At 33.4% G+C, this 116081-nt stretch overlaps 11 protein-coding genes across 15 annotated transcripts; 7 read left to right on the plus strand and 4 right to left on the minus strand.

The window, feature by feature from the left end:
* Positions 1-10302: 10302 nt before the first annotated feature.
* On the minus strand, positions 10303-12518 carry LOC108212441 (uncharacterized). The gene is made up of 5 exons (XM_017384167.1): positions 12464-12518; positions 12301-12381; positions 11380-11585; positions 11005-11296; positions 10303-10907 (listed from the first exon to the last, which is right to left on the minus strand). The coding sequence occupies exons 1-5, from the start codon at positions 12516-12518 to the stop codon at positions 10303-10305; spliced, it is 1239 nt and encodes a 412-aa protein (XP_017239656.1).
* Positions 12519-19378: 6860 nt separating this feature from the next.
* On the plus strand, positions 19379-23478 carry LOC108211611 (protein trichome birefringence-like 33). Of its 2 annotated transcripts, none has more exons than XM_017383253.2 (6): positions 19379-19622; positions 19728-19953; positions 22250-22421; positions 22510-22709; positions 22795-22953; positions 23059-23478. In XM_017383253.2, exons 1-6 carry the CDS (start codon positions 19445-19447, stop codon positions 23396-23398), a joined length of 1275 nt encoding a protein of 424 aa, XP_017238742.1. In that variant the 5' UTR covers positions 19379-19444; the 3' UTR covers positions 23399-23478. The 2 variants fall into 2 exon arrangements, with proteins under 2 accessions (XP_017238742.1, XP_017238739.1); XM_017383250.2 differs by having other exon boundaries at positions 19381-19637.
* Positions 23479-23809: 331 nt separating this feature from the next.
* On the minus strand, positions 23810-27458 carry LOC108212442 (cation/H(+) antiporter 4). Its single transcript, XM_017384169.1, has 3 exons — positions 27252-27458; positions 25631-26656; positions 23810-24919 (listed from the first exon to the last, which is right to left on the minus strand). The coding sequence occupies exons 1-3, from the start codon at positions 27456-27458 to the stop codon at positions 23810-23812; spliced, it is 2343 nt and encodes a 780-aa protein (XP_017239658.1).
* Positions 27459-29129: 1671 nt separating this feature from the next.
* LOC108213482 (serine/threonine-protein kinase BLUS1) lies at positions 29130-32020 on the plus strand. Its single transcript, XM_017385282.2, has 2 exons — positions 29130-30750; positions 31520-32020. Exon 1 carries the CDS (start codon positions 29283-29285, stop codon positions 30690-30692), a length of 1410 nt encoding a protein of 469 aa, XP_017240771.1. The 5' UTR covers positions 29130-29282; the 3' UTR covers positions 30693-30750; positions 31520-32020.
* A 311-nt stretch (positions 32021-32331) lies between these two features.
* LOC108213691 (pectinesterase) lies at positions 32332-34758 on the plus strand. The gene is made up of 3 exons (XM_017385484.2): positions 32332-33495; positions 33585-33745; positions 33830-34758. The coding sequence occupies exons 1-3, from the start codon at positions 32504-32506 to the stop codon at positions 34528-34530; spliced, it is 1854 nt and encodes a 617-aa protein (XP_017240973.1). The 5' UTR covers positions 32332-32503; the 3' UTR covers positions 34531-34758.
* A 557-nt stretch (positions 34759-35315) lies between these two features.
* LOC108212443 (GDSL esterase/lipase 5) lies at positions 35316-39265 on the plus strand. Its single transcript, XM_017384170.2, has 5 exons — positions 35316-35618; positions 35839-35957; positions 36057-36287; positions 36539-36794; positions 38834-39265. The coding sequence occupies exons 1-5, from the start codon at positions 35360-35362 to the stop codon at positions 39124-39126; spliced, it is 1158 nt and encodes a 385-aa protein (XP_017239659.1). The 5' UTR covers positions 35316-35359; the 3' UTR covers positions 39127-39265.
* A 10320-nt stretch (positions 39266-49585) lies between these two features.
* Positions 49586-70524, plus strand: LOC108214384 (phosphoinositide phosphatase SAC3). 3 transcript variants are annotated; one of them, XM_017386361.2, is made up of 16 exons: positions 49586-50144; positions 52002-52206; positions 52285-52450; positions 53400-53622; positions 54101-54177; positions 55421-55608; positions 55681-55778; positions 55993-56126; positions 56302-56427; positions 57755-58145; positions 59306-59427; positions 59503-59616; positions 64776-64958; positions 67727-67882; positions 69745-69853; positions 70080-70524. In XM_017386361.2, exons 1-16 carry the CDS (start codon positions 49992-49994, stop codon positions 70197-70199), a joined length of 2565 nt encoding a protein of 854 aa, XP_017241850.1. In that variant the 5' UTR covers positions 49586-49991; the 3' UTR covers positions 70200-70524. The 3 variants fall into 3 exon arrangements, with proteins under 3 accessions (XP_017241850.1, XP_017241851.1, XP_063944826.1); XM_017386362.2 differs by having other exon boundaries at positions 49840-50144; positions 64881-64958; positions 70080-70454; XM_064088756.1 differs by lacking the exon at positions 49586-50144 and adding an exon at positions 50888-51004 and having other exon boundaries at positions 70080-70454.
* A 3316-nt stretch (positions 70525-73840) lies between these two features.
* LOC108213784 (indole-3-acetic acid-induced protein ARG7) lies at positions 73841-74957 on the plus strand. Of its 2 annotated transcripts, none has more exons than XM_017385574.2 (2): positions 73841-74601; positions 74702-74957. In XM_017385574.2, exons 1-2 carry the CDS (start codon positions 74139-74141, stop codon positions 74710-74712), a joined length of 474 nt encoding a protein of 157 aa, XP_017241063.1. In that variant the 5' UTR covers positions 73841-74138; the 3' UTR covers positions 74713-74957. The 2 variants fall into 2 exon arrangements, with proteins under 2 accessions (XP_017241063.1, XP_017241062.1); XM_017385573.2 differs by having other exon boundaries at positions 73843-74601; positions 74699-74957.
* A 1977-nt stretch (positions 74958-76934) lies between these two features.
* LOC108213369 (uncharacterized) lies at positions 76935-77778 on the minus strand. Its single transcript, XM_017385157.2, has 2 exons — positions 77551-77778; positions 76935-77234 (listed from the first exon to the last, which is right to left on the minus strand). Exons 1-2 carry the CDS (start codon positions 77712-77714, stop codon positions 77099-77101), a joined length of 300 nt encoding a protein of 99 aa, XP_017240646.2. The 5' UTR covers positions 77715-77778; the 3' UTR covers positions 76935-77098.
* Positions 77779-78975: 1197 nt separating this feature from the next.
* LOC108211426 (uncharacterized) lies at positions 78976-80731 on the plus strand. Its single transcript, XM_017383025.2, has 3 exons — positions 78976-79220; positions 79307-79428; positions 80268-80731. Exons 1-3 carry the CDS (start codon positions 79085-79087, stop codon positions 80589-80591), a joined length of 582 nt encoding a protein of 193 aa, XP_017238514.1. The 5' UTR covers positions 78976-79084; the 3' UTR covers positions 80592-80731.
* A 598-nt stretch (positions 80732-81329) lies between these two features.
* LOC135151692 (uncharacterized) lies at positions 81330-92860 on the minus strand. The gene is made up of 13 exons (XM_064090749.1): positions 92355-92860; positions 91124-91276; positions 90801-91013; positions 90622-90711; positions 90404-90517; positions 88263-88532; positions 87514-87670; positions 85865-85942; positions 84922-85022; positions 84204-84374; positions 83212-83286; positions 82761-82868; positions 81330-82044 (listed from the first exon to the last, which is right to left on the minus strand). The coding sequence occupies exons 1-13, from the start codon at positions 92748-92750 to the stop codon at positions 81715-81717; spliced, it is 2256 nt and encodes a 751-aa protein (XP_063946819.1). The 5' UTR covers positions 92751-92860; the 3' UTR covers positions 81330-81714.
* Positions 92861-116081: the final 23221 nt, after the last annotated feature.

Below are 116081 nucleotides of genomic sequence, written 5' to 3' on the forward strand. Positions count from 1 at the left end.
TAAAAATATTCTAAATAAGAATAAATTTTCGGTTACTTTATTTCGTGTTCTCCAAAATATTGTAATCTCTTTATAAATCACCTTTTATAATAAAAAAATAATATGGCATAGTCCATGTTGAAAATCCATCAATTTTTCCTTTTAAAGATGCTCACTGTAAAATTAGGTTTTGTGCTTATTTCTCACATTCATGCCTTAAAATTTCTATAATATTGTATTGGTACACGTTTAAACTATTATTCGAATATGAATTTTATCTATTTTCAGAAATCTGAATCATGGTTCAAGCCCAATTATTCAGATTCTTTTTCTACTTATAATTTATTTACGTAAATAAATAATTTATAGATAGTAATGCATCATGTAAACAATATATGAGACTTAGCTGAATTAATAACTTATCTCAAATAAATAAGATATTGAAGAGAATATAAATACAACCGTTTTAATGTATGTGGTTAGTGCTTTTGAATAAAAAATTAATTGCTTGTGTAGCTCAAGTGGTTTTAGTGATGCATCTGCATTGGAGAGGTCTTGGGCTTAAGTCTTATCAATAACATATTTTCATGTATGAACAGGAAGGAGGCTTGACATGCAAAAAATAGACCATAATAAATTTATCTACATTTAGTGACAGTTTTGGTACAGCCACTTCGACTTTTTCTGATAAAAACCCGGCTTTTACATTTCTTGACCTATTTGTGTAAAAAATCAGAAGCACTTATAAAAAGCTGAGAATGCTAGCTTTTGTTTCAGGACTTCTGCTTATTTTCCAAACAGTTTAATCACTTATAAGTTTTAATTTAATTCACACGTCTAGTTCACTTATTTGCTTTAATTAAGAAGCATTTTTTTAAAATTTACTCAAACGGTCTCTTAATCCATTTTAAAAGGCTCATACTAAATAGCCAGGTACTGCAGAAGAAAAAACTGCAAAATCCGATCCAATTTATCGTAATCGATTAGTTAACATGTTGGTTAACCGTATTCTGAAACACGGAAAAAAATCATTGGCTTATCAAATTATCTATCGAGCCGTGAAAAAGATTCAACAAAAGACAGAAACAAATCCACTATCTGTTTTACGTCAAGCAATACGTGGAGTAACTCCCGATATAGCAGTAAAAGCAAGACGTGTAGGTGAATCGACTCATCAAGTTCCCATTGAAATAGGATCCACACAAGGAAAAGCACTTGCCATTCGTTGGTTATTAGCGGATACATAGAAATATTATACCTTGGAAAAGGACAATATATTCTGGACAGAAAAACTTAAATTGAATAGAGTAACTTGATAAAAAATAAAGGGAGTGTTTGGCCGGCTTTAAAAAATCGATTTTTTGGTTTACGAGTTAGAAGCACTTATTTATACCGTTTGTATAACAAGTCAAGAATCACTTATAAGAAGTTGAGAATACTGTGGATGTTTGGTTTGCAGATATAGCGACTTCTTTTAAGTACCCAATTGAGAAGCCTAACCAGTGTTTGGGAAAAAAAACTCTTTTTGAAATTATACACCTAGAGGGGGGTGAATAGGTGTTATGGCTAATATACCGATTTTTAAATGTTACCGAATAATTAAACTGTCAAAAACAGCCTACTGTTAAGTTTCAGAGTAAGTAGTCAGCTAGCTATCACTATAAATGCAGTGCAGAAAATATAAAAGCAGTAAGGTAGCAACACAGAGAATTTTAGCCAGGTTCGACCCCTAACCCTATTGGTCTACATCATGGTCCCCTACCAACTGGTAAGAGATTATATTATTAATCGAGAAATATCAACGATTACAAGATTCAATACTATAACTCCCTTCAACCCTTGTTCATGTTATCAGCCTGCTCAAATCCCTGAACCACGAACCAAAAGCCTACCAAGACCTATACTTCCCAAGTACTCCCTCTGTTAGGATATAACAGACGCTTTAGAAAAAGTGGGTTGTTATTTTATATTAGTCGTTATCCTTTTCCAAAAGAGTATTAAAGGTATATATTTATGTTTTACACTTAGTTTTATAAGTCAGTCAACTTCAAAAAACTCAACACTTATTAACATAATAAATAACTTTCACCTACCATCTAACTCTATTACTTTAAAATCATATCTTACTATAGGTTTTTCTATGTCAATATTTTCTTTCTTTCTATCTTTCTTTGTGTACAATGAATTTTAATGAACAATCTCAAAAACAAAACGAAGGAAAATTGGAAGCAAAGAAGCAAGTTTATATGAATAGAGAAGATGATTTCCAAGACAAATCTGATAGCAAAAGGACTTCACAAAGAGGTAATTATCATGTTAGAAATATATTTTCCAGTGATAACACCATTTTTACTACAGCCTCAGCAAAACATTGAAGAAGAAGAAGAAGAAAAACTTTTGGTGAAAGCTCCACCGCACAATTATGAGAAAAAGAGTTTGATGAAAGATTCACATGAGAACAACAAAAATGTAAATTATGGAATTGATTTGAATATGCCTCCACAAGAATGAATTATTGCAAAAACATTATTTATAAAATATTTGATGAGATAATTGTGAAGTATTGCACAAATATTTTTTGATTTTGATTTAGATATTTTGTTTGTCAGATACAATTTTTTTGTATACATATGTTTGACGTATATGAAATTTTTAATCTATTAAAGTAAATTTGTGCTAGTGCTAGCATGTGGAATCTGAGGCTGTTTTCGTAATTTCCCATGTGTTTTTGGGTAAATGGGTCGATCTTGGATTATCCATACAGATCCATGAACCTATGGATTAATCTACTTGCCAGTAACATTCATATTTAAATTTCATCTTAAAACTAGTTCCTCAAATCTTGCATTCTTTGTAGCTTACTTCCTTTTTACCTATGGCGCCATGAACACCTAAGAACGTTCAAAGTATTAGGAGACCATGTTACCTTTTTCAGCTTGATTATCTACCATTTTCGGTCCATGATTTTTCCGCCGATGGACGATCGAACGAGTTTCAGAGTATTTAAAAACTATTTCCGGGATATTATGTTGTTTTGAATCATTCACCGATTTCTTCTATCCTTTTCGTGTTTGATGTTGCAGAAGAGAGTGATTGTGATAACGTATACGTTTGAGCAGACTGCTTTTCATTCAAATTCAATATTATCGACATCTGCATTGTAATCGAAGTCTCTCACTGCGATGTTTAGCCTCAATCAATAGTTGCGTAAGTGTTCGACTTTTTTACAAGTACTTATGGACGACACTGGAAGAGGTATTCATGATATTGCCGTGTATTGCATCCCATGATTGTATATTTATATTGTATAATTACCTCTCGCAAACCTTTGTCCTATTTGCAGTTTTAAAGCGGCCTGTAGAGGTCGGCGAGGTTTCTCCCTCAGCCCCAAAACATGTTAGTTGTGACTCTTTTATCCATTTTGTTCAAGTTCCCAAACGCTATATGAGTGGAATGGATAATTTTCTGGGTTATAATACACATTAGTTAAGGGTTCGTTCTGATTGTGCCAACAGCTTTTCTGCTATACTTGGTGAGTAAATCTAGCTGCATAATTTTTTGGATATGCTCTGAGTAATTTTTGCAAAAGTTTTACACACTGCATCATTCTAGGACAAGGCTACACCTGCTATCCATTTGTTCCCTACTCAAGGCATTTAAATACGCAATACTCCAATCCATAATGTTTTGATGTACTGTTGTTCAAGTATTTGAACACTTTGTCTCATGTAAATAAGTTTTTTCTCCTCTCCAGATAAAAGATGTCAAAAGGAAAATAACATTGGATCACCTGCGGTTCCAAGCAATGGTTTTCTCTTGAGCGTGCTTTACCTTCAAATTCCATCTTACTTTTTTCCTGCATTGAGACGATAACATATGACTATTTGTGTTCTTTAATCAAGGTGTTAGGCGTCGGATGAATCCCATCGAAAAGTTTGCATTACATGGTGTTTCTCCAGTCTCCGATCCGGTTATTGGCACTGACAAATCTCAGCATAAACAGAGTAAGAATTTTTGTTGCTGATTTTTTAAATAACCTTACTCTGACTACTATTTTTTAAATAGTGCATACATACTTTTATAAATGAAACCTACGATCACAGGTCACACGGTTATTGAAACATGTCCCATTAGATCCCGTGCAAGACACACCGTTACGCGTTAAGGATCAAAATGTGACGATGCAATTGAGCTCGAGTTTTGCAAAATCATGCATCACAGGTGATGGATATGCTTTTACAATTGGAATATTTATTATTAAGCATGTGAATATTTATAACAAGTAAGTTTGTTATTCCCAGAAAAATTCCATAGTGTTAATTCAGTACCTAAAAGTGTGGCAAGAAATATAAATCCATTTCAGTCCTGGGGCTCATCAGGTACCATTTATTGATATTATAATGCAGTTTGCGCAGATGTAGTGTCGGCTTTCTGTTAATTATTAATTGGTTCAGAGGTCACAAATAAATCTTCCATGGTTTATGTAGGTCGTGCTACATTCCCAAATCCCAATAACAGACGTTAATTCCTAAACTATTGCCTGGTATTTTTTGCTTTTCATTGGAGTTCCATTTTTGGAAACAGGCTAGACCCAGTTGATGTGTCCTTCTGAGCGCTTAATCTTTGCTTCTCGATTCAACTCATCGTTCTCGAACCATCGTTCTGTTTAGACGACAATCTATATTCGAAGATATCAAGCCAGAGGTTTTTTAAAATGCGTGGTTCAGGTGACATGATTTGTTTGTATGCACACAAGCTTAATTCAAGATAATTATCTTTAATTTTGGACAGGTGTTTATTGTTTCATCACAGAATCTGGACGTAAGAGGACGTCCCTCTAACCACACTCTCCTGCTTCGTCAAAGAACGATAGGTATAGTTTTGTTATCCCACTCCTTCCCTGGAGACTTTGTTTTGATCTCACTGTTTGTTGTAATATATGCAGTGTTAATGGATACAACAGGTCAACCTAACTTTGGATAGTTGCTTATTGTTTGATCACAGGTCAGTATTTCTTTTTTTATATATGATTTTATTGATGTGTTATTATTTGTGTTCATTATAGATGTTAAGTATTGTTTTGGTGATGAAGCAATTAATCGGATGCAGACAAGAGCTCAATTGTGGAGTTGCATAGTTGGTAATAATAGTCTGCCTTATCTCTTTCCTTAATTTTTTTTCCTTTTCCGTTTGTAGTTTTTTTATGATTCTTTCCAGTTTTTATTCGGATTAACAACAGGCACCTAATTGTAGTTTTCTTATGATTCTTTCCAGCTGTTTGAATGAACTTTGCGTGTTTGAATGAAGTTCTCAAACGCCGAATGAATCCCGTAGAGAAGTTTGCAAATCAAAATACATCTCAAGGATGTGTTCCTAGTGCTGGACTTAATTAGAGATCAAATATAATTAGTAAGACTGTGATTGTTAAATTCATACTTATAGCTTCCATACCTTTGTTATCTTTTATACTTTAACCAGTTTTTATGTTGTTTCAGGACAAAGGAGACGACACAGAACTCATCTCCTTCTGTTCATAATGATGTTGCTGATCATCAGGTTTCTGCTTCAAGTGAAAACAAGGATCCCACTACTGAAAAGATCTCTGGCGGGCAGATTCACAGGTTATGTCTGGAGCATAGTTTTCCATATCATAAACACACAAGTTTGATTATATAGTTTTCTAACTAATAATCACTAAGCAGGGAACTTTAGAAGATTGGCTTCAATTCTGTGTGTAGATCCTAAGAACAGAATAAGGATCATTTTCCCACTGAGTATTCTCTAATGATCTCATGCTATAAGGGATCCTCCGGTCATTGTTCTTGCACTTATCGGAAGTATTATTCTGTCGCTGATCAATTCTATGGCATACTGCATAAGCATTGCAACAAAGTGCAGGTTGGACTGACTTAATTTTGTTTTCTATAACGATATCGTTGTTTTGGTAAAGAATACTGAACTGATAATTTAGCTTTATGCAGGCTGTTAGTTGTGATGAAGCATTCTTGGATGTCTCAGATCCTAAGATAGAGGATCATCAGTGTTTAGCTTCTATAATAAGGAAAGAGGTATTTGATACTACTGTTGCAAAACAAGTGTTGGCATTGCTGGAAATATGCTGATAAGGTATATCGGACACCATTTTTCTTTAATTTTTAGAGAACTTTGTTTTTTAAAGACCAGTTTAAACTATTCTACATAAACTATGATCTGCTCCTTTCTGATGCAAGTTTGTTTCTGTTGCTGATACAAAGAAAGAGCCCTTTTTTTTTGATGTGGGAGTTTTATTTTAACCTTTGAAGCCATGTCAATGAGTTCCATTGGCCGAAAGAATGATGTTGACAGGTTAGAGTCAAGTTTTATTACTCCCCAACTCCCGCAAAGTATTAGCAATACTAATGTGGGAATAATGCTCGACTAATGTGTTATTGCCCTGGAGTTAATTGTGCAGAGAATTTTGTACCTTAAAAGCTAAGCAAGACCAGTTAAGAATGATGGAGTCATTGATGAACATTTGTAGTTCATGTGTTTTACTGCTTTTAGCCAAGCCAAGTGCCATAACAGGCATGCACTCTTTTTCTGCTGGTTTGTTGATCAGGATTTTGTGTTTCATTAATATTACTCTTTGTTCAAGGATAGATGTTTGGATCTTGATTATGTATTTTTTGTCATGGTATAATGTTATGCTTTCATCTAAACTACATATTTTTCACTCATTTTCGCTCAGTCTGATGTTGGAGATTTTATTTTATTTGATTTGATTATTTTGAGCTATAATGAGCATTGTTCTTTTATTTTTATCGGTCTGGAGATTAGTACTCTGTATATTTCATGAAATATCCATTTTTTAGTCAAGAGTAGATGCTTGGCATGTGCACATTTTGTCATTGTATAATATTCTGTTTTTGGCTAAATTACATCTTTTCCGACTCAACTTTATTTACTTTGTTTAATGTATAATGTGGAATATTTGATTTTATTTTACAATAAATATATTTGTAATTTTAATATAATTGTGAGAGTTTTCTCTATTACATTTTAATTTACAAAACAATAGCACAAAAATAAAAGATTTTATTAATAAAAGTATATGACATTCTTAATAAAATATTAAAAAATTGATTAAGTCAAACATAATAATAAGTTATGCGGTCATAAGGATAAAATAATCTGATTAGCATTTATTTTTATTATATGGAATATAGATTGTCAAAGTATTGCAATTTTAATAATTTTTATTGACAATAAAAAAGATGACACATATTATACGATGAGATTTAAAATTATTATTGTTAAATTTTATAAGATAATCTATGTTTTTAACCTTTTCAATTATAGATAGTTAAATTTTAAACTAATACAAAATAAAATTTATGAAACCACTTACATTAATAAATTTATTATAAAATATTTACTTATTTTATAAAAAAATTCAGAAGATGAATCACACCGGAATAATTTTGTAGAAAAATTTTGTACATTTTAATGTGGAAGACTACAATCATAGTAATCAATAAATTAAAAAAGCAACAAAAAAGCAACCTTGGATCCAAAACAATCGATTTAATGTGGAAGACTACAGGCTCAAGTCGACTATATCCAGGACGATCACGACGAACAAATTCAAAGATTTGAGCGGGATAAGTATGAAGGTGGTGTTGTTTTGATTGAATATCCACGAAGTTATTAGAGATGGGGATGAGTTGGAGTTTTCGGTAAGGATTGTTTTGGCGGTTTTAGAAGTTACAAATTTCGAAGAGAGTTCGTAGTGTGGGTGTGGATTTGATTGTAATTGGTATCGGAGAGGGGAAGAGAGATGGATCGTGGTATTTGAATTAGTTCCCGTATTAGAGTGAAAAGGTTGTTTATAAAAAGGAGAGAGAGAGACACGCACTGAGAGGTTGTTTCTGTAGTGAGAAATGAAATGGTGAAAGTAGTATCTTGACAATTTAATTGATTATTATGCTCTTTTTTAGAAAAAATTCTGAAAAATAACTATACCCCGTGTGCATATCACCGGCATATTACTTGGCCAATTTTTTGAAAAACAAAAAAGGTGATTGTTGACAATGTTGAGGTAAAAATGAACCATGTTCATGACACTTATTTCTCAGCAGTTTCATGATTCAAAAGAAAATAAATTTTAGAATGACACTGAGGGATATCTTGCAAAGATCAAACATGTTATTGGAAATAGTTAACTTTTACCGTGGAGATTAGTAGCAATAATGTGTTATTGAGTAGTAAGATATTCAATGTCATGGATGCATGTGCCACAACCGAATCCAACTAAGCTTCAGCACATCAGACAATGGCTGGATTTGCGGCTTTTCGTGGGTCTGAAGCAGGGCTACAATTCTTTTTCCAACTGAACAACAACTTGAATGAAATGCTATGTATATTCGTTTTTGTATGAGAATATGATTACAACCACTTTATTGCATATACTTACATTCATGTTATATATGTTCTTAATTTTCTTGATTTGCAACTTTCATAATACAGTTGATTTGTCGGACTTGAGGATATACCAATTTCAGTGTTTTAATTTCTATTTTACATACGTTTGTTAGAAATTATTTAGCTAGGTAAATCTGTTTCACTCTAACTAAATTAGTTTTTGTTTCATTACTTTGCAGGAGTAAGTAAAATCAGTACGCAACTATGGGAGTATATCGGAGCTTGTATTGTTCGACGACATCATGCTTCTTCTTCTTGGCTTCTCATCATCTTTATATTTGTAATAAATAGATTGATTATGTCGTGTGTTTGGCAATTTCGAATTTGTATTTTCAGTCTTGCATTTGACATTTAATGTAGGTTTTGAACAAGAGTACGGTTATTCTTATTCGTGGATTTCTCTATTATTAGTTTGCAATTTTTATATTTATTATTCATTTTAATTAAATTTAGTTTTATCTATCAAAGCACATTATTCTTATTTCGTGTCTATTAAGTCTTTTAGATCACGCAAAAATTTAATAAACATATTACTTTTTGAACAAAATATCAATATTGATATTAATATCACAAGTAAAAAATAACACACATATTCGCAAAATATTAATATCACTTTAATTAATGTCTATAAATAATAATGTGATTCACTATATAATATATAATAATATTCGTTATTGAAACATTTATTAAAGACTTATCTTAATTATTTAAAATATAAATATAAAACCCGTGTGCGTAGCACGGGCATATTGATATATTCGTTATATTCGTTATTGAAACATTTATTAAAAACTTATCTTAATTTTTGTCGTATAGACTGTAAAAATACAAAGTACATTCAAAAGCTATTAATATTATTTTATATATTAATTTTACTTATACAACTAATAACTAATAACTAATAAATAATTATAATTTATTTTTTACAACGAAGTACATTCAAAACTTATTAAAATGAGTTATTGATTATTTTACGTCTTAGACAATTATAAATCTAAATAATGTCATCCATTATCGATAAATTATTTCTACAAAAGTGAATATGATGAATAACTTCAGACATTAGAAAGAAAAAAAAAGACAGAGTTTAAAATATTCGTATAAAACCCGTGTGCGTAGCACGGGCATATTGCTAGTTGAATATTAATTTATGAAGTGACCAAATAAACAAGAAGTATAAACGTTAGATTTAGGGATGGGTATATGTTTTATGTAAAATTTGTAGTAATGAGAAATATAGTATATGAATTGTTTTTTACTTATTCTGACTTGTTGACAAGAAATATGTAATAAAAAAATTTGTGTACAATATAATTGATAATCTTGTATCATAAATTATTTGATCGATGTAAAATTATGTAACAATTAATAATGTTATATCATAAAAATTTATATTTCAAAAAAAATATACACAATTGTTATTGAACTATTTTGGCTTGTTGACAAGATATATGTAATAAAAAAATTACAAGACAATAATATTACAATATAATATTAACATAAACAACATTTGTAAAATGAATATAGTTTCGATGTGAAATTTAGAAGATGTAAAATTATATAACAATTAATAATCTTGTATCATAAATATTTATATTTCAAAAAGATATGTATATAATTTGCTTTATAAAAGTGTGTTAAATTATTTATCTTGTTGACAAGAATCATAGAATATTTTTTTTTGATCGAAAGAATCATATAATTATATAATATATGTAGAATGTGAAATTTAGCTATGTAAAATTTTTGGACATGTTTTGTAGACTATGTAAAATCATTAAAAAAAAAAAAAAAAAACTAAGTCTCAAATCACATACTTCACTATAAAAATTCCACATGTTTTCATAAATAAATTCAATTTAATCAATGCAAAACTTGGTTAACAATGTTACATCTTATTTGAATGGGTAATATCCCCTGTCGCTGCAAAGCATCTTTGTTGATATGTGGAAGTTGATAATTGTTGACACCTTTCACTTTCATAGTCTCCCTCATACATAATTGTAATGTCAAAAATATACGATTCAACTTGTCAATGGGATAGGCTTCAAATGTTTCCTCTACGCCACGAACAATGTCAACTACTGTTCTTGCCGCCCTTTTGTACCTCAAGGATTGAAGTGCTCTGAAAATGCCCAAGTCCAAAACATTCATATCAGGAGAGTTTGGAGGTTGATACATTAAACGAATATCGAAACCATCTTGTTGTGCAACTTGACAAAACTCAACATCATTAGTATCCACATGAGTTTTTACATTATCTTGCTGAATGATTAATATAGGCTTATCAATGTCTTCACGTGGCCATTTTGCTCTAATATCAAGCAGCACCTTTTGAGTGAAAAAAGATCTTATAGTGTCTCTTTTAACTGAAGTCATAGCTTTTGTCTCAAGTGTTTCAGCAACTCTGTTTACACTACTCTGCTTGGCAGGCTCTTTTGTAACAAATGGGTAAATACCAATTTCCCCTAAAAAAAGTCACATTACCTTCACCATCAAATCTTGGACGAGCTACCGCTACTAGAAACATGACTTTGGTAATAAAACTTTTACTCTTGCAAGTACGATGAGGCTCCTCTTCATCCGTCAACATATAATAAGTCTCTGTTTTCTTTGACAAATCAAACCACTTTTCATCAATATGAACAATATTGAACCTATCAGCAAATTTTAGATCTTGCAAACTTTCTTTATCAAGCATAGATAGACAGAACTGCAATCTATTTTTCTTATTCTCCTCAGTTAAAAATGGTTTTGTAGAATTGGTGTGCCACCTTACATCACCCGATTGTAGATTTCTGTATATAATCCACGTGCTCACATTCATGGCATGAGCTGCATCCCGAATTGTTTTTCTCTGTTGCAGAGGTATATTTTGAAATTGTTGCATATCAACTCTATTCTCTTACGGCCACAATTTTTTGTTTTTCTATAAGATACATCAGCCACACCATCATGAATATTTTCCTTTCCTCGCTTCCAGATACGTTGAACAGTGCGGATGGATACAGAGAATAGAGTAGCAACTTCTCTGGTGGTATATTTCTTTAATTTTCCATTCACACTTCTCTGTCGTAAAGCCAAGTAAATAGCATTTCTCTGTTCATTTGATAATACTTTTACTGTTTTGGATTTTATTTCTCCACCTACAAAATTTTATAAATAATATAAGTAATTTTTTTAACATTGATATAATTAAAATAATTTGTAAAGTAGCACTTCACAAAAAAATGATAATTTCTTACTATGTAAAAATTTATTCCATTGATCATGTGACCATGCACCTTATGTTTCTTGATTTTCACATGTAATAATATAAATATAAATATTAGAAATATATCAAATACCGTCACAACTGAAAAATAGAAATAAATGTCATATATATAAATTATTAAAATTACCTTCGAAAAGCAAGGATTCATTTAAATTAATTTGATTTTCACCACTTCCATTTCTTTGAGATTATATATTTTCTTCTTGTGTAAAATTAGTTTCACCTATGACAAAAGGTGAGTAACATTTTTAATAATAATTTAAAAATATAAAGAGTAAAATTTATAAGTAAATAATTACTCTCATCAAGTGGAGGCATATTCAAGTCAATGTGATTTGTGTTCAATTCTCCTCGCAAAGTTTGTAAAGGTTCAAACATATTTACACCTACAAAATATTAAATCAAAAATTATTTTCATATAAAAAAAATAAAAATATTGAGAAATTATATTCACATTATTATATGGGCTAATATATTTGTCACGTGTTAATTTCAACCTATAATTAGATTAAAAATATGCAAATATAATATTTTGTATAAAAAAGTTGAAATAAACAAATTACAAATAAAAATAAATAATGAATTACCTTCATGTATATTTTCTTGACTTCCGGAACTTCCAATAATTTGAGATAAAACATCTTCTTCATGTTCAAAATTAGCTTCACCTACAAAACATAGAAAACGAAAATAAAAATGAACATAATTTATTTAATTTGAAATTAAAAATTACAAATAAAATAATATTACTCTCAAAAGATGGAAGGGTATTGAGATCTAGAAATTTGTTTGTTGGTTCTTCCATGTCTTGTACAAATTCATATACACCTACAATTGTAAAAAAAATAATATAAAATATTTACAATCAAAAGAAAATATAAAACAAAATTTATGAATTAACGTGGATGAGAACTCAAAAGAAAAGGAGAGAGGAAAGAACCTGAATCATGAAGCATGTGTTCTGTATCTAAAGGAAGATTTAAATTGATACTGTATCTTGCACTAATTGTCTCTCTTACTCCAATCTCAGAATACTAGTGTAATGATAAAATTCTCAAACAATGTTCCATATATATAGCTTTTTGATGGAGGGAAATCATGGAGGGAAATGAAAATTTTAATTTTTGTGTGAAATAGAATAAAACTGGAGGGAATGTTTGGAAAAATTAAATAGACAGATAGAAGTTCACCCAAATTTAATATAAGTTGTTTCCCATGCAGTACAATTAATACTGAGAGAGTAACGATGACTTGTAAATGATGTAAGGTGTATACATTAAAAGTGAAAAAATAGGTAGAGTAACGATGACTTGTAAATGATGTAAGGTGTATACATTAAAAGTGAAAAAATAGGTTTCTTAATATACGTGCTGAAACCTTAAACGTCTAATAATTCCTAACAGAGGGAGTATATTCTTGTAGCTAGTCCTCTTGTTCTCTTGTTTCACAAGCTGGATACACAGCAACAAAAACTTTACACTTTGAACAATACAATTGTAATGTGTAAAATACAACCAAAACTATGAACTCTTAATATAGATATATATACAAATATAAGTACTAGAGCTCAAAGAAAGATATAGCAATATAAAGAGTTGTATTTTAGAAAGCATGGTGTGTTCTTGTTAATCAAAAATAAAATCACACTCAAGTATTTATATATCACACTAACGGTCATAATTCAACAAACTATCCAACTATCTTGGTAACAACCTCATGTTTAATTTGATTTGAATAATGAACATTTGAATGACACATGTTTACTAAGTAAAAGATAAAATACGTTTGAAAGTAACTCAGTAAGACATTTAAATAAAATCCAACAGTTTGAAATCGAATAGGAGTTCTTAATAGACAAGAACGGTTTGAGATAAAATCTCCTATTAGTTAGGAAAACAATTTTGAACAAAACTCTTGTTAAAAACTGAGCTCTAATATTTATATAAGTTATATACAAATATTAGAATCCTTACAATTCGTTTCCTATTAAATCTCCGCGATTTTAGACTTTGATCTTTATCTACTTGATTCTCTGTTTGCGCTGTAAGCCTGCTGACAGATATAATCATGTTGATATCCTGAAACACTGTTAGTCCGCATATAACAATCTTTGATAGCCTGCTAATAAGTATCAGTTTCATGCTATTAGCTTGCTATTAGTGTGATCAAAACTTTGAAAGTATCACGTTTGTTTTACAGAAGCAAATCCTACTTTTCTCGACCTATTTGTGTAAAGAAGTGGAAACACTTTTAACAAGTTAAGAATGCTAGCTTTTCACTTCTAATTCAATTCTTTACTTTAAATCAAAAATCATTTTTTAATAGCCTGCTAATAAGTATCAGTTTCATGCTATTAGCTTGCTGTTAGTGTGATCAAAACTTTGAAAGTATCATGTTTGTTTTACAGAAGCAAATCCTACTTTTCTCGACCTATTTGTTTAAAGAAGTGGAAACACTTTTAACAAGATAAGAATGCTAGCTTTTCACTTCTAATTCAATTCTTTACTTTAAATCAAAAATCATTTTTTTTAATTTTGTCCAAACCGTTCCTTGAAATCTTAGCTACAGAAAAACCTATATCCATTCAAACACGAGCTTGCGGCCGTCTTTAACAGCAAAACTATATTTTTAGTTTTCAGAAAATAGCATACCATATAGTACAAACTCTATTTTGTTGATAACACAGTGTCACTGTAAAATCCGGTGATTTTATTTATTTATTTTTATTTAATTAGTATTGTTATTATGTATTGGATATTAGATTTAGATTGTTTGTATTTATTTAGATTAATTAGAACCTTCTAGAATTTTATTGTGTTAGTTATTTTGAAAAAAAAAAAGAAAAAAAAAAGAGAGATTCTTTATTGATGGAAAAGATTGTAGGAATATTTTTGAAAATCAAAATCTCCGTAAAAAATGCTTTTTATTTAGAAACTAGTTTAAGAGGAGGGCAAAGTTTAGGACTAAATTTCGTAACTTCCTACTTTAAAATTAGGTGTTTTTGTTTTTGCTTGCCTATATAAGATCATCTTAGGGTACATTAAAAAGTGAACAGGAAACTCGTCGTAGAGGTACATAACAATTTCTTTACTCTTGTACTCCCTCCCTCCCCCTCATTTGTTTACATTGGGGGACGGGGGCTCGGCACGCATTCTAATACTCTCGTAAAACGTAGTTTGGTAAATTATTTTGAACTTTTTTTTCTTCTGTATAAAAATTTGATGTTTACATTTTTATACAAAAATGAAAAAATTTAAAAATAAGCTATAGAACTATGTTTTATATGCGCATTAAAATGTGTGTCGAGCAGTGTGAAAAAACTGTAAACAAATGAGGGGGACAGAAGGAGTAATTGTTTGTGTAATTTTTGTGCTCCTGTACATGTGAATGTCTTTCGCTTTTAACTGTATCACTACATGTCTGATCATATTGCAAGCTTTACTTGAGCCCACCAATAATAGGGTGAAAGACATAAATAACCAATTATCACTTAAACATGTCCAAAATAACAAAAAGCGGGAATGGTGCCAAAAATAACCAGAGCTACGCGCATGCATGACATGCGCACCTTGACATACGCATACGAAGGTTGCGTGTATTAACCACCTTTCGTTTTTTAATCTTCTCCTTTTTAAATCTATTCATTCCTATAAGCATATCGTTGATGCCAAATTAGCCACGCATACAGCGCTTGCGTGGGGTAAACAAATCTGGCAGTATACGCATCCTCGGAATGCGAATTCAAATTATAAAGTTCCATTTTTGGAGCTCCTCTCTAGTGTCCCTATTCAACCCTAAAATGTTATTTAAGTATAAATTAATTATTTTAAAACTCAAATATGAACCCTAATATATTAACGACTGTTAATTTACGTTTCAATTATTACTTTATTAAACTGGTTACTCGGCTTTATGGCGTCACGACCCTAAAGCCTCGAATTAATTAAGTTTAGGCTCGAGAGTTTAGAGCCTAAATTTCCATCCTAAACCCTAACCGTTAGTCAATTTAATTTCAAGGATAAATTAAACATTTTAAAACCCAAATATGAACCCTAAAATATTAACTCCTATTAATTTACATTCCCATAATTATTTTATTAAATCTAAATTATAATATTCTGGCCTTTCTTCGTTGTTTGCAGGCATAGATTGAATCTTCATAAAAAAGGGACTACGATTAATATGGATTGATCAGTGTTGACTTGATGTTTGTAGACGCATTTAGAATATGCGTGAACTATTGGTTATTTTGGGCATAAATACTGACAAATGACATTTCAGGCAAATTGACCAGCAGAATATGTTGTTCTGGGCATTTTCTCCCAATAATATTACTTGATGTGCAGAAGCATGTTAATTATTTGCCGAAAAGCAGGTATTTGATCTTAATATATATATTATAGATTTGTCATGCGTGCTATTATTATTTAATTAATTTTCTTTAAAAAAAATATATTAATAATTTATATTTACATCTTTGAGCTTAAATGTATAGATTCATGCTTTAATTTTAATTTGTTATTTATCTTTTAGAATTTTAGTAATTATGTGTATGGATTATAAAATTTACGTTTTTGTTATTTAAATTGTCGATATATGCAATTTAATTGGTTAGGCTACGCGATTTGGCATGCTATACTGTAATTTGGTACGATTAAGTTAGCTGGTTAATCCTTCACAATCTTTCACTAAAGTTATGATGCGCTGTACATAGTTTTTATACACCTGTTTTGTCAACACATGCTGAGAATTGTACTCCCTCCGTCTCTCCCATTTTTTATCATTTGGGTTGGGCACGGAGGTTAAGAAATATGTATAAAGTAGTGGAAAAGAGAAAGAAAAGTGGGTGAAGTGGTGGGACCCATTGATTTTTAATGTATTAAAAGAAGATAGTGGAGTAAAAGTAGTGTGAAAAGGAAAGAAAAGTGAAGAAGTGGTGAAACCTATTGACTATTTTGGGTAAGTTTTGAAATGTAAAGAATTGGATGGAACACCCCAAAAAGGAAAGTGTAAAGAAATGGAAGGGACGGAGGGAGTATCAGATAGTATATTATTTGATTTATGTGCACAATCGTGTCTTATATGATTTTACTTGTGTACTAATTAATTTAAAGGATTTGCATACTTGTTAATCGTGGATTGAATATTTTTAGGATTGGCTAGTGTGCTAATTTCACTGTTCAGTCACTTTTCAAGTAAGTACCTTTGACTTACTTTTAAATTTTGGAAAGATATTCTGATTCTGCTTTTAATTTCGTATTGGATATAAGAGTTTTTGATTTTGAATTTATAAGATATAAATATTTGAGAAATTTTAGAAAACAGTCTCTACGTTTCGAACCCGTTCGTAGTCTACGCTATAGTTCCGAAACTAGCCTTTGATACCCTTAGTAGGCGCACAAGTGTGCAACTTTAGATACCTGCTAAGGGCACGTGATTATTGAACTTTAGATCCCAGCCACTGGGTAAGTGTGGCGAAAGAATAAGATTAAGATCTCGGTCACTGGGTAAGTCTGGCCGTAGAGTAAGACTGTGATAATTATAAAATTTCCGTTTTGTTTTTATTTTGTTCTGCTCTATTCTGTTTAAATTCTGAAATTGTTTTTTATTTTTAAAATATAAACTTTGGGTTGGATTTAATTTTGCAAATATTTTATGAATTGTTATTGTTTTCAGAAACAATGTTTTATAAAACCACCCATTGATTTGGAGAGTTAGTTACAGTCAATTGTTACTTGCTGAGCTGTGTAGCTCATCCGTTTTTCTATATTTCAGGTTCCATCATGTCGAAGGATTTTGAGGATAAAGTTTGGGACTTTTGGACTTTATGCTTCGTAATTATTTGCATTAGTGAATAAAGAGTTAGTGTTTATTAAGAATAATTTGATGAATTTATTAAATATTGGTTTGGATTTATGGAGCTGCGTCTCTAATTTTATGACTTTTGATTATTGGGTTTGACCGCTGCTTTGACTTATATATTATTGGGGATTTTAATTTAAGTAATTCTATTATTTATATCATGATATTAATTTTTAATATTCCGAAAATTCGGGAGGTTACAATCACGAATTTTGTTTCCGCATGCATACAATATTCTAAACCATATAGTATAAAAATGTGTTGCAGGTAGACACTCTATTTTTAGTTGAATTATCCATATTTAATATTTTTTGTTTAAATTTCTTGGCAAGTTTATCTATTATCAATGCAAATTTTTTTGAAAATAATATTATAATGTACCAAACACGGCACGATTTATAAATCAAATTATCCAAACATTAAAAAAACTTATAAGTTCAGAAATCAATCACTTAACAATTTAAAAATTCTACTTACTTCTACTTCTCACTCCTGCTTCACTTCTTCATTTAAATAAAATAAGAAATCATCTTTTTTAAGTTTAGCAAAACGTCCAAAAAAAAATGATATTAACATACACTTTAATATTCACGAGAAAAGTGATATTTGACCCTCTCTCTGAACTGCTCCACTTATTTATCTAATCTAGCGTTCCAGTTCCAGACAATAATGTACCAGCTTGCATGTAAATACCAACGAACTGATCTGACGTTGAAATTCCACCAAAAAAATATTTATAATCCACCTAATACTGCCTAAAAATAATCAAAATCCGTAGAAAGCATCACAGTTGTTAAAACTAAAGTAGTGATGAAAATGATTTGCCAGCTTCATACATCTCTTAACTTTGAAGCCAAGAGTCATCATAGTGTTCGTATATATCACCCATTTCTTGTAGAATAATAATTATAATTTAATAAAGAAAAGAAATAAGATGCATCAAATAGTGTGGCAAAGTTAGGGAGAGTTTAACCTGTCCCGATTGTTCGAAATTTTAGTACTTCTTTTTAAAGAAAAAGTTAATACTTTTTGGTCATTCTGTTTTTTTTTTCCCATTTGGATCTCAAAATGTCTATAATTAATTATTCCCGTTTCCGTCAATGGAGTTAAGTATGCAAATTTTTTGATAAGACATATTCATTACAATATTCATTACAATATTATTATGATAATTATTATAAAGTCCTCCCTATGAAAAATTGTCAAACTATTTCAAAATGTGACAAATCATTGGTGATATATGAAATTTTGAAAAATCAAAATATTTGAAAATCTATATTGTTAAGTTTTTGTGTATATATTTTTTGGTTGGACACACCACCCATTAAATTTGATTTAGTATGATATTGTCCTGGCAATATAGTATTGTTTTGAGTCATGGAGGCGTTATGAATTTTTTTTTTGCACTACAATTAAAGATAAAAAGCTTTGAACTCCAATACCTCGTATTAATATTAGTGAAATTGTTTGGTTATATATTTATGTTTAATACAATTTTTTTTTAAATTTTCAGGTCAAGACCGCACATATTAATTTTTGATTTCTTCCCAGAAAGATCATATTGATAAAATCGTTGTGACTTATATTTAAAATGAATCATTCTTATTTTTATAATAAACATTTTGAATTTATACTTACTCAACTCAACCTTTACCCTAACCAAATTAAAAAAGTCACAAGTTACACAAGAAAGAGTAATCTAACTAAAGTCAATGGATTGAAAAATAATTTTCCTATCTCGGGAGAATCTTGACCAAATTACAGCATTTGTTTAAAACTCTCTCCAACAGATGAATTATTCAACATGATGTTTTAACTAATAATACTGAAAATAATAAAAAGTAGTATATATAATTGATCGGAACGAGAATGTATCGAAACGAGATGAAGCCACCAAATCCTTCTTCTTCTTTCAGAAAAAGTCCTCGCCTCTCGCCTTACCTTTTCTCTTTGCTAGCCTTCATCGTGGTGGTGACGATCCTGTACGGCGAGGATTTCCGCTGCATACTCTACCAGCTCGACTCGGGAACCAAACCGAACCTATCCAGTATATCGAAAACGAGTATAACATTAAAAAATTATATTTACAACAAGAAATATTTATTATTATGAGAAGCTGAGTGAATTTGGTTTGGTTTTGTTTTGGTGGTAGAGAAGAACAGTAACAATGAGAAGGTAGCGTTTGCGGTGAGGAAAACTGATCAAGGTGGATGTGACTTGTTTAAAGGAAGGTGGGTGTGGGACGAGTCGACTCGGCCGCTCTATGAAGAATCGGAGTGTCCGTACATACAGCCACAACTCACGTGCTTGGAACATGGCAGGCCGGAGAGAAATTATCAGTACTGGCGGTGGCAGCCGGATGGCTGTTCTCTTGCAAGGTTCGTTCCATCATCTTAAATCATATATAAATGTTTTTATTTTCATATGCATATGCATGGTTGGTTATTACATTTACGGTGGTAGACTTGTATTTCGTAATTTACGATAGTAACGTCAAGACGTGGGCTAAAATGACGACTTTGATTAAATTTAAATATATGACTCCTCTTCATTCAGAGTTAAATATATATATGCCGGCTAACTTGGATACATGGTAAACCGTATTGAGCGTTAAAATACATAATAACTTAACCAGTTAACCGGCAGTTAGATCACATGAATAACACATTCATGCCCTCTTCATACGCTTAAAATTTGATAATATTATGGTAGTGTTTGGTTGCGCTTAAAAATCAGCTATTGAATTTTACGGGCATTTATTCATAATTTAAAAAGCTTCATTCTCAAATATTTTAATCACTTTTTTGTTTTCAAAAAGAAACACCTATTTTAATCTCATCTAGACGGCCTCTATTTTTTACGTCAAAATATTGTATTAAAGTTATCATCAACATGCTACGTTCGTCTTATTTTAAAATCCAAAACAACTGGTCCCTAAGAAAATTCATTTATCGAGCTCATGCCGGCCACGATAGCTATGGGGCCAAACTTGATCGGCACGATACATCTCATGCTTGTTCATATCTCTATATATCCAAAACCATTAATACTCGATAAAGAAAGCTTTGGATTGCATTATCAACAAGTTGGCATCATGTCTCGTCTTACTCTCTCTTTTCTTTTCCTTTTTCTAGTTTTATTCTCTCCAACCTTACATGAAAACATAACTCTCCTAAAACTGAATTATAAGATTAATTTGTTTGCGTTTCAAAATTTTTTTAATTTGTTTGCTAAAATAAAATATTCCAGAGGGGTTGACGTTGATTACTTTACAAACGTCATGGCAGGTTATGTTAGCTCAACAACTAATTAAACTGCATTTATATACAAATCCCATTTGTGCTCCCTACTCCCCGCTTTAATAATTCATAAGCTAAACTAAATGATGTATTTTTGTCAGCTAAATATTTAATGGAAGAAAATCTTAGTCAGCGTTATATGATTGCTTTGACTTATATTAATAATAATAAAATATATAAATTATTGAGTTAACAGTATGTTGTACATAATTTGGGGTCCGCATTACTTATCAAATTTCATTGTTCTTGAGTTATTTGTGAGTTATTGGTGGCTAATGTTATTGTCATTGTATTACGGTCTCAACGATATTCAATTGAAATTTTAAAGAATTTTTGTTATCTATAAATTTTTGAGTTATTCAACTTGGATTTTAAAATATGTACCAGAATCTTGGAGTATTTAATTAGAATTTTAATTTATACTGCAAGATAAAATTTGATCAAGATTTTAAATTACGTTTAAAAATTGAATCATTTGCATTTTGCACCAGTTAACTTTGGTCGTTTTTGTGATTTGGTCTCGAACTTTGAATTATAGCACAGTACATCCACAGCTTATGAATTTCAATCACATTGCACCTGTTTGACTAACTTCCGTCAAAAACTAATGGTTAACGTAAAAGACAAAAAATTTTAATTTCGTAATTAGCACATTGCAGTCTTGCACCCATCAACTTTGGTCGTTTTTTCGATTTGGTCTCATATTTTCTATATGTCAGCAGCATGCATCCCCACCATAAAAGATTTAATCATCTTACAACCTTTTAACGAATTCTCGTCAAATATTAACATGTTAACTTTTAGCGTTAAATGTTGGGGGATGCATTTTGCCCACATATAAAAATATGAGACAGAATCGAAAAAACGACAAAAGTTGATTGGTGCAAAGTGCTAATTACAAAACTAAAACTTTTTGTCTTTAACGTTGACCGTTAGTTTTTTACGGAAGTTAATCGAACGAGTGCATTGTGATTGAAATTCATAAGCTGTGGGATGTACTTTGCTATAATTCAAAGTCCGAAACCAAATCATAAAAACAACCAAAATTAAAGGGTGCAAAGTGCTAATTAATCTTAAAAATTAAATAATATTCAATTAAGATTATTTAAAATTTATTAGATTTGATGATAGCCAATGTGGATGAATTTTTTTCGACTTCACAAAATGATGAATTTTGTGAGATTGTTCGTTGTATCTTAAGATATTTGAAATCCTATCACAATTCATAAGATTTTTAACCATTGTTTATAACTCCAAAAGACTCTACAATATTTTATCAATAAACCTTATTAAATCAAAATTAGATATATTAAAATCATACAATGTATACACCCTTAAAAGTATCTCTCTCACTCTTTCCATGGATGTATTACAGTTTCAATGCCACAATGATGCTGGAAGCACTTCGAGGGAAGAGAATGATGTTCGTCGGGGATTCTCTGAATCGGGGTCAGTACGTATCAATGGTCTGTCTTCTCCACTCTCTCATACCTGACCACTCCAAATCCATGGAAACTTCTGGTTCCCTTACCATTTTCACGGCCAAGGTACTCATACATGACCACCATGCATGCATTTACGCCTGAAATTGTTTGTCAACTTATAAATTTCATACCACGTCGACGCATTGTGCAGGATTACAACGCGACCATTGAATTTTACTGGGCACCATTCCTATTGGAATCGAATTCGGATGATGCAGTAATACATAGAGTATCTGACAGAGTTGTCAGAAAAGGTTCAATCAACAAGCATGGTCGGCATTGGAAAGGAGTTGATATCATGGTGTTCAATACCTATCTTTGGTGGATGACTGGCCTTGATTTCAAAATTTTGTATGCCTGCTTCCTAGATCTTACCAATTTCATCTCTTTTACCATTTCAAAAGTCATACATTGACAACCATGCATGTCACTACAGGCAAGGTTCTTTTGATGACGAAGTTCAAGACATCGCGGAGGTATCGACAGAGGTCGCTTATGAAATGGGAATGAAGAGTATGTTGAGATGGGTGAAATTGAACATGGATCCTAATAAAACAAGAGTCTTTTTTACTAGCATGTCTCCTTCACATGCAAAGTGAGTGCTGAAGCTAAATGTTTTCTTGAGCTTTCAACTAATTAAGCCATATAATGTAAACAAATGCTCATTAGTGACTCAGATGAACTGAATTAATGTTTTCAGGAGCATAGACTGGGGAGGAGATCCAAATGGCAATTGCTACAACGAAACAACGATGATCGAAGATCCACAATACTGGGGATCGGATACTAGGAAATCCATAATGCAGGTGATTGACAAAGTGCTGAGCAGAACTAAAGTGTCGATTACATTTCTGAACATCACGCAGCTATCAAGTTATCGGAAAGATGCCCATACATCTATCTACAAGAAGCAATGGAATCCATTAACCCCTGAACAGCTAGCCAATCCCGTAAGTTATGCAGATTGTGTGCACTGGTGCTTACCGGGCCTTCAAGACACTTGGAATGAACTTCTGTTTCATAAGCTTTTTTATCCTTAACCATTGCAAAAACATTCATGATTCAATGTTATTAATTTACATGAGCTAGGCATTGCTTTATTCAAAGTTTATTGTTTCAACTACCCGCCCCCAAGCCCTTCCGTCATCATCTTGGGAAAAAACCATTTCCTTAACCTCTTTATTAGCTCAAGTACGAGTAAATTACAGAGTATGTGACTGTATTTTTTACCTAATCAACCAATAGCATTTCATTCCAGCTCCATATTTTTTTAAAAAAAAAATCACTAGAATTAATAAGAATCAGTTTAATAAATTATCTTTCCATATTTCTATCGGAAAAAATAAAATCAAATAATTACATAAAAAAAACAGATAATTACATTCGAATCTTGTAGAGTTAGGATCATACATTTACACTTACTCGGTGTTAGCCGTGTGATGCTAGTTGCGTCAATGAAGTTGTACAAGTTGTTGTTGCACCACCAAAACTGAAACAGGCTTACTAATATCTGGAGAACTGAGCAAGTCTCCCAAGACACCAAGCTCTGGCAATTCACTCCATTGTGCTAGGCCTTGTAATGCTCGGAAATCCTTATGTCGCCGCCCTACTATAATAAGATCAAAACTATCCTGCATTTCTTGGATTAAGGAAGTTGTGTCTGACCCATCATTCACTGTTTCCTGCTGCAACACTATGTTGTCCCGGGTTGAAATTAGATGTTTTATATCCCTCAAACTCTCAGAGTCGAGTATTGTTTCCCACTTATTCTCACTCTGTTTATCATCGATCGAAAGAAGCTGTACAACTGTGACCTGAACTGCAGATGAGTAGGCCATACGCTTGATATAAGCCAAGGCCTCACGATCGTCATCACCTCCCAGGAATATAACAGAAACACGATAAAATGCTGAATCAACAGGTGATGTGTGGCGTAATTTACGACGATCAACAAGAATGCCTACAGAACATGGGGCCATTTCCAGAACAAAACGGTTTATTGATCTGAACATACTGCTGTCAAGAATCATCTGGCCTTGATAATTCCATTTTCTATGAAACGGAAGTATTATAAGGGATACCATCTTGTCAAATGCAAGTGAACATATGTCTTCATGCATGTACTTGGGTAGTGAAAATGCAGTAAAAACTTGAACACTTACCAAACCTCTATTCTGAGTTTCAAAATATGTAAATGTATCTATCATCGGCTGAGTTCTAGAACTACTTGAAGAACCCTTTTGACCTAACGAATGATTGATTATGAGGGGCGAGGCCCGTCCGAGAAGCTCAACCAAGTTAAGGGCATAGGCTGCAATCGGACTCTCCCTAGTTGGATTGGAAACTTCTAAAAGCTTTATGGCAGCTAATGCCTCATCATGCCTATGCACACATGCTAATATGCGGAGCTCAGAATTTAACGTTGAGTGCATCAGGTTTCTTTTCTGATATCCTGTATACGTTTTTGAGAAATCGTGCAAGAATCTAATGACTATTGTTATGATTATTGAGGTCACAAGTACTGAGACAGTTGTTGATGCGAGGGTCTCTCTATCTATTGTCTGCACGTGAAAGAGAAAATACAAAATTACCACCCTTGCATGAAAGGCCGGGCACAGCAGAAGTGCACTATTGTTGGGACATCAAGCTCGTAATTCATCTTTTTTGCAAGTGAATTTCAGAGGCAAATATATAGTAATGCTGTAGTTTACACCTTGTAAAAAGAAAATGACTAGGCTTTCAGGTTTTTATATTTGAAATACATTCTTTAATATACGCACCCATATTTTTTTATCTTTATCTTCCATCTCTGCAATTGTTTTTATTCCCGCTTCCCCACCTCCCTCCCAACACAAATTCAAAATGAAGAGGATTAAATGTGCATGCTCACTCATACACTGCATCATAGAAATGGATCCTGAGTTCTATTAATCTTCTAATTCAAATTTAAACGGGATTTATTCTATTGAGATTAAATGGCTGTGTATGGCCTTCAGAGCCTATCGAAGTCTAATTTGGATACAGTTATACTCTTTTTCATGCAGTATATACATACAAATTAATACAAATACATTATTGAATTTAGTTCTGCTCCTGATACCCTAACGCCTTGTGGTTAAAGACAATGATAACTTAAACATTCAAAATATCCCTGGTGAGAAACTAAAGTGGAGGGTTTTATATAAAAGAAAAAATCGGAAGGAAAATACTGATAAAAGATGCATATAAAAGATTAACTATTAGAAGCGTGAAAGAAGTAGATTCCTACTTACCATATTAAGATTATTATTGAGATAGGAAGCCATTTGAACAATGCCTTGCGCGTTCAAGATAACCGAGAGAGCAAAAGCGTCCTTAATAGGCACTTGTGTCACCAGGGCCGCAATAACAGTTACCAAAGATTTCACAAAAGCACTACCGAAGCAGATATTAAATATTAGGCCCTGAAATCGGAGATCAGCATACTGTGTGAGATCAATTATTAGGCCACAGTAAGTTGCCATTATAGGCGCCAACAACCCAGACGTTACACTGTCCAGTTTTTCCACTAGGGTAGACCCCAGAGGTGGACCAACCGGCACACATAACCCAAGTATGAATGGACCAAAATGGTAAGGAAGTCCAATACTATCACTTAAGGTTGCTGACAAGAGAACAAGTGCAGCAATCATAGTTATATAAAAGCCCTTCACAGGTTTTCCTTCTGGAGTGCTTTTTATGATCCATTTGAACAAAAATGGCCTAACCACAAACACTATGCTTACAAAGAGGATAGCAGTAAAACTAAGGGCCTGCATCATCATAAAAAATGAGAATTTAGACTGAGCTGTGGAACTGATGAACCCGAGTCTGGTAAAAGATGTAAATGTCGAGAGTGTTGTAGATGATAAGTCACTGATCAAGGCAGATGTCAAAGCAAGACGACCTAGCTCTGTGTTGACAATTTCTAAGTCCATAAGCAAAAGAGCGACAACGGGAAATGGGGACATTGTCTGGACTTGAATAACAGTTCTAACAGTTGGTCTTCTGTAAAGAGGTAATATCGTGTCTAGGTATCCAGACACAATCAAAGCAAGTGCCAAGGGGAGTACAACTGTTATAACTGCCATAACCCATGCCCTTCTTCCTGATGTCTTTACCAAACTAGGTTCCATTTTAACTCCAATCAGGAACATGAAGAAAATGTATCCAAGCCTTGATAAAGTTGCAAGAAAAACTTCTCCCTCTGGCGGAAAGATACTATTCTCAAGGCTTTTGTTAATGTTCCCCAAGACAGTAGGTCCTAGTAATATACCAGCCTGCATTGTAAATCAGCCAGAGCCCAATTACCAATCAATGACACTGTTCCGTACAAAGATCATCGACATTATATAGGCAGTACATGTTTTTGTAAGTAATTGCAGAGCCCAATCTACAATTTTTGATAAGATGATAGACAATCACTTGTAACATTAAGAGCACCTTTGTCAAATGCCTATTATGCTCAAGTAATAACTAATAAGCATCTCGTTTCGATTTCATACCATTTATGATTAAATCCTAGGTTGTTAACCGACCAAGAATTCATGATTAACAATTAAAAATCCATAGCAATTTTGACATTGAATTCAGCAAATCCTAGGTTGTCAACCGACTAAAAATTCATGATCAACGACTAATATATCATATAGCAATTGTGACATTGAATTTGTCAAATCCTAGTTTGTCAGCCGAGATTAACAACTAATAAATCATAGCATGAATAACGACTAAAAATTCATAGCAAGACATTGAATTCACCAATCCTAGGTTGTCAAGCGAGTAACATTTCCTAATTAACGACGACATTGCACATGCAAGACATGATCATATTGATATTCATCAAATCAAATGAGTGAAGAAAGTAGCACGTACCATGATTTCAGCAGCAATGCGGGGGAGATGCACAAGCCTGAACAATTTATGAAATGACTCGGTAAGAATATAAATAAAAGCCAATTGAAATTGCAAGCGTGGTAAATCATATTTCAATAAGCTTTTGAAATCATTAATACGGCCCCACACTCCGCCGATATGGTTGGGAAGCACACCGCTGCATAATTCACCGCCAGGCAGCTCCATCATCAACTTTACCAGGTCAGATTCATGCTCATATATTTTTATTCATGTATAAAATCAAGACATTTTGCTGCTACCAAATCATCCATATGAATTACTATTTGATACATTTTGTGGAAATGAATGAAATGGAGTGTCGTATAATTATAGCACCGGTGTTTTGATATTTTTTAATCTATAGAGCCCAAAACAATGGCGATGTTCTCTTGCTTGGGTGTCAAACCAGCTAAAAAACAAAGTGTTCGGTTTTCCAATTAATTTTCTTATAATCCTTTTCTCTTCTTAGGATAGAGTAATTAATCATGAATTCTTTCATTTTGGTCACAAATAAATAAAAAATTATCACTTTTGCAAATTAACTAACATGAAAGTTCGTGCGAAGCACAGACCTTCAGATTAAATCATAATTTTTATTTATTATATTCATAAGTTTTGGATTTTAGTTTAATTGATTTTTTGTTTCTAAACTATACCAATCAATTTATGTGTTTTAAATAATTCATAATTTAATTACTTAATCGATTAAAAAATTATTTTATATTTAAAATTGTTTACAATATTTTATATTTAAAATATATATTTTTTATAATAATATTTCATCACTTAAATATATTAAAATAAATAACATTCCTGAATTTAAGAAAGATATCTATATTGATAAACTATGTTTGGATAATTTTCTTTGCGAAAACTATGTTCTAACTCTCTAAAAAAAATGAGTTACCCTATTAATAAGTTGATACACAAAATACACATTATAGATAAAAACATCACCAACAAGCTAAAGATAATCACTGACTATAATTTTATATAAAAATTTCATCAAAACACTGTTTTAATAACCTTTACAAGAATAAAATATAAAATTTATCTTTACAAGAATACACTCGGTGACTACCTTCCAAATAAAATTTATAACATCCGTTGATATATCTAAACCTCATATTTTCTTTATTAAACCTTCATAAAATATTAAACTTTTTGTCGTATAGTTCTTATAGAATAAAAATATAACTTTTTTGTATAAATTACTTCCTTCGTTCAGCCAAAAAAGCACTAAAGTAGAAATGGCAAAATGTGTGATTGGTTTGATTTTAGTTTTCATAAAATGAATTTAGTTTGGATAAATAAACCAAAATCATTTCTAAATCATATATTAATAAATGTGGTTATGGTTTTAATTTGAATTACGGGTAAACTAATTTAATAAGTAAAAACATGTATTATATAATGAACAAAAATTAATTTACCAAAGTGACAATATAATGAATCGTAAATACAACAATAGTGTGTGTTGAGTGTGTGAGTTGATGTAATGGTTTGAGTTCTAGACTTCTCAAAAAAAGATCATGAGTTTGAATCATGATGTGCGTGCGTTGTAATTAGCAAAAAAAAATAGTTATAAAAAATCTAAAAAAAGACACAAATGCAGTTAGATTACAAATATCGTTACATCATATTATGACAGAAATGTGAGATTAGAAATCAAACTAAATCCACTTTTTCAAATGTGATTTCATATTCGCACATTATGATTGTTTTATAAACTTAAACGTGATTTCATATTGCACATTATGATTGTTTTATAAACTTAAACTACATAGAGTATGAAATATTAAGAAGAGTCTAAAGGCAAATAATCGAAATTACAATAATATAAAAATGATACGGAAAGGAAAGGTTACTAGTAGCACTAAACCGATCCTAACAGTTCCTCCGTTTCTTCCTCCTCCTCCCTCTACACAAACAAATGTCCGCAGAGAGAGCCAGAGAGCATATCATCATCATCGTCAGCGTCATCTGCATCACGAGAGTTCTTAAACATCCATGCCCACCGAAGAAATCGAAGAAGTACCTCCTTCACCCCTGACCACCAACGCCTCCGAAGACAAAGAAGAAGTCACTCTCCTCCAAGATGGCCCCGACTTCTACAAACTCACGGCCCACACCGGCACGGCCCCCAGCGGCGCCACCGTCTACGAGGCCACCTTCATGCCCGAAGATACCTCCGTCTTCGATCACGCCGGCCCCAACGACGTCTTCGTCGCCCTCCAGATGGCCCACGACGCCGTCCAGCCCCACAAATTCAACAACCTCGTCATCGACGCCATGAGGAACAAACGGTGTCGCCACACCAACATTCTCCCCATCAAGCACATGTTCGATTCCGGCGGCCGCGCCTGCGTCGTCATGCCGCTCAATGAAGTCCAGTCGCTCCGCTACATCATCGCCTCCACGCCCATTTTCCGGCAGGGCTTTCCGGAGGATTGTATCGCAATCGCGCTTCGCGAGACGATTTACGGTCTCGGCCGTGTTCATAAGTACAGCGCGCATAAGAAAGTCACCACGGGCGAGATTTTCTTTCATCTGGATGATCATCGAATCAAGCTGGCCTATGGGGGGTCAAGCTTTGATCGAAACTGCGAGATAGAAGCCACATTGCAGGGGTCTAATTCTACGCGGCTCCCCATTTGGTCTGTTCACCAATGGGGGGCCGCGCCCGAAGTTTATGACTCGGGGCATGACCCCACCAGGTATATCCGCAAGAGTGACATTTGGCTTCTTGGCATTTCTGCGTTGGAGTTGGCCTATGGGGGATTGGAGTTTGGTGAGCGTGAGGACTTGTTGCGGTTCATTAATTGGATTAGGATCGAGAAGAGATTGCCTAATAAAGGTGAGGAAATAGATTTTAGTTTAGTGAAAGATGAGGCGGTAGAGAAAGAGAAAGAGAGAGATTTGAGGAGATATAAGAAAGTGGATAACTTGGACAAGAAGTTGAAGCAGACGGTGAGGATTATGAAGGTCCGGTACATGATTGCGAAGATTCAGAAGAAGCATTATAAGATCAAGGAGTACAATGAAGAGAAGGAAAAGAAGAACAAGTGGAGGAAAGTCAAGAATTATCTTAAAAGAAAGGCGGATATGATTCCAGTTCCAGAGAGCATAAAATCGGGGATGAAGAAGGAAAAAGCAAAGAGTTATCTTAAAAGAAAGGCGGATATGATTCCACTTCCAGAGAGCATAAAATTGAGAATGAAGAAGAAAAAAGAGAAGAAGCTGAATTGCTTTACGAAAGAATTTGGAAAAATGGTGGCACTTTGTTTAGCTGAGGATCCAGATATGAGACCTGATTGTTGGGATCTTGTGCATCATAAGTTCTTCAAGAAGTCCAGGACTGTCACATACTTTGAGGATGTTGTGGTCAAAAAAGCGAGAGAGCCGGTTTGGTATTACTGATGCTGCATCATCATATTGATAATTTCAAAGAATTCAATACCAAAAATACTATCTGGAGGTGAAACCTGACTTTTAGATTATTTTTTTTCTTTATCTTGATTCTTGTTTTACTAGTGATGATTGGAATTTTATTCAAGTAGTTTACTAGTGATGAAGGGAGGGCTTTATTTGTTCAGTTCTTGTTTAGTACTGATGATTAGACTTTTAAATTTTAAGGGTAAATTTATCAGGATTTTGTAGAGAATACCTGTTATTGCAAGATGAAATTTGATGATATTTAATCTGGTTCGTAGTTCTTACGTTGCTAATGATTGTTACAATCCAAGGAAATGATCAATAAATTCACTGAAGAATGTTTGGCTTGAATTTATGAAATATGAAGTTGCTCAAGTGTGGTTGGAGCATTTCCTCTCAACTAACATTGGCTAAGTGATAAGTCCAGATTGATGTTCTCATAGCAATCAGTTTGATAATACTCTGTAGCCTGTTGGTGATGTTGTGCAGCCGATAAATTCTTTCGCTCTGGAATTCATTCTGCACCCAAAAGATTCTATCTCTCTGCAATTTCAGCTATTACTTCTTATTAGTTGTCTGAATGCTTCACTGTTTTTAGTCAATTATTATTTTTAGGACAGGATGATGATGTATCCCATACACTATAACTATAAGAACTAGCCTAGCAATCCCTTAATTTGTTTCTGACTTCATCTTTGCATTTGTGTAATATTTTGACAGGGTGTCTGTTGGTAACTTTTTAAAAACTTTTCGACATCATAATCTGCATAAATAAGGCTACCAATCAATTAACGTTTTAATTGTGTATTTAGTGGACTGCACCAGAGAAGCTCGGCTCATACAACACAGAGCTGCCTGAATTCCCTTTCAGACCCCTTTCAAGTTGGGCCTGCAACAATGATTATAAGAGCATCATTCAGAGAGTATCCTGAGCCAAGACAGTCGCCTCATGTTCACTCTTAGATAAACAAAACACGTGATGATCCAGTATAGACTGTGAGAATAGTACACACCATCTTAGGGAAGACCTGACCATGAAACTTAGTCTCAACCCAGCTGCATGATAATCTGGCCATTTCCTGCTGCATTACAATCTGTCATTACGTGTTGTTCCAACAACGAAGCAAAACAGCCTTAACGACAGATATCCTAATAACAACATTATGAACGAAACTCACTTGTATGATGCTAAAGCTGTTTGCTGGACTGTAACCTGCATAACCTGCGAAGCTATTTGCCAGTATGTACCCTGCATAACCCGCGAAGCTATCTGCCAGTATGTAACCTGCATAACGCATAACCTATCTATTGTAATCATGTCTAAAGTAATAAATACTTCAGATTGCTGTTATTATTCTTCTAATTGGATCCAATTATCAAATGACTAATCCGGTTTATTTATCGACCAAACTTTTCTATGTATCATTCTTTTTTTAGAAAGAAAATTATATGTTGCATGGGGAAAGCGGCTTAGAAGGGCATGCAGAATCTCCACCACCCCCTTGTTTGTACATTTGAGCTACTTAAATTTGATGCACAAATTGAAGGAGTCCTGAAATTTCTCCAATCCACACTTCTTTGGGTACCCCCAACATTATGCATTTAAGGTTTAAATATAAAAAATATGATAGATAAAAACCAGCAAGAGAGACAGGAAATACTAGGATTTATTTTTCTAAAAAAATTGTAGCTTCTTGAGAAAGAGCTCTGCCTTGGATACAATCAGAGTTGTCCCGGACTATATTCCGGGGCAGAGACGCCTCTTTCTCAAGTAGTTGAAAAGGCCATACGTAGATATGGCTTTTCAAGATTTTGATCTCATAGAAGAACGCAATAAAATCACCAGAAGAAACAAGACGAGAAAGATTATTACAATTTCAGTTGTTGTTGCCGTTGCAATTATAGGAATTGTGGTTGCGGCAGTTTTTGTAACCATGAACGAAAATGATGGAAAAAATGATAAATCAACCTCAAAAAATCAACACAATCAGCACCATAAGCAGGATCAGCACAAACAACAGGATCAGCAGAAGCAGAAGGATCAGCACCCCAAGCAGGATCAGCACCCCAAGCAAGATCAGAAACCCAAGCAGGATCAGCAACCCAAGCAGGACTCACCGGTATCATCAAAATTGGTGAGTACAATTTGTGCTGCCACAGATTTTAAGGAAACCTGCGAGAACCACCTTCAAAAAGTGGCACAATCAAACTCCTCTGCTGAACCAAAAGACTTCCTTAAGTCTGCAATAACCGTTGTCTCGGATGAGCTTGACAAGGCAATGGACGAGGCTTCCAACATCACTTTTGACAGCCCTAAAATGCAAGCCGCCTTCGAGGTATGTAAATTGGTGATGGAAGATGCCAAAGAAGAAATAACTAGCTCAGCTTCATCTCTTGACGTAGATGATCTAGGAAAACTTGCTTCAGAAACCAATGACTTGGAGATCTGGTTAAGCGCTGTCATGTCTTACCAACAACTCTGCATTGATTCAATTCCAGAAGGCGAACAAAAAACTAAAATAGAAAATGCCTTCACGACATCAAAAGAACTTACTAGCAATTCACTTGCCCTTGTGTCTCACATGTCTTCAGCATCTGATAAATTCAGTTCCCGCCGTCTAATGTCAAATGACAATCTTCCCACTTGGACGAGCGAGGAAGACAGGAGGCTGTTAAAGGCTGATGCAGAAAAGCCAACACCTAATGTTACCGTTGCTAAAGATGGTAGTGGAAATTTTACAACGATCAATGATGCATTAGCAGCATTGCCAAAGGACTACCAAGGAAGGTAAGAAATTGTTTTACAGCGATTTCTTCCTCAATTATAAACCAACATAATTTATGCATAATGTGTTCATTTTTATTGTAAATATGCAGGTTTGTCATTTACATTAAAGAAGGAACATATGAGGAGACCGTCGAGGTTACCAAGAAGATGGTAAACATTACAATGTTTGGTGATGGATCCCAAAAAACAATAATTACTGGGAACAAAAATTATGTTGATGGAGTTCCAACCTTCAAAACTGCCACTTTTGGTAAGTCCGCCTGAAAAAGAAAAAACCTGTCACTTGCTCGTATTGTGTAAGAAAATGTATTCACGCGTTCATTCCTCAATGCAGCGGCTGTTGGAGAAGGCTTTATGGCTCAGTCTATTGGATTCAGAAACACTGCAGGACCAGAAAAGCATCAAGCAGTAGCCTTGAGAGTACAATCAGACCGTTCAATTTTCATTAACTGTCGAATGGAGGCATACCAGGATACCCTCTATGCTCAAACACATCGTCAATTCTATCGTGGGTGTTACATTACAGGCACCATAGACTTCATCTTTGGTGATGCAGCTGCAATTTTCCAAACATGCAATATCTATGTCAGGAAGCCTATGGACAACCAAAAGAACATTGTAACCGCTCAAGGAAGAGCAGATAAGCGTGAAACTACTGGAATCGTGTTACAGGGCTGTCACATTATGGCAGATGATGATCTGAAAGCAGATCAATCCCAGTTCAAGACTTATCTTGGCAGACCCTGGAAAGAGTATTCAAGAACAGTCGTGATGGAAACTGAAATTGAAGATGTGATCGATCCTGCAGGATGGCTAGAATGGCAAGGAGACTTCGGGTTGCAAACTCTGTACTACGCAGAGTATAACAATAAAGGTCCAGGGGCTGAGACCAAGGACAGAGTAAAGTGGCCTGGTGTTAAAGTGATTGAAAAGGATGAAGCTAATCAATTTACTGTAAGCAGTTTTCTACAAGGTGAGAGCTGGTTGAAAGGTGATCACATTGGTGTTCCTGTTCGTTTCACCCTTTCAGAGTAGTGTGATTCTGCGGTGCATGTTTTTCTTAAGCACGTATATAAGTCGAACCTTCATCATGGATTTGGAGTTTCGAGTGAGATTAAGAAACAAAATCATTGTTAAATGAAGTCATAAGTTTACATCAATTTTGTCTAAACACTAGTAGTTTTGGTTTTTGATTTTCAAAGCAAGGACTGTCTAATGTCTATGCTAGCTCATCTTCTATATATAAGCCTATCTTTCCATTCATAAGAGTAGCCTGTCTGTGCAAAGTGGAAACGAGTTTCGTAAGAGAATAATCATCAAAACGGAAGAAGATGATTTCTTCATGACAACTAAATATATCATAAATTGATTTAAATTTTTGAAAGCGACGCTAATTATAACTTATTTCTTGCCGGAGGATAAAGCACCTGTATGTTGGACAAATCATAAAGGAACAAATTAGTGATAAATAAATATGTGAATTCTACGAAGCTGTAATTACAGATACTGAATCGCTCCTGCAACACATTTCTTTGGTTTTGATTAACAAAATCTGCAGCTCAGTTATGACGGCCAAAACTAGCTAATACCTAGAAGCCTCGAACGAATCAACCAGATGAAACTTATGCATTAGAATATCTGCAAAAGAAAAAGAAAGTTGAGCATAATGCAGGGGGAAAGAAAGACAATGATGCAAGTTAAACCAAACAATACAAAAAATCATGAAAAGTTAAAAATCGTTGGAATTTCCAAAACCTCACTACACAAGTATATCCTACTGTAGTTTCCGAATCATCAATGCACTATAGTCTATATATAAGAAAAGATATCTCTATGAACAATCCAGAAATACTTGATTACAAAAATGAGACCACCTTATTACTACTGTGGAACTCTTCTCCTACTCATACTTGGATTCAGTAAATCATATGCATATCAAGAAGGTAAGGTAACCGGCAGCAGATTCTTTATCTTTGGCGACTCTACTGTTGATGCCGGAAACAATAATTATATCAGTACCACGCCTGAAAATCAAGCAGACTACCCTCCATATGGTCATAATGGATACTTTGAGAAACCCACGGGCCGATTCTCAGAAGGCAGAATAGTTGTCGATTTTATAGGTATTTAATCCTCCTAATGATCAACTCTTGTAGAAGAGTTAGCATTTTCTTGGATGCATGATATTAATCTCTGTTTCAGCTCGACTACTTGCAGAAGGCTGCAGGAAGGTCCCTATGCAAAAGTTGAAACTGAATTTTTTGTTGAATTATATCGGAAAAGTATTTCATTTGAATTTGTGGTTAACTCTGTATATGTTTCAATGTTTAATGTGTTATGCAGCGGAATATGCCCAACTGCCGTTGATTCCTCCATTCCTACAACCATCTGCTGAATACGTGAATGGCGTAAATTTCGCCTCAGCTGGAGCAGGAATTCTTCCTGAAACCAACCAGGGTTTGGTACATATTTCAGCCCTACACAATGATCTCTTGTGATTCATCATCTTATTGTCAGGACTGATGTACTAATGCATCGTCATCATCGTGAATTCGTTACAGGTGATTGATCTCAAAACACAACTAAATCATTTCGAGCAAGTGAGACAATCACTGATCGAAGATCTGGGGGAAGCAGAAGCCAACACAGTTTTGTCAGAAGCTGTTTATAGCTTTAGTATCGGAAGTAATGATTATATGGGCGGTTATCTAGGTAACCCCAATATGCAACAGATGCATGACCCGGAGGAATTCGTAGGAATGGTGATTGGAAATTTGACACAAGCCATACAAGTAAGTTTGGTATTTCAATATCCTTTTTCTTGGTAGAACTAAGCTTTTACCAAGATTACAAAGTAACTTTTTTGGATCAGCCAGGACTTTAAATAATTTGCTTACTATTTTTTAACCAAGAGCCGAATTGGAAAATGCCAGGTCGCTCAAGATGTGTTTCCAATTTTTTTTCCGGACCCCTGTATGTACATTAACCATCCAATTAAAATTAATAATTATATTGACCAGGTTTTCTAATAATGGTGATTCAGGAATTGTATGCGAAAGGGGGGAGGAAATTCGCCTTCTTAAGCTTGTCATCACTGGGTTGTTTACCAGTGCTTAGAGCACTTAATCCGAGAAAGGAAGGTGGGTGTTTTGAAGAAGCTACAGCGCTGGCCATGGCTCATAATAACGCATTCAGCTCTGTCCTTGCTAACCTTGAACATCTGTTGAAAGACTTCTCCTACTGCAACTCCAAATTTTCCATTTGGCTTGATGACAGAATCAACAATCCCCTTAACCATGGTACGAAATTCTTGTTATCAAAACTGCTGTGTTCTATCATTTTTGGTCAAACAGTGCCTGATAACTTGGTTAATGATCATCAACTATTTCATGTATTATGTCACTACTAGCCTTTAACCCGTGCGAAGCACGGGCGGATATAAAATTCGTAATTTATTAATTATAATTTAAATTTTAACATCATTTTAATAGTATTTTAGAATTGATAAATTGGATTTTAACCCGATTATATTTACCAACTGATTATATATTTTGGACGGCTACAAATTATACCAATGTCGATTTATTATAATATTGTATATAAATTATATTTAAAAGAATAATGGTGGAGTTTTTATCTTGTACTACATCTCAAGTGTTTGTAATTTAAACGGTATAAAACTCTTTAATATTGTAAGAGTAAGAGAAGTTTACATGTGACAGACTTGTAGTTACAAAAGAGATGACCAAACCAAAATTTTGTACGACTACAAATTATACCTATGTTGGCTTATTATAGTATAGTATAGATGTCAGTACTACTTTTATTTATTTATTTAGGTACATAATACATATAATTTGTTTTATATGATTTATATTTAAAAAATTATATTTACTCTGCTCCCTGTTTAAAATATATTTTAACAAAATTTCCATATCCATCATTTTGTTAACAAGAAATTTAGTGTGCGTGTAACTAACAATATCTAGTCAAGTTTTTCTGAGTTGGGCTTTATTTTATTTGGATGAACTATAATGATGTTGGAGGTGCTCTAATAATTCATAATTTTTACTCATCTAAACTAAACTTAAATTATAAAATATAAATTACAGGATCTGCAATCTTACAACCAAATTTGACAAGATTTGTCTCCAACAATGAACCTGTTATTTATAGGGAAAATTAATTCTAAAGTCAATAAACTATAGACATTTTTTTTTCTAGGTCCCTGAACTATAAATGTCAATTCATAAGTAATTCAACTCTTGATTTTTTCCCACCTGGGTCCTTCCGTTAGATCTGGTTTGACGTTGTTAGTTTTTCCGGCGAACATGGTCGGAAAAGCTTAATTCCGGTGAGCTCGAATTTTCCGACAAGGCTAATTTGAACATTAAAAATCACAAAAATTATATGAACATGCTCATAATCACACGATCTATCAATCTACATCATTATAATTCGAATAAAAGCTATTAAAATGAAAACTAATATTCAACTCAAAATTCGGAAATTACCAAACTAAATTTTGATGGTATAGATGGATAGGGGATTGAAAAACGAGCAATTTGATAACTCAAGTTTCAAATTTGAATACCGGAATCACCTTCAAAGTTATCTTTGATTCTCATGAACTTAAGAAGAACTAACGGCGTCAAACCAGATCTAACGGAAGGACTCGGATAGGAAAAAATCAAGAGTTGAATTACTTACGAATTGACATTTATAGTTCAGGGACCTAGAAAAAAAAGTGTCTATAGTTCAGGGACTTTAGAATTAATTTTCTCGTTATTTATATCATTGTTTACATAGATGATGGTAGATTGGTAGGTTTATATAATAAAATAATTATTTGTATCCAACATTTTTATAAATTAAAATTTTAATCACATCTTTCTAATAATAAGTTTTGAAAATATTATCTTTAATTAAATCATAAAAAATACTCGAAAATATGTGTCAAAATCAAAACTATCATATAGCCAAACATAAAGGCGATTAGCGCTAATCTCCACCTTTTTAAAATAAGGCATTATCATGTGTAGTCTAGTAGCAATTCAACGCTGCCCCTATAAAATATTCATATAACATTTTCAAAAATATTCTTCTAGAATTTATTTAACTATTTAAGTTTAAAATATGAAATTTCATTTTTTTTTCAATAATCTATTTTCTTATTAGAAGTTACAATATGATTTAAAACATTTTTTGAAACGTTGCAATTATCGTCCAAAGACGTATATAAGCAATTGAATTGGTTATGTCATAGTTTTTTTTACTATATCTTAAAAAATAAATTGATATAATTTTCATGATATTGTCTCCAAATATATTTGTGAAGGTTTCAAAGACGGGATAAACGCATGCTGCGGGATAGGACCTTATGGGGGTATTTTCACATGTGGTGGAACAAAAAATATGACTGAATACAAATTATGTGAGAGTCCTGATGATTATGTGTGGTGGGATTCTTTTCATCCTACAGAGAAATTACATGAACAACTAGCTCAAGAACTATGGTACGGTTCCCCTGACGTCGGTCCATACAATCTACAACAATTATTCTCTGGAAATAATAAAAAGTTCATTATAGCTGATGTCGTAGACGATCCAAGTTACGAGCAAAAGTATTAGATCTGAGCGTTTCACTTGAAATTTGAGGTTCGATTATCACATATACGGAATGATCATATCCAAGACATAACCTTGTGTTGCTTGATTTATACTATGTAAGAAGATACAATTTGTCAACTAATAATAATTGTGATAAAAACTTGTTTTGCACAATAATAAAGAAACTGTAACCTGACTAAAATTCAAATTTAATATTAAAAAAATATATCAAATCTCAATCTTGAGGTATAAGAAATGTTAACATACTTGACTATATATTTAACATTTTAAGATATAATTGACTTTATAAATTAAAATTTTATATTTTTAGCACCGTCACTTTCAAAATGTTGATTTAGATAAATTTGTATGCATATAGTTAGCGCTGGAATATGATATTAACAAGATAAGGAGGTTTTTCAGAAATAATGGTATCTAAAAGTGATGGTTTGACAGTAGGGGGTTGAGATGCATATCCATATAGTTATACTATATGCAGTCGAGCCGGTGATACTATATTTGAATATGCATCTCAACATGCAAAACAAAAATGTCAGTAGAATTGGAAGATCAAAGGGGATAATGACACAAATAATGTTCAAGAATGAAGTAAGTAAAGAAATTATGAAACGAAAGGAAATAAAGAAGCTAATACAAAAGAGTTCTAATTTTATTGAAAAATTAATGAACACTAAAACTATAGCTTTAAATAAAAAGTAAGAAACTTTTGGCATAATTTACCATGAATGACAAGCCAATTAATGCGGACATATTTCTCAAGAAGTTGAGAAGGAAGAAGTTATGAGAATTTCTAAACATCAAAAGTTTAAGAAAGGAAAATTATTGCCGAGCTACTCAATAAAGATGAGGAATTGCGAAATAATTTTAGAAAATGGATGAAAATGTAGCTGGTGATAGAAGTTTAAATTATTGCTTAAATTAATTAAGGTTTGTTAGGTTATTCATATATGTAGGAGGGGACTAAATGTCAAATACTATATTATATACTTTTTTGATAATTTTAATTAATATATATGTGTACACACACACACATATTAAAAAATTTTATTGAAGGACATCAGATGTTCAAGAATGGTATTTTTAAAATTAATATTTTTCTTAATTTTGTGTTTCTATAACAAGTGGAAATATATTTCATTGTACAATTTTTTTTGGAGGATTCAAGATACAAACTCAGCTTGCAAATGGCGTGACTTGTTGCTTATATTTGAGTGACAACAAACTCACTCATACATTTACCGATCAGATTTTTTAAAATCTAACTAGACAAATCAGTTACTAACTTTTAAAGCAATCTGGATGCATATTATATATGATTAGACAAATTTGCTTAATATGCTTCTCAAGATGTAGTACTTTTGTCCATACTCTCTTTTTTCAATATAAATGTATTTTGTTGTTGACCAGAAAGACCAGCAAACTGTTAGGAATATGTTATGCTTGATGTGATAAAAACACTTTAATTATTTTCTTATTGTAAGTTTTAGTTGATCAACGATGACATACTTAACAGTAATATTCATTGATCAGATAACTCATCAACGGATGATGAGATGCTGTAACAAAACTTTAGTATCCATAGTAGTTGATAAGATGTTGCTGTGATTAACTGATATAGCAATTGTCCTATCAATGAATGTGTAGTTAGGGTGACAAATTGTAAATATTCTAAGTCATGTAATCTGCACAAGTGAAGTGAAGAATCAACTGCTAATCAAAAGCACCAACGGATGATGAATAAAAGCATCATCAACTGCTATCTCATTCCATCAACGGCTACCAATAATAGTCTATCAATTGATACACTCAAGAAACCATCAACGGCTGTACTCTTAGTTATCAGTTGATGGTTCTACAAGTTATCAGTTGACAGCTACAAGTCAAGTAAAAGTACAAGAGTCACATGGGTTGATGTGGAAGGTGATGCACAAGTTTTGGTAGCTAAACTATAGAGGGTTTCGTCAAATCTTGAGAAACTCGAAACCTACCATTTCAAGCAAAGCAACAAGAATATCATCTGTCGAATTTTGTATCAATTCCAAGAAATTTTACATTTATATTTGTCATGAAAAGAGTAAGTATATACTTTTGCAGGCAAGTACTTTAATACAAGCTTGTATTAGTATATATTCACAATATTTTTTTACATTTTATTGTAACAAATACCATAAGAACAATAGAGCAAGAGTTTAGTTTTAACAAGTAAGATCTGTAAAGCTTTTGCTCTTTAGTTCCTTTGTAAGCAGCCAAGTAAATTAACTTGGGAGGTTTTCAATATAAAAATCCTCAGGTGAACAAAATAATCCATCTGAAATTTTTCAAAGGCACTGTTCTTAAATTTCTGTTTAGATTTTAATTACTCTTGTGCTTGCATACAATCTGTCTGTGCTAGAAGAATTCGAAAATTTTGTAGATTGTATTCAATCCCCCTTATACAATCTAACTCATTGTTTGTACTGTTAAATAACACACACGTTATAGTTCACATGTGACTATAATATTAAACTTGTTTCTTGAACGTACTGATCTAGTTTTTTTTTTGATAATGAGAATAAATCTCAACGAATATGACTCGACAATTCACCGTGATAATTCTTTTATTCAAAAAAGCTTATTATCTAACTATCGGACATGCAAGATAACTGGGGAAATTTAGACAATAAAACTTTAATGTCCGAAAAGAAAAACCGGTCTTCTTCCAAGAATCCTGAAAATAAAACAAGGAAAACAAAACGAATATAAGTCACTATATATCACACATTATATCAAAATATTTCCACAATCATGATAACTCATAATTTAGACAATTAGGGGTCATTTGGCAAATCTGAATGTAAAGTTGATGAATGATTAATATATCTGAATGATCTGAATAAATTAGTTATCTGAATACTGAATGAATAATCTTATTTGATAAAAATATTTTTAGAAAATCTGAATCATATTAATTTTTATTTTGACATTTAAATTATAATAAATTATCATTTAACATAATATTGTTAAATATAAATCTACTTTAAACTAGTTATAATATACATTAATCAAGAAAATATAATATTATATGAACATATGTATGGGTGTAATAATAAAATCAAAATTAATTAATACATTTAAAAAAAAACAGTATTAAAATGACCTGTTTATTTGTATGTGCTTTTAATTATATTTAAGTGTCTTGTAAACATAAATAAAATAAAATGACATGGAAAAGTGTAACTACACAATTATTTTGGCTGAGCGTTGCAGCCTGTGAAATTTAGATTACTCGGTCAGCAACTTTCTTGAATCGTTCTACCATATGAAGCTGGTCAAAAAGTATAACAAACGACCTTAATAACTAAATCATTCTATTCAGGTCTATTCAACCCCTTTCAGCCACAAACAAATGGCTCCTTAAGCTCTCAATTAAGACGCAATTAATAAAATATTAACGTCCTTAATTAAGACACAATTAACACTCTCAATAAGAGGCACAATTTACGCCCTCAATTAAGAGGCACAATTTACGCCCTCCATTAAGAGGCACAATAAACGTTCTCAGTTAAGGCACAATTAACTTCTTCCTTTTTGAAATCGGATCCCATACTGATCCCGGAACCGCCGTCGCCTCCACCGCTATGCTATCTCTCCCGTGTACGACCGCTTCGATCAAAGTTGAGTAAGGAGTATACCAAGAATAAGCATGAGCAGATTCATGGCTGCGTTGAGGGCTGGAGGAGTGATTTTATTGAGGAGTCCAAAACAGATTTAATATAACTAAATCCAAGAAATTAAACAAAAACATCAAAATTGTCAAGAACAAGCATTCCATAACCAAACAAGGCACAGTTTAAAATACATACATGGCCAAAAAACAAGAACTTTCATGAACTAACACACAATTTATTACCTAAGATTATCAATCACGCACAAACTGAATGCAAAATCAATGGGTGTCCAAGATCTAACACAAAAACAAGTCTTGACACTAAAGTAAACCAAAATCAATGATATTAATCTCTCTAAAAAGAAGAAAAGATCATAATAATAATAAATGATTTACAATTATAGTGCAATAGTAGCAGATAAAAGAGGAACTGACTCACTAGGCAAGCTTCAGACTCTTCCACGACACAGCACACGCTTTGTTCACAGGACGAAAAAAACGGGTACGAGAGAGAATTAATTGCAAAGAAGTCGACAAGTTCACGTGGATTAAACTTATCGGAGATCTGCTGCCCAGTTATTTAACCTCGCTCTTGCAAGAAAAATCACTGTGTGCCTGTAAAAATCAGACCACTCCAAATATGCAAATTTGACTCTAAACCGAGGGATTTGATCGTACAAATCCAGCCAGTTTTTCGAAGAAGGAAAATTACAAAAAACGGGAAATCATATATAATTGTACAGATCTAGTTTGACTGAGAATTTCATGACAATAATCGCAATTTCCAATTGTTAAACTTATTTTTTTTTACAAATTTCTAATAGCAAGAAGAAATACTTTATTATCATTGCTTCCGTCAAATTTGTTCTCATAAATTTCGAGTGCACTCGCTATCAGTACATGCTTCACCAAGTTTGTTGTTATCCCTTGTATTCTATTATCAAGAAGTACATGATCATTCCCTATAATTTTCATGTCAACTATTTGACAATAACTTTGATGCGTTTATCATGATGTTGCCAATCCATGTGTTTTTTTATTTTGTATTTTTTATGAATTTTTTGGCCTTGAACTTTGTTGTCAATCCTAAAATATATCGACAAATCTAATATAACAAGTATCAACCACTTATTAGTAAGTTTATAAAACTATGTTGACAAATATAGAAGTGATTATATTGAAGATTCTACGTGACAAAATCAATCTTTAAAATTATTTGGTAAACATTAGAATCAAGTTCACTAGGACAAATAATGCATTTCTAGTAACAACTTGTAGCTTAGTGAGAATACAAGAATGAAATGAAAACATAAGATCCTTAAAAAAAATGAAAACATAAGAAAAAAATGAAAGAAAAGATGTTTTAGTCCAAAAATACACTTTGTCAAATGAGTAAAAGAAGAGAAGAACACAATGTACTTAAACTGTTTTAGGCAATCTTGTAATATGATATGTGAGGTATTATAAAACACAACACTTTTTTGAGTTTTTCTTCCGAAATATATAAGTTGCAATTTGTCTCCAAAAATATGGTTCAACCTCATATGCCATCGCAATTGCAACGGTTGCAAATCGAATATTACTGTTTTCAATTTGCGCTGCACACTCTATGCAAATTTGACCATATTTTTGATTTTTTTGAAGTATAGGTATTTTTGAAAAATCCCTCACTTTAAATGTTAAGTTTTTTGTGACGAATTTTTAAAACTATTTTATTTGTATTGATGTTCAAAATTGTAAAAAATTCTATATAAATTGTATAAAATATCTTAAGTGTCTTGTATTTTCTAATATAACACATCTTGAAGAACATGTTTATAGAAAATATATAATTGTATAATATTTCTTTAAGTGGAAATATAATTTTTAAAAATATTTATTAACAAATATCATAAGATTTTAAAATACAATTGTTCGATTAGTTTTTGAAAGAAAAAATAATAACACTGGTCAGTCCTTTTCTACAATTATTCATTTATTATTATCTTTAAACAATAAAGATTAAAGAATTATATAATATTAAAATAATGTATACATCATACAAATCATAAGCTTCTTTATCAATATCGAAACATCAAAAATTTTAATTATTTGGATATATATATATATATATGAAATAAATTATTTAAAAAATTATAATATAGATTATTACAACAAACATATATAATTTTTAAAATAAAAAGTTAAATATGATTATATATTTATTCACTAATACATATATTAGTTTCATAAATTGTTTTATAACATATATATTTAATTTGGAATCTTTATTTTGAACTTTATCAGAATTAAGCTATTAACTATAATAAAAATAAGAGTATGATAGGGTTACCATACCTTCATTTATATCAATCATCAATCAATCATCAATATATATATATATATAGAGTTTTACTCCAATAGAAACCTCCTTATCCTAGAAACTAAAAACCAAACTGAAATATCACTAAATCCTAAAGCAAATACCACTAAATTTTTAAACAACCCCATCTCCACCTCCATCTTCATCAAACCCACCTCCATCTTCACCAACCCCACCTCCACTACCACCACCTCCGTCGTCGCCTCCTTCATAACCACTACCACCTCTATGCCGCCCACCCCCTCCATAAACACCACCTCCATCTCCATCTCCACCTCCACCTCCATTATTTCTTTAACAACACAACCTCCACACCTCCATCTTCACCAGGCCCATCTTAATCGCCGCTTCAACCTCCTTCAGATTCGTTCATACTTCTTTCTCCACCTCGACTCAACTTCAAAGGCGGAGCCGCCACTATTCCGGCAACGCTCCAACCCCCTACTTCAAGCCGCCCAAACCTCCGCTACAATCATCTTTCCTCCATCTCCACCTTCACCTCCACCATCTCCACCACTATCACCACCATCTGAATCGAAAACATGAACAGATCTGGAGATTCTAAGCTGGTTAATATCTGGAGATTGAGTTTTCACTAAATTCTGCAGCACAGATCACTAAATCCTAAAGAGATAATCACTAAATTGTACTGAGAATATCACTAACTTGTATTGGTTTCTAGTTTTTATTTTAAAATTGGTTTCTATTTGATCATGAGCCTATATATATATAAAGGAGGATGCGGTGTCTGTAGAATTGCTCGATTCAGTCTTCTGATTTTTCTTAAATTTCGGAGAGAAAATATAATTATAATTCTAAAATTCATGTTCAAGAATTTTAAAGGTAATACAATCCTTTTTTTATTGGGTTCCAAAAGTAATAGAATTTTTCTTCTTATTTAGGAATCATAAGAGTAATACAATTCTTATTGTTAATTTTATATTAATATATGAATTATTAAAAACGTACCATTCTTATTTTCAAAAGTTATAAAAATTTGGAGTACAATTCTTATTTTCATTGCCAGATCGTAGTCTCCATTGCCAGCAATTATCATCAAATAGTGCTCCAAATTATATTATCAACTTTAAAGAGATTGGAGTGATCACACAAATTATTGATTGATTGTTGGTTACTAGGCTTGCTTGGATTGTGGGTTTTTTTATGTTATCAATCATGGAATCAGCCAAGAATTTATGGATGAGGTTTTTGCACCAAGCAAGAAGTTTTTCGACCTCCCGATTGAGGAGAAGATGAAGGTTATAAAGAATGAGAAACATCGCGGATATACTCCAAAATTCTGGATGAATATCTTGATCCTGTCAATCAAATTAATGGTTTTTTATTCTATAACTTAAATTTCGGATAGAAATCATAATTATAATTCAAAAAATCAAGTTCAAGAATTATAAAAATAATGCAATATAAAGGAGGATGCGGCGTCTGTAGAATTGCTCGATTCAGTCTTCTGATTTTTCTTAAATTTCGGAGAGAAAATATAATTATAATTCTAAAATTCATGTTCAAGAATTCTAAAGGTAATACAATCCTTTTTTTATTGGGTTCCAAAAGTAATAGAATTTTTCTTCTTATTTAGGAATCATAAGAGTAATACAATTCTTATTGTTAATTTTATATTAATATATGAATTATTAAAAACGTACCATTCTTATTTTCAAAAGTTATAAAAATTTGGAGTACAATTCTTATTTTCATTGCCAGATCGTAGTCTCCATTGCCAGCAATTATCATCAAATAGTGCTCCAAATTATTATATCAACTTTAAAGAGATTGGAATGATCACACAAATTATTGATTGATTGTTGGTTACTAGGCTTGCTTGGATTGTGGGTTTTTTTTATGTTATCAATCATGGAATCAGCCAAGAATTTATGGATGAGGTTTTTGCACCAAGCAAGAAGTTTTTCGACCTCCCGATTGAGGAGAAGATGAAGGTTATAAAGAATGAGAAACATCGCGGATATACTCCAAAATTCTGGATGAATATCTTCATCCTGTCAATCAAATTAATGGTTTTTTATTCTATAACTTAAATTTCGGATAGAAATCATAATTATAATTCAAAAAATCAAGTTCAAGAATTATAAAAATAATGCAATATAAAGGAGGATGCGGCGTCTGTAGAATTGCTCGATTCAGTCTTCCGATTTTTCTTAAATTTCGGAGAGAAAATATAATTATAATTCTAAAATTCATGTTCAAGAATTCTAAAGGAATATCATTCTAATAGCTAAAATCTATAAAACTCTAAATAGTTAAGAAATAGGAATCTTAAAAGAAAAGAGTGATAATTCTAAACAATTAAGAAATATGAATCTTAAAGAGAAATATAATAGCTAAAATCTATGAAATTGAATATAGTTATCCAATTGTAATTATAAAATTATCATAATGTAAATGATTCTTTATTAGTATTGTGTTTGAGGGAAGGGTGCCCAAATTAATTTTTATCTAAATAATAATAAATTTTCTATTAGTATTATGTTTGACGGGAAAGCGGCTAAAATAATTTTTTTATATAAGTTATGATATATTCTTTTCTAAAAGGAATAGGATCTTAAAGTTAATACAATTCTTTCCTTTTTGGATTCTAAAAGTAATACAATTCTTTCTTATTTAGGAATCCTAAAAAAAATATGATTATATTTATTTAAACTAACAATCATAGATAAAATACAATTTATATTTAAGATTTGTAAGGTAGTACGTGCAATTTTTATTTTCGATTTATTCTTATAATTTTCTTAAATTTCGAATAGAAAATAAAGGATTGTAAAAATAATAATCACTAAAAAAATCTAATAGCCAAAAATTTAAAACCATAAAAGAATAATAATTTTTAACTAATATATAATCATAAAATAAAAATAATTAACAAATAAAATAGGATATATAAAATAGGAATCATATATTGATTTTATGATAATGTAAATGATTCTTGATTAGTATTGTGTCTGACGGGCACGGGAGGCGGCCCAAACTAATTCATATCTAAATAATAATAAATTATCTATTAGCATCATGTTTGACGGGAAAGTGGCTAAAATAACTTTTTAACTATGTTATAATATATGTTTTTGTCAAAACGGGACCACAGTTCAAAATAATTTTTATCTAATTATAATTTTTAATTTTGTCATAATTAGAATAATTTTTATTAATATTGTATTTGACAGTTTGACGACTCAAACTAATTTCTAAATTATAATTTTTTGTTATTAGTATTGTGTTTGACAAGAGAGCGGCTCAAACTAATTTTGATCTAAATTATAATATTTAATTTTATCATAAAAATAATAACTTTGGATTAATATGGTCTTTGACGGGAGTACAGTTCCACCTAATTTTATTATTAGTATCGTGTTTCTTAAATTTCAAATAGAATATAAAGGATGGTAAAGATAATAATCATTAAAAAAACTAATAGCAAAAAAATTAAAACTACAAAGGAATAATAATTTTTAACTAATAAATAGGAATCATAAAATAAAAATAATTAACAAATAAAATAGGATATATAAGATAGAAATCATATATTAATTTTATGATAATGTAAATGATTCTTGATTAGTATTGTGTTTGACGGGCACGGGAGGCGGCCCAAACTAATTTTTATCTAAATAATAATAAATTTTCTATTAGTATTATGTTTGACGTGAAAGTGGCTAAAATAATTTTTTATCTATGTTATAATATATTTTTTTTTGTTAAAACGGGACCACGGTTCAAAATAATTTTTATCCAATTATAATTTTTAATTTTATCATAATCTATATATTCTTAACGTGTGCATTAGAATAATTTTTATTAGTATTGTGTTTGACAGTAAGGCGACTCAAACAAATATCTAAGTTATAATGTTTTTGTTATTAGTATTGTGTTTGACAAAATAGCGGCTCAAACTAATTTTGATCTAAATTATAATATTTAGTTTTATTATAAAAATAATAATTATGGATTAATATTGTATTTGACGGGAGTGCGGTTCGAACTAATCTTATTATTAGTATTGTATTTGACAGGATGACCACTTAAACAAATTTTTATATCAACTATAATATTTTTTTATTAGTGATATGTTTAACGGGAAGATGACTCAAAATTATTTTTATGCTATTATAATATTAATTAGTATTAAAATTATAACGCCGCCGCGAAGCGCGACTTTTTTCACTAGTTTAAAAGAATAACAATATGTTCTATGTGGAATCAAGTTTTATAATATACGCCATCAATATTATCTAATATTTTCTGTAAAAAAAGTTTATTAAATAAAAAGTTTATTAGGAAAATTAGAATAAATTATTACATTTAAAGATAAAATGAGAAATTACTAAGATAGACTCAGAAGTTCAAAGCCGGTAATTGACCTGCAAGTACTGGGCCAACCAAACAAGTCCTTAGCTGTGTGATGCGGCCACCCATGACATACCCGAACCCAAGATGTGGTTTTTATTTCATTTTGCTCATCTCTCTCGCTCCTCTCTCTCTCCCTCTCTCTCTAATCATCTAATCATATCACACACACATACACATACATAAACAACAAGTAAGATCTCCCTCATCTCAATTTCTACTTACAATTCCAAACATTTCTTGCATCTCTAATTTACATTACACTTTCTCCTCTCTCTTCTCTTCTCCTGTATCATCATCAGATTCAAGTTTTATAATAGTAACAGCAGGAATGCCAATTTATGATTTATTCGTGTAGAGTATGTAATTTGTGTATGTAATTAGCAGTAATTTATAAGTTGAATGCACTTGTAATCGATTCCCGAGCAAGCCTCGGGATCTGCTGAATTTCGTTACAATTTCTGTTAAACAAAGAAGAATATGTCATTAGAGAAGAAGAATGAACACCAAGAGGTGCCTGAGGCTGTGCCTGAGGATGAGAAACAAGTACCTGAGCCAACCTCCCCCAGCGTCGCGGTTTCTACTGAACATGATTGCGTTTTGCAGAAATTTCGGCTCTATGCAACTCAATCGGTGATCATTTCTCAATCCCTGCTCTTTTTCTTCATTAATTACTTTTACTTGCATTATTCGTATTATCAATTTGTGTCTGTTTGCTTTTTAGCTCATTTTATCGAAATTACTCTGCTTACATTTGTGAATTGTGGTTGACTTTCGTAACTAGCACTTCTTATTGCTTTATTTTGCAAGACCTAGTGTGTGTGACCTCTTGCTTTACAACTCTCCCCATATATTTTCGAACTTTTATGGACATAAAAGGTATATACATATCTTTCTAGAAAGTTGATGAGTGGTAGTAATGTCTGTTTGTCAACAACACAAATTTTTTTTTGGTCTGCAAGTATGTTGCAAATGGGTCATTTTTGATGAACCATGGTTATTACGTCACTTGGTTAAGTCGTGTTGATGGCGGGTGAGCTGCTGAGTGCTGACTGCCTAGAGAGGTTGAAATCATGCAAATATATCTATGTTTTGTTAATTTCGTGTGAGTTGCTGACTGCTAGATGTATAGGTTCAACTTCCACTTTAAATGGAATGCACTAAACTCCAGCAAGATTCCCCATGTCAAATATTTGTGGAAACAAGATTTATTATACCCTAGAATGAAAATAGTGAGTGTTGAGGAATCTTATATGGCTTTATGATGTTATATTGACATAAGCAAGAACTATATGCCAGGGTGGTCAACTGGGTCCACAACATCAGTGAAGTGAAGATTTAACTTGGCAAGTTATGTTGAATTTTGATTGTTATATATTTCTGTAGAACAAGACTATGGTTTATAACACCTAACTTTAGCTCTTTAGTTTGTTTTCTCATATGACAGGAAGAAATTAAACCAGACATGTCAAGTTAAAAAGATAATGGAAGATGTACGTTATTTATTTGAAGTATAGCATACATTTCCATGTTTTAACGACTAGTGCTCAAAGATGTACAGCTTTTTATGCACTAGTAACAACATTAGTACTCACTTGATATATTTGGCAAAGTTAAGTAGCCGTGATATGCATTATTGGATTTCTTCTCTATTTAAATTCTATTATATTTGCTCATTCTTATATTAAAGCTATTGAGGAATAAAACTTTGTATTTTATTCCTCAATAAAAGCTATTTACAAAGTTTTGAGGTTGACAAATAGCCTTTGTCATTGCAAATTGAGGTTTAAATTTACTCTGGATTCTCACACTTAAATTGTCTAGTAAATCCCCGTCCCACTATACCATATAAGTTACTTATTAATGATACTGCCTATTCGGAAAATCTGCAGTCTATTTTTTTAGAGTCTCTGTTGAATAAGTCTAGTTTGAGTTTGGAACTGTATATCTGCAGCTTGTCTCTATTCTATCTTGCAAACTTGAATAAGGTACTATGCTTCAAGCCAGTAATTTAGGTTGTATAAGTTTGTAGTTGTGAAATTAAAACATTTTTAAGTTCCTTCAGCATTGGTATGATACTTTTGTCCATGATATATATATATATATATTCCGGTTATTCAAATACATATACGATAATTGCTTTTACTTCATCATAGAACTTATGGAAGTCTGTTTCAGGTGCATATATTTTTAGCTTATGTTGCGATTGGTATCTTATATGTCTGAGAATGTATTCATCATTTGTACTTGCTGCTGCTGTGTCTACTAATATTTCTTCATGCATTGTCTGTGTAGTAACTTCTTCTCCTGCACTATATATTAGTTGGAGAGAATCTTAAAGTGTCGACAATAGATTGTTCATCTAATAACATCTTTTTATTATGTTCTATTCACATTTCTATCGACAAAAGCATGGACATATATGCTTGTAATATATACTTGAGTCCTTGTGTTGCAATCTTTTAATACAATTCCTATGTTTTACTGCAGAATTTCTATATGGTTGGAAGGAACAAAAATAGAACATACTGGAGAGTGTTAAAGATTGACAGGCTGGAGCCTTTAGAGCTTAATGTTTGTGAGGATCCTACCACATATACAGAAAGGGAATGCTCTGATCTATTGCGAAGGATACATGAGGGAAACATGTCCACAGGAGGGCTTAAATTTGTCACCACCTGTTATGGTGTCGTTGGTATGCATCTCTAGTTGCGATATGTCATTTCTATCTGAACTAACCTTAGTATAATTTGTTGCGGTTTGCGTTTGTTAGGATTCATCAAGTTTTTTGGGCCATACTACATGCTGCTTATCACAAAAAGAAGGGAGATTGGTTCTATCTGTGGTCATACCATATATGCTCTATCCAAGAGTGAGATAATTCCTCTTCCAAATCCTGTAGTTTGTTCTGACGTTGTGAATTCGAGGAACGAAAACAGGTTATTATCCAATTGTTTGCAGATTTTGATATTATCTTTAGAGCACCAGAAATTGTTATTTTATAGAAGCTTCGTCTTACAGAGATGGTAATTTATGATTTGTTTTTTTATGACAAGGTAAATTCTGATTTGTTGGGGGCACTAAACTATTGTTTCTTGTTGATGCCTATTTTTTGAGGGCTAAAAATTAAAAATAGTGCAGTCCTCTGCATTTAAAAGGGAACAGGGGAGTATATACACACAAATTTGGTCTCCGCCTGGAACCCTGCATGTTTAGGAACAACACTTGTTATGTAATTTCGATTAATTTTTATTTGTGATTTTTAATTTCTTTCCATTATTAATCTTTCCCTATCATTTATTCAACTAGAATGTTTAGATAGACAAGAATGTTCTACTTTGTGTTTAAATTATTGATGTTTATACCATGTGCTGAGCCTTTTTTGGAGAATTTTAATTCGCCGATAAATAAATTTTAGTGTTAAAGACATAATTATTCAGTCTTTATATAATTGATGCTTGCTATATCATATGCACTTTAATGTTTTCCAAATAATGTTTCGCATGCAAGCCTCTAAATTGGGTTCACTTGTATAATTAACTGTTTGATTAATAGCTAGTATAAATATGAATAGAGAGAGTGCACTTCAGCTTCAGTGAAATACGAAGGGTCTTAATAGAAGTCTCAAATACAAGTGATGCAGGAATATTGTAGTGGAGAATGTGTGAACCTGTTCAATAAAGTGATAGTATTTCTACAGATTAGAAGACATTCTTGTAAAAATTCTTGCAACACCAAGGCCACACTACTATCATATCTTGTACGACAAACATTCTTTTAGTGTGACCTCTTACTTCATAATTAAGTGTATGTGCATTTCTTTGACATTCAGTCCCTTAGACAATATCCTAAGCGGCAGTTATTAATATAGTGTTCTCATTGTTGTAGATACAAGAAGCTCCTTTGCACCCTGGATCTGACAAAGGACTTCTTTTTCAGCTACTCATATTATGTTATGCGTAGTCTGCAGAAGAACATGTGTGACGCAGAACCAGAACAGGTTCTTTACAATTCCATGTTTGTGTGGAATGAATTTTTAAGTCGTGGCATCCGGAACCTTCTCCACAATACTATTTGGACTGTTGCATTAGTCTATGGATTTTTTAAACAAGTGAGGTTCTTTTTCCTTTATATTTTACAAAGAAATTATGAGTGGCTAAAGTGGCTAAAAGTTGAAGTATTGTTTACTGATTTAAATTGACATATTGCGCCAACTAAATGAACTATCTTATGATCCATCTGTCCTCGATCACTGAATCTGAGTTCACTTTTTTTTTCTTTTTTTTTTTGGCATCTTCAATGAAATTTGAGGTCTAATTTGGTCCTTTTGTATATAAATATGTAAATCTGATTAATTATAAATGGACATTGTTCTTATCTCCACCCTCTAATAATAACACTAGGTTCGAGCTTCAGTTTGTTGGCAGCTGTTTAAGTATGGCGATAAACCCTTGATTTCCATTGTCCAGTGAATCTGATTAATATAAGTTTAAATTTTTTATCTGCTTAACAGGACATTTACTTTGACACTCATAAATGCTATAGAAGTTCTATATTCGTATTATTAACATTATGTGCTTGGATATCAGGATACACACACTTTTTCTGGACGGAACTTTAAGCTTACTCTTATTGCAAGACGATCAAGACATTATGCTGGGACAAGGTTAACTTTATATTATTACAAAGAACCAGTTGGGTCTGCGTTGCTGGAAATATAAATTTAGAAACTCTTTTTCTTCCCAGTTGTTTTATTAAATTATGCGATATCTGCGTGCTGTGTGATTTGTGAAAGAACATTAAATGTGATGTTTTGGTCAAGGCTACAATCCAATTTGACATTTGATGCTGATGTATTAGTTAGTTTTCAGCACTTCTGCTGTGACCTTTAAAAAGTCTATGCCATCTCCGAAAATTGAACGAGATATTATACATTGTTGGGCATAATCTACAAAAGAAGCTCATATACTAGGGCATAATATACAAAAGAAGGTCATGTAGTTATTAAATTGACATGAGAGTTTGTAAATGTACATTATAATATAATTTATAATAGTTCACTACAGATTCTGGGCGGAAGCAGTTATGAATGATAAATGTTTGTTGCAAGAACAATGTTAAAATAGAAATCACTGACGTAAATGATTAGCATGATGATAATACACTAATTATTTATTCTGACTGTAAGATTTGGCGGGTCTTTATGTTTACGCTATTATTATGCATTGCATTCTAAACACTTACATTTAATGTTGGTCTACTGGGTCTATATTGATTTTGAAGCTGTAAGGGTCCTTTATTGACAATTTGAGCTTAAAATTGTCAGAGGGTTTACAAAGTCAGTTGGAAGCTTCTTATGACTATTATGACATGGCCGTCTAAAATATTTGTTTTAATCATTAATCCCTCCATCCCACCCAATTATATACACTGGGTATGGATACGGTGACCAAGAAAAAGTGTAAAAATGAGTTATGAAAAGTGGGTAAAGTGGTGGGACCCGTTTATATTTAATGATAGATTTGAGATAGTAGAGGAAAGTAGTGGGTGTAATAGTAATTATAATATTATAGAATGGAGATAGTGGAAGAAAGTAGTGGGTGTAATAGTATTTTATATTATTAAAAGTTACTATTTTTGGAACGTATAGAAATGATGGGACATCCCAAGAAGGAAATTGTATAGAAATGAATGGGACATAGGGAGTACTACTTTTTTTCTCTCTCCAGCAAGGTTTTTCAACAGCAGTATTCGTTAGTCATATTTAATTCCTATTCCATAGGTTTTTGTTGAAAGCATTTCCAATACTAGGATAAAATTCTTTAGTTATATACTTTTGTGGTGCGTCTATTCCCATTTCATTGATACCATTCTTAGAATAAAATTATGTATATCCATTTTTGGTATAGGTATTTAAAACGTGGTGTTAATGAAAAAGGACAAGTTGCTAATGATGTGGAGACGGAGCAGATTGTATTTGAAGATTCTCCTCAAGAGTGTCCTGCGCAAATTAGTTCTGTTGTACAAAATCGTGGGTCCATTCCACTTTTCTGGTCTCAAGAAACTTCACGTTTGAATCTCAAACCTGATATTATAGGTTTGTTAGTGTAGTTACTTGGTAACTTTTTATTATCATTTCAAATCATGGTGACTGACGCATGGTTTTCAGTATCAAGGAAGGACCAGAATTATGAGGCTACCAGACTTCATTTTGAAAATCTTGTCAAGAGATATGGAAACCCTATAATAATTTTGAATTTGATAAAGGTAAGTTCCAGAGACGTAATTAGGATTTAATTTTTGAAATCATCTTCCAGATCTTTTGATTCAGGCATAAAACACCTTATAATCTTGGAACACATGTTAATTAAGGTTGTAGGTGTGTGTATAGACTATCTAGAGTTTCTAATGATAGGGATTAGGGAATGATATATCATTTCTCAGTTATCTCTTTCCTAATTTTTTGGTTTGGAATCAACAGACCCATGAAAAAAGGCCCCGAGAGTCTATTCTTCGTGCAGAGTTTGCGAATGCTATTGAATATATCAATAAAGACTTGTCAGAAGAAAGTCATTTAAAGTTTCTTCACTGGGATCTGAACAAGCATTCTCGGAGGTATATGTCCGTCTTGCAATTTCTTTATGGTTTCCTAAATTTAACTTTATTGAGTGATATGTGCTGTTGATGTTGATTCACTCTTCCTTTTCCTTGACACTTTCATTATTTGTTTTATTTTAAAGTTTTAAGTTTTTTTTTGTTTATCTAAGAAAAATACTTTGACTTTGTCCAGCAAAGAGACAAATATCTTGCTAACTCTAGGAAAACTGGCCGCATACGCATTGACACTTACTGGTTTGTTCTACTGTGAAGTTGCACCTGACTTGACTTCGGGAAGTTTAAAATGGCCTTACTTTGAGTAAGTTAATCTTTCACTATATCAATTCATGTCTTTAAATCTTATTATATATATATATATATATATATATATATATATATATATGTATATGTTCGTCAATGTGAAAATAATTGTTAGTTACATCTGCTGAAAGTCAAGTTTTTTCCGTTTATTTTCTTTTGATCTGTCCAAGGCAGTTCTTATTGCAATTCCGATGGCCTAAACGCCCTGTATGATGTTTTTCATTCAGTTGATTTGGAAATGCAGTTCTGCAATCTTAACTTCAAATTGCAGATGTTTTTGTACTATTTAATATTTATCTTTTCCACACCCAGACAATTGCGATATAGAGCCCGTTTGCCTGGGCTTATGACTTATGATTTAACATGACTTAATGTGATAAGTGGGGAGCTTAAAATTTCTGTTTGGGTAATTTTGACTTGTAACTGACTTATAAGTTATTAAAATTTTTTAATAAAAATTAAAGTGATCTATGGGTAACTTATGTCTTGAGGGTAATTTTTATAAAAAAAAAAGTTTAAAAAAATTAATTCACTAAAAAAAGTGCCTCCAAACTGACTTCTGGCTTATTACATAATCAGACAATTTTTAGCTTAAAGTCGAAAATGGCTTAAAACCCGGGCTTTAAGCCCAGACAAACAGGCTCATAGTCCATACCCATCTAAAGTACTCTTTGGCGATACATCTTTCTATGTTTCCTTGACTTTAACATACTAAGGGTTTCAGTCTCAACTGTTTTTTTAATGTGTACTCTGCATGTTAAAATAGGTGTAATCTTTAAATATTGACTAGAGGATTCAAGTAGCCCAGTGATTAAAGTTCTCATTTTCAATTTAGTTGTGAGTTTGATACAACCCTTTTTTTTGCTTGGATATTGCCATAAGAATAGATTTGTAGTTCCGTTCCCTACTCGAGTTATGTAAGAGCAGTGATATATTATACCTCATGTAACCTTGAGGACCACTTCTATGGTGTAAGCAGTTTCGTTGTGCGAGTACTTGGATTTTTCGGATTTTTTTGTTGTGTTCTCATGGACATTAGTTCCTTGGCATGACTAGAACTAGTTGTCGAGGAAAACCAGAGAGACATGAAGAAACTATATGCTGTTTAAAGTTCATGGGGTTGTACAAGAGTAATATCTCTCATGAACTCTATTGAATTCACTGCAAAGAAATTTGCAGAAGATGACCAATATTCAAATCATAGAATTCCAGATTGCTAAATCACATTGATATATATTATGTGTGATTGACATATGAAAATGTAATATTTCCTCTAAGAATGTTTGATGCATTGATTGTAAAGTGGTAATGCATTTGTGACACAGGAATGTTGTTGCTCCGGACATAACCTCCCCAAGAAATTGCAATAGTTCCAATGGTAGACTATGTGATAGTGACAATGAGGACATAAATAACCCGGAATTGAGGCAAACTTGTGATAGTTATGTTGCCAATGGGAGTCACAATATCAAACCGCCTTTGTTCCAAAAAGGAGTTCTTAGGACCAACTGCATAGACTGCTTAGATCGAACTAACGTTGCACAATATGCATATGGGCTGGTTGCTCTGGGTGAGCAGCTACATGCTTTAGGATTGAAAGAAGATTCTTCTAAAATTGACCTCGATGACCCTCTGGCTGATGATTTAATGAAGTTATATGAAAGAATGGGCGACACACTGGCACACCAGTATGGTGGTTCAGCTGCACATAATAAGGTATTCTAATGCCTTAAGATCTGATTAAGTGTTTTGAATATGCATATTCTATCAAATTGATTAAACTGGCATATTAAATTTTATATGTAAGGTTTCGGACAGATGATTTACAGTGTTGATCTGTATATATGTTTATTTTGACGAAGTTAATTATACTTTAGCATTTTAAGGATTTGTTAGCATTTCATGCTTGATTAAAACATTGATTTTTGTATGAATGCATTTATGCAAGAGTTGAGAAGTGTTAATTGACAAGAATAATAAATGCTTCAGATACATACAATATTAGTTTCTAATGATAATTTTCTCTGTACGGTAATTTGCATCTTTACTTTTTTGTTGTATTTTATTAGTGCAATCTAAAAACTGTATGTATATTAAAACTAGAAACAGTTTAACACTTACCGACTACTAATTCAAGGGGTTTTATATCAAAGTGGCCATCATTCTCGTTAAAATATCTCACCTAGCTACCCCATCTCCACAGGGACTCATTTCAAACACTCAAATCACTATAAATATCACTAGGTTAAAATTAGGAAGCACATTGACAGAAAACTTAACTGAATCCTAGTCAAAAGATGAACTGTAAAGCACGTGGCTCATATGATGAAAATAAATCACAACTATAAATGCAGAGGCACATTAAAACACATATATAAATATAATATGTTTTTAATAATCTTCTCTTAACACTTTCAACCTTAATTTGTTCTTGTTCTTGATTTGTAGTGATTAAACCAAAAAATCCGAATTACCTATATGTCTAAAACTAATCTATTAGGAAAAAGATCCTTGATTCTGTTAAAAAAAAAAATTCAAGATTCAACAAAGTGATATAAATAGTGATTGAGTGCTTTAAACGAGTCCCCATGGAGATCGGGTAGCTAGGCGAGACATTTTAGCGAGAACAGTGGGCACTTTAAAATAAACCCCTAATTCAAGGCAGACATGGTCCATATCAGTTTCTATTGGCAATTCCGCATTTCAATATCCAATGAAAAAAAGTTCAGAGTTCTGAAATATTTTTTAATTCTCCACTGTTTGTATTTCATTAGAGACTGTAACTACCTCTATATTGCATTGTTAAATTGAGTATTTATGTTCTTATCTGTTCCACAATTTTTAATCTTCTTGTACACAACTTTTCTTCTTTATAGATTTTCTCCCAGAGGAGAGGACAATGGAAAGCAGCAACGCAATCCCAAGAATTCTTTAGAACTCTTCAACGGTATTACAGTAATGCCTACATGGATGCAGAGAAACAAAGTGCCATTAATGTGTAAGTTATATATGGATTTATTGTCTAAATTATTACAGTCAGTTTATTAATTGTAAGCTGATTTTGTTGTGGTAGGTTCTTGGGGCATTTTAAGCCACTAGATGGAAAACCCGAAGTCTGGGAATTGGATACCGACCAGCGTTATAATGCATATCGCTACGGTCAACAATACGCTGATGAGAATGCAAGGTATGGAGCTAATAGATATTTTTCTTAGTCCGCTATCAACCTGCAATAGTTGAGAGAATTATCAACACTCTCTAAACTGCAGTAGACACACTAACTGCAGGCCCAAGATCAGATTCTTCACACTAGGCAGAACACTCGCACACACTGCTGTTTAACTTAAGAGAGAACAGATTACTTATAAAATATTCTTATTGCTGAAATCTGAGTTGATACAAATCTGCATAATGCATTTTATAGTAGTAATAGAATGTTCTGGATAATAACTAGATGCATGAGCCTAGATAGATTCATAGTACTTATATTAAATGAACATACATTAATCTTTCTAATGCATGAACCTATAGAATAGATAATTATCTTCTCAGTACTTCTAGAAACTTCAGGAAGTTTGCACAATATTTCAACACTCCCCCTTTGTGCGAAGTTCAGGAACCAAGCCGAGTTGTTCTCTAATAAACTCAAATTTCGCCTTAGGTAAAGCCTTCGTAAATATATCAGCAAGTTGTTCATTTGTATCAACTTTGATAAGATCAATCTCCTCTTGCAACACCTTCTCCCGTATGAAATGATAATGCACTTCAATGTGCTTAGTCCTCGCGTGAAATACCGGATTTGAGGCTAGTCGAATCGAACTCATATTGTCACAATATAACTCCACTGGTTGCATAGAAGCATGAGAAATATCCTTAATTAATCTTGTTAACCACACACACTCTTGTGCAGCAAGTGTGGCAGCATTATATTCTGCCTCCGTACTTGATAGTGCTATGGTAGCTTGCTTCTTGCTGCACCACGATATCACAGATGACCCAAGGTCAAAACAATAGCCTGAAGTGGATCGTCGTGATGAGGGATCTCCTGCCCAATCTGCGTATGTGAATCCACTAAGTAAAACTTCTGCACTTTGTTTATACATCAACCCGTAGTTCATTGTATTCTTAAGATAGCGAAGTATCCTTTTCACTGCATCCAAATGTGGCTTCCTTGGCTTTTGCATAAACTGACTAACAACTCCAACCGGAAATGATATATCTGGCCTTGTGATTGTCAAATAAATCAAACTTCCAACCAAAGTGCGATATGTTTTTTTCATCCTTGAGCTCCTTTCCAGAATTAGTTCTGAACTTCAGGTTCTGTTCCATTGGTGTAGCTGCTGATCTGCAATTAATCATCTTAAATTTCTTAAGAATCTTTTTAGTATATTGACTTTGAGAGACAAAAATACCTTCCTTGCACCTTGATACCTCCAAACCAAGAAAGTTTTTCAGCTCCCCTAGATTTTTCATCTCAAAACGGATAGCAAGTTCATCCTTTAATCTATTGATTTCTTGCTCATCATTCCCGGTTATTATCATGTCATCGACATATAATAACACAAGTACGTGCACCTTCGAATCCTTCTTTATAAATAGACTCGCATCAGCACTTGAGGAAGAATAACCACAAAATGATAGATATTGAGCAATTTTTCCGAACCAGGCCCGTGGTGCTTGTTTAAGCCCGTAAATAGCTTTCTTGAGACGACATACATAGTCTGGAAATTTCTTTGATTTAAACCCCAAAGGTTGCTCCATATAGATTTCCCTATCAATGTCTCCGTAAAGGAATGCGTTCTTCACATCTAGTTGCCAAAGTTTCCATCCCTTTGAGGCGGCCATGGATAGAATAGCTCGAACAGACGTCATCTTTGCAACTGGACTGAAAGTTTCTTCATAGTCCAGCCCATAACTTTGGGAGAAACCACGAGCCACAAGCCTCGCTTTATAACGATCAACACTTCCATTTGATTTACGCTTGACTTTGTAAACCCACTTACAAGAAACTGGTTTAACTCCTTCAGGTTTAGGAACTAGATCCCATGTCTCGTTCTTATGCATTGCTGATATTTCCTCTTTCATAGCAACTTCCCAATCTGGATTGCCTTTGGCATCTTCATACGATGATGGTTCAGATTCATCAATTGGGCCAGCAAAGAAGCATTCAGTAATCTTATCATATTCAGCTCCAATAGTGTAGTCAGTGTATCTTTCATTCCTCTTCCGTGTTCTTTGTGATCTTCGAGGCTGCTGATCCCTTCCATGAGTTTCATTATTTTGTTCATGAGTTGTTTCACTTTCACTTTCAGAATTATCGTGAGGCACATTTGTAGCTGAAAGAGTTTCTCTGTCATGTGCATCTTCATTCTCATCGTTTGATGGATCTGCAAGCTTTGTTAATATAGGTTGTACATAGTAAGACGATGTTTCATCAAAGACAACATCTCTTGATGTCACAACCTTAAGTGTTTCGGGATCCATGCATCGCCATCCTTTCCTATTAGGATCATAGCCCACAAATACACATTTCTTTGCCTTGGGATCCATTTTGGCACGTAGCTGGTCTGAAATATGAACATAGCATGTAGAACCAAAGATTCTGAAGTATGAAACCGAGGGTTTCTCCTTGTACAGAAGTTCATAGGGAGTTTTCATGTTGATAACTTTTGAAGGCAAGCGGTTTATCACATGACAAGCACACCACATAGCTTCTGCCCACAACTCTTGAGGAAGATTTTTTTCATGTATCCAACTTCTGCTTACCTCTTGTAAATGCCTCAGCTTGCGTTCAGCAACTCCATTTTGCTGCGATGTTCGCGGACATGTAAATTGTCTTCTTATTCCATGTCTCTCACAAAAATCAGCAAACTCGTTTGATGTAAATTCCCCTCCATTATCAGTCCGCAAACACCTGATCCGTCTTCGAAGCTCCCCCTCAATCTTCCTTTTGAATTGCTTGAAGACTGAGAACGTATCAGACTTCTCTTTCATGAAGAACACCCATGAAAACCTCGTATAATCATCGACAATTACAAGCATATACTGAAGGCCAGTATAACTCGCTGCATTACTTGTTAATAAATCAGCATGGATCAGCTGCAAAGTCTTTGTACTTCTTATTGAAGATTTTTTGAATGGAAGACGATGAGCTTTACCATATTGGCATCCTTCACAAACAGCTTCATGAATAGATTTTCCCAAATTAGGCAACCCATTTACAATGTTGTTTGCTGAAATATTTTTCAGCTTCTCGTAGCTCACATGAGCCAAACGACAATGCCACAAAGATGCTTTATCTTGCCGGCTTGTTTTCTCCACGAAAGATTCGTTTGCTGACAACACATAGAGAGAATTAACTCTCTTCCCACTTAATACTGTATTACCGTCAATGCTTTTGACATTCTCCAGAATTTTGAAATCATTTGGACCAAATAAAACATATCGACCAGAATTTGTTAATTGGGAAACAGAAATCAGATTTTTTGTCATACCGGGAACATGGTATACACTGGTCAGATTTACTGGTCCTTGCACTGCCTTAACCTTTACATTTCCCTCCTTCTCAACTGGATGAATGGAGTTGTCTGCCGTCACGATTGCTTTATTTCCGATGTATTCCTTTTGCTGTGAAAGTAAAGAATCATTGCCTGTTAAATGATGAGAGCAACCTGAATCAATTATCCAATCTTTTGAATAATCGATAGTTGCAAAACCTTCTTCTACATTGCCTTTATCAAGAGAAGTTAAGGCTGATTCTTGTATAAAGTTCTTCAAATTTGTCGTCTCAGTTGAAAGACAAGTTCCCCAATCATCAGAATGTTCCTCGTTTTGAGAAACACTTGCGTTTCCTTCTACAAATCTTGATCTGCAGAACTTCTTTATATGTCCAGGTTTACCACACCTGTTACATATAATCTTCTTCCTAGCCTCGTATTGCGAATTGTCAGAATTCCTCTCCTTTTGATTGAAGTTCTTCCCCGGCCAGCTTCTGTGCTCCTCACTGTTGGAACTCCTTTTCCAATCAGCTGCTCTTTTGGGATTATTTGCCTTCCAACTCTTGTTATTATAAGTATGGTGCCTTTGTTTTCTAGCGAACAGCACTTCATCATTTTCTGAAATTGAAGTTTTCGCCATCTGCATTACCAAGGCTTCTTGATTGGTTAGCAGATTCTCCAATTCGATGATGTTAGGCTGATTTGCCCATCCTTGGATCGAAGTCAAGAACGGGGTGTACACTGATTTGCCCATCCTTGGATCGAAGTCAAGAACGGGGTGTACTCTTTCTTTATGCCACGAACAAGATATCTTCACATTCGGGCTTCTTTGATAGGCTCATCTGGATCAAGTTCAGAAATTTCAGCACATAAATTCTTCACTTTCTGAAAATATTGAGCAATCGTCATGTTCCCTTGAGTTGTATTTGCCAACTCATTCTCCAAAAATTGAAGTCTGGCCGTGTTCTTTTTTGTAAAAAGCTTCTCCAATGTTTCCCAAACGTCCTTTGGAGACTCCTTATCTCGAATGTGATCAATTAGATCTTTGTGAATAGAGCCTCGCAATGCAAACAAGGCTTTCCCGCACTTAATCTTCCACTTTCTTCTTGCTTCAGAATTTTCAGGTGTATCCGGGGGCAAATCTGTATCACCTCCATCAACAATATCCCATAGATCTTGTCCTTGGAGATACGCCTTCATGCACATCCTCCAATATTGATAGTTGTTGTTTGTAAGTTTCTCCATGCCGAACTGATTTAATGCGCCACCATTAATATCCATCTGTTCATGAACCAAAAACAGGAACCAGCAGCTGCCTGCACAGATTTTCTGTCTTGAACAAATTTTCTGCCAGCAAGTAGCCTCCACAGATCAGTTGAAAAACACAGCTCTGATACTAAGTTGAGAGAATTATCAACACTCTCTAAACTGCAGTAGACACACTAACTGCATGCCCAAGATCAGATTCTTCACACTAGGCAGAACACTCGCACACACTGCTGTTTAACTTAAGAGAGAACAGATTACTTATAAAATATTCTTATTGCTGAAATCTGAGTTGATACAAATCTGCATAATGCATTTTATAGTAGTAATAGAATGTTCTGGATAATAACTAGATGCATGAGCCTAGATAGATTCATAGTACTTATATTAAATGCAGATACATTAATCTTTCTAATGCATGAACCTATAGAATAGATAATTATCTTCTCAGTACTTCTAGAAACTTCAGGAAGTTTGCACAATATTTCAACAGCAATATGCAAAATTTGTTGCAATTGTGTACTCGTGCTATGAAGCTGATGAATTTCTCCTTACTGTAATTGCTCATGTTCTGCATATATAGGTCATTTATCCACAGATCATTGTCCGAGAATATACTTCATGAAAGCAGTTCCCTGATGTCAAACTCAAATAGCAAGGGTTTATCTAAATCTGCCCTTTCTGACAGATGCCAAGAAGGAAGCAAGGTGTTTGGTGAATCAACAACAGATGTTTCAGCTTGTGAAACTGACTTGAGCTTCTCAAGGTTTGTTTACTTTGACTTTTTATATAAACGTAACTGAAGTTGAGCTGTACAATGTCTTGCTTTCTCCATGAGGAAAAAACATGTTTTCTGAAGTTGTATGAAATGTAACACTAATGGTTTAAGATTTGTTGCATGGGTTGCTGATACTAATATAAAGAGGGTGAGGATGATAAGAAGATGAAAGCCATGGCAGGATGCTAGGAATAGTAATGGTGCTTACCCATGAGGCACTAGCAAACAAGACACTGAGATGGAATTGTATAATTGTTACTAAGAATAATATACATGCTAATTAACATTTATACACTTCAAATCAATTAGTAACAAATATAAGCTGATGAACTATATGATAAATTTCTTTGTATATACTACATTGCGAACCTAATGTAAAGAATAAAAACACAATATCGATTTAGCATAGAGTAGTTTGATGGTGGACAACTTTCAGAAAGAAGGATTTCTGGAATAAAAGAAAATGAAAGGATATTACTTGCCCAAAAAAAAAAAACATAAGTTTGCGTCAACGGCGAAGATTCTCTAGTCCCTAAGGTAATTAAACTGTTAAAGATCCTCTGAACGGCAGTATGGATAAACGGTTTCGATCGCAATAACAATACGAGAACAATCTCAATTTTAGTAAAATCCAAGATCGTAAATAGAAAGCATGAGGTTATAGGAGGAAAACCCTAAATGTGAACAAGTAAGACCTAATAAAGGGTACTAACAAATAAGGAAACAAATTAGCTGTTAGACATCACAATAAATTCATTACAATCTTTAACCGCTTACGAAATTTGAATAGTTAATTCGTGTTTTGAAAGGGAGGATTTGGTGGAATTATTTATATTTCAGTTTTAGTTTAGGAATTATGAGTTGATGTTGCGGTTATAAGTAGGAAGCGACTTGTATGTTTGAAGGCATGAAGACATATGATGAAAGCGCGTGTGCGTAAGAATAAAAACTGATTTTAGTCTGAACGTCTCGTACTATTTCTAGACTATTATAACTATTAAATACATTCATGTTCTCATTATATATCAGTTAGTTGGTTACTATAACATCATTTTTTGTTCCTTGGACAATGGCAAACATGAAACGACTTGACAAGCAGATGTTAAAAGTTGAATTAGAATTTTAAAGGATTAATTTAAAAAAAAATTATAAGGTATAGACAAAAGCCCATTATTCGAACATCTTTGGATGCATTTACCAATGGTTAAATGAAATGCCTTAAAACAGCAACACCAATTTTCGAAGTTTTGGAGCAAAATTTGGATAGTGGTGAAAACAAAGAACAAGGTGCTTATTTGACTGATGGCTCGCCACCTCTAAAAGCATCCAAGGACTCGTTACCGCGATCTAAAAAATTCTTGTTTGAAGGCATAAAATTTAAAGGCCAGAACATTACTTTGAATTCAATAATCTCTTGTCACCAACAGTGAAGGTTTGGTCTGTTGTAGTATGCAATCAAGATGATGTTTTACTTTGGTACCATTTCATGAAAACTCAAAGAACTTCTTGCAACTTCGAAGAATTTAGAGAAATATTGATGGAGAGTCAGGGGTCGCTGATTAAATAAAAAAGGAAAAAGAAGGATTGATGGCACAATTTTTCCTTTGAACCTTGTGGAAAAGGTTGACTAATAATGACACCTTGTATATTGATCCATTATAGAGATTCATAGAGTTTGTTGGCCAGGAGGTTTGCAGGAACATGCCATGTATATTTATGGATGGTTTTGGGTGAGGTCCTCTTTTTTTTTTTGTCAGATATGGTTTTGTAAAGCCAGAGAACTCAATGCAGCATAAGAGAGAAACCTATTCTATCGTGACCACGTTTAGATGAGGAACCTATGAACTAATTTTATACTATTAATAATTAATATCAACGGTAGATATTGAAATTGAAACTAGTGGCAGTTTTGCAACTATGTTAATCGGACTCTTCATTTTACCTTCGAGTACTCACTCTGACATGGGCAATTCTACAAGTGTAAGATTGGGCAATTAAAGATTTTGCAACCTAAAATGTTCACAAGTACAAAAATGTAGCATAAAAATATTAGAATCACATAATTGCAAATTGATCAAAATCTAATCTATGACGAGGAAATTGATTTGGAGAGATTAAAGGTGAATATTGGCGAAATTTTATATTGAAACAATCGAAGGTTAACAAGTGTGATACTGGAACAAGAGCTATTGATAGGGTTTTATATTTGAGTTCTATAGTGGGAGCCAAAATTGCGAAGAATGCAGATTCACAATAATCAACAATATATGAAGAACAAAAGGAAAAATGGCTGATAGTAAGTGATATGATGCAACTGTTTTAGGTGATATTCTTTATAAAATTTATACAAAATGGATATTACCTTATTACCCCTATCTTTCATTTTTGATATCATTTGATCTTTAGACTATCTTGCTGCTTTAGGCATACATGATAACACTCAGCCTGTAACTAGTTCTTCGGTCTTCATGTCTAAATTTGTGCACCGTTGTTAATCCTATATCTTTATCAGCCTGTCGTATGTGAAAAAGAACTATACAAAATTGATATTACATTATTGTTCTCTTCAGTTCAGTTATAATTTAATATTAAGTTGATCTAGATCAACAAGGGAGCTTGTTCGTAGTTTTTCGGACCTTGCTTCTTATTTTTTTTCTCGATTATTAAATCAAAGCATATATCTTTGTACGTGCAAGCACAATTGTTTACATGTAAACAATGTCTAACTCCTTTGTGATTAAATGTTTCTATTCTAGGTATACACAGCAGATGCCGCCCAGGAAGCTTTTCCCTGACGGGCAAAATGACAGATGCCTCCAGTGTGACAGTGGGGATGCCCTTGACTGCTCAAATTTTGTTGACCTAGATTGGCTTTCCTCTTCTGCAAATTCATGTGATGAGTTGTTTGACAGGTAATTTTGTTGGCTTTATGAAGCTATAATTTTTTAGTGTGATATCTTTGTAATTGAATTAAGGTTTCTTTATTTGTGGAAAAAAAACGACTAGTTGGTTTTTATTTGTTTATATATTTTTGTGGTGCGGCGGGGGATTAAAAACTTAAGCCTTCTTGTTTAATTAAGGTTTTTTTTTTTAAGGTGTTCGTTGTGGATTGCAACCCTGTATATATAGGGTCGCGCTCAAATGAGAACCCACACTAGTGTGAGAAATGAGATTTGATCTTGTCCACTCATTTAATACACTATATTCATCTCTCACCATCCATTAAATATTTTAATATTTCACTATTTTCTAATTCAACTACCCATCACCTTCAACCACCGACGACCACCACCACCACCTCCGGCGACCACCAGAAAATTACCACCGACAAACATAAAATCACTGCCGGCAACGAAAAATCACTACCGGAAAACAAAACATTACCACCAGAAAACGAGAAATCGGCGCTAGAAAACTAAAATCACCACCGCAAAACAAAAATTACCACCTCAAAAACAAAAATCACCAAATTTATGCATATTTTAGTATCAATAGCTTATACATGGGTGTTATTAAAATATCCCCCAACTTAAAACAAATTAGGGTCCATAATTAAATTAAGGTTTACATATGTTTTGGGTTTATATGACTGAATTATTTGTTGTAATTGAATTTTGGGGTTGATTAATTGGTTGAGGGAAGCTTTCGGGGGGTGGTGAAACTTTTGTGTAACTGCTAGCTCCTATATGTGTACCCCACCTTTGCGTAACTGTAACTTATATAACTGTAAATGTTAGTCCTTACACGTATGAATGGTTTTTTATTTTGTTTTTGTATTTCATGTTATTAATATATTTTATGTTTTTATTTTGCTATCATATTTTTTTATCCATTTTTTTAATTTTTTTAAGTGCTTTTAAATCATACTATCAATATTAAAATACATCAAAAACGATAATGAACATACCTAAAAGTTAAGAAATATATTTATACAAAAATTGTACATGTTTATCCTTTTTTCATATTAGAAAAAACTTAGGTTCTTTGTTTTATATAATTTTAAGTACTTTATTTAAAATATACTGTAATATTTACAAAGTTTATCAAAATATCTTCTATATTTCAAAAACTTGCGACATATTTCATAGAACAAAACAAAAGCATAAGAAAATATTATAACAAACAATAAAAATTGGAATATATAACAAAGGAATTACAGAACATGCGAGAAAATAAAAAAATTACACAAATAAAAAATCATATTTCAGATAAATAAATAAAATGCAGAACATGTGAGAAAGCTACAAAGTATAAACAAATACAGGACATTTTATTTTTTGTTCTTCAATTTTTAATGTTATGTATTTTATGTAGTGTTACAGGCAAGTACGTGTCCTTTATGCCGTGTGTTTTTAACATTTAAATTATTGTAAGAGTTACTAGTTTACCATATTTGTTGGATCCTCAAGGAGAAGGTCCATGTATATATATCTAGAGAGAGAGAGAGAGAGAGAGAGAGAGTATATGAAGTTAGCTGGTATATCAGTATTTGTAATATATATTTAACTATGTAGCAGATACTTGGCCGGCCCAGTTTGGTGATTAAAATTTGCGTTTACAGTTCAGTTGTTTTAGTGACCCATCTTAAATAATATTTGCTTATCTGCCTTTAGATTTTTCTTCTAGCCTTTTAGGTTTCACTTAAGCCACAAGTAGCAAATTAGACTGTGATGTCGCATCATTGGGTGTCTTGGAGCTACATTTAGTGCAGATCTTCTAATCATCTAAGTGTTTTTTGAAGAACTTATTAGCCATCTTGACTCCATGAATGCAGGTCAGCGCTCACAAGTTCACCAATTGCTATGTTGTCATCGGAAAACATTGCTAGTGAGCCAGTAGCAGGAACAAGTACATCCACGAGTGGATATGGATCCACAATGAAGGTCAGTAGAATCTTAACTATGCGTATATGTATAAATGTTGTAGGGCCATAGTATCAAAGGCTTACACATTATCTAAAGAAAAGCTTCATAGAAAATAGGAAAAGAAAAGAAGAAATGCCTGACCCTTTCTCTTGCCAAGTACTAAGAATTACATGGCTTTTTTGCTATATGGATCCCCAATTTATAAAAACAGTGTTCTATATTTAATGCATGGCTACATTGGTAGGTGATGGAAATGAGTGGCACAGAGGTATCGTATGATGGTCATAACAATATTGATGTTGCAGAGGACTTTTCAGACAGTTTTGCTCGCTGGGTAAACTCCGGAGAGACGCTCTGCCATTGAAATCAGCTAAAAATCACACAGCACTAAGCATTGAAATTGAGCTTGTTCAGAAGTGGCGTCCTCGTGAGCATCACTTAAATTTCAGACGGATGAAAACCAAAACGAATACTTTTATATACCAGCCTTTAGATATGTGATAGTATATAGTCAAATATATATTACCCTCACTAGTGATTTCAGTGTTAATTTGACTTGTGAACCCCTTGCACAAAGACTATAGTATAAAAAAGTAAATGAGTTGCCATTCCTTTTGTAGCTTTCTCTGTTTTGTGACTACTGTTGTAAATATTGTATATCTTTATATAACTTGGAGCTTTGCTGTTAAGTTTATCTGTAATCTATTGATCGCACTGATATCTGTGTCACGTAGTTAATTATCTTCCTACAATCAGAATATGAAATGTCCGAAAACTTAAAAGTTGGCTCGAATTTTCATGTTACACAAAACAGCTACGAAACCATCCTATTAATATGGAATATTGTTATGTCTTCAGCTCGTCTTGTACACAAGTCATGACCCCAATCGACACGAGCTCGTCAAATTTACAGGAATAATTAGATGTGTTGTAGTATTGAACTATTTGTTTTATATATATATGCGCATTGCGGTGGTCTATAAAAATTATATTATTAATTCAATATTAATATTTGTATAGTACTTTGTATAGTACAATAATTTTGTGGCTGTTTATAAGAAGTATATTAATGATTAAAAATTAATATTTGTAGGATAAATTAAATTTTATATTATAAAGATCTTGATGTAATACGAATACCAATATATAAAACTGCAAAATTTGGACTATAATTCATGGTGGAAAAAAGAAAATAAATTTCTACACGTAATTAACAATTTAAAGTACGACGAATCTTAGTTTTATTTGTGTTTTTTTTTTTTTTTTGAAAAATAATCATGTTGTTACATTGTCACTTTATTCTAATTTTTTTGGATTGATTATGCACAAAAATATCTTTAACTTAAATCCGTGAGATAGCGGTGTTTAACTGTCATTGCTTGTAACAACTTTTATTTTTTAATACTGTTCATACAGCCTTCACTTTAAAAAGTTGCTTGAACGGAGCAAACAAATCATGCAACAAAAATTTTTAATTAAGGGGAAAAAAACCAAGTTGGAACAAAAATAATTAGTTTTGTACTAATTTTCTAAATAAAAAAATAATATATAATAACCGGTTTTGCACTAGTTTTGAGAAAACATCAGACTACTTTGATTGCCCGATATCCATACTTTATATCGACACGGCTTTTTTATTAAAAAATGCGGTAAATCGAGATGACATTTTTTGGATATATGATAGGTTTTTCTATCGAAACCATGATCGCGAAGACCCAAACTCCATATCCACACTCATTTATATAAAAAATATTTTTATTGAGTAGGTTTAAAAATATGAAGAGGAATTACTATATTATATAAATAGGGATTTTCTATGGTGTGCTCAAGGGCACACAATAGTCCCTAACTCCAATAAAAATAGTTTCTTTTGATTAGTGGATGAATAATGAATGAGAATGGCCCCCTGCATTCACATCAACTCCACCAATCAGAATAGGCCATTTTTATAGAATTTAGTGATTATTATGTGCCCTTGGGCACACATTAGAAAAACCGATATAAATAATATAAATCATCACTATATTATCTTTTGCATCAAAAAAAATCACTATATTATCTTAAAAATAAAAATATGATACAGTAAGATGTTAAGATTCTGAAAATTAAACTAACCTCAATGAAGTTTAATAGTTGTGATCTTATAGTTATTTATAAGTTCAAAAGATTCAAATATTAAAGACATCAAAAATTAATTTCTTTTAGTATTAATTATAAATAATAATATTTAAAATAAGGATTGATAATAATTTCACAAGCATTTTATTTGGCTATTTTTGCCCTTTATTTTCTTTAATATATAATAGTAGACTTAATTTGATATACTTGTGAGTTAAAAAGGCAATTTGATATTATTATTTTCAATTTTATAATATTGGTGCTTTAATTTTTCAATAATGGAATTTCATAGTTATGATATTTTTAACTGTATCATTCGATAAGTTAGTATGATTCAAAAATGATTTGAATGAGAAAATATAATTATAACAGTTAAAAATATCCATATAATAAATATGACAATCAACAACATAATTAATATTTATATAAAAACAAGTAAATTAGTTTGATATATAATCACGAAAATTTGTCAAATTATTTTTTTTATAAAAATGAACGACAGACTCTTTCTTTAGGAGAAATGACTTTTTTAATAATACAAATTTAATAAAATACTAAATATACTTCTTTTTAGAAAAATAGAAAATTTAAAGATGCGGCTAATCTAAGATCTTTAAAGAAAATTTCAAAGTTAATATAGTAGTATAATGGTTATGACATAAATTTATGACAGGGAGATTAAAGATTCGATTCTTATTGTCAAAGAATATTCATTTATTTTAGTATATGGAATAAGATGACAACACTTTTGAAAAATTTTAATATATAAGAATAAAATTGTAATTTCTCAACTATTAAAATGGTTGTTTTTATCATTTGGTTGAACTTTAATATATAGTGATAGATAAATAATTTGATTAAATTAAATCAAAGTATAAAATCAATTAAATTAGAAAAACCCCGAAACTAGATCAGGTCGCCTCTTCTCATATGTCTGTCACGAGTCGTACTTCTATGGACCAGACAATGGCAGGCCCGACACGGACCGCCCGGTTGGTTAGATCTGCGCTATCTGATTCGGTGCATTGTCACGGACCGTCCGGTTGACTTAGATCTGCGTTATCTGATTCAGTGCATTGTCTAGTACATATAATCTTGGGCTTTTTTAGAAAATACCCGAGCTGTAAAAATTATTTTCAAAAATATGGTGCAACCTCATTTGCAATCTCGTGTGTAATGCCACTAATATGAAAATCAATTGTAAATAAACTGTATTGCAACTTCAGTTACAACTTTCATCGTATTTTTTAAAATAAGTTTAAAAATACAAATATTTTTGCAAATTTCCCCAATAATCTTTCTTTACTCTTTATTTGTTCAATATGCCTGTTAATAATGTAAAAGCTCCTCACATGGGGACTTTAGTCATGCAGAGTATCTCCAATAAACTCTTAAATCACTATTTAAAATATAATATTATATATGGATTCTAGTGAATCAAGATATTGAAAAGGATGACAACTCCGATGCTTCTCTTTATACTTGCTCCTTATTCATATAAATGAGGGGGGAAAGTAAAAAGAATGAAATGTTGAGGTTAAAATTGAAGAGAAATTAATATTATGTTCATAAATAAAAATTAAAAGCTACTAGATGTTTTTTACTCTTAAATTTTTAAAGAGTTTCTAAGAACTTATTGGAGCTATCATTTTTGCCTTGGCTCTTCATATTTAAAGTTAAGAGGTTGTTCAGAGAATTCTTCGGAGATGCTCATGATACCGATGGCGATCGAGACTATATATTTGATGTACGATGAAGCTTGATAGAATAGACAATAAATTGGTATAAAAGATCTGCGTGCATTCACACTAATATAAATGTGTATAAATCTAAATCTGTCCATATATATTTGAGTTGATTTAAACCATCCGATTTGTTTCATCTGGGTACATTGTAACAAACTCTGTTTAAAATTAGTTATCAATTTGGTTAAATTTAGATTGCTTCAACCTGAAAATATTCGTATACACACAAAAAATACTAGATGATATTTTTATCATTGTTAGCTTGAAATCAAATAGGTATCAACCATATGAAATGCCTGTGAAAGTTCTCATGTTTTGAATGTATACAATGATGCCGTGAGTGAAAGAAGATCCGATGAAATATAATAGCAATTGAAACCGAAAATTTCTCAATTTTCTTGAATTTCATGATAGTAGGGTAGGCTGTGGTTTTATTAGGCATGGATGAGCAGAGGGGAGGCAGGGTGAATGGAATTCGACAGATTGTGAAGCTTAAGGAAATTATTCACAAGTGGCATCATCCAACAATTGGTCACAAGGCGGATCATGGTAGCTCTTCTAATCCATCGCCTACCCGAGACATTTCACCAGAAATTAGTAAGAGATTGAGTGGCTGCAATGTGTATGTTGATCTAGATGACGAAAGCAGCCAAAGTCTAGATCCACCGCAAGGCGTTCCAAAAGGGTCCTTGGCTGTTTATGTTGGTCCGGAGCTTCGAAGGTTTATAATTCCTACAAGCTATCTTAGTGATCCCCTGTTTAAGAGGCTTTTGGAGAAGGTTGAGGAAGAATTTGGATTTGATCATAGCGGGGGGCTTACAATTCCCTGTGAGACGGAGACCTTCAAGTATCTTTTAAATTGCATGGAGAATCATCAGAAGGAGCTTGGTGTTCATGACAATGGTGAGTCCGCACATTCACTTGAAATTTTACTTCTTTTTTACTTGTGAATGTTGACCCGTGTGTGAATCTGATCTTGTACTGATTGTTTATTACTCAGCAGCTGATAGTTGAACAGGCAATGAGGATTGAAAAGAGAGCCGCTCAGCCACAACTTATGTTTGGACTAGTGAATATTATTCTGGTGTAGGACTACCAGATCAAATTTATATCTCGAGTAATTGCGAGAAATAGAGAAGAGGAAAGGGAAAATGATGTTGTAGGAGCAACAGGTGAATATGGATATATATGTATGTTTACTGTTGTGATTGTTTTCAGCTAGAACTGCTGATGTCAATGCAATTTTTTTTTTCTGGTTTTGTAAACTACTGGAGCTTTTGATTATAATCTTTAGAATGTTGCAAGGAGAAAGAACGAGGCCAATATGCCAAATACAGGTAACAAGACTGACTAGTTCGAGATTATCATCACCATAATCCAATGACATAACAATAAAGGTTGGCGCAACTCTTAACCAGAATTTTGAATGTAAAATATCATTAAGCGAAAAATGAGACAAAACTACAAAAGAGCCTATGGTATATTTGAAGAAAAAACCTATCAATACAATAGTTTTATTTCTGCATTGCCTCCTTGATTGTCAAAAGTATTTATCAATACGATAGTTCTATTTCTGCATTGCCTCCTTGATTGTCAAAAGTATTTGTGATCCTACAACAGCAATTCACCTCATTACCACTCCGAAATCGAGCACTGATCATCCTTAACATACTCACCCTCAAATCCTTTGCTACACCACAATACTTGCATTCCTGTTTCTTCTGTGGAACTACTTAAACCCTGCGACTAAATTCTTTCTTCTATCCCTACTTCTCAAGATCTTTGCAAGTTATACACCATATAAATCACATTACACCGATGAATCTGGCTGCAAGATTTAGCACAGTTTCCATTCTACTTTTCATTTATCAAAACGATGAATCCGCAGACATCTATTCCTGTGAAAGAGTGCTATGACCTATTATGTGGAGATATGTTTCCTAACCAATTTGGGACCATATTCTGGGGTACTTGAAACAAATTTTACAGAGGCAACAAGGTCTTTGTTCCTGAAACAAGGTATTTAGTTCCATGTGCATAAAAACACAGCCCTGAAAACTTCCGTCCTTGTTCTTAGGTTGGTGAAGTTTGGGAATCCTCGGTTCGAGGAACTAGTCCGGAAGATCACTCTAACACATCACTATTAATCTAACTGTAAATGCCAAGTAATGCTTTGAACATTTCCGCGACAACTAGTATTTATGCAATTGCTGCAAATTTTTTGTGCTATTTAATGGTTGATGGAGCCGGAATCTGTTCCACTCTTTTGTTCTCCCTTAGGAATGCCCTAGTAATTTGTATTTTCCTGTTGGGTCAATAATACTATTACTTAACAAAAGTCAAAAGGAGAGAGAAATTTGAGGAGACTGGGTACCAGGTGATCCTCAGTTCTAGGCTACAAATTTAGGGGCAGTTTGGCTTCACCTAAAAGAAATGACTTATCGCTTAAAGTAAAGAAGAGTATTATTAGTGATAAGTGAACTTGACTTATAAGTTATTAAAAGTGTTTGAATAACTTTTACTTATAAGTCAATTGAGTTTTTGGTAATTTAAATTTATAAATTATAAATAAAATAAAATTATTAAAATAAAAGAAACTATATCAATAAATAAAGTTTATTACAGGCACTTAGTTCAGTTCTAGGCTACAAATTAAATGCTTGCAAAACCTTGTAGGAGATTGCTCCAGTTTTTATTACCTTGTTCGCTTCTCATCACATATCTAAGCAAGCATATGTTCTTAAAACTCAAATGTTGCTACCTTGTAATTTACTTTTAACAATTATACAGTGTGAGACTGTGAGGTGTAAATGTATTTAAATTTTAAACGTATAAGTATGCACACATAGGTCCATAATTCTATATAGCAACCCTGTGACAATCAAGCAAGCCAAAGAGTCAAAAGCTAATTGGATTTGGCCATTTGGGCTAAAATAAGTACTTGAAGAACTGAAGCAAGATTACTTTTGGTTTTGCTTATGTTAAAGTCTACTCTATGCAACACTAGTCTAATATTGCTTCACGGCCTCCCCTTCATCTCATGACATACTTTCAAATAACACTATTTCAAATTTCAATCACAAACATTTATTGCCAGATATTCAGATTCAAGAACATTAAGTTAACTCAAAAACACGAAACAAAATTATGGCTGACAAAAAAAAGAATGTGTAATGTGGATTTGGTGTAGTAACCTATAACTTAAAACAACTCTGAGATACTTAAATAAATGTGTGTACAGTAACTAACAGTGCAGTTAAGAAAAAAGATGAACGTCCAGAAGTAAGAAGTGGTCGAATTCAAGAAGATAAATTCAAAATATAAACCTAAATGTAACATATTTTATCCAGTTGGTTGACAATGGAAACAGAATGTACTTGATTACATGGTAGAGAAAACCTTAATCATCCTTCAATCTCCTGAGAAGCCTGGAAGCCCAGCGACGGACACGACGCTTAAGCGTAAATCCAACAAGTATCCCAGCGACAAAGCAAAATGCACATAACTTGGAGCAGGTCCACACTGAAACAACTTGCCTGTGATTCGATAAACAGTAGTGCGTTTAATAATAGGCATTCATCCAATCATACACAAATTGAAGCAACTATACTATTTTCTCCAATACTAATGTCGTGTTTGGTTAGGATGAATGGACGTTTAGTGAACGAAATGAAATTTGAAGTATGTTTCGAAGAAATTTCATTCCTGCGAACTGCGATTGCTAATTTCTTCTCGAATCTCGTCATAAGAATTTTGCACCGACTCAATCTTTAATTGAAACTTCACTTCCATCCTCCCCATCCAAAAACAACATAGTATGGTAAATTAGAAAAAGAAAAGGAGGAGGTGAACCTGTGAGATCGGTTGAGCAACTGGGCAGAGCGGTCGTAGGAGGAAGATGAAGATGGTGAAGAAGAGATGTTGGCTGCTGCTGTTACAACTTTGCTGCTGCTGCTGCTGCTTCCATATTCACTCTTTCCCATGGCGTCCCCCACTGCTCTCTTCAATCCCTCCATTATTCTTGCTAGGGTTTCAACTTTCACTGATCTTCCGGGTTTTTTTTATCAGAAACACAAACTCTGAATTGGGGATTAAACAAAATTGTTTAAAATTTATTAAAATCTCATTATATTCAGGCAAATTTAAATTATAATATAAAATTTAGTGATATTCAATCATAATTATAAATTATGCTAATTTGATAATATTTCATTAAAATTGTCTAGAATCCATCAAAACCGGATAATATTTAATTGTTGATGAATTTTTTTTAATTTAATAAAATAGTGAATTTTTTGTGGAATTGTTCAATATATTTTAATTTTTTTGAAATCCTACTGAAATCTATTAGATTTTGAAATATTATTATTAAATTCTGAATAATCTATATCAACTATACGACCTTCATCATCTGCAAAAAAATCAGATATAATCCATTAAAATCTATAAATTAAAAATAATCTATTAAAAATTCCAGTTGAATAATTTATTAAAAATAATCTATTAAAATTTTCAGTAAAAAATAATCTATAATTGATTTATTGGAATTGTTTTGAATAAGTCGTAAGGTTGTTTTGTTTGTTTTTTTTTGACAAATATGTCTTATACCCTTACAAATGAGTATTTTTTCCAGGAAAGAACCGGGACGAGAGAAGATAAGTTCGTAACCACTTAATTCAACCGTGCTCAGCAAAGTTTCATTTAAAGAGGAAAATAATTACTAAATCAATGGATTTTTTCAGTAACTAAATAATTTAAAAAAATTGTGCGCTTATTATATGAATAATGAGAATATGAATAATAAAAAGTCTAAGAGGAATGTATTGGATTGAGATTTTGAAGATTTTTTTCATTTATGAAATGTATTAAAATCTAAGAAGGGTGTATTGAATTGGTATTCGATTGTGAAATCCATTCAAAACTTGAGGTATTCAATTGGGATTTCAAATTATGCTACAAAATTTAGTGATATTCAATTGAGATTTTAAATTATGCTTTAAAATTCGATGGTATTCAATTGAGATTGTTTAAAATCCATTAAAATCTAATGCTATTCAAATACTGATTGATTTTTTTGGATTTCATAAAATGATAGATTTTATGGCATATTTCGGTATATTTTAAGTTTTTTGAAATCCTATCAAATTTCATGGGATTTTAAATTATTATGATTAAATCCTATCAACTTTACGACATTTGATCAAAAATCCGCACAAAATCAAAATCAAATACAATTCATTAAAATCTATAAAATAAAAACAATCCATTAAAGGACACTGAAGTTCAGGGTAGGTAAAGGTGAAGAAATAAATTACTCAATTGTACCGACGGACTAGGCAGCAGCAGGCGGAGGAGGATTGGAATTGGAGTGGGTTGAGACTTGAGAATGGCTTTCACAGCTCCTGCTGCTTCCCAGATAATAGCAAAGCTTAATCTCCAACCCCATCCAGAAGGCGGCTTCTTCACCGAGACTTTCAGGGACACATCCATCATTCTCTCCAGATCTCATCTTCCTTGTCAATGTTTGTTTCTTATTTTCTTCTTCTCTCTTCTCTCGCTATTCTTCATTCTTCATTAACATCTCCTTTCCGATTTCACATTTTTGCAGATAAAGTTGATCGTGCTGTGAGTACAAATATATACTTTTTGATGCCATCTGGGAATGTCTCTCACCTCCATCGTATTCCATGTTCGGAAACCTGGAATTTTTACTTGGGAGAACCTCTTACGGTAACGACCTGCTTCTGTTTCAATACACTTTTTCTACATATACAAATTACCTTAACTCACTTCGACTTTAATCATAGAGTTTTTGGACTGTTGAATGAATATCTAGCGGTCATGCTTATAATAAATTTTTAAAACTTTCCAAATGCTTTTCAATCACAAAGCATGGGACCAATCCAGCGTTTAAAAAGTGCTAGACGTGTTAAAAAAATGTTATAATCCTGGCCGTTGGATATTCATCCGACGGTCAGAAAACAACTTGCCATCTAACAGGTCCCTAGCAATTGATTGGATACATCTTAGACTGTATCACATTCACCACTATACCAACAAATAACTGCACTTTATCACACTCCTTGTGTGTATCGTCACCTCTACTGTACTGAATTTAAATTTAGACACAGAGCTGCTCATTGATTTGATTGTCTACCCGGGATCACATGTCGTAGCAAAGATAAATCTGACCTTTAATTTCAGTAGGTTTGCCTGGTATTGCTGGGGAATTGGATTCCAGTGTGGGAAATACAGCTAATATGACTTTCATCAATATAAAAACGTAAACCCTTGCTTGCTTGACTAGATATGACACACTACTCCAAGTTACCACCCAACTCCGCAATCTGATTGTTGGGAAGGTATTTTTGTCCACTCACTAAAACGAGTTGCTCCATTATAAGCATGTCATGTTGTTATTTACCTAGGGCAGAAGGTAAAGACGTTTCTAGTTGGTAACAGTTCCTGAGCCTTGCATTTCATTTTTTCCATGCAATTTTAGTGGCTTGCAATAGATGTTTATGAAAGAACGAAAATCAAAGTTGTTCTTCAAAACCATTTTCTTTCAGGTAGTGGAGATGAATGAGGCAGATAGCAGTGTTAAGTTAACAGAACTTGGATCTGATATAATACAAGAGAATCAAGTACTCCAGTATACAGTGCCGCCAAATGTGTGGTTTGGTGCATTTCCAACCAAGGATTTCAACATCACAACAAACAATACTGTTGAGAAAAATCCACCAAGAGATGCCGAGAAGCACTTTTCTCTTGTTGGATGCACATGTGCTCCAGCCTTTGAGTTTGTTGACTTTGAACTGGCAAAAGGTTCTGATCTCATTTCACAATTTCCTGCTCACAGGGACCTTGTTTCATTACTCACCCTCCCTGGGTAATGCGAGATTGAAGTTGCTCTGAGTTCTATATAAACAGAACTTTATTTTTGTTGTATATCTTATCCCCGTTTAAGAAAAACCTTTGTACAATTATGGAAAAACAAGCAAACTTGAGTGCTATCTAGTACTATTCTTGATCATCCCCTAATATTACTAATTCCTGCGTGTGTGTTCTCCATGCCAAAATGGTGCTTCTAGTGAGGATTTGGAGTTTCTGCAACCGTAATTGCCATTAGAATGCTGTTATCCAAAGTTTTCATTTGTACTTGTAGTTCTGATAATGAAAAGAAATAAAGTGAACAAGGAATTTGTCATGCTTACTTGCAGGTTTGCAATTAAACATATGTGTGAAGCTTATTTTTTCTTATGTTTGCACTGGTTATACAATATTTTTTTCTGATATTCTTGCTTCTTATTTCAATTTAGAATTGAAAAGTAGTATCATTCAGCACTACAGTTTTAACTTCAACGTTTGGAATTATCGTTCATATAAATGTAGTCAGGAACATCCTTTTTTTTTTTTTTTTTTGAGTCAGTAGCAACATTTTTGTAGTGTTATAGTTCTATACTAAGTTGCTCACTGTAATGTTTTGTCCTGATAAGATATTAATTATACCAACTGATTGTCTGTGTAGTTCCATACAACAAGTACTTATATTTGTAAAAAATAAAAAGGACCCCTCAGAAACCAGTATTTATATTGCGTTGATATAATATTTTACAAAACTCAGAGGCGAGAAACTGTTATTTATATTGCCTTAATAATAATTAAAGAAACCAAAGGTGAGAAACCTAATATACAAATTAAAGAAAGCATCAGTCTTGAAACCAACCAGATATACAAATCAAAGAAAGGGATTCAACCTTCTTTAAGTTTGTTGTTGATTCCAACTAAAACTTGATTCGATATTCTGAGTACATTACATTTCCTAAGCCTAAACTACAATAATTATATAATACATTACCCTATTTCCAGACACCCTGCTAGACGGGTTGATGGACACCCTGCTAGAAGGGTTGATCGAAGTCATCGAGTCAATTATCAACCCACCCAAGGGCAGGAACACAGCAGAATCACCAAACGTAAATTAAGTGCGTGCTTCCATACCGTATGTCAAATTTTTCACAGTGAATCTGACCCGCAGCAAGCCTCACAACAAGAGTAACAGCCTAAACATGAGAGGGCAGTGCAGAACTGAGTAAGGATTATTGCACATTGGTCATTGATCCTGGAACAGGTTTGGATGCAGCACATGCAACAGCAGTGACCACACATTATACTACAGCAGTTAGAGGCTGCCTTAATAAACATTTCTGCGGATTCAGGTAATTTATGTTCATCCCTTCCTGGACGTGAGTTTGCTGCAGTCGCAGACACGCTACCAAAACCAATACCAGAGTTGGGGAATACCAATAGCTTTTGCCGATTAACTTCATTAGGTAGCTGTCCCTTCTGCAGCACAAAGCACGTACAAAGTTGGCCAGTCAAGACAACAAGCATACATAATGGTCATCCTAGTAGGCTGTTCTGTACCCAATTAGCTAAATAAACAGTGAATGGGTTTTAATAATGTACTTTGCACAAGCTTACTACTTATAACGCAATCCATGCACGGTTGCTTTATTTAGGTTTTATAATAAATCTTATTGTATTGTATCATATTTATATGTAAATATATGTTCATATAGATAAATATAAGATTTTAAAATGGATGGTGGTCCCAATCAATTGTTGCCAACAAATATTCTCCCCTTATCAAACCATAAAAGAGTTGTCTTAAGCGCATATAGGGTTATTGGACCCTAACATTTCATTAAATAACCGTGAAGACAGTTGGCTGCAACAATCAATTGGACATGGACCTCCTTTTAATTTCACGTATATGTTTTCTTTTATAAATCCCAAAAATACATAAAATCTGTTGAATTTAACATAATTATGTCTTCCTAATGTATCGAATAATATGTACCTTTCAGACTATTATTAAAATAAACAATTTGTTTCTTTTTGTAATGGCAAAAATTTCAACCTAGACCTGTGAGTGTATCACAACCATGTACTAGGTGATAGATGTATATATTATCTCTGTAGTTATTATACACAATAACATGTTATATACACAATAACATGTTACTCTGATACATAATACAACAAGATCCTATCCATACCTTTCTTGTTTCAGCAGACACCGTTTTCGCATGCTTCTCTCCCTCCTCAAGCAATATCATACGGGTATACTCAGAAATGACAGAAGTTTGCTCACTAAGCTCTGCTATCTGGAAGAGCAAGTTAACTACTTAAAAAGTCCGGATGAAACTTTAAGAGAAAATGAGGAAAATTTCAGTGACATTCTGACAACTGACAACAGTTATTTTAAGTGGGGAACCCGGCAAAGTGTATCATACAAAAATGAGTAGGAATTTATCACTGCATTTGGTTTGGTTTCTGTAATTGCTTCCATTGACTGGTTTCTGTAACCAGATCCATATGAAGTGCAACTTCCCTGAATAAGGGGAACTTACACTTGTCTGGGATCGACTTAACCTGACAGTCTACATGGTACACCATATGCATCACTGGAACAGGGAATATAAAAGTTGTAAGAGTGAAGATTTAGACCTTAATCTCGAGATCTTTGCTCTTTGAAAACCATGATTGAGCTGTGTATGATTCAATCTGATGCTTTGCAAGTATCTGTCAATCAGTTTATGGAAGTGATTTTTTGTAAAAAAAAAAAAAAACACTAGAAAAACCAATACATCATTATACAACCGCAAGATGAATCTAAGGTTACAGAAATGAAGTATGCAGAAACATAATTTTAGTGTACGATAAAATAAATTAATAGTTGTTTTACTTGGATACAATTCTGTTGTTAGCTGTCCTTGAAGTTTAGCTTGATTTGGGGAAGTAGTGCACATTTGAAAGGAGAGAACACCAATGAACAACAAGTCATGAAACTAGTGAAGTAGAGGTATCATGGACTCTACTTCTTTAACCCATATAGAAAATTATAAAATGACTTGTTTGAACAGAAGAGAGCCCCTCAACTTATTACCAGAACTTAGGTACCCTTACACTGAACGCCTTACTAGCAAGCCCCGCATAGGGCCTGCATGCGAGGGGCCTAACATTTATAGAAAAATATTTTATATGATTAGAAAAAAAAATATTATTGTCATGTCTATTTATTAAAGAAATATTAAAAATTCTATCATGAAATTTGTCTTTTATTATAAAAAAGCAAGCCATGAAACGTCTGAAATGAAGGAATCATGTAATCATGGTTCTTAAGCCTCATAGGAAACTGCAATGACTCGTCAACCCACAAAATGAGATGACTCGTTAAGCCACAAAATGAAATAACATTTATCTGAACCCTTAAAATGGAGCTGTCATCGACAGGTGGCTATTAATTTTGTGTTTTTATAAATTTATGTGATCACAGCATCATCAAATTGGTGGCGAAACATTTAACAAGCTAGTAAAACTGTAATTGCTTGCAAGGTACAGTAAGGGGATCTCTGTAATCAAATCCATATGATGACCTCAAATAAACAAATCAAACATTGTAATATACAAAATCATGCTGCACTAGTTGGGGAGTGTACCTCATCAACGGGCATTTCCTTTGCCTCTTGTAACTTCACATCAATAGTAAATTTACTCATGTCTGAAAGGATGCCTTCAATTTTGGTGGTATTGGGGAATTTACCACAGTATCTCCCATATATGATCAGTGGACTTTCAGAGAGAAGGTCAGGTACACGAGAAGGATATATCTGCAATGAGTATTGTAAGAATTTGAAATCGATGGGAATTAAAGATGATTCAGTTCATCTTTATAAAAATTATGATTTCAAAAAAAAGGATCTGCTATAATTATTATGCAGGAAATTTGGGTTAACACATCTGTCTGTAGAACAAAAATATGAGGGGCGTATAACTACGTTAAAGATGTCCACTGTAATATAAAAGACGTGTACGAACATGACAGTTTGGAGGACACAAACTTGTTTTCTTGCAGTTGCTATGTATAGTTTTTTGCAGAGTAGCATGGATAGGAAAAAAATGGTACGTTTTCAACAAATTGCTGATATCTGTAATGGAGGTGGAGAGACTCGAAAAAGGACCTGATTACACAAACTCGTTTTCTTGCAGTTGCTAAGTTTCATATGTGTTTACAGTCATCCACGATATATACCTAACATGACATGATCTAGAAAGAAAGCGTGGAAGATTGTGCGTTATCAAATAGATGGGAATAAGGAAACTAAGTGATATATAAAGTAAAACGATATGAAAAGAAAGTTTGACTAAAGCACAAACCTCAAGCTCATCGAGATTGTCCATACTTCCAATTCTTATATTTGCGAGGACAGTCGACAAAGCTTTTCTAAAGAAGTTTTTCATTTGCATTTCGATTGAATCTGGGGAAAAGAAAATATTTGTAAAAAGACCATATTCTGCCAAACAGGAATCACAAGGAGCCACCTTAGATTGTATGTGGCCCAGCATATTAATTCCTCAAATACTCACAAAAGTTTGAAGTACAGCTCTTAAGCACTAACAGTAGCTGGAGAAGCAACCCCTTTCCACCAATATTTTAGTGGGTGAACTAAGAAGCATCTAACATCAGGTAACATTAAGGTTACTGATGATCCTTTAGAGTTTGATTCACTCTACTGAAATACTCACATTGCAAACCATCATATTGTGAAAGAGAAGCATATCCACTCTAACTATATGTTAAACTATTTTACCACAACACGTCTTGTACAAGTAAATGATACTCAAAATATATTTATATTATCAAAAGGAAAGGAATGGTGAATAAGTTCAAATAATAATTTGATGAGTATTTATAGTCTAACTGAAACAGAAATGCCATAGGTATCCTCTTATTTTCCAATTTAATCTAGCTTTACAATGTCATCATATTGAGAAGAGAAAGAAGAGAGAAAGAAAATAATTTAGTGTGTGAACATTGTTAGCTAATCTAGCAATAACTCCTGGTCAATGCCACAATGGAGACTATCTACCATTAGAAGAGATGATAAGGCAAAGGAAAGCTGGCATGGTCCAGGGACTAAAACCAATACATATCTGGTCAATATTTAATCTAGAGCAAAAAATAAATATTGCACCACCTCTGACTTTCGTTGTGGCCATTAAACAAAAGACATATTTACCAAAATTCAACACATAATAAGTGTTCTTCTCATCATCCAATTATAAAAAAGAGGAATAAGTTTGATTTTAGGCTGTTTACCTACTTCATAAGCAGCCTCATGGCGACCTCTCCCGATTTCCGCAAGCATCCGCAGAAAGTAGTGATTGCAGAAGGAACCTACATATTCAGACGTCATTTCAACTTAAAAGATCAAAGGAGATGAATTTCTTATTTGCAGTTGCAATAAAAAAGGAACCTGGATAGCTTTTTTAAAGATACAGTAGTATAAATTATCTCTCGGCATGCTTATTTTAGTATTATAGTAAGTAAAACAGTATTACAAATATTATTATAGTGATGGACAATTTCATACATATCTAAATATCTGTTCTACAAAATAAGGAGTTGTACTATGCTATAGTGTTTGTTGAAGAGTAGAAGATTATGTTGGGGCCTTTCTTGACTTTTAAATCGACTGGTTACTTAACATGGTATCAGAGCTCGGTTTAAAAGGGGTTTTGGTTTGAGTCTCTCCAATCCCATTTGTTTAATTGGGTAATGGTATTTGGTATTTGTATAGGTCTGGTAATGGATGTGAGGTCTTGGGTTTTAAGGTTGTTTATATAATTATATAATACTGTTCTTAATATTTGGGACATGCGTAATGCAGCAGGAAAGCTGGACAAACTACCAAAAGTATTATCAATTATGCCTATACAAGTTTAGATGTATTTCAGACAACCAAAAAACTTTGGTACTGCCTTGATAAATTGGTTTATATATGTAGCATGGGGTGTATGTGTGTGTAACTGTTAGGGCCCCGGGATACAGATCTCATCACAGGTCTGTCTGCTGAGAAATAACCCTGGCTACATTCTTCCATCTTGGAAGAACCTAATTTGCTGCAGATGTTTTAGTAATGAGACTTCTAACTCTTTAAACTAGTTTACTCAGAAATTTCATTGATGACTTCAATTTTATGTTGTAACCTCCTTTATAAAACATGGATGGCTATTAACAAAATAATGGATCACGATAGGTGCTTCCCAAAATTAGGAGCTACCTGATAAGGTAAAGATAAGACCACATAAAGATAAGACTGACAAAAACAACTAAAGTCCTGATACTATACAAAAAAAATTCCTAATCTCCATAACTCTCTACAGCTGGGAATTATTCAAAAACAATTAAAATAAGAAGATGCTCAATTACTCCTTCTCTTTTTCATGCTATATTTCTGCCCATAGAAAGCGTATGTAACAGTAACTAAACTCAAAACTTGACTGATTTGCTGTATTGATAACAAAATGGCCCATTCAGAAGTAGGAGCTATAAGTCGCTATGGTGATGGATGTTCTCACTAGTTATATAGGTCCTTTAACTGCCTCGGTATATTGCACTCTAATTTCATATATTCAAGTACATGCATCATTAGCAAATAATGGAAATAAGATGAGAATGACAACAATAGACAATTGGAATATATATGATGTCTAAAACCGTAGCATAAATTAGTGAATCAGAATTCAAGCCTTTAAAAGACAAATTCCATTATTTTTGGTATAATAAGAATTACGAGCAGAAATGCAATGACAGACCTGGTAAGAATTGCACACGGATGGTAAAAAAGACAAGAATAAAGAAATATTTGTATATAAAACCAATAGAAGGTTTTAAAAAATTTAGTGATAGAACCACGATATATATTTGCCAAACAGGATACCTTTTAAATGTATCTACAAACTTACCAATTCCAAACGTATATATACGAGGGTGTAGTGATCTTGACTTTGTCATATGACTTTCCAAAATGTCACATATGTCTCTTTCATCTTCAACAGCCCCATCAGTGATAAGAATAATGATAGGAAAGGTGCTCTGAGTACTGGAAAACATATCTATAGCCTACGGAGCGGAGAAAAATTCTGTTAGAGCTGAAGAAAACATTGAAAATACTAGCATGTAGAACATGGTTATGTAATTTTATTGTATATTAACCAATAAAATGTTTTATCGACAATGACTCTGAAGTGTTTGTATTTGTCTACATCATGATTTAACAAAATACTGCATGTCATAGCTCCCTTCAAGGCTTTACTGATTGTAAGCTAGGTTGAGAATTTTTTTAGAGATGTCAATATCACTTCATTAATTTTACTATTGCCATTAAGGATTCAGCATTCAGATGCAAGGGTACAGTTCATCTTGGTAATATAAATATTTGAAATTTGACTTATGTAAGATCTTAGAAGTATATGTTGTGTGAGGTGGAAAGAAATGTCCCCCACACCCTTTTCGCCTTCTTATATATATAAGTTAGTTTGATTTGTTCACAAGTAAACATCAAATAATCTATTTTACAACTTTATGTTGTTGATATTGTCGACAACAACGGAAAAAAAGCAATCAAGACTAAGATGAAATCAGAGATGCAAAACAAAAAAAAAATGAATATGCCCAACATCTGAACATAAAGTAAATGAAAATGTAATTGGACCTTATTAAGGGGAAGCGAGAGATTAGTACCACCCCCAGCAACAAAGTTCATCCCAATCCACTCAGTAGCTTTCTCAATGGCTTCCTTAGTCGCCAACTCCAGAGATGATGAGAATAAGTAAGCCTCATCATTAAATGCTATGACATTAAATGAATCTCCAGGGATAAGCTCTGAGAGTGCAGCAAAAATTGCACTTTTTGTATCCTCAAGTGGCTTTCCCCGCATACTTCCACTTATATCGACAACAAATAACACTTCCTTTTTGAACACCTAAATGATCATATAGAGGACCAAGCTATACAATTATAAGTACAATACAAATATCTGGTATACATCAACAATCTTCAAGAAAAGAAGGAACTATAAATATGTATATTTTCATTATATGTACTTTTACATAACTAATTCAGTAAATTGCTTATTTTTATCTATGCTTCAATGATAAAATATGCATGGGCAGATATTATCAAATATTATGAGGCTATTCCAAGGATAGAAGGTCAACATTAAAAGGAGGTATTCAGAAACTTATATCAGCATTACATCAAAAAATCATGCTTCCTATTATGAGCAAGATTTGGAAACTTAACCCTTATGCATGTGACTTTGTAAAGGCCTTAACATTAAATTGCAACTTCTCTTAATGATATAGGCATCTCCTGCTATACAATTGATGTCAACGATGGATGCAACATGAACTGTGGTAGGCTTTGTAATATACTAAGAACACTGTATAATTCTAATTCTGTTGATTGAAGTTTTTGCATAACTCTTGAGATATTTGACAGTACTAGTAATTTAGCCCATAGGCAGATGCTCATCACGACACCTAAAAATTTTATCTGGAAATACTTTATATTCAAATTAAATAGAGCCACTACATACCAACTCTAAACAAGCTGCTTGACTTGCCAAATATTAAACCTAAACTACATTCACTAGCTAAAAACTTAACAAATGGTCTGAATTCCCCTTTTCTTCCCAACTGACCAAAATTTAAAGAGACCATCAAAACATATGCTTTTCCAAAATTCCCTGTATATCTTCAATTAGAAATCTAATGCTGCTTTAAACAAAAAAATACAGTAAAACATATTATCTATAGCATAAAAAGGTTAGAATATTCACTCATTGTGTACAAATTCCATTATCCTCCGTCTCGAAAGCCCAATTAATATTTAAACCAAATTCCCTTCTTCTGAGCAACACATATACAACTTGCTAGACTGCCCCTTATTTAATTTTCATATTTTTTAAATTAAATAAATCAGATCTAGAAATACTAGCTGTCAGATTCCGAGTAGTAATGAACAAGTATTAATAATATTAGTAGTATATGTGGGGCACTTAAGTCATTTACGACTGAGTGACAATGTATTAATAATAGTAGTAGTATATGTGGGGGTACTTACCTCATTTCTGATTGAGTTGTTACAGGACTCAAAGTAGTATAAATAGTCAATTGTATTGTCATTTGAATAGTATGCAATTATATGAAATGGAATGTTTACACCACTTCTTTCTCTCTCTCTCTCTCTCACTAGGGTTTTTTCTCTCTCCTCTACTCTCTGTTCTCCCTCTGCCTAATCTCTAACTTTTCTATCTGAATTCTCTCTTAGTCTATCTCAATCTACCTCTCTTGCTCTATTCTGCTTATCTTCTCTGCTAATATACACAGAAAACACCAAAAATAGCACTAAACAGTTCAGGAATCAACTAATTCTTGACACTTGCTGATCATAAAATCCATTACTTTCAGTCTGAGATGCACGATGTTAACCAAATTTGTGTGCTTTCTTGCAATGAAACAATCCATTTGGTGATGCTTTTCGATGTCTATTTTCCACATTTATACAGAACTATATTATGGATGTGTGTTTTCTCAACTAATAAAAATGCCCTATTGTCTAATTTCTTCTTTATTTTGAGGACACGCCGATCCTCAAACACTGGCCAAAGCTTCTCTATTTTGTCAATCATTAGCTCTGTATTAGGTACTAATGTACATTGATATCAAGTACTGTATTTCACTAAGAAGATTTGGATACCTGTTCCCACAAAAATCAAAGGAGCTTTATGCGTCTGGGAAAAGGTACACAAAATAAGGAATAGAAACAAATATAACTAACAAGTTAACCGACCTTCTTACTAAATTTGCTTCCTGGAAACATATAGAGGCAGAACATATCCCTTTTGTCAATATCAAAAACTGAGGGTGATTGCAATATCACATTGGCAAAAGAATTAGTTGAAACCTGTAAAGATATGGATGGATCAAAGTTTCAGCATTATGTTATGCCTTAGGAATGCCTTTTAATGGTATAAAAAACAGTATAGCAAATGGATAGATAGGAAGTACCCCATAGGTAAAGATAAAATCGCTAGTTGACCATGAAAGAACTTGTGACTCGTAAAAGAAACCCAACTTTCCTCCATCACGTCTTAGTTCCTGAAATATGAAAAGTGTACCACATCAGTATCTTCTAATTAAAGATAATATATGTTACACAAACGTATATCTGAATGAAGCTTCACCACCTTTAGAGGATGACTAATCGTCTTACAAACAACTTCGGTTCCAGGACCAGAGTTAATGTCAAGATGTATCTTCTCTTTTTTGGACATTTTGTTTCCAGCTGGATTGACAAATGAGGGAAAACTAAATGGTACAATTAAATTAAATTGGCCATTCTGATACTGTAATTTGTGTGACCACCTTACTTTAACTGACACGTTGGAACCCCCATCGACCTACAAGATGATGCCTAATGTTATGGTTGTAAATAACTGAGAAGAAAACTAATTACAAACTCATAAATGGTGAAGAAGTATAACAATTTAAAGAATTCACGGTGCAGTACCTGGGGTATTGTAAAGGTAAATATGTGGGGCTTTACAAATCCTCCATTTTCAGGTTTGGCAACTTTTTTTGTGTCCACTTCTTCATTTGTTGAAATCAGTTGTGTAGAATACGATTTACCGGCTGCATCAACTTCAACACTTAGAACTGAACCCTGTTGGACAATATGATCATAAATTGAGAATGAGACAACATTTACTACTCATATACGATGGAAAATACAATTTGCCAACAATTAGTTTGCAGGTTCAAAGGAATAAAAACTCCAAAAGTCTTTGAACCCCTAGGTCATGAATATTGATTATAAATCTTATGTCAAACTCTGTGTGAAACTAAGTAATTATATGAAGTAAAAGGACTGTGCATCACACTATATGAATAATTATAAATCAGAGCAAGCTTCCTATTATCACAATTACATAGTATTAAGCTTACTCAAACCCAGATTAACATGATTACTAAACAACAATTAACAACTCTCGTGCTCTTTGATCATCGAATATTTTCATTTTTTACCCTAGAGTTAATATGGGATATATATCAAAGTAGTTACTGAAGTGAGGGTTATGTATCAATATCTTGATTGTAGTTAATGGGATCTCAATTGCACCATTTTAGTATATAATAATGACTAGCCCGTTAGTCAAAGTCATTTGACTTGACGGATAGCTGATGTGGCTCGTAACCGTTGGACACGTTGGATTGTAACGGCTAGCTGTTGTCATATGTGGTTTATACATTGTATATATGTGATGTATATGTCTACAGATATGTTAGTATATATACTTGGAGTTAGGGTTCTTGTACCAGAATTTAAGCCCCAAAATCATTATGTAACATAACTTCAATTCCTTCTTCTCCTAAGTTGCTAGTATCATGACAAGTCAAGAAGGAGGTTCTTCATCTGCTTCGATGAATCCAAAGCACAAGTACGGTATGTGTGGTAAAATAGCAAGGATAAACACTTCCTGAACTTATAATGATCCAGGATGGAGGTCAGCACAAGCCACGTTTCACCTAGTCAGATGCCAGGTCAGCAACATAACTCCTCCTGTCAGGTGAACAACCTTGACTAACGGGTCAGTTATTATTCTATACTAGAGTCGTGCAGTTGAGACCCCGTTAACTACAATCAAGATTTAGATACATAGCCCTCAATTCAGTGACTATTTTGATAATAACCCGAGTTTATAGTATCTAGATTTACACAGAAAGAAACTAATAAAATGTACCTCGTGAGCAAGTGGAATGGCGAATCGACAATCGCAGTGACGGTTTCTCATAACGCAATGAAGCCTCCAGGAAGCAGTAACAGTGACAAAGGCTGTATCTAAGTAGCAATGAGCTTGGACAGATACGGCATTCATGTGGAGCGGAATGAGGGCCGGGGGATCACACCTGCCGTGGACATGAGGCTGATAGCTGGGAATATCGGGATTATCCACAACCGAGGGATCAGGAATGACAGCGTATATCATCGGTGCCGTGGGCAGATACGATTGAGGATGAGAGGACTTGTCCATTTGTGACATAGGTTTAGGTGGCGCCGCTGATCGCCCCTTGCCCAGATTCAAACGCTTTGAGAGGCTGATTCCATCCTGTACGGCTTTTGTGAATTCGTCGGCCATCTAGGGGATTTATTTGATGATGATGCAATTGCTTGCAAGGTGTTTGTGTTTGTGTTCACTCTATTATAGCCCCAATTTTTCAATTTCAAAACTGGGGAGGGAGGGAGCCCAACGGCTACTCACCAAAATGATTTGTATTTTTGTGTGAACAAAATATCGGCAACATGTCTATATTTTAATATCAGTATTTTGCAATTTAGAGGTTAAATATTAGTAATATATTTCGTATTATATTTTTTTCATGCAGAGTTTGATAAATTCTTTTGTTCATTTTCCTGAAATAAAATATAAAATCTTTTGTTAAGATTATTTGCTCCGACAAGAAAAGATTAGTATGAAATATGAATATCTTAGTGCTTGTGGAAATTATAATTTTATTTAATTGTCTCATATTCTTTATAAGTTCTAATATTCTTATTGTTGACATCGTTTTTTTCTTTTTTCGATTAAAAAAAATGTTATATTTTTTGTCAGGAATTATATGTCATAATTGGAATTATTTTTTTCTCATAATATTATACTTTTTCTACTTCAATTATCATTCTTATGTTTCTCTTTGCTTACTTTGATTTTCAGGATTATGGAAAGAGATTTTGGGTTTTCTTATTCAGAGTTTATAGTCTTATTATTGTCTAAACGTCCGGAGATATTTTGGCGCATCTTTTGGTTAGATGATTAATTTTGTTGGATGAAAGAAATTCGTGATGCGGCTATTGTATTTATGATACAACTCATCTACGAGCATATGAACGAAATGGCAGATTTATTCACTCTATTAATGACCGAGCCGGATCTGGTGTATCATAAGAGATTTGCCTTTTGTATTGATTCCTACGGATTGGATCAAAAATAATTCTTAAATGAGGTATTCAACTCCAGATATGAATCGATTTTTTTTTTATTGGTTCTACCTCCTTTATTTTTATGAAGAGAATGATTTTTTTATCGAAGGATCATATAAAAATGGGTCTGGATCTCCTGCGGCCTTGAAAAAAATATACCAGCAATATATCTCTTTTATTATACCTAATATATTTTATTTATATATTATTCAGTTAATATACTGAAAAAAATAATTGACTATGTAGAGCTCGATTCGATTTTTGAGACACTGGATTCTGATCAGCGCATCTAGATCATGAAAACAAAACAAAATTTCTGACGATTTTTGAGGTAGTGGATTCTGATCTGCGCATCTAGATCACAAAATGCAAAGAAAAATTTCCACTTTCAATTATAAACAGTAAGACATATTTTAAAATAAATTCACCTTACAGGATTACAGTAAAAAGGAGTAAAAGATGTTGAATTGAGTTGCTTCTTCATTTTGTCATTCATTATCTTCTACAAGAAACCATAATCTCATATTCTGTTATCTTTCATCTTTCTTGCATCTCTACGAAAATATACTCCCAGATTTTGTGGTTCTTACTTTGTAGGATGATTTCAATCTAAAAGGAGTTGAAATAATTGTATTCGACTATAATCTTTAGTCGTTCTGCATGGCATAATTCATAAAGTACAAATTTTCAGAATTAAAATTCAAAATAAAATTCATATTTGTATTTGTGAAAAGAAATTTGAGTTTTAAAAAAGAAATTTGTGAAAAGAAATTTGAGTTTTCAATATCGCTAGTAAAGTATCTAAAAAAATGAAATTTGATTGTTTCGGCTTCTGTTATCGAATAATGAATTAAAATTTTTGTTTTAAATGGAGCAAAGTCGAATGATGAGAAATACAAGTCCTATATTTTTAACTTTTCGAATTTAATGTATGTACTAATCCATTTTTCTATCACTTCTTGTTGGACCAATTTTATGGAGAAAATAAAGAAATATAATTTTCTAATTGATTGTTTTATTATATATCTAATTTTCATTAAAATAGATCAAAATTAAGAGAAAAATATAAAGAAAATAATAAAAATGTTCATTTAAAAATACTAAGACATACGAAAGTAAATTTGATTACTTGCCAACTAATTTATTTGAATAAATTAATTATAAAATTACTTGTATATTCATAACTATTTTTGACTTGAATAACATAATTTACTAATTTAATTTTTACTAAATAAATTTTTATCGTGCTATATATGAGCACTGAATTTTCATTTTGTACAATTAGAAAAACCTTTTTAAAAACATTTTTCATATTATATATATTATATATGGGTCCAGGTCCCTAGCATATGATTCGTGGGAAGTCTATATCTAACACATATGGTTTCCCCATTGTTAGATCAGATTAGCGACGACCACAATTTAAAAATTTTATTGTACGTCCAACAATTTTTACATATGAATTCCTTGATTGTTGCATATTCTGAGGATTATATGTTGAAAAGGTTAATACTTTCATAACTAGAATATATGCATAACCATTTAGTTTGCATTCATATTAGTTGCATTCTTTAGACTTGGCAGAAAAAAAATATGAATTTTGTGGGTACATTCACTATAGTCCCTCACGAGACCTTACTCGTCCACTAGGGCTGCCTAGGGGTTTAAAGGGCTTGTTCACATACGGAAGTGGTGTATATCTAATAGGTGTTAGTTTTATTTATATTATTTGCCCGAGGACGTGCAAAACACTAAGTGTGGGGATATAAATCATATATTTATATATGTTTTTATATGATTTTATTCCTATAATATTAGTATTTTGTAAATAATCGGGGCTTATTTGGGTTTAATCAAATGAAAATTCAGATTTTATGGGCTACCTGCGAAGCAAATCTTATTCGGGCCATAACTTGAGTTCTGGACGTCAGAATTGTGCGATTCAACAGCCCACGCGAAGATATTGGAATTTTATACAAGTCCAAAGTGGTCCAGCAGTCAAAATCCAACTGGAGCAGCCCAGAATCAGGCCTGAAATTCAGCTAACGAATTTCTTTTCAAAATCCAACTTTTTTTAGGAAATTGAATTTGTTTTTCAAGGAAACCATTAATGTAATATCCGCGATTTCGACGTGTATTTATTTATATCAGTACGTAAATATTTGTGAACATTATGTGAATTAAGTGTGAATTATATGTTAAGTGACTTGTTGAATGATTGTCTATGTATGTTATGACTTGTTAAATTATAATTTTTATATGATCAGATCAAAATATGGAGAATTTAGGCACTCATTTGGCAAATTATGGATTACTATATGATTTGATATTTGATTTAAGGATTTAATTAAGTATATTATAAAATATTATTATTAATTGATTTTAAAACCCGTTTACTCGATAATTAAACCCTGGGGGGCTTCCGAGAAAGTTTCGCCGATTTGTTATTCGAGATATTCTGAACAACTTTCGTGTTTTAACTTTTCCCATCTGGTGTACGGATTTACGTGAAAGAATTTCGGAACAATTTTATGAATATTTTATTATTATTTATCATATCAATAATTGTGTACACCGGATAATTTTAACACCCCAAATTATCTTGACTCAAACATTATATTTTCGTACTTCGTGCCAGACAAAGCTCGGAGCCCAATAAGTTTCTCGTAATGTGTGTATTTAATATTTATCTTTAAAGTCGGTCCCGAACGGATCAGTTTTATTAATACTTAATGATTAAGAAGTGTATTTTATATCCGGTATGATCAAAATGGGGGCCAGTTATTCGTAATTATAAATAGGATAATTACTATTTTAATTTTCATAATTATCATTTCAATACACGAGAATCGAGAGAAACCGGGTTATCGTTCTTCGTGTTCTTGGAGTTCAATCGAAGATTTGAGGACGTTATCGGACTCAGAATCGAGCGTGCAAGCAGTCAAATCGAAGATATCGAAGCGTAGAATCCATATCCAGTATCAAAAACCATTCTAGATTCACAGGTTAGAAGTAATTAGGGTTTTTAAATTCGAGTTAATTAGGGTTAAATTAGGGCTTTTTGATTTTGATGTGTTTTATGTGATTTTATGCTTTCATGTTGTAGATAATCTTATCCTGATCATTTTGGTATGTCATATGCATGATTTGGATGTCAATAACATGTTCAAAAATAGGTTTAATTATTCGAATTATAAATTAGGGTTTATATACGTTTGAATATTTTCAATTAGAATTGGGACTTTTTGATTTAGTGATTCTGGGTATGATTAGAACATACCATCATGTGTATCTTGTTGCCAGCAATCGATTCGTGTGTTTAAAGTGTATGTGGGATGCCGGAATCGCTGGAATCGGAGGGGGGAAGAACTCGCCGGCGACGGCGAGTTTCATCCTCAAATTCCGGCCAAACCAACCACCTCATGGTGGTTTTGATGCTACAAATAGCTTCCTGGTCGCGTGAACTTGTTATCTGCACGTCCTGGTAGCCGTCTACGGCCTGGAACGCCGTCTCCGGCGACTAGGGTGACCGCGGCGGCAAAATTGCCGTTTGGTCACCCAGGTTTCGGAGATGGTGAAGAGCAAATCCTGAACTTTTCAAGTTTTCAAATCAGTCCCTTTCTCAAATTTCGAAACCTTGCAGTTTAAACCCTGAAGTTTTAAAACTTTTAAAACTGAATTATTTTAATTTCTTTTATTTCGAAAATCATTTATTTATTTTCAAAAATAGTTTTTAATTATTTCTTTATTCAAAATAAATCTAATTTAATTTATTAATTAACTTTAATTAGTAATTAATTATTATAATTAGTCAATTAATTTAAATATTAATTGATTAATTGTTTTAATTATTTATTAATTGATTTTAATTGATTTATTAATTAGATTTAATTGTTTTAATTGTTTTAAAAATCCAGAAAAATAGTTTCAAGCTTTAGAAAATTATTCTAAAGTATGTTGAAGCTTCGTTAATTAATTTCAAGTGATTTCAGACCTTATTTCGAGTATTCGAACTTGCTTATTCAGTTATAACTTGATTCTTTTATCCGTTTTTATTCCGAAAAATGTTTAAAAATTCATAATAAATACCAGAAAATTCATTTCCCCAAACCTTTTCTGAAAGGCTATTTTATTGATTAACTTATGTGATATGTGTTATGTGTTAATTGATCGATATGTGAAATGCTTGTGTGAACATTGTATGATTGTTTTATTAGTATCTTTTGAACCGTATATCGGATTTAAGTGAAACGAAGGGTAGCTAGAAGCTTGTTTCGATTATGAAACAAATAGAATGATATAAGATTGAGTATTGATAGATGAATATTGTGATTATCAGAGAGGAACAGGCTTAGGAAAGGAAAGCAAGTAGTATTGGAGTGATTCTGTTTAGTGAAAGCTATAAAGAAAAGTAAATCTTTCAGATAAGGCAAATGCTCTATTCTCAACTTATACTTCTGTAAATTCCTTAAGTCACTCTTCTGTATATGATGTTGTTATCCTGGATGAACTTGGAAATGCATCTGTGGCTATATTGTGCTATTGATCCTGATTATTGATAAACCTTATTCAATCCTTTCAACACCTGAATTACAAGCTGAACCTTGATTTTGATTTCAATTAAACTTATACCCATTTCTTTGAGACTTGACAACACAAATCATTTGCTCTGATATTCTTCCATCCTTGAATGACCAAACAGTACAAGCCTATATGCTACAATACTTCACCAAGTTATACAATGTCTTACCAAATACCTATATTACTCTTTTGAAGAATGTTCACACATATACACCCTAACACTTGAAATTCCTACAAGTTAAACATATTTGAAACCTCAAGCTATTCTCACTTACATTGTTCTCTCTACAAAACCTCAGATTAGCTTCACCATATACTTGATCTTTCTTTCAACCTCAAGACATTCTTCAAACATATTGTGAGGATACTTAAACCTACTTCTGAATTGTCCTTTGATCCTGATATGTTTTGCACCACTAAGTATCATGATTCTGGTTTGACGATTATAATTCTGTTTTGGTAATATTGCTTCTGTTCAAATGGTATTGGTTCTGATTTATTGAGATATTGTTGATTTCATTATATTGTTAAAGAATTGGATGGTTTTATAAATGTGGGCCAGATTCGTGGTCAGACCAGATTCGTGGTCATTAGGCCAATGTGTGCCTTGGATCCAGTGATAGAGCTTGGTATGTACCTGGCTCGGGGTTAGAGCGTGACTGATCAGCAGCCTAACCTTGGTTTTTAAATAAAAACATGAATATCCAATTCTAATCATTGTTTTAAAAAGGGAATTTGATGCCTTGATTCATTCTTGTTGATAAATGTTGAACTTCAGTTTATTGTTTATATTACTTGCTGAGCTGTAAGCTCACTCTTGCGATGCCTTATGTTCTTTTCCAGCGAAGAAAGAGACTATTGTTAGCAAGGACCCACAGGCTAGCCATCAAGCTAAGGTATCAGGATGAGTATTGGGAAGCCTTGCTAGGAGTTACTGATGTTATAAACTTTTGAGTATCGTTGTGTGTAAGCACTGCGTTTTATGTTTGTAAGTTGTAAGATATTGACTGAGATTTGGCGTATTGTAATATAACTTAAGCTGTGTCTTGTTTCATACTATAGCCTGGAGCGATCCGTGGATGTTTAGGGTCAATGCATATATTATTATGATTTACAGGTTTATATTGTTGTGTGTGACCCCCAAGTCTATGACCCGGATTTGGAGGGTGTCACAGGTTGGTATCAGAGCTACAGGTTATGAGTCAATGAAACAAGCCTAGATTATCGGGTTTGGGTAGAGGGATTAAGATTAGAAATGGGTGATAGGTAGATAGAACGTTGAGAGGTGAGTATTAGTGGAAAATAGGCCTTTGTGCTATCAGAGATTCTTATATATGTTCTGTTATATTGATTTACAGATATTCACGATGTCAGACCCTATCATTCCTCCATATCCCCAGTATTCAGAGACTACAGTTAACGGACCCCCACCCCCTTAGAGACTGGAGCCTCACCCTTCTGTTTCACCCCCTTTAGAGGATGTGTTGGCTGCAGCAGCAGTGGTTCCTCCCAGAGATATACCCTCGACTTCTTCTGCACCACCCCTTGTTCCTTATCATGAGTTTGAGGCGATGAGTATGGAGCGTCAGTATTTACTCGGACAGGTTAGAGAGCTGGAGCGTATTATATAGATGATGGACACTGGGAGAGCTGAGCGAGCGCTGAGGTATAAGATTGTGGATGTCAGGATGATTGCGAGGGCGAAGCTTGGTGCCGTAGCTGAAGATCAGAGTACCTACAGTGATCTAGTGGAGTGGGCCATATGGATGATGAAGGAGTTGGACAAGCTCGGAGGTCCTACTTTTCCTTGGAGTTAGACGGTGGTAGTTACAGTGTTACATATTTGATGATGTCACAGGTATTTAACTTGTTTAGACTGCAGATTCAAAGATCAGAGTTTATTTGGAGATCAGAGTTTGACGACTGCCAGTTGGACCAGAGTTTATATAAAGGTCAGAGTTTGCAGGCGGCTGATTTCTAGGAGAGGATCTGGATAAACAAGAAAGGAGAATATTAAGGAAGATATGCAAATCAGAACAACAAAAGGATAGCTACTGATTAGATTATTTTAGGAAGCAGATAATTGTAAATCAATCAGTAGATATCATGAAACTGTGTATATAATCACAGCTTAGGGTTTACTCTAGAGGAGTTATCAATTGAATATCATTTGTGTAACCTAGCAGCTCTTAGTGATAAAATATAAATCACTAAGAGATTATTGGTAAGCTACTGTGATTTGTGAATAAGAGTTTAGTGATTTATTCTCTTATACTTGTGTTTTGTTATTGATTGTGTTCACTATATTATCTTATATAGTGAGTTTATTCGGCCTAACAAGTGGTATCAGAGCCAGCTCTGTTGATATACCTACAGTGAGATCTTATTCACACAGTCATGTCTGAGAAATCACAAACTTCAAACAGTAGATATGAGTCACTTAGGGTTCCGATCCTCAGGGCATCTGAATATCCTATCTGAAAAGTTAGAATGGCTATGTTTCTGGAATCTACAGATCCAGAGTATCTGGACAGGATTTATGATGGTCCACATATGCCAACAAAGCTCTCTGTTGCAGTTGGAGATGAACCTCAGAAGATGATTCCCAAAGAAAATAAAGACTATACTCCTGAGGACATCTCATCAATCAGTAAAGATGCAAAAGTAAAACACTTGTTGCACAGTGCTCTTGATAATGCTATGTCAAACAGGGTGATTGGATGCAAAACTGCAAAAGAAATATGGGATGCTTTGGAAGTCAGATGTCAAGGAACCAAAGCCATCAAAAAGAACAGAAGAACCATACTTACTCAAGAGTATGAACACTTTGATTCAAAATCTGGTGAATCATTGACTGATCTTTATGACAGGTTTGTCAAGCTGCTGAATGACTTGTCTCTTGTGGATAAAGAATATGATTTAGAAGATTCAAATCTCAAATTTCTGCTTGCTCTTCCTGAAAAGTGGGATTTGAAGGTAACCACTATAAGAGACAATCATGATCTTGAAGAAATGTCTCTGGATGATATCTTTGGAAGACTGAAAACTTATGAACTTGAAATGGAGCAAAGGAACAAACGACATGGTGGAAAACCCAAACCAGTTGCTCTAAAAGTTCAAGAAGAAACAGCTGTGAAAAGCAAGGGAAAAGCTCATGTCAAAAAGTCTGATACTGTGTCATCAAACTCTGATGATGACTCAGACTCTGATATATTCTCAGACTCTGATCACAGTGATACTGAGATGATGCAGCTGGCAGCACTGATGGTGAAAAGCTTCAAGAAGATGGCTTACAAGAACTTCAACAAAGGGAAGAAGTTCTCAAGGAAAGACAGAAACTCTGATAAGAAGGCCTTCAAAAGGAATGAAGGCAAAGAAGAAAAATATAGAAAAACTGATAAGTCTAAATACACCTGCTTCAATTGTGGTGAGAAAGGCCATTTTGCAACTGAGTGTAAGAAAGCCAAGAAAGAAAAGGAATAAGCCTTTATCACAAAGAAGGGAAGCTGGGCAGACTCATCAGAATCAGAGGAAGAAGTCAACTATGCCTTAATGGCAAATATGGACAACAGCACTGAGACTGTTGAAACTAAGGTACCTCATTCCAATCTTGCTTTTGATACTGAAGATATAACTGAGTTAAGACTGTTCCTTAAAACTTTGCATGTCAGTTATAGAGATCAGACTTTAGAAAATGATAGATTAAAATCTGAAATCTTAGAAGTTAAGAAAAGGAATGATTATCATGAGAAAGAACTAGTTCAGATGCTAAAAGTTCAGAAGGAAAGAGATGACTCTGTTTTTGTTAAAAATGAACTCTTAAAGAAAAATGCTTCTCTTGAATCAGAACTTGTTAAGGAAAGAGACATAATCAGAACTTGGACTAACTCAGGAAAGACTACTCAGAATATCTTAGAAAGTGGAAACTGGAAGAAAGGCTTAGGATACACTGATAAAAATGAAGCTGAGTCATATAAACAAGAAACCATTAAAATTGAAAAACCTAAGGTAGTACCAGTAAGATTTGTTGCAGAATCTAAGGAAAAGGACAAATCAAAGACTGATATACCTAAACAGGTCAATATTGGTTTAATGACTCAGAAACAGCTTAAGCATAAGCTCAAGGAGGTTAAGAAAGAAAACAGGATTAAGGAACCTAGGAAAAATAGAAATGGGAAGGTTGGAATTAACAAAAGCAACAATTATATGCCTGTTCCAAATGCTCCTAGGAAAACTTGTCATAACTGTGGTAATCCTAATCATCTTGCTTCTTTTTGCAGGAAAAATAAGGACATAAATATTATGTCTCCCAAATCAGGAGTTAAGATTAGGAATACTAGATTTAGACCAGAGAATCCTTGTTTTCATTGTGGTAGTTTATGGCATTCCATCTACACTTGTAAGGAATACCATAGTTTATATTATGATTATTATGAACTGAAACCTTCCTTGAAGAAAAAGATTGATTCTCCTAGCTTAAACTCTGTTCAAAAGTCTGTTAGCACAAACTCTGATTTAAACTCTGATAAATCTTCCGCTGCTAGTGTTAACAAACTTAACAAGAACAAAGGATCCAAGCAAGTCTGGGTCCTTAAAACTAACCATTAGTGGTTCTGTGATTGCAGGGCAACAGGAAAAATATCCTAGTCCTGGACAGTGGATGCTCAGGACATATGACAGGAAATAAACCCCTGCTATCAGACTTTGTGGAGAAGGCTGGCCCAAATGTTTTTTATGGAGATGGCAACATAGGGAAGACTTTGGGATATGGCAATATCAATCTTGGAAATGTCATCATTCAATCTGTAACTCTGGTCTCAGGACTTAAGCATAATCTGTTAAGCATAAGTCAGATCTGTGACAGAGGATATCATGTCGATTTCTTTGAAGAACATTGTGACGTAGTTAGCAAAACCACTGGAAAAACTGTTCTGAAAGGATTTAGACATGGTAACATCTATGAAGCCAAGCTCTCTTTAAACTCTGAAAGCTCTGCAATCTGTCTACTTGGCAGAGCCAGTATTGAAGAAAGCTGGAACTGGCACAAGAAATTATCTCACCTGAACTTCAATAATATAAATATGCTAGTGAAGAAAGATCTTGTGAAAGGACTTCCCAAATCAGTTTTTACTCCAGATGGACTCTGTGACTCCTGTCAGAAAGCAAAACAGAGAAAGACCTCATTCAAAAGTAAAACCGAGTCCTCAATTCTTGAGCCATATCATCTACTTCATGTTGATCTTTTTGGTCCAGTAAATATCATGTCAATTGCAAAGAAAAGATATACTCTGGTTATTGTTGATGAATTCACTAGATACACTTGGGTATATTTTCTACACAGCAAGGATGAGACATCAACTCTGCTAATTGAGCATGTCAGACAACTAGACAAAAGTTCTAAAGATGCAGTCAAGATCATCAGGAGTGATAATGGCACTGAGTTCAAGAATTCAAAAATGGAAGAGTTCTGTAAAGCTAATGGTATTAAACAAGAATTCTCAGCACTTGGAACACCACAGCAAAATGGTGTTGTAGAAAGAAAGAACAGAACTCTGATTGAAGCTGCTAGAACCATGTTGGAGGAAGCAAAGTTACCAACCTACTTCTGGGCTGAAGCTGTGCAAACTGCTTGTTTCACACAAAATGCAACTCTGATAAACAAGCATGGGAAAACTCCATTTGAAATGGTCAAAGGCAGAAAACCAAATCTCAAATACTTCCACATATTTGGGTGTAAATGTTTTGTTCTGAAAAATCATCCTGAACAGTTAACCAAATTTGATTTAAAAGCTGATGAAGGAATTTTTGTTGGTTATCCTTTATCAACAAAAGCCTTCAGAGTTTATATTCTGAGAACAAGGATAATCATGGAATCCATTCATGTGTCCTTTGATGATAAAAAAATTACTGGAATGGAAGATTTTGAAGATCATAAGCAACTGAGATTTGAAGATGAAGATGCATTCTCTGATTCCATAAACTCTGACTCTGAGACAATATCAGAACATGTCACTTCAACTCATCAACCTCAAGCACATGTTGAGGGGGAGCACTTTCAAAATGAAAATCTGGATGAAAATGTTGCAGACTCGGCAGAAAACTCAAACTCTGATTCTGACTCCTCAAACTCTGATCATTTTACATCAGAGAATCCTGAGAATACACCTTCAGGGAGAGCATCAGAAACTCAGAATGCTCATGGAGATAGCATGAATAATGGGGGAGAGGCATCAGAGAATCAAAATGATACTGGCATGGATTATGGGGTAGGATCTAGTTCCAAAAATCAACTGCCACATGAAAGAAAATGGACAAAGTCTCACACACCAGATCTGATAATTGGAGATCCAGATGCTGGAGTACAAACCAGAACTGCAACAGCAAATGAATGCTTATTTCACTCATTTTTATTTCAGACAGAACCAAAGAAAGTAGAAGAAGCCTTAAAGGATGCAGACTGGGTAACAGCAATGCAGGAGGAGTTAAATGAATTTGAGAGAAACAAAGTCTGGACACTAGTACCAAGACCAAAGAACAGATCAATAGTTGGTACCAAATGGGTGTTCAGAAACAAAACAGACAGTGATGGTGTAATCACAAGAAATAAAGCCAGACTGGTAGCCAAGGGATATTCTCAACAGGAAGGAATTGACTATGATGAGACCTTTGCTCCAGTTGCCAGATTAGAAGCAATCAGAATTTTCTTGGCTTATGCAGCACACAAGAAATTCAGAGTTTATCAGATGGATGTAAAGAGTGCTTTTCTCAATGGGGAGCTGGAGGAAGAAGTATATGTTGAACAACCTCCAGGATTTGTAGACACAAAATTTCCAGATCATGTCTACAGATTGGATAAAGCACTGTATGGACTAAAGCAAGCACCAAGAGCATGGTATGAAACTCTGGCTCAATTTCTTTTGGACAGTGGTTTCAACAGAGGTACTATTGACAAAACTTTATTCTATCTCAACCATGGTAATGATCTGCTTTTAGTTCAAGTTTATGTAGATGATATTATTTTTTGATCTACTAATTCTAAAGAGATTCTCAAAGCTTATGCAGTCCAGATATCAGATGAGCATGATGGGAGAGATGAGCTATTTTCTGGGACTTCAAGTCAAACAGACTGATGAGGGTATTTTCATTAATCAGTCTAAATATACCAGAAACTTGCTAAAGAAATTTGGCATGCAGGATAGCTCAGCTGCTACCACTCCAATGGCAACAGCCACTAAGTTAGATAAAGATACTGGATCACCAGTAGAAATTACTAACTACAGAGGTATGATAGGCTCACTGTTATATCTGACTGCTAGTAGACCTGATATCATGTTTGCAACCTGTCTCTGTGCAAGATTTCAAGCAGATCCAAGAGAGCCACATCTTGCAGCAGTCAAAAGAATTTTCAAATATCTCAAAGGAACAGTTGAGATGGGACTCTGGTATCCCAGAGAATCAGACTTTACACTGATTGGTTACTCTGATGCAGATTTTGCAGGGTGCAAAATAGACAGAAAAAACACAAGTGGAAGCTGTCAATTTCTTGGAGGAAGACTGGTTTCCTGGTTCAGTAAGAAACAAAAATCAATTTCTACATCCACTGCAGAAGCAGAGTATATTGCTGCAGGAAGCTGCTGTGCTCAGATTTTATGGATGAAGAATCAATTACTGGACTATGGGTTAACTCTGAATCAAATTCCTATTTATTGTGATAACCAAAGTGCTATTGCTATGACAGGAAATCCAGTACAGCATTCCATGACCAAGCATATCAGCATAAAATATCATTTTATCAGAGAGCATGTGATGGAAGGGACAGTAGAACTTCATTTTGTCCCAACAGATCAGCAGTTGGCAGATATCTTCACCAAACCTCTGGCTGAAGCAACATTTACAAGGCTTGTAAACGAATTAGGGATGATCTCTGGTCCTCTCTAAACTCTGATACATTGCATGATTATATATCTGTTAGTAATTGTTGATAACTTGATCTGCAACTGCATCTGTTATTCTCTGATCTAAATTCTGATGATTATGCACTAATATGACAAACTCTGATATTTAAACTCTGACCCGACAAACTCTGATGACTTGAATTTTCACTGATGAAGGATATTCCTCTGTATAATATGTTGCAAATACCTGAATTAGATCATGAAAAACTCTGGAGTCTAATTTTTGAGACATTACATATGTGGAAATCCTTGCTACACAAAACATGATTAAATTTGTTACTTAGACTGCCTTACTTCTTGAAAGTTAGATAAGTACTCAGTGAAGAATTTGCTTTACTCCCCTCATGAGCTAAGAGTAATTAGGTCTTAGATATGGATCACAAATTTGTTTCCTCTCAGAAAAGAAAAAGAAAAGAAAAGAAAAGAAAAGAAAAGAAAGATATTTCAGGTACTCCTTTGAGATCTTAGAAATTCTGTGAAAGGAAAGCTCCATGTGCACTGCTGGTATTAAGCAAAATGCATCAGAAAATTGTATTTTTCTTGGTGACCTTTCACATTCTCTGATTATTGGAGAAATACACTGAAACTAAAATTTGATGAAGGTTATGACTCACTTACCCTGAGAAGTTTCCTTTCAAAAGATACTTGTCTTACAAACGAGAGAAACTTTAAACTCTGATCTAATATGTGAGACACTCGGCTTATGAGATGGTTAAAGCATCTTCTGTACATCTGATTTTTTTTCTAATTTTACTCAAGAAATTTGTCAATCTCTGTTACAATTAGAATAATCATGACAACACACACCTCACATTCCATATCTGTGATTAACAAAAATTTATAACATTGAGTGATTTTTGATTAAATTCAAATAATTGTTTGCAAACTCTGAGGAAAAATTGGTTGCCAGATTTTCATTATCTCTAATCAGTGCAAAATTTTATGACTAATCGTTGTTTTATCTCATAATCTGTCATTTATTTAAACTCTGGTCAATAGTCAAACTTCTGATTCAAGTCGGAGTTTAAAATAAATGAATTTTGGTCAGGTGAATATTAGATTTAATTGTCAAACGGTACAAAATCCTTTTGAATTCCTGAGTGGAGTAAAACACGGTAAATAATTGTGTCTTCTCGGTAAATGTTACACAGTTGTACAGATTCACACGCCTGCTCATAATTACTGCTCCACTACCGTTTTTGTTACCGTTTAGAGGTTGCCACGTGTCCCACTAACACTGAGAGTCAGTACGTCGTGTATACACACATATATATTGATCTTGAAAATTATTTTCACTTTTTATACACGATTTCTACTCTCTCTCTCTCTCTCTCTCAAACTCTCATCTCATTTTCTCATCAGAAATTTGTCAAACACCTTACCTGCACTCTTCTTTTTTTTACAGAAAATGTCGACCACTGCATTTGAATTCGATGGTGCCAAGTTCGTGACCAACAATTATGCAGCAATTCTTGATAACTCTGAAGCCCCATCAGAGTTTCACTTGATTCAGGACTTCCTTGCTCATAGTGAGCTCATGTATGCTCTGACTCAGCCTGAGTCTTTCAGCCCTTCTCAAGTGCTCACTTTCTGGAGGACTGCCAGATATGATGATGGAGGGGGATCATGGCTCACCATCTCTGACCTGTGAATATGAAGGTCAAGAATATTTTGTGTCTCCAGCAACAGTCAGGAAGGCTCTTCATCTTCCTAATCACAACAAGTTTCACTCCTCTGTATCCACTCAGACTTTAAGAGATATGATGATTTTCTTTGGGTACTCCGGGAACACCGACAAAATGGGAGAGCTCTAACGTCCACACCTATGCAAGGAGTGGAGTTTCTTTTATGACTGCATCACCAGAGCATTTGCCAACAAATGCAGCAATTTTGATGTTATACCCCTCTTCAGTCAACAATTTGGGTATTCTCTGATCCACAATCTCAAGTTTGATTTAGCTACTTCTATTCTGAGATTTATAGGTGATAGGAGAACAGAGAATATGAACATAGTTTATTATGCTAGATTTTGTCAGCTAATATTCTCTTATTGCTTCCCTACTGTTCCTATTCCTGAAGCTGGTAATGAGTTGCCCTTTAAAATTACCAAGCGTGCATTTACTGATTTGATTAAAAAGGACAGTAAGAAACCACAAGTCCCTGTTTTTGCTATTCCTGTAACTGTACAGGACAATTTGAAGTTGGTAATGCCAGATAAATATGATCCCATATTCTCTGATGAGAATATACCTTCTTCTTCCCACCAGCCACAAGATGAACCATCCTCTGGTCCTTCCCAAAAAGGGCCAGTTGTAAAATCTGACCACCAACCATCCTCTGGTCCTTCCAAAAAAGGGCTGGCTGTAACATCTTCACCAACCAGAGTGTTGAGATCTTCTAAATCCCCTTCTAAATCTTCTCCTCCACCCAGGAAGAGAAGATTCTTACAAAAAATCTCAGACTCTGACTCTGATCATGAAGATGTACCAACACCTCTTGTCTCCAGACCAAGGAAGAAGGTTAAGCCTACATCAATCACTGATCTAACTGTAGATCCACCTCTGACGTCAGCAGTTAATCCTCTTGAAATGATCACAGTCTCTGATCCTGTGATGGTGGAACCACTCACTACAGTTCCTCTGACCACTTCATCTCCAGAAGCTGATATTCATATGTCAGAACCTATTCCTGAAACTCTGGCTCAGTCAGAGGATACCTTGCCTCCTACATCACCACCAACTGCTGTGCCATTATCAGAAGAAGCTCCAGAACAACCTGCACCTGAAATTCCAGAGTTTGTTCAAGAACCTCTGATTCCAGCTGAGACTCATGTTGCAGCTCCTGTTCAGGAGATCTCAGACAAGACAATCTCTGAAGCAGCTACAGCTCCTTTGTGTTCTCACACAGTCAGCATTATAGCAGCTGATGATGATGATGATGATGATGATACAGAGATAAACTCTGTTCCAAATGTTAACTTAGCTTCTCTGATAGCTGATATCTCTGCTCAACTCAGAGAAACTACATCTGATAGAGAAATCTCTCCAGTCAGAATATCTTCACCTGTCAAGATTCCCTCACCAGCTCCTTCCTCTTCCATTCCTCAGTCAATACCTGCACAGAACAAAGTCTGCACACTGACATACTCAAGAAAAATGGACAGAGCTCCATCTTCATCAGTGGAAGACAGATTATCATCCATTGAAGCTACTCAGAGCTTAATGCAGCAAACTCTGGCTGACCTGAGCTCCTCAGTAGCTCAGCTGGTTCAACTTCTCATCTCTACTGATGTCAAAAAGGGGGAGAAAGTACCACAAGATAAATGCAAAATGGATCAGCAACAGAAGTCAGATGATGAGGAAAAGGATGAAGAAAAGAAGAGAGATGACAACACAAAGTCAGACTCTGAAATAGTGTTACACACTCAGGCTGAAGAAAATAGAAGAGAAAAGGTTGGAAGCAGCTCAAAACAGACTCAGACTACTCAGACTCAGACTACTCAGTCTAAATCTCAACCTCTGATTCCAGCTGACAATGAATCAAGAGCTCTTTCTGAGCAATTGATTGAGATTGGTGATCCTGAATCCAAGATCTTGAGCCATACTGTGAAGATTCAGGGAAAGGAAACTACATTATTCTACAAAGCTCCTACACAACTGGATTTTGATGAAGCAGTTGCAAAGAACTTATTTGAAGAAGAGAATCCTGGAGTCTCAATTGAAGTTGTCAGACAAGAAGAAGAGAGGTTGGCTGCTGAGAAAAAGAAGATCAGCAAAGTAAAGTCTGATGAAAAGAAGCAGATCACTGATTCCTCAAAGAAATTATCTTCTTCAAAGAGAAAAGGAATAGTGATCAGTGAAATTAATTATGCTGATATCAATAGACCAAGAGTCTATCAGACAAAGTCTGACTCTGATTCAAGAAACAAAGGGAAGAATGTCATTGATGGTGTTCCATCAGAAAAGAAAACTGAATCAGAACTGACACTTGCAACAATTCCTGAGTCTACTGATCAGAATTTAGCCTCTGACACTGCTCAAGCTGAAAACTTGAAGGAAATTCAGCTGAATCCAGCTGAAGTAAAAACCACCTGGATAAAGACAACCTCTGACAAGGCTCAAGTTGACACAGCTGAATCAAAGAAGAAGAGCTTGTTTGGAAGCCTTGGTACAGGACAGTACAAGGAAAGCTCTTTGTTCACACAGATCAGAGATAAAGGAACAAGAGGAAAAGAAGGAAGGGACACAACTGGTCTAGGTCACAAGAAAGAGAAGATTCAGACCAGTGCTGCAACTATCTTCAAAGACCCATATCCTCTCACTGAGAAGACTGGAGAAGTTGTAACACAAAAAGACCTTGATAAAATAGAGTCAGCACAAATTCTGATGGATACTCATGATGGGCCAGAAGATAAAGAAAAAATTGCTATATTTTTGGAATCTGGCAGAGTTTACAGAATTTCTGAAGCTTATCTATTGATAAAATCTCTGAGGGAGCTTGAGCATATTCACTATATGCTTGAGATAAAGAATGAAGCAACCAAGAGATGGTCTGAGCTGTTGAAAAGAACTATCCAAGAGAAAAGAAGATTTTATGGGATAAGTTCTGATGCAGAGTATGTTCCTAAGATAACTCAAGAAGATGGTTCAGAGATTAATATGGAGAAAAATAGTTCTGTCATAGAAACTATAGCTGGAACCAGAATTTTGGGTTACAATAATGAAGCTGATAGACCAGGAGCTATTCAACTGGGAGAAGCCATGAAAAGATGCAAGGCAAGGGCCTTGAGATCAGCTATATACCAGACATGAGAAGACAATGAAGAATTGAAGACTGTCAAAGCTCAGATGATACAGACTCTGAGACAAATTGAAGAAGATCTGATCACTCAGTTTGTCAAAGAAAGCTATGGATATAGACTGGTTGGATAGTTAGCTTTTACTGGTTCTGTAAGTTGTAATTAGTTCTGTGAATTAATTATTTCATGCATTTCTCCTTGATTATTTTTGACATCATCAGAAAATATATAGAACTTGTTCATTCTGTCTAATGTACAAGTTGGGGGAGATTGTTACATATTTGATGATGTCACAGGTATTTAACTTGTTTAGACTGCAGATTCAAAGATTAGAGTTTATTTGGAGATCAGAGTTTGACGACTGCCAGCTGGACCAGAGTTTATATAAAGGTCAGAGTTTGCAGGCGGCTGATTTCTAGGAGAGGATCTGGATAAACAAGAAAGGAGAATATTAAGGAAGATATGCAAATCAGAACAAGAAAAGGATAGCTACTGATTAGATTATTTTAGGAAGCAGATAATTGTAAATCAATCAGTAGATATCATGAAACTGTGTATATAATCATAGCTTAGGGTTTACTCTAGAGGAGTTATCAATTGAATATCATTCGTGTAACCTAGCAGCTCTTAGTGATAAAATATAAATCACTAAGAGATTATTGGTAAGCTACTGTGATTTGTGAATAAGAGTTTAGTGATTTATTCTCTTATACTTGTGTTTTGTTATTGATTGTGTTCACTATATTATCTTATATAGTGAGTTTATTCGGCCTAACATACAGAGTGGAGGTACCATGTATGTAATAACCCGGATTTTAAAAATATTTTTATTAATATTATAAATGATTTTCTTAAAAAGAAGGGAATAAGATTTAATATTTTATTCCAGTTTGATGAGTTTTCAAAGTTTTATATTTAAACCCCGGGTTATTGTGTTATTGATAAATGATTATATTTTTACAACTGATTTTCATATATTGTTTCGAAAATTCTAGATGATAATTATGTGAATATATGTGGTATGTGACTAAGTGTTACTTGTGGTATTGCTCGTTTAATTATTTATGGTGATTTATGATTAATATATGAATTTTTGTGAATTTTATATTATCTGGTTTATTGCGTTAACTGCTCATATGTGTTCGTATTTGAGAGAATTCAATTTCTATATGCTCAGGAGAAAATATAGTTTATTTGGAAATTTTCATATCGATTTATGGAATGTTAGATGATTTTATAATCAATTTACGGATTTAATTGTGTATATTTATATGTATTTATTAATTATTTGACTTCCGTAAAACCGTCCACTCGTAACGAGGTAGCAAATTTTCTTCCCGGAAGTTTCAACAAAACTCACCTTTAGCCTAATTTGAATATTCCGGACATTTTTCGTGTTTTGACTTTTTCGATCCGGAGTACGGTTTTCCCCGTAGTCGGTCCGGCGGAGTTTTTCGGGTATTTTAATTGTTGATAATTATCCAGTTTGTCTCGATAAGCGTGAAACGAGATATTTTGATTATTATATTAATTCTTATCTTGTCATAATTGCAATGGGACCCGCAGACCAATAATTGAGTTAAAGAGCCTCGTTTTGATGATTATCTCGAAAACCAGTACCGATTGGACCCCGTTTTATTATATAAAGCTACTAAATACATATTTTCATGTCATAAACGATCCAAAGGGGTACCAATTATTTGTAAATATAAATAGGCCATTCTAGAGCTGATTTTCACCCGTAAAAATCATTTCACCAGTTTCTCTGCACGAATACCGAGAGAAACCGAGCGGTGTTCTTCGTGTTCTTCATAATCAAACGAAGATTTGAAGGCGTTATTGAAGTCAGAATCAAGCGTGCGAATAGTCAAATCGAAGATATTGAAGAGTAGAACTCAAATCAATCATCAAAAACAACCTGAGATTCACAGGTAGGGAGTAATTGAAGCTTTAAGATTCGAATTATTATGATTTAAATAGTGAATTTTTGCAAACTTGTTTGTTCGATTGTTTTGATGGTTCCATGATGTAGTACATGTTTTTCTCGTCGTTTTGGTATATTATATGTTGATTTTTGAGTTCCATAACACCTAGAAAAGTGGGTTTGATTCTTGAGGGGTGTTCTTGAGTGTTCTTGAATGTTTTCAATTCGATTTTGGGGCTTTGCAAACGGTTGAATCTGGGGATGTATGGAGGGTGAAAACAGATAGAATAGGAGATGAGGAATCATTTGGTGGTCTCAAAAAGTAGGGAGGTTTCGTTTTTAAAGCACGCCGGAGCTTGAAAGCTCGCCGGCGGCGGATGAACTTTGGCCGGATTTTACGGCCAATTTAGACCTTGTTTGATGATTTTGATTTCAGAAACGAGTTGTGGGTAGCATATAGAGTTTATCTGGAGGTTTTGGTGTCGAATGGACGCCAAGAACGCCGAATCCGGCGAAGTTAGTGGTGGCCGGCGGCAAATTGCCGTTTGGTCACCCAACTTATGAAGATGGTGAAGTTTGAGTACTGAGGTTTTGAAACTTACGAAACAGCCCCTGTAACTTCTGAAAGTTACACTTTAAACCCTGAACAAAACTTTCAAAATTTTACACTTTAAACCTTTTGATTTTAATTTTCAAAAATTGTTTTATTTAATTATTTTAAATTTCAAAAATGATTTTTAATTATTTCTTTATTTAAAAAATAAATCTAAATTAGTTTATTAATTAATTTTAATTAGTAATTAATTATTTTAATTGGTCAATTAATTTAAATATTAATTGATTAATTATTTTAATTAATTATTAATTGATTTTAATTGGTTAATTAATTGGATTTAATTAATCCTTTTTGATTTAAAAATTCCGAAAAATAGTTTCGAGCTTTGAAATATTTTTCTAAATTATTTTCAAGGCTCTATTATTGTTTATGAATGATTTCAAGTCCAATTTCAAGTATTTGGGACTTGATTATTTATCCGAAAAGTGATTCTTTTATCGATTTTAATTCCGAAAAATGTTTAAAAATTCCAGAAAATTCCCGAAAAATCATTTTAAACCCAAGACTTGATTTAATATCAATTGGAATGGGAAACCTTATGTGTTGTGTGTTGTCTGCTATTGGTTGGATGTGTTATGTGCCGATAGAAGAGGGAGAAAACTGTTTTGAGCATAACTTTTGATCCGTAAGTCGGAATCGAGTGAAACGAAAGAGAGACAGAAGCTTATAAAGTCTAGTTTGATGTGACATAATCATATGATGGAGTCGAAAATGTGAATAATTGTTGTTAAATGTGCACAATGTGACTATATGTTATTTGATTGCTATTAATTGATGATTACGTGATATACATGTTTATTCATGATAGTATACATGTGTGATAAAAGATTTGGATGACATAGTGTCGTGAGTTGATTGATATTGGATAAGAAGATATGGATTATAATGATTGGATTTGGTTGGTTGATTGTTGATTGAGATAGGATAACAGGTGGATAGTCTAATAAATAGACGAGATGATGTCGGATTATCGATAGGATTTATATGATAATTGATTTGTGATATGTTATGTGGAATATGACTTGACTATATGGTAGAGTCAAAGCATGATTACGTGTTAAGTGATATGTGATAAGTTTAAAGGGGTATATAAGTGGGTATCGATATACGTGATATGTATATGCGATATATTATTTAGTGACTATAGTATTATCTTATTCTCGTAAAGGATTTGGACGAGACGTGTATGCCCGAAGACGTTCAGAAAGTCACGTGGTGTTACAAAGCGAATAAGGGATGAATCGAGTAAGCGAAGCGATGTGGCGAATAGAGTATAGCTAGAGATGGTCTAGAGATTATGAGATGCATAGATTGTGAAAGTGGAAAGATTAGAATGAGCTGTGAGACGGAAGTCAGATTTAAGGCAAGTATCCTGCACCCTGCTTTTGGATATATTGCATATTCTGATCCATTCTTTTTATATGTGTTGCAAGTATCCTAAACCTTTCTCTTGGATATATTGCAAATATTCTGATCCATTCCTTTGGTATATGTTTCAAGTATTCATACCTTTCTTTTCAATGTTCGAAAGTGCGAGTATTCTGAACCATTCTTTCTAATCTTCAAGTTTCTAAAGAATTTCCGTTTTACAAATTAATTCGAAGTTCAGATTGTCATTGAAGCATGTGTTGCTCAGTGATAGTTAGAGCTTTGAATGAATTGGGATCTTCTTGATTATTCAACCCGCCATTGTCATGCTGGTTTAGCAGGCTAAATTCAGTTGCTTAGCCGATAATGGAGGATACCGAATAGTTGAGGATTTCCTGAACTGTGATTTATGAAATGATGGATCATGATTTATGAATAGATTATTATCAAAGTTTGAATTGGAATTATTCTGTTGTTGATGATATTTATGATGATGTTCTGTTGATTTGCATTGGCTTCTTGAATTGAATTAGAGAATTGGATTATTGTTTTTATATAAACCTGTGGACCAGATTCGTGGTCATGTTAGGCCAATGAGTGCCTTGGATCCAGTGATAGAGCATGGCGGGGCCTGCTCGGGGTTAGTGCGGAACTGATCAGCTGCCTAACCTTGGTTTTAATTAAAATGTGATAGTCCAATTCAATAATTCTTTGGAAAGATTGAATTTCTCAGTTTAAATGCTGCAAGGTATTGTAAATCATTCTATACAATACCATGAACTCATGAACTCAGGTTGAATCCTTTTATATCTTGAACTCGTGAACTTCTATTATATCATTTCAGAACTATCATTGTTTATTATTACTTGCTGAGCATTGTTGCTCACCCTTGCTATTCCTTTCTAACCATTTCAGAAAGGCTTAAAGATGAGATGATTGATTGAGATTGTGAGTAAGGCTAATGCTAGGCGAGGAGACAGAGTTGAGGATCCAGTGGTCGAGGAGTGTTCAGAAAAGTTGATGAGGTTGGTGCAAGCTGGAATAGTTGACAGTGATTCTTCTTATCGAAGATGATCTGATTTGGTAAGAGATGTTGTGTAATAATAGTGGTAGATTCTAATTTCAATACTGTAACCTGGATGCGATCCTGTTGTTATAAGGGGGGTGAAGATGTTCTCTTTTAAATCTTTTATTTAACGTCTTTCAAATCTTTTATTAAATGTTTTCAAGTTTTAAATTATTTGGAT

The sequence above is a fragment of the Daucus carota genome, chromosome 3 (genome assembly GCF_001625215.2).
Source record: "Daucus carota subsp. sativus chromosome 3, DH1 v3.0, whole genome shotgun sequence".
Lineage (NCBI taxonomy): Eukaryota > Viridiplantae > Streptophyta > Magnoliopsida > Apiales > Apiaceae > Daucus > Daucus carota.

What these genes read in the sequence shown, in the direction of transcription:
- LOC108212442 (XM_017384169.1), bottom strand. Translation starts at nt 27,458, where the DNA reads ATGGAGCTGCCTGGCGGTGAATTATGCAGCGGTGTGCTTCCCAACCAT. An exon ending in GCATTGCTGCTGAAATCATG is followed by an intron (nt 26,657 to 27,251) that starts GTACGTGCTACT and finishes TTTACAATGCAG; the next exon opens with GCTGGTATATTACTAGGACC. An exon ending in TCAATAATAATCTTAATATG is followed by an intron (nt 24,920 to 25,630) that starts GTAAGTAGGAAT and finishes TTTCACGTGCAG; the next exon opens with ACAATAGATAGAGAGACCCT.
- LOC108213784 (XM_017385573.2), top strand. Translation starts at nt 74,139, where the DNA reads ATGGATGAGCAGAGGGGAGGCAGGGTGAATGGAATTCGACAGATTGTG.
- LOC108211426 (XM_017383025.2), top strand. Translation starts at nt 79,085, where the DNA reads ATGGCTTTCACAGCTCCTGCTGCTTCCCAGATAATAGCAAAGCTTAAT. An exon ending in ATCTCATCTTCCTTGTCAAT is followed by an intron (nt 79,221 to 79,306) that starts GTTTGTTTCTTA and finishes ACATTTTTGCAG; the next exon opens with ATAAAGTTGATCGTGCTGTG. An exon ending in ACTTGGGAGAACCTCTTACG is followed by an intron (nt 79,429 to 80,267) that starts GTAACGACCTGC and finishes ATTTTCTTTCAG; the next exon opens with GTAGTGGAGATGAATGAGGC.
- LOC108212441 (XM_017384167.1), bottom strand. Translation starts at nt 12,518, where the DNA reads ATGGAAGAACCAACAAACAAATTTCTAGATCTCAATACCCTTCCATCT. An exon ending in TCAAGAAAATATACATGAAG is followed by an intron (nt 11,586 to 12,300) that starts GTAATTCATTAT and finishes AAAATTTTGTAG; the next exon opens with GTGGAGAAATAAAATCCAAA. An exon ending in TTCATGATGGTGTGGCTGAT is followed by an intron (nt 11,297 to 11,379) that starts GTATCTTATAGA and finishes CCTCTGCAACAG; the next exon opens with AGAAAAACAATTCGGGATGC.
- LOC108211611 (XM_017383250.2), top strand. Translation starts at nt 19,445, where the DNA reads ATGTATCGAAACGAGATGAAGCCACCAAATCCTTCTTCTTCTTTCAGA. An exon ending in ATCCAGTATATCGAAAACGA is followed by an intron (nt 19,638 to 19,727) that starts GTATAACATTAA and finishes TTTTGGTGGTAG; the next exon opens with AGAAGAACAGTAACAATGAG. An exon ending in GATGGCTGTTCTCTTGCAAG is followed by an intron (nt 19,954 to 22,249) that starts GTTCGTTCCATC and finishes GATGTATTACAG; the next exon opens with TTTCAATGCCACAATGATGC.
- LOC108213369 (XM_017385157.2), bottom strand. Translation starts at nt 77,714, where the DNA reads ATGGAGGGATTGAAGAGAGCAGTGGGGGACGCCATGGGAAAGAGTGAA. An exon ending in TTGCTCAACCGATCTCACAG is followed by an intron (nt 77,235 to 77,550) that starts GTTCACCTCCTC and finishes ATCGAATCACAG; the next exon opens with GCAAGTTGTTTCAGTGTGGA.
- LOC108213482 (XM_017385282.2), top strand. Translation starts at nt 29,283, where the DNA reads ATGCCCACCGAAGAAATCGAAGAAGTACCTCCTTCACCCCTGACCACC.
- LOC135151692 (XM_064090749.1), bottom strand. Translation starts at nt 92,750, where the DNA reads ATGGCCGACGAATTCACAAAAGCCGTACAGGATGGAATCAGCCTCTCA. An exon ending in ATTTTATCTTTACCTATGGG is followed by an intron (nt 90,518 to 90,621) that starts GTACTTCCTATC and finishes ATATCTTTACAG; the next exon opens with GTTTCAACTAATTCTTTTGC. An exon ending in TATATATACGTTTGGAATTG is followed by an intron (nt 85,943 to 87,513) that starts GTAAGTTTGTAG and finishes CTGAATATGTAG; the next exon opens with GTTCCTTCTGCAATCACTAC.
- LOC108213691 (XM_017385484.2), top strand. Translation starts at nt 32,504, where the DNA reads ATGGCTTTTCAAGATTTTGATCTCATAGAAGAACGCAATAAAATCACC. An exon ending in CCAAAGGACTACCAAGGAAG is followed by an intron (nt 33,496 to 33,584) that starts GTAAGAAATTGT and finishes GTAAATATGCAG; the next exon opens with GTTTGTCATTTACATTAAAG. An exon ending in CTTCAAAACTGCCACTTTTG is followed by an intron (nt 33,746 to 33,829) that starts GTAAGTCCGCCT and finishes TCCTCAATGCAG; the next exon opens with CGGCTGTTGGAGAAGGCTTT.
- LOC108214384 (XM_017386361.2), top strand. Translation starts at nt 49,992, where the DNA reads ATGTCATTAGAGAAGAAGAATGAACACCAAGAGGTGCCTGAGGCTGTG. An exon ending in CTGAACAAGCATTCTCGGAG is followed by an intron (nt 56,127 to 56,301) that starts GTATATGTCCGT and finishes GACTTTGTCCAG; the next exon opens with CAAAGAGACAAATATCTTGC. An exon ending in AAACAAAGTGCCATTAATGT is followed by an intron (nt 59,428 to 59,502) that starts GTAAGTTATATA and finishes TTGTTGTGGTAG; the next exon opens with GTTCTTGGGGCATTTTAAGC.
- LOC108212443 (XM_017384170.2), top strand. Translation starts at nt 35,360, where the DNA reads ATGAGACCACCTTATTACTACTGTGGAACTCTTCTCCTACTCATACTT. An exon ending in AATAGTTGTCGATTTTATAG is followed by an intron (nt 35,619 to 35,838) that starts GTATTTAATCCT and finishes TGTGTTATGCAG; the next exon opens with CGGAATATGCCCAACTGCCG. An exon ending in CTGAAACCAACCAGGGTTTG is followed by an intron (nt 35,958 to 36,056) that starts GTACATATTTCA and finishes AATTCGTTACAG; the next exon opens with GTGATTGATCTCAAAACACA.